Genomic DNA, 144,179 nt, shown 5'->3' with positions numbered 1-144,179 from the left:
TCTTGAAATCTCCTCAAAACCTCTTCATCCTCCTACCTCACTCTTTCAAAAGCCTTCTCAAACCTATCTTTTTTACTATACGCTGACTCTCTCTTCTGACTTATTCCTTGCTTCCTACTTAGGGCAGAATCACACTGCAGTGTGCGCTGTTGCGGCGGAGATGGCCCACCCTTGACTGGTAGTGGAATCTTCCAGTCCCACTGCTGCCAACGGGGTTTCTCTCTGTTAGCACCCTCCACCACCAGGGAACCCACAGCAAGGATGTCGCCACCAGCAGGGCTGGAAAATCCCACTGGCGGGAATGGTTGGAAAATCCTGCCCTTACTACTTATCTTGTGAAGCAGTTTAGCACTCAAAAGACACGTTTTTAAAAATGTAAGTTATTGTTTTTAACTAGGTCAGCATTTAGAACATCAGAAATTGTTCTGATGAAGGGTCATCCAGACTTGAAACATTGGCTCTATTCTCTCTCCACTGATGCTGTCAGACCTGCTGAGACTTTCCAGCATTTTCTGTTTTTTTGTTTCAGATTCCAGCATCTGCTGTAATTTGTGTTTACCTCAGAAATTGTGTCCCTGACCTTAATTTATCTTGCTAATAATGCCAGCGAACAATTTCATTTAAAAAGCTTAAAAATAGTTTCCTGTCAAATTCAAATTTTAGTTAGTTATTAATGACTTTTTGGCAGTAGCCCCATACTCAAGCCTTTATAGCAATCAATAGTATTGACCTCCCAATTCTGATGTTATTAATCATAACTGGCTTGTTAGCATTGCTTTGCAGTCACACAATTGATCCACTTTGAACAAGTTTCACCTGAAATCTGGCTTCAGTTCTCAGTGTATTTTACTGAAGGCCAGATAAGTGTGTCTATGAAGTACCGTGGTAATTATTAAGAAATGTCTGCTGACCTCACCGTTGAAGCAAACCCCATGTGGCAAGGGTAACTTTGATAAGACTTTGGTCACCATTGGTGACTGAGATAAACATGGGAGACATTGATCTCATCATACCAGTGTTAAATCTTGTCTCCTGACCTATGACTTTCACTACCACTTATAGTTAGCATTTAATAGCAGCAGTGAATGATAGAAAAGGTATTGACGACCATAATGGCTAAACAGGTTGTAGTGAAACCTACAAGAATTCATTACTAAGCCAGCCTAATTTGTCCCTGTGTTCAGCAGCACCTGCCATCACTTTCAAAATTCAACTCCAGTGGCCTCCATAATGATAGCCAATCCTCAGCAAAAGTATCATGTCTGGGTGATAAGTTTAAAATCAATGCCATCAAATATTTTTTCATGTTTTCATCATGTAGCAACCATTTTTGGGATCTTCGATATTTGAATTTGAGACAGAAATCGTGGGGCAAAAGACCTTAGTGGGGAAAAAATATACATTTCGAACAGTTTGACTTTTGCTATTTTTACTGGTAGGTTTTCATGACAGGTTGACTTTCTTCACTGCCCTGCCTGATTCAGTTTTTGGTTCTTCCTTTTGTAAATTTTCCTGAGGTGTCAAAGTTAGAGTTGGAAATTGTTCATCCTTTTTTAGTTAATGAAACAATTGTGATACAGAAAATGTGACATAACAGAAAATAAATATGCTCTATTTCTTATTCTCAGAAGGAGGCCATTTGGCCCATCAAGCCTGCACCAGCTCTCTGAAAGAGAATATTTTCCAGTTCCTTTCCCCCACCCAATTCCTTTAACCCCACACATTTCCCATGGCTAATCCCCCTAAACCGACACATCTTGGGACACTACGGGGCAATTTAGTATGGCCAATATACCTAACCTGCACATCGTTGGAGTGTGGAGGAAACCGTTACACCCGGAGGAAACCCACACAGACGTGGGGAGAATGTGCAAACTCCACACAGTCACCCAAGGCTGGAATTGAACCCAGGTCCCTGGTACCGTGAGGCAGTAGTGCTAACACTTTGCCACCATGCCGCCCCTGCATAATCAATAGTCCCTGCATTTCCTGCATTATCAGTACGCAGGTCTTTCGAATTCACAAGCAGTATTGCTCTCTTTTGAACTGCATACTGACTAACATTAGCTCATTACACTGAGAACTGGTAATACATATATACACAATAGGCAACATGAATAACAGGAATATCCTTGTACTTTAAAAAACATTGGGGACTAGACAAACACAGCCCAATTTTACTTGATATTATTGGGTAGGCTGAGTTCACATTAGGGTTAACATTTCTCATATATAAATGTAATTGGAATAATCAGCTCTGCCCAAAATTGACCTCTGTTCATTTCAGACTGGGTAAAATTTGATTTTCTTCAAGTCCCACGTCCTAGATTCAACATTTGGCTTGTGTTGAGTGAGAAGTCCAGAGCCGGATTGGTGATGTATGACAATTTACCTCAACATTCCCAACCCTCGGATCTACTCCCAGCTGTTCTTTAGTGAACCCTTCTGCAAAGTATATATGTGTCGATACATTGAAGAAAAACCACTTAGATGAGATTGCTACTGGTGTCCTGGAAATATAAGTCAATACAGAAACTTAAAAAAACAGAAAATAGGAGCAGGAGTTGGTCATTCGGCCCTTTGAGCCTGTTCTGCATTCAATATGATCATGTCTGATTTTATGTCATAGTATTTGCAGTAACTTGGCCTCTGAGGTAGAAAATTCCATAGGTTCACCACCCTCTGAGTGAAGAGGTTTCTCCTAATCTCAGTCCTAAATGGCCCATGCTGTAGCCTGAGACTATGACAACTTGTTCTAGACACCCCAGCCATATGAGTCACAACCTTCAGGAACTACCATGATTTATTTTTAGATTAAATGACTGATCAATATAGTCTTAGTCACTTTCAATTGTATGTATTGTACACAAGTTTTTGCATTTTATTTGAAAGATATGTCTTCTCTACTTTAATTGTGTGAAGTGTGGGCCTTGCTTTCTGATGGGGAGAGGATTAAAGCAGAAATTGCAGCATATAATCAAACACTTTCTCAATCACAAACATGTATGCAGGTTCTAGTAATTAGAATGTTTATTTTCTCTGTCAAAAATATAGCTGGATAAGTAGGAGATCTCTGGTTGCTTCATGTGTTTGTACAATTGAATTAGAATGAGGAAAGATACAAAGAGGGATCTTGGACAGGATCCTCAATCTCATCCCTGGCTGCCCCTCTGCAAGTCGGAGCGCAGAATTTGGTGTTCCAGACAAAACTCTTTCAGCAACACCGGAGAATCCCAGCCACGAACGAGGACGGAGATTTTCAGTGCTTCTCTCTCTTTGTGATCTGCTGCTTATGATTTTCTGCCCATTAAGATAAATGGACATAAAATCCCTAAAGGGGAGAAGAGCAGAAAACCTTGGCTACCCTCTCTATCCATCTCTCTCAGCTGAGTATCCTTTCTGAAATTCATGGAATACAAAAGTAGCCAAAGTTCTGTAATCAGTGCCGTTGGACACACATACCCTGTTTAAAATTAATTCCAAATAAACTTTATCGGAATAAGGGTTTTGAAATTGTCCTCTAGCTGGACTCCAAAGAGCGCAAACAGTTGGAAACTAAAACAAAATATTAAAACGTACTGATACCTTATTGAAAACTGAGGTAAACTGCACTTAGAATGGACAATCTGTATTCAATTTAAGGCAGTCACAGAATGAAGCAACATTATCAAGTCCAAGACTAACTTTTGGGAAAGGATATAAACTTCAGATTAAAACTTTAGTTGAGGCATTAAAAGACAAAAAAGGTAATTCAACAGACAAATTTGATCATTATTTTTCAAAAAAAGGAATCTCCATACAGAATGCTTATATGGCAATTTTCAACAGACGGACACTCTACTCAAGAATATTATTGTTATTTTATTAGTTAGTGTCACAAGTAGGTTTACATTAACACTACAATGAAGTTACTGTGAAAATCCCCTAGTCTTCACACTCCTGCGCCTGTTCGGGTACACTGAGGGAGAATTTAGCATGGCCAAAGCACCTAACCAGCACATCTTTCGGACTATGGGAGGAAATCCGAGCACCCGGAGGAAACCCATGCAGACACTGTGCAAACACCGCACAGACAGTGACCCAGGCCAGGGATCGAACTTGGGTCCCTGGTGCAGTGAGGCAGCAGTGCTAACCACTGTGCCAGTGTAGGTAGAAGAACATTAGTAGAATTAGGAGCAGGAGTAGTCCACTCGACCCCTCGAGCCTGCTCCGCCATTCAATAAGATCTGGGTGATCTGATTGTAACCTCAGGTCCACCCTCCCTATTCCTGATAACCCCACCCCGGTTAATCAAGAATCTATCTAGCTCTGTCTTTAAAATATTCAAAGGTTCTGCTTCCACTGTCTTTTCAGGAAGAGAGTCCAAAGACTCACAATCTTCTTAGAAAAAAAAGTCACCTCATCTCCATTTTGAATGGGCAACCCCTTATTTTTGAACAGTGACCCATAGTTCTAGATTCTCCCACAAGAGGAACCATCCACTCCACAGCTACTCTGTCAAGGCTGTTCAAGATCTTAAAGAAATAATAACCAATTTGTTTTGAAGCAAACACACAGATATATTAATGTCTGTAAGATATGAAATATTAAATAACAAGCATTTCCCTACTTCTGTTGCACTTGCGTTATCTCTGACTGTTTCTCCAATCCAATTGGTTCAGCCTGTTCCAACTCAAAATAAACCTACCTTTTTCATCATGACTATTCAAACCATCACTTCCGCTATTTTAAAAGCTTGCTACAATTTCTGCCAATCCTATAATAATCCCCTGTTAGGAATAGGTATCTTGCCCCAATCCATAACTCACATCTTGGAATAATTTTATCATGCAACCCTAATGATAAGTGAAAGCAGTATGAGAGAGAAATATTTGCATAAATTTGGACTTCAGGTTTCTGTAGCAGGGGTGCCTCTCCAGCAGCACAGCCACAACACAAGGGCAAGAGATTATTCTCAAGCAATAGATGGAGGGGTGCAGAGATAGACAAGAGTTATTCACAGATGTGTGTTATTAGCGCTCTATTGCTCTAACATTGCACCATGCCCACAGTCAGTTCCACGGTATCTTACACAGCCCTGTTTAAAGTGGCTGCTACCAAGAACAATTAAAGATTACAACATAGAACAAGAAATAACATGAGGCAGGAAATGCATAGGGCACCTTCTGAAACAACATTGCAAATTTATTGTGGAGATTTCCTCGGGTTTTTTTTAGAAAATGTGTTCATGATTCCCCTAGAATTACTGTTCATAGGAAGTTTCCACAAGCATGATGATGCTATATAAAATAATCAGAGGCAATTTCCCCTGTTTAATGTTCTATATCCTTCAAGACAGTCTTTAAAACCAACCACTTCAATTAAACTTTTGGTTGTTGTATTTTGGTGCCTTGGTGACAAATGTTCTTTTCTAATCAATCCTGTGAAGCATCTTAATATGTTTTAATATGTTAATGGGTGCTATGTCCCTAAAATTTGTTGTTGTAGCTTTTTTCTTTTCAGGCTTACCTGGGTCTGATCATCAGAAGTTACTTCAATGTTCTCCAACTTTCTGCAAGACAATTCCCTGCCCAAAGCACATGAAGAAAATGTCCTTTTCCATTGCTGCAGCTGCTTATGTATCCTTGAGGTGAATTGGGAGAGAAAACTGTGTCACTATGATGGTATAAGTGAAGGAGAAGAGAAAAATCCCCAAACTACCCTTCTCTGTACATTTTCCAGTGTATTCTGTGGCTTAACAATAAAACTCCTCAACTCCCCACAGAGCTGAAAGAATTAAGAGGGATTCAGAGAACTTCAACATTTATTGCATGTCTCAGAAACATGTTGTAATGATGCACTCTCAGAGACATCATTAATGAACACAAAAAGGATTTTTTAATAAGAAAACAGCAGCCTCAAGGCTGCACCTAGCTCCCAACATATCTCCAGCCTGAGGACTCCACTCCCTGAGGTGATTCCCTAGTCTGAGACCCTATTGATCCTCCAGGCTAGGTAACCCTTAATGTGCCATGTTGCCCTTAAACGGACAATCAACACAAATCACCACAAGTGTCAAAGTTTTGCTTTTGAGATGCAGTCACTTGGCATATAGGAAGGAATGAGAGCTGTTTTATATATAACAATATCCCATAAATGACCTAATGACCTATTCTTTTGTGGTGTAAATTGAGGGAATAATGTTGGGCGGAGCCTGAGGAGAACTCCCTGCTCTTTTTCAAACAGTGTCAAGCAATCTTTAATATCCACCTGAACCATTAGAACAGGTGGATAGGACATTGTTTTAAATGTTTCATGCGAAGGATGGCATCTCCCTGCAATGTATTAAATGGCAGCCTAGATTATATGTCAAGGTTAAACTCAGGACAAAGTTGACAAAATAACAGTTGAAGCATTTTTAATTGAAAGAATGTAAATTAGTGTGTAGACAGTTACTTGAAAACTTATTTTGAATAGGATATTTCCTTGCTAACCATTTGTATTTTCCGTTGTGAAATGAAGTCTCAATTTGCGAAGAAAACATAACTTTTACATTTAATGCTGCATTCTTTTCTGTATCAATCCTGTAACCTGGAACTACATTATTCCCATCAATGCAACCGTGCAAAATAAATTGCATGTGTGGAGTGTAATGTCTGTTTTTTTTCTCTATTCTATCAGGTTTTCAGAGGGAATATGTATTCCATTGCTGTTTGGATATTAAAAGTTCACACCAGTGATAACTTTTCCAAATTTTTCCAAGATTTTCTCTATTACCAGAAGTAATCATAGTTTAAAGTTTATTGTATTTTACAGAACATCAATTGACAACAAAATTGTTGTTGTTAGCGTATCTTCACACCCATACTGTTTTTATCCTTTGGGGAATAGTGGGAAAAGTGCTGGAAGGATTTCTGAGCTGCATTATCGGCCCATCGAACCATGTTGAATGCTCCTTTCATGGCCAACAAGTCCTGGCGTTAGACTCAAATCCAGAGCTTCTGGGCCAGTGGTAGGGGAACCGCCATTGCACCACAGAGCCTCCCTTTCACAAAGTAATGTCATCTGGCTTTGTACGTCTTGCATGCTGGTTACTGAAATAAGATGAACAATGTAGTTATGTGAAGTAGACATAAATCTTACAGCAAAAGATGCATTTAAATTAATCCAATCCTGCTGGCTATTTATTAACAATTGTGTTCCTAAAATTAGAAATTAAGTCTTCCAATCTATCCAAAAAGAATCATGTATTTATCCTTTAGCACAATCGTACTGTTGTCTATATTCACTTTTCAAATCTCCTACCATAACAAAGTCTTTAAGCAATCTTCCATATTGTCAAATATTAAAAATATAAACCAGGAGAATATTTAAACAATACTATTAGTTATCCATCCTAACATAGTTGACAAAATACCCTGATTTTGTGTAGTTATGACAGAAAAACTGTCAGCGTTTGCCATCGTTAATTCTCTGTAATTGACAGTAACATCTGGAGACTGTTCAGTCATAGTTAAATGTGGAAATCCAGAGGTCGCTGTCAGTGACTACATTTCTTTATAGGGTCAATTGTTGACGCACCATTATACTGCAACAAATTAGAAATCACTGAACTGCAGTGAACACGCTCTTTTGTCTCCTTGTAAAAGTGTTAAAGTTTTAAAGTTTATTTATTAGTGTCACAAGTAGGCTAACATTAACATGGCAATGAAGTTACTGTGAAAATCCCCTAGTCGCCACATTTCAGCACCTGTACCATACATTGAGGGAGGATTTAGCATGGCCAATGCACCTAACCAGCACATCTTTTGGACTGTGGGAGGAAACTGGAGCACTCACAGACACGGGGAGAACGTGCAGACTCCTCTCAGACAGTGACCCAAGCCGGGAGTCGAACCCGGGTCCCTGGTGCTGTGAGGCAGCAGTGCTAACACAAAAAACCCTTGAAATAGTTTACACCTTGTTGAATGAGGTGTAAGTAGGTTTTTAATGGGCACTGAGTTCATAATTACTTCTGACTAACCTCTGCCATCCTAACAAACTACTTCTTTATTTGCTCTATTATGATCAAAAGACATTTTTTTAAAATAACAACTTTTTAAAAAAGTTATGATCTTTCAGCTCCTACCTTAACCATGCGTATGTGCGTCATAATCATTATTTGACTCTCTGTAGAATGTAATTAAAAATGTGTTAATCAGTGCATTTTACTTCCTGGTTTTCTGTCTGTGAGAATACTTCAAAGCGATTTGGTACTTACCTGTTTGATCTGAAGTCTTGCTCGAATTGGCACCAGTTTAAACTAATATTGGGAAAGAGGAAATCAATGCCACAGAGATTGCTAAATCTTTGTGGGAAGCTTTCTCTGAGGTCAGTGGTGAGCGCCATCACTTCACCACTGAACAAGAAATCTGGACAATAAAGTTATCACTGAATATGTAATGGAGTCAGCTGATGCGTTTATTGGCTTTCATTGAGAATTGAACTTCTGGCCTCCATTTTTACACAATGGAATATTTTAGAATTCATTTGTTCAAAAGAAAAGACTCTCTGTTTTCAATTTTTTTCAACCTTTGTCGTTACTTAATTTGGTTAATTTTCTTCCAGTATTTCAGCTTTAATATTGTTGTGCTACATGGGATGTAACGGAGATCTTGTGGCGCAGTGGATAGCATCCCTGTCTCTCAGCCGAAAGCTCCAGGTTCGAGTCCTACCCCAGGACTTGATGGCCAAGGAAGGTGCCCTCATAACATGGCCAAACAAGTTGAGTATCGACCTGCAAAATCCTCCTAATGGCCAGCGTTAAGAGTAGGAGAAGCTCCTTGTCAGCCAGCCATGTTTGATGGGGAGTGACCCCCCCACCCCAAGCTATAAGCCTTTGGTGGTAGACTAATGACCTGTTGCAGGAAAAACTAGCTTTGGAATCAGATGAAAATCTGCCTTGTGCTCCACTAGGTGTGGGAAGAAGAACAACAACAACATGGGATATCGGGCATATATCACTGCCATATAGTCGCAGGACCATGATCTGTAGCAGCCAATCTCCAGGTGGAAAGCTCTCCAAATTATGGAAAACGGTCACTAAGGACCACCTTCATCAGTGTCACCACCGTACAGAATCTCCATTAATGGAGGCAAATCAAAGAGCTTCAAATTAGAACTAAGGTTTTTATTTGCATAAAAACTTTTGAACTTTTGGTAGAGTAATGGAGACCAAAAAGCTATGAAACAACATGAGAAACAACTGGGAATTGTGACTGGGGCTATAGCTTCTTTCTGGATGGATCAAAAGGCCATTTTAATCTGTCCTTTTATTGTAACATTGTGAAGGAGGGGGAGAGTGAAAGTAACTCCAAAATACTAACTCCTGCCCTTTCATTGACAGAAATGATCTTAAATGGTCAAAAGATATTTTAAAAGTGGTTAAACTGTTGCAAATGCTTTACATTTACCATTAAGATTGAGCTTAATAATAAAGTATATATTTTCAGGAAAACATGTAATTGCCCATATTTCAAGAGCCATTTTTCTTTTATTTATCCGGTTTGTCAAAGCAAGGGTAAGGTTGAATTGAATCTCAAACTGCTTTACCAGATTTCTAGGCTAAATGTCTTTGAGGCACTCTCAAAATGAAAAAAAATTGCTGAGTATCTTAAGTTAGGACACATTAAAAGTTTGCAATGATAGGTTAACTACAGAAGGAAAACAGGCCCAACAGGTAATACATTCTCACTGTACAGATCACTGGGAAGGAACAGTCTGAGAGTGATTAATTCAAATAGTCTTAATGACCATTTGTTAATGTGTTGTAATAATCGAACGACTGAGGAACGTAACTGCACTAGCTGTTGACCTTGAGTAACCAGGAACCATTATGCAGTGTTAGTTTGATAAATTAGTGAAAGGGAATGTTTACCTTGATACTGTATCTTTTACTGTTTTTCAAAGCCCTGTCAATGACTCTCATGTCACATGTGGCAAACAGAGGAAACGCTGATCGTACACAGTAGATCCTGGCTCTGTAAATTGTCCAACTATAACGTGGTAAATGCATCTTTATCAGTCCGTTATCTATAAGTGAGAACATCGTGACAAATGAGGCATTGAACAATTACTTTTGAAAAATAAGAGCAAATGTTGGCCAATTTGGTAGCATGAAATACAGGGAGTCAAATATTTAATTTTGCAGTAAATTTATATTCAACATTAGGAAGAGAATTTCCTGTCATTTACTGGAGTAAAGGCTGAGCTCTTTCTTTCTGCTCCAGTGCCCACTTTCAGCTTGTGCCCAGAGCTCTACGCCCCTCTCTGACATCACAAATGTATTAACAAACACTTAAGAAATAAATTGATCGAATCACACACTGTGCATTGCCAAGGTTACAGCAGAAAGCAGGGAGATCACAGGTGTGTGCCTGCTCTATTCACCTGTCAGTGCAGTTTTTACACTATTTTTCCTGTGTCTGTTTTCACTCTGCGACTGAGCCTCTGAAACGCATCAGCTACATCTGATAGAAACCTCCAACTCGGGACGATAAGAACTCAAAGACTTCATTGCCGCAAGCTACAACTATTCACTTCTTAAGAACCCCCTCCCCCCGAGTTAAAGTCCAACCTGGGGCTTGGCATTCAACATTATCCTTCGCTGATGGCTGTTATGGATAATCAGTAGCAGAAATTTCTGGCAGCCTCAGTCTACTCGCAAGTAGATATGAGTCAACAGGATGGAGTTAATGCCAACTGCTCCAGAGCTTAATAAATGAAAATATTTTTGTTAAAAGTAGTATAAATCATTGTCCTTGCTAACTGATCAGGACATTAATAGCTCGAGACGACCTTTTATCCAGCAGTGAGTTACACTGGCAATTGAACATTTGATCACTGAGATATTCACCTCCTGCCGCACTTCCATTAAAAGCTGAATTGTAATTCGAAACAGCTGATCAGTAGCATGATAATATAAAGTATGAAGGGGAAATAATTCATCAAAACTTTAATTTGCGAGTAATAACTTTTTGTGGTAAAATATACTGGCTACATTTTTGTTTTAAATGCCTTGGCTGCAGTGGCATTATCCTTTAGACAAAATCAAATTTGAGAAAAAGCTCTTTCTAGCCACAAAATACCAATACTCACCCCCTCCAATAGCTCACGTAGGTCACTGCTTATGTTAGAGAACATAGTTTCTTTGGCAACAGAAAGTTTGATAGTTGCAGGTTAATGCTGCCCCATCTGTTTTTCCCCTCTGGTTTTTATAAGTCAGCATAACAAATCCGTTAATGGAACATTGCAGTCTATTTTTGAAATGCTACAATTATTTAATCTAATTCTTTTTCGAAACGTATTTTGATCTGGGTACTCAATGATGGTACAGCACAGGGAATTCAACTAGAAAAGCCAAGTTTCAATTACGATGCTTCCCCAAGAGGCAAGTTTTATCCATGTCATTTAAAATTGGTGAAGAAGGAATGTCTCCCCATACTACTAAAGACTGCGATTGACTTATCAAACAGCATCAATAGTACAAATGGAATTTTAGTCTATTCATGGGTTGTCGGCATTGCTGGCTGTGCCTGCATTTATTGCCCATCCCCAATCGCCCTTCCACTGAAGTGGAGTTCAATTTAACTTATAAGGAGGAATTTTCCCGTCCCGCCATGGGAATCGCAGGGGGTGGGAGGTGGACCAGGAAAAGGTCCGTTGACGTCAGGCAGGATTTTCCAGGTTTCATAGAATCATAGAATCCCTACAGTGCAGAAGGAAGCCATTCAGCCCATCAAGCCTGCGCAGGCTATAATCCCACTCGTAATCCCATGTATTTACCCTGCTAATCCCCCGACACTAATGAGCAATTTAACATGGTTATTCCACCTAACCCGCACATCTATGGACTGTGGGAGGAAACCGGAGCAACCAGAGGAAACCCATGTGTCTGGGACGAGTGTGACCAGAAAATCCCACCCATAGAGTCAACCACGTGGCTGTGGATCAGGAATTACATGTAGGCCAGACCAGATAAAGATGGCATTAATGAACCAAATGGGTTTCATAGTGTAAAGCTTTGTAAAATTATGTCATCCCTTCAAGGAAAAGTCAGCAATGCATGAGAATCATGTGACACCAGGTTCACATTTGTTTAAAGGTGATGTGCACCAGTCGCTTTGTGCAGTTGTGTCTGAGGTCAGCACCTTTCCTTGTTGAACTCTGTGGTATAGGGGACGGGAGCAGGAGACTGGCAGCTTGCATGGAACAGCAACAGTGGTGAGGGGGAGGGGCGGATGGGAAGTGGGTTGGGACATGGATGATTAGAAGGGAGATGCAAGGAAGGACAGAGAGTGGGATTGAAGCATGAAGCATAAACAAATGAAACAGGAAGGGCCTGGCATCCTGGGTGTGGCGGAGACAGTCAAGTAAGAAAATTAGGGGCTTAAAAGGTGGTGTCATTACTGTCCATATGTGGATTCATCCCAGTGTCTTGGCAGAGTCCTTGCAGGCTTTAAGTTCATGTACAACATTTCAATTATGTCCCATTGAGAGTGATCTTGGGCAATGTTCTTTACAATGTATAGGTGGAAGAGCCTGCAAGTTCAGCCATATCTCATAGAGTGGCAAATACAACTCTGGGCACTAACATGAACATTGTGAGCATAAAAACACAACATTGCTTCTTCCATAATAAGGAAATATTCCTCATTCCCCTGTAACCATTAACATGTGCCAACCATGAGGTGTGCCAGTATATTGAACTCTCTGACTAGAGTCGCAATAGATAATGATGATGCACACATAAATAAAGTAAACACAATGTTTATTCTTTCATAGGCTCTGTGTGTCACTGGCAAGGTCAGCAATCTGTTACCTACCCCTGATTGCTTTGAACTGAGTAACTTGCGAGGCCATTTCAAAGTCAACGACATTGCTGTGGATCTGGAGTCACAGGTAGGCCAAACCAGGTAAGGATGGCAGATTTCCTTCCTTAAAGGACATCAGTGAACCAGATGGATTTTACAATAACAAATGATAGTTTCTTGGTCACCATTACTGAGACTAGCTTTATATTCCAGATTAATTAAATGCATTTAAATTCCACCAGCTGCCGTGGTGGGATTTGAACCCAAGTCTTCAGAGCATTATCCTACTTCCACTCCCATTCCCATTCCCATTCCCACTCCCACTCCCAGTCCCAGTCCCAGTCTCAGTCCCACTCTCACTCCCAGTCCAGTTCCATTCCCATTCCCACTCACAGTCCCAATCCCACTTCCAGTCCCAGTTCCAGACCCACTCCCACTCCCACTCCCAGACCCACTCCCACTCCCACACCCAGACCCACTCCCACACCCACTCCCAGTCCCACTCCCATTCTCACTCCCATTCCCACTCCCAGTCCCACTCCCAGTCCCACTCCCAATCCCAGTCCCAGTCCCACTCCCATTCTCACTCCCATTCCCACTCCCATTCCCACTCCCAGTCCCATTCCCAATCCCAGTCCCAGTCCCAGTCCCACTCCCATTCTCACTCCCAGTCCCACTCCCATTCTCACTCCCAATCCCAGTCCCAGTCCCACTCCCATTCTCACTCCCAGTCCCACTCCCATTCTCACTCCCATTCCCAGTCCCAGTCCCATTCCCATTCTCACTCCCAGTCCCACTCCCATTCTCACTCCCATTCCCACTCCCAGTCCCACTCCCAGTCCCAATCCCAGTCCCAGTCCCACTCCCATTCTCACTCCCATTCCCACTCCCATTTCCACTCCCAGTCCCACTCCCAATCCCAGTCCCACTCCCATTCTCACTCCCAGTCCCACTCCCATTCTCACTCCCATTCCCAGTCCCATTCCCACTCCCACTCCCACTCCCACTCCCATTCCCAATCCTCATCCCACTCCCAGTCCCACTCCTGCTCTTACTTCCATTCCCACTCCCAATCCCTCTCCCATCCCAATCCCTCTCCCTTCCAATCCCACACCCACTCCCAGTTCTGTCCACTACAGCTTCCAGCACTGTTGGGAATAGAGAGCTGCTGACCAATCAGAATGATTGACAGATCTCCAAGGTGGGATTTCCTCCCTGTTGAGAGGCGGAAATCCCGTCTCCAGCCAATTAACACTCATTGCAACATGGAAACAATCTCTCCAACCCCTTGAACGTGGGAAGGCAAATCCCACCATCCTAAAATCCTAGCTCAGGAATATAAATAAACAATTATATTTTCCTGCTATGGCAAAGTCATCTGGACTCGAAACACTGGGGGTGATTTTGTGCCCGCACTCTCCGTATGCAGGATTGTGGGCACGTGCTCAAAGTCCGGAGAGCGCGATGGAGTCATACCGGTGGAGTGACGTGAAACACGTGGAACCACAGAAAGCTCATTTGAATACATTAACATGTCATTAGTGAGCACTCTCTCTGGGACTCTCCCCTTCATTGGGCACGCTGATGCCATTTACAACATAAGCATGAACCTGGCAGCTTCACCTCCGAGGTGGGGGTTTGGGGGGGGGTGAATGCTCAGGCAGCCAGCACCCTCCATGGTGTGCACTTCTCAGAGAGCACCAGAGAGGACTCGGCAACACAGATACGTTCAACTCGGGGCGGGGGGTTGGAGTCCCAGAATCACGATTTTGAGGAAAGGGGTCAGGAGGGGTCGCTTGCAGCCTCAACCTCCCTTCATTTTGGGGTGCACCTTTTTAAAGGGGTTGTGATGGCTGGTATGCAGGCAGCGCTTCCCGTGTCCTCCTTCCTAGGTTCCCGTCTTGAGGGACACGCGGACCACAGAAAGCTCATTTGAATACATTAACATGTTATTAGTGAGCACTCTCTCTGGGACTCCCCCCTTCATTGGGCACTGAGGGAGTTCCCTTCCTTAGCAGGGGCTGGCAAAATTGCAGGAGGGACATAGCACTGCTATTCTCACACTCCACAGGGATGCGGTGCCAGGTGGGCGCAGTGGTTCCCCCAAGCCTGGTGGCATGAGCAGACAGGGTGGAGGCTCTGTGGGTGATCAAGTGAAATTTACTGACAAATATTCAAAACAAAATGGTGACAGGAGGTCTGTCACTCACTGGGAGGGAAGTGTCAGGTGGGCTGGAGGCACCCAGGGCTCCTTGACTGCAGGGCTCTGGGCTGTAATCCAGACGATCCTCTTCCCTTTGGGTTCCCGAGAATCCCAGTGCTCCTCAATGGGATGGAGGGGCAGCTGGGGTGAGATCCAGAAGCCTCGTCGTCCTCTGGTGCTGACACTCATGGATTCCCACCAGTGCCTGTGCCATGGTACGGACATCTTCTGCCATGGAGTGCCCATCTTGCACCAAGGTCTCCACTGCCAACCTCACAGTGTTGGTCTCAGTGCACTGCACTGACGGCACCATTTCCTCGGATAGAAGGCGATTAGACTCCTCCAATCAGCCTCGCACTCCAAGGTGGGTTGCTGTCATCCCTTCCTGATACTTGCGACTCTGGCTTTGCAGCTCCAGCAGTTGTGGGAACACCATTGGCTAGAGGCCCAGCACAGTCCTGGACTGCGGCACCCCTCCGAGTGCCGGTTCTCTGGGATATCCCTGCCTCTACCTGCTGTGGATCTTCAGCTGTGAGGAGCTCACCAGTGAGTGAGCCAGAAGCTTTTCTATTTCTTGGACCCACCGAGGTGTGAGTATCTGCGGTGGTGCCAGGCATGGGTGACAGCTGTGACGCCTTTTCCAACTTGGGGTTGGAGGAGCCCCACTCTGAGTTGCTGGAGTCTGGTGGGTCCAGGGGAGCGTGTGGATGGTCCGGCCGGTTCCATTGGCCTGCAAGAGTAGGGACATGACATCAGTGCATTACAGGGGATACAGAGGGAACATTGATTACTTACTTGGGACTGAAGGAATGGCAGCGTGTGTGTTGAGGATTCTTGCATTTCTCAGTTGTCCCACATCAGCAGCAGCACGGGCACATTCTCCCTCCTCCCTGGTCAGCTCAAGCACTCTCTCCTTAAAATGTGTGCAGGTTCTCAGCTCGGACATCACTCCAGCTGGCTGCACCTGCAGACGCCTGTTGTAGTTGAGTTTGTCCAGAAATGACGCAGAGAGGGAGAGTGTAGGTGGGAACATTGACATTTAAGATGACCTTGAGGTGTGACAGGCATGGGCCTTGGGTGAGAGCTGGAGTGTGAGGGAGCATGGCAGCTATTGGGGAAGATGGTGATTGTAGGAGGGAGGGGGGAACCGGGTGCCTGGTGTTGGCAAAGGCCAAGGTGACTGAATGAGAGAAAGGGTTGGGGGTGCGAAGGGTATACGAGGGGGTCTGTAGGAGACTGGGGTGGTTCACTTACCCTGGCTGAGCAAAGAAGACCATTCATCTTCTTCCGACACTGCCTACCTGTCCTCTCCTGGAGTGTGCTTGCACTGACCAGGCTGCCACTGCATCCCAGGCAGGGGTGGTGACCCTGCTGGAAGGCCGTCTCCTGGAGCGGGGGTAGAGTGTGTCCCACCTCTGCTCCACTCCACCCAGCATTCTTGTGGAGGGCTCCCTCTGAAAAGCATGGTGCTGCCTTCTTTATTTTATTTATTTATTTATTAGTGTCACAATTAGGCTTACATTAACACTGCAATGAAGTTACTGTGAAAATCCCTTGTGTCATCACACTCCGGTGCCTGGTCGAGTACACTGAGGGAGAATTTAGCACGGCCAATGCACGTAACCAGCGCGTCTTTTGGACTGTGGGAGGAAACCGGAGCACCCGGCGGAAACCCACACAGACACGGGGAGGACGTACAGACTCCACACAGACAGTGGCCCAAGCCGGGAATCGAACCCGGGTCCCTGGCGCTGTGAGGAGCAGTGCGAACCACTGCGCCACCGTGCCGCCATCGTCTTGCCTGCCATCTCCCCCAGTGGTTGTGGAACAAGTACTGGGGAGCAGTTTACATGGAGCTCCCCAGTGATTGCAGCAGCTAAGTCACTGTGGGGTGGGTGAATCAGAGGGAACGTGCTGCAGGAGTGTGGTGAAACTCGTGGGCATCGAAATTATTACTAATGAGGCATAAGATTCAGGCTGAAAACACACCAGCGCCACCGGAGGGAACCACTCCATTTTCCACACCGGAACCAGCACTGTGCCATCTTTTGGTAATGCCTTTTGAGGCAGGAAATCTGCCAATCTTATCTCGTATGGCTTACAAGTGCTCAAGTGTGGTTGACTCTCAATAGGCCTCTGAAATGGCTGAGCAGGCCAAAGAACAAAAAACAGTACAGCACAGGAAACAGGCCCTTCGGCCCTCCAAGCCTGTGCCGCTCCTTGGTCCAACTAGACCAATCGTTTGTATCCCTCCATTCCCAGGCTGCTCATGTGACTATCCAGGTAAGTCTTAAACGATGTCAGCGTGCCTGCCTCCACCACCCTACTTGGCAGCGCATTCCAGGCCCCCACCACCCTCTGTGTAAAAAACATCCCTCTAATATCTGAGTTATACTTCGCCCCTCTCACCTTGAGCCCGTGACCCCTCGTGAACGTCACTTCTGATCTGGGAAAAAGCTTCCCACTGTTCACCCTATCTATCCCCTTCATCATTTTATAAACCTCTATTAAGTCTCCCCTCAGCCTCCTCCGCTCCAGAGAGAACAGCCCTAGCTCCCTCAACCTTTCCTCATAAGACCTACCCTCCAAACCAGGCAGCATCCTGGTAAATCTCCTCTGCACTCTTTCCAGCGCTTCCACATCCTTCTTATAGTGAGGCGACCAGAACTGCACACAGTATGTGTGCTCTGCCCAACTCAAAATGTGTTGTAGGACCCCAATTTATATATGCATGAGAACCACACCCATTTCCTGGCGCCTAACTCAAGACCCACTTAAAAGTGGCAACAGACATCTCAGGCAGAATCTGGGCAGTGAGTTTTTATCGTTTTATCGTTCTATTGTTTTTCAAATTCCCATCTTCCTACTGCCCCTGTTAGTGCTGAAAAACAGGGCCGCTGTGGGGCAAAAAGCATCGCTCTTATCTTTTACTTTGATGGGCACAAGTTTTGATGGATTCAGTTCTCCATATATCTTTCTCCAATCAGAAGAAAGAGACTTTATTTCCTTTCAGGTTTCGCCTTTCTCTCACACCAGCTTAATTTTAGGAAGTGCAGTATGAGCTGGTTTTTAGCCTGGAATGACTCCCCACCTACCCCTCTTCCCAAATTAGCTGTTTCTTTAGAGAGAAGCACAGTGGCTGATGAGCATAAATCTGTGATATTTTGCAATTGTGGTGTTGCTCACACACTCCTGGTGCTGATATAAACCACGGAGTAAGCTATGTGATCCCTGATGATAGCTTCAAACGCATTTGTCACATTAGCAACCTTTCAAAAGTTGTATTTTCCTTTCATAGTCTGACACCTCATTTACACTAAAGCTCATTTGTTCAGGAAATTTGCAGTTCATTCGCAACAAAATTCACAATTTACTTAGTGTCAGAGTGTTTATTCCAACCTGCTTGAAATATGTAGCTCAGGATAAAAGGATCTTTCCTAACAAAAGTAAATTTCAATTTGAACTGAACTACGAGGAGGAGATTTCAATGGGTTGACACTGTAACCAATGCAATGTGATATTATCCAAACAGACCAAACACTATCACTCAACCTGACTTAAATTTGATTTGAATTGATTTATTATTGCCACATGTATTAGTATACGGTGAAGAGTATTGTTTCTTGCGCACCATACAGACAAAGCATACCGTTCATAGAGTACATAAGGGAGAAGGAAAGGAGAGGGTGCAGAATATAGCGTTACAGTTTATAGCTAGGGTGTAGAGAAAGATCAACTTAATGCGAGATAGGTCCATTCAAAAGTCTGATGGCAGCAGGAAAGAAGCTGTTCTTGAGTTGGTTGGTACGTGATCTCAGACTTTTGTATCTTTTTCCTGACAGAAGAAGGTGGAAGAGAGTATGCCCGGGGTGGAACTGGCATGCCAGCCATACTCTGAAGGAGACCATTAGAGAATATTAGCTCTCACAGTTTTCTGTTTGCCTGTGGACATTACTCTGCACTAAATGCTGAATTTCGGTCATTGGCCAACAGACGTTTTGTGATAAGGGCTGGACCCAGGTGTTCCAGGGGAGCATCCAGGGAAATTTCCTTTCACTCTGATGAAAGTTTGGGTTGCCAAGTTTGGTGATTTTTCCTTTGCCCAGGAGAATTCCCCAGAGTGTGGAGCTGCATGCAATCTCACTCACACAGAAAAGCACCAGCCCTTGTGTCTCTCCATCTCTTGCCTGTTCAAGGGAATATATGAAGTGAGAACTTGCACTGGTAGAAGATGCTGGCAGCAAAAGAGGATCAGATAATGGGAGCTGACATGCTCATCCACAGAATATCCTTGTTAGAACCTGGCTCGGACACTGCACATCCATGTTAAGTAGTGAATAGCATCAAGCATCCAAAACATACTAGGGTTTACAGGGAAAAATGTCAGCATGCATAAAAGTTACATATGAAGGAATAATTTTAACCTAACTTGCTGGACAGGAAACTTGTGGGACCGGGTAGAACATCGGTTTTACATCATGCCCAATATTAATACTCCCCATTGTCTTCAGTAGCGAGTAACATGGGACCGAGTATGAACCCAGTGTTGCACCTAATGCTAACCATTTCCCAAGTAGCAGGCTGAAGTAAAATTGTCCCTTTGTTTTCTCTACCCAGAAAACAGTTAAACCTGGGAGACTGTAATCTCCTTTAGACCTGGGATTTTCTTTAAATGAAGACTGGGCCAATAAGAGTGTCACACCTGACAGGAGTCAGCACCACAAGTGGCCTTTTAAACTGCATCACTAATATCATAGAATCCCTACAGTGCAGAAGGAGGCCATTTGGCCCATCGAGCCTACACCGACAACAATCCCACCCAGGCCCTATCCCTGTATCCCCTTGTATTGACACTGTAACCAATGCAATGTAATATTATCCAAACAGACCAAACACTATCACTCAACCTGACTTAAATTTGATTTGATTTGATTTATTATTGCCACATGTATTAGTATACAGTGAAGAGTATTGTTTCTTGCGCACCATACAGACAAAGCATACTGTTCATAGAGTACAGAAGGGAGAAGGAAAGGAGAGGGTGCAGAATATAGTGTTACAGTTATAGCTAGGGTGTAGAGAAAGATCAACTTAATGCGAGGTAGGTCCATTCTTACCCTAGTATGCCCAATATTAATTCTCCAAATTGTCTTCAGTAGCGAGTAACATGGGACTGAGTACGAACCCAGTGTTGCACCTAATGCTAACCATTTCCCAAGTAGCAGGCTGAAGTAAAATTGTCCCTTTGTTTTCTCTACCCAGAAAACAGTTAAACCTGGGAGACTGTAATCTCCTTTAGACCTGGGATTTTCTTTAAATGAAGACTGGGCCAATAAGAGTGCTTAATCCTCCTTATGCTAAGGGGCAATTTAGCTTGGCCAATCAACCTAACCCGCACATCTTTAGAGTTAGTATAATAATAATGAAACAAGCAAACCTATTAAACTAAAATACTTAAAATAAAACAAGAGAAACAAAGCCAGCCTCACCAGTCCAGAATGTTATTAGGAGTGTCTGGAATACCTTACAATGCTCATATATTAGGGCGGCACGGTAGCACAATGGTTAGCACTGCTGCTTCACAGCTCCAGGTACCTGGGTTCGATTCCCAGTTCGGGTCACTGTCTGTGTGGAGTTTGCACATTCTCGTCGTGTCTGCGTGGGTTTCCTCCGGGTGCTCCGGTTTCCTCCCACAGTCCAAAGATGTGCGGGTTAGGTTGATGGGCCGTGCTAAAATTGCCCCTTAGTGTCCTGAGATACGCAGGTTAGAGGAATTAGTGGGTGAATATGGGGGTAGAGCCTGGGTGGGATTGTGGTCGGTGCAGACTTGATGGGCCAAATGGCCTCTTTCTGCACTGTAGGGTTTCTATGAATTCATTTGTTACAGAAGGCTTCTAGTTTGAACTTATTTTGCTGGGCCAATGGAACCGACGTTGAATTGAACCAGCGCGAAGATTTGTACATAACTTGGCATTTTTACGACTTGATAAGTGTGTTAGAAAGTGTCCATTGTGATTTACTGATTTTCCACACTACCTGCCAGCCATTTCAGGTCCCTGACACTCTCCTGCAGTAAAACTGTGCGCACCCCGGTTTGGGATCTGCACCCATTACATTCTACAGTGCAAGGCAAACGTAGACCAGGTAATTGACCAGTGAAGCACTAAGTTTTACCTTCAATTAAAAAATCAACACAGTCAAGCATTAAATACGGCCATCCTTACACGCTTCTATTCCAGCTATCAAGTCAATATTTGATCAACTGTTGTCATGGCGACCACTTCCTCTACACTCCTGGACAGGCAGTCAGGGCCCACTCTCTATATCATTAATTCAATTAGTCTGGTGTAATTTGCAAATAATGGAACTCCTTCACTAGAGTAGATTCCACAAGCAGCTAAGGAAAAGTGAGGCTTCGATTCATTGTGCACTTAACATCATTATTTGTCCTGCAATTAGACATCTTCCACACGGTGTTGTGGCGAACCAGCTGCGTTCTACTGTCACTTAAAAAAATTATAGAATTTTCTGCTCGAATTCCCTATTTTGATAACTGCAAACAAGGCTGAATTAGAAAAGCATATAATAGAATTAACAAAACACTGCCTCTTGGGAGGATATTTCTGTGTCTGTGTACATTAGGTGAGTGATGTTTTTTCTTCAATTACTTAACATTACCATTATCTATTTACAGTTTGGCAGTTACTTGATAACCCCTTTAGCATCTCAAGAAGAGACTTTTTAGCTTTATATGAGTCACTAATCCAACGTAGCTATTAATTGGAAATCTTGACGCAAATAAAATGGCAACTTACAAGTTATATAGCACTTTTATAAATCAAAAAACCCAAGGCAATTCACGAAGGAAGTGACAGGCATTAGGAAGTCGGGATAAAGGGTACTAGAGGGAAGGTTTGTGAGTTCTAGAATCCAAAGGCATGGTGGTTGAAGATGAAGGTGAAAAGGTGGCGGTTGGGGTGGGTGGATACTCAGCAGAGCAGAATCAGAACAGTGGATGGCCTTTCAACTTAGGGCTAGATCAGTTGCAGAGGCAGAATGGAGCAAAACCATTAAAGAGGGGACATGGAAGCTTTGGAGCGAGTGCAAAGAAGGTTCACCGGGATGTTGTCTGATCTCGAGGGCATTGGCTATGACGAGAGGTTGAATAAACTAGGATTATTTTCACTGGAAAGACGGAGACTGAGGGGAGACCTGATAGAGGTCTACAAAATTATGAGAGGCGTAGACAGGGTGGATAGTGAGAGGCTTTTTCCCCAAAGAGGAAGTGTCAATTACAAGGGGACACCACTTCAAAGTGAAAGTGGGAAAGTTTAAGGGAGATGTGCAGTGGAAACTTTTCATGCAGAGAGTAGTGGATGCCTGGAACACACTGTGACAGGAGGTGGGGGAAGCAGGCACATTAGCAACATTTAAGAGGCATCTGGATGGGTTACTGAATAGGGAGAGAATGGAGGGATATGGACCGAGTAAGGGCAGAAGTTTTTCTTAGTTTAGTTAGGGCATCATGATCGGCACGGGCTTGGAGGGCCGAAGGACCTGTTCCTCTGCTGTATTTTTCTTTGTTATTTGTTCTTTCTTTGAGATTGAAAAACAAGTTCAAGGATTTAAAGTCAATGGTCACAAAATACAGCTTGGGTTTGGTACAGGAACCTGAAGAGGATTAAGATGGCACTGCGTCTTGTGGCACAACTTCCACCAATCAGCATGCTTGCTGGGGCGGTAGTGAAAGTGTGCAATCCCAACTTCAGAAGTTGGCAGATTGAGCAAATCATAACATCGGGCAACACTGTCTACCACTGGTTAGGCACCCAGTTTACCACTTTGGGTTTCAAAGGTCCTTATGAATCATAGAATCATAGAATCCCTACAGTGCAGGCGGAGGCCATTCGGCCCATTGAGTCTGCACCGATTGCAATTTCACCCAGGCCCTATCCCCATAACCCCACATATTTACCCCGCTAATCCCTCTAACCTATGCATCCTGGGACACTAAGGGGAAATTTAGCATGGCCAATCAACCTAACCTGCACATCTCCGGTCTGTGGGAGGAAACCGGAGCACCCGGAAGAATCCCACGCAGGCACGGGGAGAATGTGCAAACTCCACACAGACAATGACCCAAGCTGGGAATCGAACCCAGGTTCCTGAATCTGTGAGGCAGCAGTGCTAACCACTGTGCCACTGTGCCACCCAATCCTGTTGACGCATTCTCTGAAACACGCACTGCTGAACGTGCAAGAGGGAGCCACCACCAACACTTTTACAGGGACTGTCAGGTGAGATGCTTTTGACTTCCTTTTGCTATTGCAGTTTGCAGAGGTACTGTGTTGTTGGAGGAGCCCACACAAGCTCTTTGAGTCTAAAGGGAGAGGTGTTGGAACTTTACATGGGCTGCATAGAGTTTGAAGGTCTCCGAGCAGAAAGCCTGCCCTCAGTCATTGGGGTTATGGTTGCAGTCTCTCTTGGGCAGTAAACACCAGAGGGATATGGAGCACAGGCTGCAGTGAGGGGAAGTTGTGCACCGAGAGAGAAGGGCTCTCAACACATCTAGGATATTTCCCGACCTTCGCCGCAGCCGTGCTTCACCAAGGAGATGGTGAGCTGAACTGTGCCACGTCCTCCAACCTGACCCACAGAGCAGAGTGAGGCTGGCACTGGTCAGTAACTGCCAACTCTACCATCTCCCTCAATTTCTACATCTCAGGATTCTCCCAGATTGGAGCAGCAACATCATCGACATCACTGTACATTGCCACAACGGGGAGGCACAGAGACCCCGTGTGGACTTCATGGTTTTCTCTCTAACCAGGGAGAAGCAGGTTGAGCAGGGCTGTGTACCTGTCATGGTGGTGGGATTCCCAATGATGCCATTGACTGCACACGTAGCTCTGCGGGTATCACATCTCAATAGGGAGGTGTGCTGAAACTGCAAAGGGTTCCATTCCTTTAATAAACAGTCGGTGTGTGGCCAAGCACAGAACACAATGTTGGTGAATTCCCACCACCTTGGCAGCAGTTGCGATGCCTCTATCCTGCACAAATCAGCCATTGCCACCATCTTTGAACTGCCACCATGATCAGAGGGTGGTTGCTTAGCAACAAGGGTTATCTGCTCCATACCTGGTGATTGACTCACCTCCCACCCAATCATATTCCTGCAAAGAGAGCCAAGCTGCGGCCAGGAGCGCATGGAGCAAACCATCAACACTCGTAACACCAATTCTGCTGCCTCACCGTTTCGAGGGCAGTTCTACAATACTCAGCAAAATGCATCTCCAGAGTTGTGGTGGTCTGCTTTGTCCTATACAACCTGGCGCCAAGACAGCCTGTTACAATCAAGCATTCAACGAGCAGCTCGGGAGGAAGGAGGAAGCATATGTGACATCATTGTTCCTGAACAGTATGTGGAAAGCTGTGAGATAGGGGTGCAAGTCTTGTAGCAATGTTAAGTGTGAGAGAGTAAGATGGAGGGCCTGAATGGTCGACCTGACTGCTAAGTGGCTGATGGAGTGTAATGAATTGAGCAGTGTGTGAGGTTGGTCTAAATGTGAGCAGGATATGGCATTTACAGATGCATATATTGACCTTGAACCACTCATGTGAGGTCATTGAACTTTTTCTGTTAAACCCAGCCATGTGCGCAGGGTCAGACTGCTTGCACTGACCACTGTGGCTGTCTGCTCCCATTGCCTTCCCAGTGGATGCTGGGAGGACCTCACAGTCCCCTACAGAAACAGGACATTTCCTCTTTTCGATCTCCTCAACTAAGACCCTCCAGTGCTACATTGGAGAATCTGGGAGCCCTCTCTCTGGCCTGCCATGTGTTTAGTATTGGGCTGCACACCACAATTACGGAGATGATCAAAAAGTGCAGTTTGCATTCTCCCTGTATTACCTCAACTGGGCATAATGTGACTGTGCATCGCAATCCCCATGTCCATAAACAGGCCATATCCAATTTTGAGCCCAATGTGCTGGGCAATTGGTTAGAGTAGAGGTAACGGATACGGCAGAACTTGTACCAGACAGGATGGAGATGACAGGACTTTACATGAGTTGGTGTTTGTAGAGTGGAATTGAGGATGTTGGTGAGGCAAGCAAGCATTCAGAAAATTGAACCTTGAGGTGGCATTGGTATATGTAAGAACGTTAGTATTGGAGGGACTGCGCTTTAAGTGAATGATGTTCTGAAGGTTGGAATGATGTGTCTTGGTGATAGACTCAGTGAGAGGATTGAAGCCCAGCTCAGCCCAGCTTAAATGGAATGTAATTGCAACCTGCAATTTGTGCTAAATTTTCACCTCATAGATAAACAGTGCTGGCTATGAAGAAGTGGTGCTGGCCATATACAAGGCAATAACCTGGCCATATACAAGGCAATAACCTGGCCATATACAAGGCTCCAGAGCATCATGAACAGGCAGTTCTTGCTGCAGACAAGTCCAAAAGTGGCCAGAGAAAAGTGATCGCTTCGGACAAGACACCAGAGCATCATGGGCAGGTGGTGCTGGCCGATAAGATCCTTTTCATAGTGCAGTGCAAAATGGTCTTGTTGACATGGTAATTTTTCACTATTCCATCATGGTATATTGATGTATTCAGGGTTATTCTCCCTCGACGTTAGCTACACACTTGCTGTGGCACACACACCTGGCACTTTCTGACGGTATTGGTCTTAGTAGTTGATATTCCTGATGAACGACAAACATGAGCAAAATGGGTGGGTTTTCCACAGACTGTATACCGCTTGCCAATAGCAGGATATTCTGTCTAGAGTGGGTAAGCACCACCACAGTCATTCCTTGGACAAGTCACAACTCTGTTTATGAGGTTGCTGTGGCTTCGCAGGTGGTTTCCTGACATTTGAATGATGCACAGTGTTCATAGGGCTTCACCGTGGAGTGTGCGAGTTACTGTTGACAGCCTCAACTTCAGTAATTCTAGATGCTGAAAGCTCTGAAAGCTTTCTTCTCTTTCTCCAGTTCTTTTCAGTGTAGTTGGTGACCAGAGGGACAAGCTTTGATTGTGTTTTGATTTCTTCGACATGTTCATCATCACCAAGGTCACATTTGTTGCTTGCTGCCACGATTGTGCACAATGTTGATCAATTCTCTCAACTGTTTCTTGATGAGCATGTTGGAAGACAATTTTTCTTTTCATATGTTGTATTTTTTTTGGGCATGAAACTGCTCATTAACACATTTTCTTCCTGACTCATAGTTGTTTTTGTCTTGTGCAGGAACATGTAGGAACATGGGATTTAGGTCATTCAGCTCTTCGAACCTGCTCCGCCATTCATTAAGATTAAGAACATAAGAACATAAGAAATAGGAGCAGGAGTAGGCCATCTAGCCCCTCGAGCCTGCCCCGCCATTCAATAAGACCATGGCTGATCTGAAGTGGATCAGTTCCACTTACCCGCCTGATCCCTATAACCCCTAATTCCCTTACCGATCAGGAATCCATCTATCCGTGATTTAAACATATTCAACGAGGTAGCCTCCACCACTTCAGTGGGCAGAGAATTCCAGAGATTCACCACCCTCTGAGAGAAGAAGTTCCTCCTCAACTTTGTCCTAAACCGACCCCCCTTTATTTTGAGGCTGTGCCCTCTAGTTCTAGTTTCCTTTCTAAGTGGAAAGAATCTCTCCACCTCTACCCTATCCAGCCCCTTCATTATCTTATAGGTCTCTATAAGATCCCCCCTCAGCCTTCTAAATTCCAACGAATACAAACCCAATCTGCTCAGTCTCTCCTCATAATCAACACCCCTCATCTCTGGTCTCAACCTGGTGAACCTTCTCTGCACTCCCTCCAAGGCCAAGATTGTGGCTGATCTGGTTGTGGTCTCAACTCCACTTTGTTGTCTGCGTTCCCCACCCCCCTCACCCCACCACCCCACCCCCCCCCCACCCCACCCCCCACCCCATCCCACCCCTTATAACCCTTGAATCCCTTTGTCTATCAAAAATCTGTTTAATTCTTCCTTGAACAAATTCAATGACCCAGCCTCCACTCCTTTACGGGGAAGAAATTTCACAGACTAACAACATTTGAGAGAAGATAATTCTCCTCATCTCCGTATTAAACAGTAGTCTGCTTATTCTTAAACTATGTCCCCTGGTTCTAGTCTCTCCCACAAGTGGAAACATCCATCGGGTATCGACCCTATCAAGCCCCCTCAGAATCTTATGTATGTTTCAATAAGATCACCTCATTCTTCTAAACTCCAATGGATATAAGCCCAACTTGTTCAATCTTTCTTCATAAATTAATCCCGTCATTGCCGGAATGAGTTGAGTGAATTTTCTCTGAACTCCTTCCAACGCAATTATATATATTTTTCAAATAAGCAGATTAAAATTTGGATCTAGATTTGGTCTGGCCAATGTCCTGTACAACTGGAATAAAATTTCTCTACTTTCATATTCCATTCCTCTTGCAATAAACATTCAATTTGCCTTCCAAATCACTTGTTGGAGGTGCATGCTAACCTTTTGTGATTCATGTGCCAGGTCACCCAGATCTCTCTGTTCCACTGAATTTTGCAATCTCTCTCCATGTGAATAATTTGAATAATATTCTGCTTTTCTATTCTTCCTGTCCAAGTGAACAAGTTCACATTTCCCACATTATATTCCATCTGCCAAATTTTTGTCCACTCACTTAACATGTCTGTATCCCTTTGCAGACTCTACCTCCTCTTAGAAACTTACTTTCCTACCTATCTTGGTGACATTGGCAAATTTAGCTACCGTACATTTGGTCCCTTCATCCAAATCATTTGTGTAGACTGTAAATGGTTGAGGCCCCAGCACTGATCCCTGTGGTATTCCACTTGTTACAGCTTGCCAACCCAAAACAGACTCATTTATCCCAAAAATGTGTCTCAAACATATCTTCCAAATCTTTACCTTTAAAGTGGAGAAGTAAAATATCTTTCTTTCTACAGATGATGGCTCCAGATGCATATTAAAACTTGAGCATAGACAATGCCATTTGATCAGCAATGTAGCAATTAGTGTGTGATCAAGGACCCGAGATTGTGTTCCTTTCAAGGAAAAGCCTCTCTGTATTAATCATAGATTTTCTTTTCTTTTGGATAATCATTTTGGTGAGATCGATGTGTGTGTGTGCACACAGCACAGGTGTCCTACTCCTGAGCCTGAGCTGGAGTGCCTCTTGTGTGTCTAACAGCAGGCTATAGCCTCAATTTGTTCCCTAAATCCCTTAAACGTAAAATTCTGTCTGCTGAAAATAAACAAAGACCTTCCGAAAGTTTCCTGCTTGAAAGCAATGTTCCCATTCCTTACTATCTTTGTTGCTATTGACAAGTTATTGGAAAGAAAAAGAAAGATTCAGTAAAGAACATTCAAAATCAGAGCTGCACAGGATGTTAATCATGGATTCCTTTGTTTTCCTTCTAGACTCCCTCTGCTGGTACATGCATGTATGGTAGCCTTAAGGGGTCACAATGCACAATGCAATTTCCAATACACTACACCCCTCATTAATCTTCTTACTACCTCTAGCCTCGACAATTCAAGTGCATTCCTAGCCAGGCTCTGTAAACTTCAGCACATTTCAAATTCTGCGGCCTTTATCCAATTTCATAACAAATCCTACTCCATCTTAGCAATAAAGTCCTGGTCCCTCAACACCTCAAACTTTCAAAATCTCATCATGCTGCTCAAACCCCTTTATGATCTCACCCACCCTATCACTATAACAATCTCCAGTCCTACTACTTCCTCAGAATTCTGTTTCTCTGAAAAGAGGCTATTGTTTGCCCACCACCCATCTTGTTGGCTGCTGAATATCTTCAGTTATCAAGACTCCGATCTCTGAAATTCCCTCCTCCAACTTTTTGCTTCTCCATCTCACTCTCATATCTTTCAAGAGCTTCTTTAAAACCAGTCTTGCTTTATCAAGCTTTGGCTACAGACCCTATTAACTCGATCTTGATGGCAGCTTTGTCATTGACTATGGCCGGAATTTTACCAGCATGTCCGCCCGAGGCTCATAAGATGGCACCCGAGGCCAACAGAGAATACCGTTCTGTGAGCCTCACCCACCCCGATTTCGGGGCAGGCGAGCTGGTAAAATCAGGACCTATATCTTTGTCAAGGATCTTGAGACCAGACCCGAATTCTTAAGGCCCTGTGACCTAGATCATTCAAAGGTCTTTGATTCCAACCACACAACATCCTCTCCCATATCTATTAAAACACAAACCTGTAATAAATGCATGAAAAAATAAGTTAAAATCTCACTGTGTTCACCCCAGTCCAACGCCGGCATCTCCACATCATGAAAAAATGAGCCCATAGAATGTATATACTGCATTAACAAAACAAATCATTCTACACTTAAATGAAACTGTTGTATGACAGGGGCTCAATATTTGCTTGAAAACTCTAGACCCCATAAACCTAAATCCACCAGAAGCTTTGGACAATTTTCTATGTTTAAGGTTTACATAATCATAAGTTGCTGTATAACAGTGACAATTATTTTGAGCAATTGTTGGCTAAATAAACTAAACTGGCCACTTATTACCTGAGATATAATGCATTGGACAGGTGCCATTATTTGCTATAATATCATTTTTATTTCAGCCTTTATTTAATATGAATAAGTCCAGAAAGATGACAAATTCAATGCAAGTAAATATGCACATTTTTTATTGCAATTTGTTTTGTATCCGAGTATTTAAATTCTTCAATTACGCTAAATACTGAAAACAAAATTAAACAATTGCTTACAGTAAACCAAAGATATCACAAATTTATTATAAAACCGGCAGAAAATTGGTTAGAAACGTGACCAATCTGACACAACAGGAATGTAAATCCACACACCCTCCATCTTTGAAAATGCCAAGGAGTGACGCTGAAAGTGCAGCAAGAGGCGGTCAAAGAAAGTTTGCCGGCAGCCTGATCAGTTTAGTCTTTCATGGGACGTGGACATTGCTGGCTAGGCCAACATTTGTTGCCCATCCTTAATTGCCCTTGAAGGGCCATTTAAGAGTCAACCGCATTGCTATGGGTCTGGAATCACATGTAGGTCAGGCCAGGTAAGGAGAGCAGATTTATTTCCCTAAAGGACATTAGTGAACCAGATGGGTTTTAACAATGAGTAGGAGATGGTGTGAACCACGATCTTGAACCACAGCAGTCCATGTGCTGTTTGGAAGGGAGTTCCAGGATTTTGAACCAGTGACGGTGAAGGAACGGTAATATGGTAACTTGAGACCACAAATAAGGTAGTCAAATGCGTTGTTTAAAGAATAATCTTCTTTGTATAAATAAATGATAAAGTTTAACAATAACAGTAACTCAGCAGGACAATAATAACAGTAATAACTATGAAAACAGAATAATAAAAAATAGGTCATGCTTGTGAAACACTCTCTTGCAGATGAAATACCCATCAAAACCCACACATGCTCAGAATCCTCAACAGATGCCAGTAATACAATTACAAAGGAGAAGGGATGAGAACACCAAGGGCTGGATTTTCCAGCCCCACTCACCCCAAGACCGGAAAATCCCACCCGAGGTCAACAGACCTTCACATGGTCCACCCCCTGCCCACTACAATTCTCATGGTGGGTGGGCTGGGAAGATTCTGCCCTCTGCATTTAAAATGACACTGTAACAAATAATATAGTTCCAAGTCAGGATGCTGAATGGCTTGCAGGGGAACCTGCAAGTGGTAATGTTCCCATGTATCTTCTGCCTTTGTCCTTCTAGGTGGCAGAGTGGCGGCTTGAGATTAATATTTCCCAGGCTGTACGCAGCAACAATCTTCATCAGCACTGCTCAGGCATACAAACAAAACAATGGTTGAAACAAAAGAAAAATTCATTTTAAAGTATTTTGTGACCAGTTGCGTGAGCTCAAGCTGCTGCTGCTTGACTGTGGGGAGTTATTTTAAAATCTGCTGTAGACTATATATACATTTCTGTGTCCAGCTCTCCAGCTACTTCCCCAGTTGTAGAGGAAGCTCTCACACGCTGAGTGATGCTGAAACCACTTTGCTCGATGTATAGGGGAAGTGGGAGGGCTTTGAGTGCCATGCAGAAGCAAGGCATCCCAGGACTTCTATTCCATTCTGCGTGACCAGCATGTGAGGCACAAGTGGGTGCCTGGAAATTGTGTGGTGATCGGTGTCACCAAATTGGCACTCACCTGAGCAACACAGGTCATTTCTGAGCTGGTGTTCTTGGCAAAGATAGGCAATGGTCTGACCTTAGTAATACCAGCAATGTGAATTACAATGGAACCAGTGCAGGCATGATACCTCTCTGTATTCATAACGAATGCACTGTGTTCTCAATTCAAGCACCTTAAACAGTCAGGCACATTTAGGGCAGAAGTCTCTGCAAACGAACGGTGCCTTATTTGGATTATATGTAAAAGCATAACTGAACCTTTAGTGACAGCAGAATGCACTTATATTTTTTGACTTGTTGATTAATTTAGGAAATTTTGCCCATTATTTTTGCAGCACATTTCGACACTGGAGGGGGTGAGACATTAATGGAAATCCTTTTGTTTTTGCAGAGGGAAGAAGAGGATAAGAGGAAGAAATTGAACCAGATTTAATTGCTAAACTGTCTACACACACGAATACTCCACACCCAAATCGACAGGCCCAGGCACATCGAGAGTCCAGAGACTGATGATCAGCTAGAAGTTTCCTTTATTAAAACATCATTACAGATAACTAGAGTCAATAGCAAACTCTTATGGAGAAGGACTTTAGCTAAATATCACATCCATCCAATGTACAAACAGGCACCACCGGAGCAGTGGCCGAACATATCTTCAGTTATTTTGGCCTCTGTGCTATTTTAATTGTCATGGACGCCAAGTATTCATCCAACCTGACACCCTCAGAAGACAATCCTTAGTACAGTTGAAATGAAGTTCACCAAAATTCCCTACAAATGATGACCAGCACACTTTGGCCTTTGGTGAAAGTATCATAGAATCATAAGATCACTACAGTGCAGAAGGCAGCCATTCAGCCCATCGAACCTGCACTGACAACAATCCCACCCAGGCCCTACCCTGTAACCCCACATATTTACCCCGCTAATCTTTGCATTCCGGGACACTAAGGGTCAATTTAGCATGGTCAATCAACCTAACCCACACATCTTCAGACTATGGGAGGAAACTGGAGCACCGAGAAGAAACCCGCACAGACACGGGGAGAACGTGCAAACTCCACACCGACAGTGACCCAAGCCGGGAACCGAACCCAGGTCCCTGGAGCTGTGAGGCAGTGCTAACCACTGTGCCACCATGCATTGTGTGTTCTGCATTCTAATCTCCTCAATACTTCACTAGTGACTGGAGTAAGTGAGGTGATCAGTTCCTGGATGTCAGTGAAGTGCTCTTGGAATTGTACTTCCTTGTGCTGGGTCTTGAGGCGATATTGTGGCTGGTGCTAATGAGATGTACATTTGAGGGTGGCTGGAACATTTACCATTTGGTGAGGAACTGGAACTGGATGAACCAATACCCTTGAGGTCGCAAACACTGCAGCTTTCCACTTTGAGAAGCAGCAATTATTTGTGATTATTCCAGTCATTTCGCATGCTGTGGACAAGGATAGTGAAGTCCTTGAAGCTGGACATGATTGTGTGTTGCAGAATGGAGCCCAACCTCAATAACAGCAATCTCAGCATTCACAACAGATACTCTGACTGGGATTAGGACCTCTACTACTCGGGGTCCAATAAAGATATTCCTGTGGCTGCAATGTGCCCATGTCAGATTGCAATTCCATAAATAGTCATGTATGATTACAGAATAGTTAGTAGTGGACTGTTCCACATTCTTAGAATCATAGAATCTCTACAGTGCAGAAAGAGGCCATCTGGCCCATTGAGTCTGAGCTGTCTCTCCAAAAATTATGAGGGTGTTTAGATGCTAATGCATGCAAGAAATATTGACACTCAGACAGCATTCTTCTCTTAAATGCGGGCTCCACAGGGTCCAAGTCCCAGTGTTGCATAGTTATGGGAAGAAACAAATGTATTCTTCAACAGTCAGACTCATTAACTTCCACATCTGTGTATTCATTCTCTGCATCTCACCCACTGCCGCTTCTCAAATTGACTATCCAAGTCCTCCAGAGTAAATCTTGCTACAGAGGAAGGTAATCTTGTGAGTTGTTGGTTTCTTGGGGACTACAAGTGGTTGGTTCTTTCAGTTCACCTACAGAAAACAAAAATATATTTGAGAATATTGCCTGCAAGGCAATCCTTCAAACAAAAAGGGGAAGAGGTGGCGTAGTGGTATTTTCACTGGAATAATAATCCAGAAACCCAGGGTAATGTTCTGGGTACCCAAGTTCAAATCCCGCCATGGCAGATGATGAAATTTGAATTCAATAAAAATCTGGAATTAAAAGTCTAATGATGACCATGAAACCATTGTTGATTGTCATAAAAACTCACCTGGTTCACTCATGTCCTTTAGGGAAGGAAATCTGCCATCCTTATCTGGTCTAGTCTCCATGTGACTCCAGATGCACAGCAATGACTCTTAAAATGCCCTCAGGGATGGGTAATAAATGCTGATCCAGCCAGCGATGCCCATATCCTATGAATGAATTTTTAAAATCATAGTTAATTATGTGATGTGAGCTCAAAACCACATAAATGAGTGAGTGAAGTACAACTGGCAGAATATGGATCTCATTCTAGCTTTGGCATGCTCTCTAGATTCATCCTAATTCAGTCCCGTTATGTTCTCAGGCAACAGGGTAATGGCCTATATAAGCTGACTCAAAGGTGTAAAATTACCATGCCCATCACTAATCCAGGTTTGCTGCCTTGTTCTGCAAGAAGAGAAGAGTAGTTGAGATGTTGAAAGTTTGAAGAGCATGTAAAGAGTGAATCCCCAAGTGCTTACCTGTTTCCCAGCTTACATTGGAGTAAATGAACATGCGTCAGCCAGGAAGGTTGTTCTGTGATATTGTTTTGTGGATTTACTTATCACAATGGTCATGTAACAGTTGTTGTTTGAAGTTGACGTTGTAGAGTATGGAAACACCTCTACTTTCTCAGAAGACTAAGGAAATTTGGCATGTCAGCTATGACTTTCACCAACTTTTACAGATGCACCATAGAAAGTATTCTCTCTAGTTGTATCACAACTTGGTATGGCTCCTGTTCTGCCCAAGACCACAAGAAACTACAGAGGGTCATGAACGAAGCCCAGTCTATCACGCAAACCAGCTCCCATCCATTGACTCTGTCTACACTTCCCGCTGCCTTGGAAAAGCAGCCAGCATTAAGGACCCTACACATCACGGACATACTCTCTTCCACCTTCTTCCATCAGGAAAAAGATACAAAGGTCTGAGGTCACGTACCAACCGACTCAAAACAGTTTCTTCCCTGCTACCATCAGACTTTTGAATGGACCTACCTCGCACTAAGCTGATCTTTCTCTACACCCTAGCTATGACTGTAACACTACATTCTGCACTCACTTCCTTCCTTCTCTATGAATGGTATGCTTTGTCTGTTTTGCATGCAAGAAACAATACTTTTCACTGCATACTAATACATGTGACAAAAATAAATCAAATCAGATCAATGTATGTGAAGCCGGGAAACAGCTGTATTGTAATGCTTTAGTGTGCAGCCTCAGTTATGGTTTAATAGAGCGAGTGGAAGATTTGTGTGTCATGCATAATCAGCCTATCGAATTGGGCTGGTGCAATATTTGCTGGCCTTACTCTGGCAGACTTCCTGTTGCTGTTAAACATTTTTTTTCATCTGTTTCCATGTCCCTTGGCAATTAGATATGGAATTGATTCGTGTCCATCACATCATGCCAAATAGGCTGAGATCAAGTTCCTGTAGAAGGATACTCTTGAGGTCACAAACACTGCGGCTTTCCATTGCTGCATTTCATCCACAAAGATCCGTGGAGCAATATCATAAAACAGAGGTACTCTGTCTCCTGACCAGTCACTTGAAGATTTATAACCAGCAAGAATTGAGCAGCCCTCTTTTAATAGCAGCTGCATCCTGAAAGAAATACAACTGCACATTAATTCCCATTCCCTTCGTCAGTGAAGTCCTACTGGCTGTCCCAACATAGCCTAGTTGCTCACAAGGCTCAGCTCGTCAGGGCAATCTCATGGAGTCTAGTGAGATCTGATATGACTAAATCTGCATGATATACTTGCACAGTTTTGCTGGTGCAGCCTTGGTGATGCATCCTAAGGCCCAATCTACCCTGTGCTCTGACTGAAGGAGGATATACAACAAATAATTATTTTAAAAATTAATTAAAGATTGACATGGATCAAAGTTGGCGTCCCAAGACTTCTAAAGTAAGTTAACACTGCAATGAAGTTACTGTGAAAATCCCCTAGTTGCCACACTCCGGCGCCTGCTCGGGTACACTGAGGGAGAATTTAGCATGGCCAATGCACCTAACCAGCACATCTTTCGGACGGTTGGAGGAAATTGGAACATCTGGAGGTAACCTACGCAGACACAGGGAGAACATGCAAACACTGCACAGACAGTGACCCAAGCCAGGAATCGAACCCGGATCTCTGACGCTGTGGGCAGCAGTTCTAACCACTGTGCCACCGTGCCACCCCAGTGGGATGCTTATATTGGAACCTTTCACTCTATCTTTGTTCTAACATTTCAATACTTAAATAGTAGGTGAAAGGCAGCTTGAGGACACATATCTTGTGCAGAATTTCTCTCATAGTGATGCTTTGATCTAATCCTTTGAGATTTGAACTCACCTGTAAGCAACACTCACAATGCTAGCACAAGCTGTCCAATCAGTTTTTAAACTGATTATTTATATTTAACCATATGATAATCTGGTACGAACATCAAATCCCTTTTTGCGTTATAGTAGAGGATTTTTGGTCATTCTTTCTAATCAGTTAAATTTGCAGATGGGGGATTTTTATTTTGCATTCTGCATGCTTGTGATAATGTTGTAAAGTGCAATATTTTAGGCTTCAGGGTTGCAGCAATTGTAACTCAATGCAACAATTCAGAAAAGGACACCTTCCATTCGACTCAGAACATGATCAGTTATTTCTGAACCTTATTCGTTTTGAATCATTCTAGGAGCTCCAAATCAATGTAACATATTGTCATAAATAAAGGTTAACCACTACAAAATGCCAGTCACTTCATCTGAAAATTAAATCACCCAACCATAACTCAGAAAATGTCCCAATTATCAAAGGTCACCAACCGAAAGGATCAAAATAGTTGTACATAAACAATGGATTACTCACACATTTTCGAACTGGATTCAGTGTAGGTCTTCCAATCATTAACATTCTGCTTACCAAAAAGCTCTTCTGTGTTTATCCTTCTGCTAAATGATAACCTTTTTCAAGTCAAATTTCTGATAAAAAAACTCAAAGACAAGAGCAAAGTTGTGTTGTAAAGGTCATAGATTTGCTGATTCAACAGTAAATAGCCAACAAGCAAACAAAGAAAAAGAACTGGTTTACAGAGAAATTTTAAAGTGTTTCACTTGAAGTCCCAATACAAACTAATTTGTTCTGCCAATCCTTACACAAACAAAACAAGAAGTTCCAGGAAGAGGAAATGAGCAACCATTATTTCTAAAATCGAGTTTATTTGGAATCATTCTCTGTTTCTTAATTCATGCTGAAATGGATGCAATGTTCCAGTGTATGGACATTACAATAATATACTGTGATCCAGAAAAATCAACTGACAGGTTTTGGAGCTAATGGTTTCCCGAGCCTCCCGTATAACAGGCAGGATGTTTGCACATATTTCCAATGGGAAATGTTCCACCCGTCCTATTAGATAAAATAGGTATGCTCATGATATGGACTGTACGGCAGGAACATTTTAACTGTAGATTGGTTCATTTTAAACTTTGCTCCTGCATATCTTTCAGGACCTAGTTCAGATTCCTGAATGCCCTCACACTTCATTCACCATGTGCTAACTCGCAAAGCATGGTGCAATGCTAGCCAGTAGGAAAGCCCCAATACTCAGCTGAATGTCAAGCCAAGAGGAGCAGGAGTTCCTCTCAATCCCACATTTCAAAAACACAGGCCATTGACGGCTGCTGATAGGCACAATCCCACCCTTCCTTCAACTGTCAATGATCTGACCATCCCCCAACCACTAATTACCAATTTTCTAATCTCTCCCCCTAAAAGGCCCAATATCGCCAAGACCCTATCTCTTGCATCTGGACACAGATCCCTCTCCAGGTTTTGTTTCTTTCCACCCTACCTCTGGCCTTCATGTACTTGGGGAACACTGCAGTGTTTAAGTTTAAGTTTATTTATTAGTGTCACAAGGAGGCTTACATTAACACTGCAATGCAGTTACAGTTAAAATCCCCTCATCACCACACTCCGGCACCAGTACACTGAGGGAGAATTTAGCATGGTCAATGCACCTAACCAGCATGACTTTCAGACTCTGGGAGGAAACTGGGGCACCCGGAGGAAACCCACGCACATACAAGGAGAAAGTGCAAACCCCACACAGACAGTGACTCGAGCCGGAAATCGAACCCGGGTCCATGGCACTGTGAGGCAGCAGTGCTAACCACTGTGTCACTGTGCCATAATAGCAGTACTAACAATGGCAGTTATCTCACGTCGCTCTTCACCCTACTGATGATGCTAATGAGACCCCACACCCAATATCTGATGTTACTCAGACCTCGCGATTCTGGTATATGGATCATATCCTGTTCTTCCTGCACATCCAAAATTGGCAATCACAATTCCAGATCTTGCTGGAGCCGAACATCTCGTGTGCACCATTAGATACAATGTGTGAATTGGTAACAGCATGGCACAAACAAGAGGGCAGTCAGAACCTGAATGAATGGCAGAGACAACAGTGTATTTCCTGAACAATGAGATTTAAGGATTGAGAAGGAAACCAAGGAATGCCAAAGGAAGAAATAGTGAATTAGAATCAAATCAACTACAGAAAGAGAAATAAACAGAGGGAAAGAAAAATTTGGATTAACAGAGAGAGAAATGAGACAGAAAATAAAACTAAGAAAAAAGATTAAAAGTTAGAACTTTACACAGTAAAAATCTCTTGACTGACATTGGATTAAAAATGATCATGTTGGTAAAATACACTTACACTGGCAATTACCAGACTTAACAATCTGTGGCGCTTTGATAGAAAATTAGTCTGCAAATCCAGCAGGTTGTGAAAAATGAAGGTGTGATTGAAGGCAAGATGACGTTTACATGAAACAAATGGTGGTGTAATTCAAGCAGCAAGTTCTGGAGATTCTGAACTCATAGCGTGTAATATGAAAATGTGAACTCGGAGCAGGAGAGAAGCCCCTTCAGCCATTTGATAGGATCATGGTTGATATGTGTGTGTTTCAAGTTTACATTCCCATCTACCACTGACAGCTTTTGATTTCCTTGTACAACAAGAAGCTATCTAGTTCTGTCTTAAAAATATTCAGTGACTCTACCTCCCCCACTTTTTGAGGCAGAAGATTCCAAAGTTGCACAATCCTCTAGGGAAAAAAATTCTGCTCATCTCTGTCCTAAAGGGCATCCTTATTTTTAAAGCAGTACCCCCTAGTTCTGGACTCACCCACAAGAGGAAACATCCTTTCCAGTTTGTCAAAACCGTTCAGGATCTTATATACTTCAATCAGCAATTAGACCCCTTACTCTTCTAAGCTCCAGTGAGAACAAGGCCAGTCTGTCTATCCTTTCCTCATAAGACAACCTGCTCATTCCAGGTATCAATTTAGTAAACCTCCTCTGACCCACCTCCAATGCATTTATATTTCATGCCCACATAGTTGCCCTTTAGTTAAAAATTCTAGTCTTAGACCCATTCTTTTCCCTTTCAAACTGGATTTAAATTCAATCATATTGTGGTCACTGCTCCCTAGGGATGCCTTCACCCTGAGGTCATTAATTAATCCTATCATATTGCACAATACCAAGTCGAATATAACCTGCTGTCTGGTTAGTTCCAGAACATGCTGCACTAAGAAACTATCTCGAAAGCATTCTATTAACTCCTCATCCAGACTACTACTGCCACTCTGATTTTTCCAGTTTATGTGTAGATTAAAATCACCCATTATTATTGCCGTCCCTTTATCACAAAGACTCAATATTTCTTCTTATATACTTTGTCCTACATTGTGGTTACTGTTAGAGGGCCTGTAGTCCATTCCCACTAGACATATACTTCCCCTACTATTCCTCATCTTCACCCAAACTGATCCTACATCCTGATCTGCTAAACCAAGATCATCTGTAACTATTGCACCAATGCCTTCCTTGATTAACAGTGCTACCCCTCCACCTTTACCTAGCTTCCTATTCTTCTTGAATGTCATATACCCCTCAATCTTTAAGACCCAATCCTTGTCATTTTGCAGCCACATCTCCATGGCTATCAGATCATATTTACTTCAATGTAAGGTATCAATTCATTTACTTTGTTATGAAACAGAGCCTTTAGTTTTGTCTTTTGTTATATTTGTGTCATCTAGTCCTGACTATTGGTGTATTCTTAGATTTTATCTTTCCTGCTATTTTATAAGCCTCATTTTCCATATTACAGTTATGGTCTCCTGCCTTGAATCTATCCCTTGATTTGCTACATCTATCCAAGTTTGATCCCTCCCCCCCCTCCCCCCACCCCTTGTTTAGTTTAAAACCCTATCTGCTTCCCTGTGATTTGTAAGAACGCATCCCAGCATAGTTCAGATGTAGACTGTCCCAATGGTCCAGTCACTTTCCCCAGTGCCTCAGGAACCAGAACCCCCTTCTCCCACGCCAGCGTTTGAGTCACACATTCATTTTTCTAATCTGATTTGTCCCATGCCAATTTGCACGCAGGTAACAGTAATAGGTAATAATCATGAGATTATTAACTTTGAGGTTCTGATTTTTAATTTGGTACCTAGCTTCTCATACTGACTATGCAGAACCTCTTTCTTTGTTCTGCCTATGTTATTAATATCTACATGGACCATAACAACTGGATCCTCCCCCTCTCACTGTAAGTTCAACTCCAGCCCTGAGCAGAAGTCCCAAATGTCAGCACCAGGCAGACAACTCAGCCATCTGGACTCACGTTCTTTGTTGCAGAGAACTGCATGCTGTCACTATACTGTCCCCTACTACCACTACATTCCTGTTTGCTCACTCTGCTTGAATGACTTCCTGTACTGTGGTGCCATGGCCAGTTTGCTCATCTACCTTGCAGACCTCACTTTCACCCACACAGTTGTGAGCACCTCAAATCTGTTTGACAATTGCAAAGTCTGAGGCTCCTCCACTACCCTCTGCTCTGTCCCTTGACTTACTTCACCAATGGTCACATCGTCTTGTCCCTCACTGCTGACCAAAAGAGATAACGCTATTCTAAGAGATGTGACCATCTTCTGGAACTAAGTGGCCAGATATTTCTCCCTCTTCCTTATGTTGTGCAGTATCTGCAGTTTGGCTTCTAGATTAACAATCCTGATCCGCTAAAATAATCCCCTAAATATGTGATCCAATTTGCCTGATAATAATAATTTGTGTTTTTAACATGCCATTATTTTGCCAGAAGATCCAGTCAATACATTTCCATATGTAGCCAATGATATCAAAATATGATCAGTTGAGTAAATGTTTTTCACTCCATCAAAACATTCATTTCTACACCCTATATTTAAATTAGGGACCAGGCGTCTTAACTTGTTGGTTTTCTTATCACTAATATCGATGTGTGAAACTCTTTACTAGACAGGGATCATAACTTGATGTCTGCTAGAGAAATGAGAGACCACATGCTGAATAATGCAAGGTAGCCTTGGAAGTACCGGCATCACATTAGATAGTAATATGAATAATTTGAGACATACCATATGGTGAGTGTGGTGTACCTGGGAGGAAGAGGTGACTTTGGACCAATGATTCCTAAAGCTTTCACCCCCGTGGTTCTCCTCGCCACATCTGCACACCTGTTGTGAGCTAATTGATTGAGATTGGTAGCAAGGATTAGTCAACAACCCCATTATTATTGTATCATGCAACTTCTGGGATGGTAGATGGTGCACTACGTGGACCTTGGTCTTTTTGCATCTAGCAATTCCTATGTTCCTATGTTTTTTATGTTAGTTTTTCTTGTAAAAAATCTGACATTTTGCGGTGACAGATTTTGAGGTATTGACACATTATACAAAATAACGGAAAATGCTGGAAAGACAGAATTTGTCCCCATCCCCCCACACATGGATTGAAACAAATGCAGGATTAAGTTCCCACTGACCCCCAGATATTCCACAGCATTCCCCTCTTACCATCCAATTAGAAGTAGTGCTGACAAGGTCCACCAGAATGTAAGTGGTGACTGATGAGAGCAGACCAATGATACAATTTCACCTGCGGAGTTTCCCATTATCACATGTTTACTTGCAAGACCCAAAACAGAAGAGGCAGGCTCAAGTGTCAGGATGTGATAGTGCAGAGCTGGCTTCTGGAAGTTAATTTGAATTACAGAGCATGTACAATGGTGGGTGGGGAAGGAAGCTAAGTGACGGATGTGAGGAGCTTACAAAGAAACATAGAACAACTTAGTGATGGGGCAAGAAAGTGGCAGATGGATTATAATTCCATGTGAAATTATCCTCTTTTGTAGGAAGGCTACAGTAAGAAGTCTCACAACACCAGGTTAAAGTTCAACAGGTTTATTTGGTAGTACGAGCTTTCGGACTAACTCACCTGATGAAGGAGCAGTGCTCCTTAAGCTCGCGATTTCAAATAAACCTGTTGGACTTTAACCTGGTGTTGTGAGACTTCTTACTGTGCCCACCCCAATCCAACGCCGGCATCTCTACATCGTAGGAAGACTAGAAAGCAGAATATTTTTTAAAAGGCAAGGGACTAGTAAATGTTGGGATTCAGAGCGATTTGAATGTACTTGTATGCAACTAACAGGATTTTAACATGCAGGTATAGCAATCAACTAGGAAGGTAAATAGTACATTACTTTATTGCAACTGTTTGAAATATAAAGGTAATAAAGTGTTGCTGCAACCATGTAGGGTTTTGGTGAGACCACACCAGGATTACTGTTGTTCACCATACTTGAGAAAGAGTATTGTTGTTTTAGAGGGGTTGCAACAAAGTTTCATTAAATTGGTTGACTAAAGGTTCCAACACAAACTGGAGGAACAACACCTCATCATCCAATTGGGCAGGTTACATCCTTCTGGACTACCTGACTGATTGGAACTATCACTACTGACCAGCGGCCACTGCTATCTGATAATTCATACTCTACAACAACTTTAGACTGTGAACATTCTCCTCCATCTTGACCCTTTTTAAATCATTTTTTCCCCAATGCACCTCCCCCTCCCCAAACATGGCAATCTGACACTTGTGATAATATTAATTGTATAATGATGGAGGAATGATACAGCAGCTTGGTATTTTACCTTCAGCAAGTTTATTGTGTTTCCAACTCAGCAGAGATAGAAAATCCCCACCGCAATTGTTTCAGTGATATCCATTTATACTCTTTTGGAAGTTGAGCCAATAACCATTAAATATCTTTAATAAGGCAATTCGCTTTACAATGTAATTGTCACAGTATGCACTTGCTGATACATTGACAGCTTGTTCTTAAGTTTTGCTTTCACTGAGCACTGACCTTTGTTCTCCTGTCAACACATTCTTATCTTTATGCCACTATCAGCACCCTTCTATAGTCCTGAACACTGCCATTAACACTTCATTTGTTTTGTGCCCGAAACATCTTTATGCAACCTCTCCTAGCTCCCACCTATCACCAACCTTCTACTCTGCTCCTCTTAAACAGTATAAAATCCATCACATTTCTTCATCTCTTTAGCTCTGAGGAAAAGTCATATGGACTTGAAATGCTAATTCTGTTTCTCCCTTCACAGATGCCAGACCTGCTGAGTTTTTCCAACATTTTCTTTTATACTTCAGATTTCCAGCATCCACAGTATTTTGCTTTTATTTCACTACATTGATTTCTGGGTTGATAGGGTGAGGACAGATTGATGAAACGTTGGGGTGGTACGGTGGCACAGTGGTTAGCACTGCTGCCTCACAGTGCCAGGGACCTGCGTTCAATTCCCGGCTTGGGTCACTGTGTGGAATCTACACGTTCTCCCCGTGACAGGGTGGGTTTCCTCCAGGTGCTCCAGTTTCCTCCCACAGTCCGAAAGACGTGCTGGTTAGGTGCATTGGCCATGCTAAATTCTCCCTCAGTGTGCCCAAACAGGCACCGGAGTGTTGCGACTCAGAGGTTTTCACAGTAACTTCATTGCAGTGTTAATGTAAGCCTACTTGTGACACTAATAAATAAACTTAAAACTTTTCAGAATGGCCCTATATTCTCCGACCACTGCTAAAGCCCTATTCGAATCCATGCAGAAGACAGGACTCAGTACCTGCTCTTGGTAATCCCTATAAGAGAGAAATGAAAAGCTGCATGGGGAAAAGGATTTTTTAAAGCATTGTGAAAAGTAGTCAAAATTAGACGTTGAAATTTTGCTTTCGTCTTTTGCATTTATTTGGGAGGCTAAGATTGTTCTCCACACTCATGGGCTAAGGAGATTAAAAATGTTTGCCCTACTCTTCCAAGACAACAACAGGAGAAAGTGCGTGATAGACATGCAGAGTGAGAAAGAGAGAGGGCCCCAAAAAAACAGAAGCAGCAAGACAGATTTAAGCGCAGAAAGAATTTGAAAGTAAGTGGCAAAAGGAAAATCACAGGTAGAGAGAAACATTGTTCAACCTTTGCACAACACGAGTGTGAATCTTAAAAATTTAATAAGAGATTTTAGTTACTGACTGATTTAGTTAGTTCATAGAATCATAGAACCCCCTACAGTGCAGAAGGAGGCCATTCAGCCCATCGAGTTAAGGATATACTCTCATCAGTTTCACTCATGCATGATCCATTTACAAATGTTTTGCTCCCAGAGACTAAGGCCTGAATTTTACATTTGGCCAGCGCGCAAAGTTGTAAAAATGGCTCCTGGCCAAGATCGCATTCTCCACACGATATCATGCTGGGTGACCAAGGAAGGTCCGCCCAGTGTGAAACCCATCTCGTGGTTGGGCTAACAGTGTGAGTGGGGGTGGAAACGAGTTGGGCACCGGGTCCAATGGGGACCCCACTGAGGCTTTAAAAACTGCAGCGTCCAGTGGGCAGAAAGGGGTTGTGAGGGACGCAGAGGGAGTTTTCTGGATCCATGGAACATAGAATTTAGAACAGTCACGTCGTCAGCACCCGGTGGGCATGGAAGGCAGGAGTGGAAGCCTGGTGGGCACTCTGCCCTCCATTTTCCAGATGAATGCTTGAGAGTCTTGGTAGACATGGTCAGTGCCAGGCAGGAAGTACTGATGCCAAGGGCTGGTAAGAGAAGTCCTGGGCAGAGGTAAAAGCCCAGGTCAGTGGGCACAAATAGTATGCTGCATGTGGCTTCAGTACCACAAGTATTCAAAGATCTTCTGCAGTTGGCAAAGGTAAGTGCAGAGATGGCATGGAACACTATCGAGAAGTGTAGTCAGGTACCCATTCTCAGGACACTCAGGGGTATAAGAGTGCCAATTGGTATTGAAGCCTGCACTACCAAAGCTGGGATGTCAGCAGGGTAAGGTGTACCAGTGTGACCTGTCCTGCTAACGGGAGGGCGGGAGCTGGGATGGCCAAGCTGGAATGAAGCTTCAGGCAGAGGGAGCATTAATGATGAAATCTATCCAGTGACAGAGTGGTGAATCTCCTGGAGGGAGCTCCAGGAACAGAATCAGGTGTTCCAGGGTCACCCTCGGATTGCAATCCAACACACCGACTGTGACCTCAAGAGATTACTGCCAGGGTGATAGATGGGTGAGGCATCTAATCTCTCTGCTAGGTGCCCATCCATCAGTTATGCACAGGGAGGTCCAAACGTATCTTATGCTGGTGAGAGAGCTGCCAGTTATCTCTGTGGGTTCCTGCCAGGATATCCCAGATGAAGGCACTAGCTCCTCTGCCCCTCTTCCAATGACCACTGCAACTTACAATACAGCTTCCAGCTTAGTACACTACCCGCACTAGAGGAGATGTACAAGGACCTATGCCTTCTAAACTGTGCTGCAATCCTCAAGCAAATCTTCCAGGCAGATGAAGTCCTCAAATATAGCTAGGCAGATTTGAAAAGCGACAGAAATCAAAATATGTGGAGTTTGCACGTTCTCCCCGTGTCTGTGTGGGTTTCCTCTGGGTACTCCAATTTCCACCCACACTCCAAAGATGTGCAGGTTAGGTGGATTGGCCATGCTAAATTGCCCCTTAGTGTCCTGGGATGAGTAGGTTAGAGGGATTAGCAGGGTAAATGTGGGGGGTTTTAGGGATAGGGCCTGAGGTAGGATTGTTGTTGATGCAGATTCAATGGGCCAAATGGCCTCCTTCTGCACTGTAGAGTTTCTATGATTTCTATGGTTTATAGAGTCATAGAGTCATAGAGGTTTACAGCACGGAAACAGGCCCTTTGGCCCAACTTGTCCATGCCGCCCTTTTTTAAAAATCCCTAAACTAAACCCAATTGCCCGCATTTGGCCCATATCCCTCTATACCCATCTTACCCATGTAACTATCTAAATGTTTTTTAAAGACAAAATTGTACCCGCCTCCATCACCACCTCTGGCAGCTTGTTCCAGACACTCACCACCCTCTGTGTGAAAAAATTGCCCCTCTGGACACTTTTGTACCTCTCCCCTCTCACCTTAAACCTATGCCCTCTAGTTTTAGACTCCCCTACTTTTGGGAAACGATATTAACTATCACCTTATCTATGCCCCTCATTATTTTATAGACCTCTATAAGGTCCACCCTTACGCTCCAGAGAAAAAAGTCCCAGTCTACCCAGCCTCTCCTTATAACTCAAACCATCAAGTCCCGGTTTCTATGAAAAGGAAATCTGGAACGGCTCTGTACTGGGACAGGAACAAACTCACAAAGAAACTGAATGTGCTTGTGCTCTGAGGGCCAAGACGGTGAAAATGTGCTGGCTGCCCATCCATTTTGCCTATGCAATGAGCAAAAGATGGTTTAGGCAATGTACAATCACATTCAATAGCCTCGATAATGGCCTTAATTGGCCTTTAATTGGCATTTGGCCCGGATCCAGCTTGTGTGACCTCAATATTGCACACATGTGCGATGACGTCAACTCGCAAGCTTGACATCATTTTGCGCAATTTAATGTCCGTTTAGTTCGGGCACACGCCCAACCTCAGAATGTAAAATTCAGGCCTAAGTACAACTCCCAAGCTAAGAGCAGAGCAGCAACATCAACCAGACACAGGTCTACAGCTCCCTGGAAACGTCTTCCCATTCTTGACTTTCCTTCCATCGTATGGAAAGCAAACTGAGCAGCCGCCTGTTCTCTCCATGCGAGGAACCAGCAAACAACATCACGTTCTGACATGTGCATTTTCATAGAATCATAGCATCATAGAATCCCTACAGTGCAGAAGGAGGCCATGAAACCCATCGAGCCTGCACCGACAACAATCCCCCCCAGGCCCTATCCCTATAACCCCATACATTTACCCCACTAATCCCTCACATCCCGGGACACTAAGGGTCAATTTAGCATGGCCAATCAACCTAACCCGCGCATCTTTGGACTGTGGGAGGAAACCGGAGCACCTGGAGGAAACCCACGCAGACACGCAGAGAATGTGCAAACTCCACACAGACAGTGACCCAAGCCAGGAATCGAACCCAGGTCCCTGGAGCTCTGAGGAGCAGTGCTGACCACTGTGCCACCGTGCCGCCCTAAGATTAGTTTGTTCCAATTGCAAAGTTCCAGAGTCAAAATGTTGACAATGTTTTTTACATCTAAGAAAGGAACTGGCTTCACAAAGAACCAGCAGTTAATGGGTTAAGCTTTTTGGTATGGTAAAATACACAATGAAGCCTGTAACAAGTAGTTAGTGCTATTAAGTTGTTACCATGTATTTAAAATACTGTTTATTTTTCATATGTGTTAAATAACTGGTAAACATCAACATATGGCTTAAAATTTAAAATCTATGACCTGCTAATCACACTGATGCATTAGTAATTACTGTTTTGGAAGTAAGCCAGTTTGTTGTAGTGAAGCATCCGATAAGGTTAATGCTACAGTTCAATACCGGCATCAGCATCATCTCTTAATATTACTGAACCCACTGAATGCTTTATACTAAATTGTAACCATATCTGATGAATGTTCCCTGATAACAGCATCACATTACATTATGGAGGCAGTTCACTTAATCCCTCAACCAGCTAAGAAATCTTCCTGCTCTGTTTCTTTCTGTTAGAAACAAAAAAGTTAACCGGGGAATCAGGATTGAATTTCCGTTTGGGTTTAAAACTTTACTTTTTTCTTTGGATTTGAGGTTACATTTATAGATGAGCCCTGGAAATGCTCATTTGTGAGGCCGGTGTCTCCTACATCAGGGAGTTGTCCTGTTTTCCGTAGGAAAGGTTCAGTAAAGCAGGAAACACTTGAATCATTATTGAATGTGCTAAGGCCCTCCTAATCCTCGTACATGACTGTTTTACTTCACGTACTGCTAATTTGTTTTGTTATACCACATGATAAGTTAAAACAAACACAGCATTTTAATAGATTTTAAATTATTGCCATCTCTAGGGTTGTGGACTCTCCAACACTCTCCTGGAGTCTCCAGGCATTGAAGATTAATCTCCAGGATGCTGCTGTGAGCAACCTGGAAGCTTTAAGAAAACTGATTTTTTAAGTTTTCTTTGACCACTGTCATTTATTGGTTATTAAAAACGTTGTGATTGGGAAAAGACATCTGTGTGGCTAAACACCAAGAATCATCCAATCAGTAGATAGAGTGAGTTCACTTTCTAATTGGTATAGCAAAATAGGCGGTCATGTGATGAAACCACTAGGAATATTGTCCGAACAGAGTTTAAAGTTTATTTATTATTGTCACAAGTTGGCTTACATGAACACTGCAAGTAAGTTACTCTGAAAATCCCCTAGTTGCCACATTCCGGCACCTGTTCGGGTACACAGGGAGAATTTAGCATGGCCAATGCACCTAACCAACACATCTTTCAGACTGTGGAAGGAAACCGGAGCACCCGGAGAAAATCCCAAACAGCGAAAATAAGATAGAGTAAAAGGTTTAGTTCCTCTTAAGAATCAGACAAGTGTGCAGAAAATCAGATATAAAACCAGCAAGTGCTAGGAAAGCTCAACAGATCTGGCAGCATCTGTGGAGAGTTTCTTGCAGTGAAGTGTACAATAAGGTTAATTATATAGTTCCATACCGGCATCAGCATCATCTCTTCTTCGGAATTTTTCCATCGGGAAAAAGATACAAAAGTCTGAGATCATGTACCGAACAACTCAATAACAGCTTCTTCCCTGCTGCCATCAGACTTTTGAATGGACCTCACTCATATTAAGTTGATCTTTCTCTACACCCTAGTTATTACTGTAACACTACATTCTGCACCCTCTCCTTTCCTTCTTCTCTATGTACTCTATGAATGGTATGCTTTGTCAGTATAGCGCGCAAGAAACAATACTTTTCACTATATACCAATACATGTGACAAAAATAAATCAAATCAAATAAAATTTCAAAATTCCGAAGAGTCACATTGAACTTGAAACATTAGCTCTGTGTCTCTCTCCACAGCTGCTGCTAGACCTGCCGGGTTTTTCCAGCATTTTTTGTTTTTATTTCAAATCTACAGCATCCATGGCATTTTTTTTTGAAAAATCAGATAATGTTGTAACAGAAATTGTATGGTAAACCTATCAATAAGTTCCAGGCAATAATGAAGAATAAGAGGAAGGAGGAACATCAATTACTGCATGAATAACAGCAACAACTTTCAATGATAGGGTTTATAGGGTTCATTTAACACAAATAGATTACTTTCCAATTAAGTCAACTTAAGAAGTCCCAAGTTGTTTCAGTTGAGCTTGGAAATGGCTTCCAAGTCAACTTGTAATACAAGTTGTATAACTTGTAGTACATTTTATAAATTGGGTAAGTTCAGTACAGACCTGCACACAACAAAAGTGTATGCAAATAATTTAGCTGTGAGGACTGAAGTACTGACACAACCAATTTAACATTAAAATAAATGGATGGTAAGTCATTTAGGAAGTGCTAACCTCCACGCAAATTCTCAACCATCACATGAACTGCTGGGCAGGATTGGAAATTCATAAAGCTTGTCTACCCATGTAGGACATTCAAAAATACATTTGAAAATCACACCGAAAATTTAGTCACTATGCAATGTCCTTTTCTTTCATTTATTTTTCCTTTAATTTTCTGTCCTTTGTTCCATACATCTGACATTTTACCAGACGTGTTTTTATTAAGAAACCCACTCGAGGAGTTAATGTAAGACACTATTGTGGGTGAAAAGAGCAAAAGGGTTCAGGTAAATTTGGAAACAGAGATCTGGTTAAAACAAAGTCTTGTTGTAGAAGTTTGAAGGAGGAAGGGAAGTCTGAAGGAGACAAAAAGTTCCAGTTTTAAGAGAAGGAAGATTTAAGAGGGAGAGACTGCTTATGTGTCACGGTTTCAATATAATGACAATGTTAAAAAGAGGAAGAGCTTGTAGGAAGTTCTAATTTAGTTTAAAGTTTAGTGGAGCACAGACCATATAAATCAGAACTAGTGCAACCAGTAGGTAAACACAGTCAGGCTCTGTGGCCCGGAAAGGAAAGAGAGGGATTACGAGAGCAATAGTGGTGGGGGACGCGTCGGTTAGAGGCACGGACAGGCGATTCTGTGGGTGCGAACAGGACTCCAGGATGGTAGTCTGCCTACCTGGTGCTGGGGTACTGGATGTCTCCGAGCGGATAGGAGGCATATTAAAAGGGGAGGATAAAGAAACAGATGTCATTGTACACATTGGTGCAAATGACATAGATAGGAAGAGTAGGGGGATCCTACGAAAGCAATTCAGGGAGTTGGGAAATAGGCTAAAAAGTAGGGCCTCCAGGGTGGCAATCTCTGGGCTGCTCCTAATGCCTAGGGCCAGTGAGGCTAGGAATAAGGAGATAGTACAATTGAACGCTTGGCTAAAGGACTGGTCCAGGAGGGAGGGCTTCATATTCCTGGATCACTGGGAAGTTTTCAAGAGAGGAGGGCACCTGTACAAGAAGGACGGGTCACAACTAAATTGGAAGGGCACGAATATCCTGGCTGGGAGTTTTGCTAGTGCACTTCGGGTGGGTTTAAATTAATATGGCAGGGAGGTGGGGATCAAAAAATTATGTCTACAAGTGTAGTGGCTGGGGACGAGCTTGGGGCCAGGACAAGGCTGGCAAAGAAGAAGAGCACTCTGGGGGAGGATGACCTCACTGGGCCTGGAGGTCTGGAGTGCATCTACTTCAATGCAAGGAGCGTAGCAGGTAAGACAGACGAACTTATGGCCTTAATGCTTACGAGGAATTTGGATGTGGTTGCGGTGACAGAGACTTGGTTGAAAGAGGGACAGGACTGGCAACTGAATATTCCGGGGTACAAGTGTTTTAGGCGAGACAGAGGAGGGGCCAAAAGAGGTGGGGAGTAGCAGTATTAGTTAGAGAGCATATTACAGCGGTGCAGAGGGAGGACAATTCAGAGGGGTCATGTAACGAGTCACTGTGGGTGGAGCTCAGAAACAGGAAGGGCGCAGTCACTATGTTGGGGGTATACTACAGGCCCCCCAACAGTCCAAGGGAAGTGGAAGAACGGATATGTCAGGAGATAATGGATAGGTGCAGGAAAAATAGGGTTGTTGTAGTGGGAGACTTCAATTCCCCTGGTATAGACTGGAAATCGCGTAGGGCTGGGAGTCTGAATGGGGAGGCATTTGTAAAATGCGTACAGGAAGGTTCTTTGGAACAATATGTAGATAGCCCGACTAGAGAGGGGGCTATACTGGACCTAGTACTGGGGAATGAGCCCGGTCAGGTCTTGAAAGTTTTGGTAGGGGAACATGTGGCAAATAGTGACCACAATTCTGTTAGCTTTAGGATAGTGATGGAAAAGGATGAGTGGTATCCTAACTTTAGTGGGATTAGGCAGAAATTGGCAGCTGTTGATTGGGAGAGGCTGTTTGAGGGTAAATCCACATCTGGCATGTGGGAGTCTTTTAAGGAACAGTTGTTAGGGCTGCAGGATAGGCATGTGCCTGTAAAAAAGGATAGGAAGGGTAGGATTCGAGAACCGTGGATAACCAGGGAAATTGAGGGTTTGGTCAAAAAGAAAAGAGTAGCGCACATTAGGTCCAGGCAGCTAAAAACGGAGGGAGCTCTGGAGGAATACAAATAAAGTAGGAAAGAACTCAAATGAGGAATTAGAAAGGCAAAAAGGGGTCACAAAATGTCCTTGGCAGACAGGATTAAGGAGAATCCCAAGGCATTTTATTCATACGTTAGGAACAAAAGGGTTGTCAGGGTAAAAATCGGACCTCTCAGGGACAAAAGTGGGGAATTATGCTTAGAGCCCAAAGAAGTAGGGGAGATCCTAAATGAATACTTTGCGTCGGTATTCACAAAGGAGAGGGATGAGTTGACTGGGAGTGTCTCGGAGGGGAGTGTTGACCCGTTAGAGAAAATCTACATTTCAAGGGAGGAAGTGTTAGGTTTTTTAGGGAATATAAAGACTGACAAATCCCCAGGACCTGATGGAATCTATCCAAGGCTGCTCAGGGAGACGAGAGATGAAATCGCTGGGCCTCTGACGCAAATCTTTGTCTCGTCACTGGACGCAGGTGAGGTCCCAGAGGATTGGAGGATAGTTAATGTGGTCCCGTTATTTAAGAAGGGTAGGAAGGATAACCCGGGAAATTATAGGCCGGTGAGCTTGACGTCCGTGGTGGGGAAGTTGTTGGAGAGGATTCTTAGAGATAGGATGTATGCGCATTTAGAAAGGAATAAAGTCATTAACGATAGTCAGCATGGTTTTGTGAGAGGGAGGTCATGCCTCACTAACCTGGTGGAGTTTTTTGAAAAAGTGACCAGAATGGTTGACGAGGGAAGGGCTGTGGATGTCGTCTATACGGACTTTAGTAAAGCGTTTGACAAAGTCCCTCATGGTAGGTTGGTGCAAAAGGTTGGATCTCATGGGATAAAGGGGGAGGTGGCTAGATGGGTGGAGAACTGGCTTGGTCACAGAAGACAGAGGGTGGTAGTGGAAGGGTCTTTTTCCGGCTGGATGCCTGTGACTAGTGGTGTTCCGTAGGGCTCTGTATTGGGACCTCTGCTGTTTGTGATTTATATAAACAATCTGGAAGGTGGTGTAACTGGGGTGATCAGTAAGTTTGCGGACGACACGAAAATGGCTGGACTTGCAGATAGTGAGGAACATTGTCAGAGGCTACAGAAGGATATAGATAGGCTGGAAATTTGGACAAAGAAATGGCAGATGGAGTTCAATCCAGATAAATGCGAAGTGATGCATTTTGGTAGGGGGGAGCTATACGATAAATGGCAGAACCATAAAGGGTGTAGATACGCAGAGGGACCTGGGTGTGCAAGTCCACAGATCCTTGAAGGTGACGTCACAGGTGGAGAAGGTAGTGAATAAGGCATATGGCATGCTTGTCTTTATAGCACGGGGCATAGAGTATAAAAGTTGGGGTCTGATGTTGCAGTTGTATAGAACGTTGGTTCGGCCGCATTTGGAATACTGTGCCCAGTTCTGGTCACCACACTACCAGAAGGACGCGGAGGCTTTAGAGAGAGTGCAGAGGAAGTTTACCAGGATGCTGTCCGGTATGGAAGGGCTTAGTTATGAGGGGAGATTGGGTAAACTGGGGTTGTTCTCACTGGAAAGATGGAGGATGAGGGGTGACCTAATAGAGGTGTATAAAATTATGAAAGGCATAGATAGGGTGAACGGTGGTAAGCTTTTTCACAGATCGGTGGTGACGTTCACGAGGGGTCATAGGTTCAAGGTGAGGGGGGGGGGGGAGGTTTAACACGGATATCAGAAGGACGTATTTTACACAGAGGGTGGTGGGGGCCTGGAATGCGCTGCCGGGCAAGCTGGTGGAGACGGATACACTGGGAACGTTTAAGACTTATCTAGATAGCCACATGAACAGAGTGGGAATGGAGGGATACAAAAGAATGGTCTAGTTTGGACCAGGGAGCGGCGCGAGCTTGGAGGGCCGAAGGGCCTGCTCCTGTGCTGTATTGTTCTTTGTTCACCTAGGATGGCAAAATTTTGGGGGCAACTAAAATCTGAATGAGAGCTACATAGAGCTTTAAAATGATATGAGCAACTTTCCAAAAATGCCCAGAGTTTCCACACATGAATCCAAAACCCTAGAATATTCTGAAGCTTTCCCAGCCCCACCCAACCCCATGCGCATGCGAGTTAAACCTCCAATGACAGCAACCCCATCGCCTCTGCGCTCACTGATCTACCAATCAAAACCTCCTCTCGGTCTTCATGCTCACTGATCCACCAATCAAAACTTTCCTTTGTCCTTTGTGCTCATTGATCCACCAATCAAAACCTTCCTTTGTGATTGTGTTTGCTGATCCACCAATGACAGCTTCCGCCTTTTCCTGCTCCCCCAGCTGCTCACTGATTCTCCAATCACAGTCCCCCATTTCCATCCTTGTGCTTGCTGACCATCCAATCATAGTTTTCCTTTCTTTGCCCCTTCCTGCACTTGCTTGCTGATGCTCCAATCACAATTCCCCCCTTTCCTGCTCGCTGTCACCACTCATAGTTGGTTACCCAAGAGTCCAGTTTCAAGCAATCAGAAAGCTCCATGGTGATCTGGTGATGATGCAGGTGTTGTGGGGTGTGCAGGAGGGTGTAAATCCGGTCCCAAGGGAACATGGCGCTGTAGGCCATTGGGAGGCTGAGACTGAATCAAGGCTGATAGCAGCCAGTGAGCCGTTTTACTAGTTGTACGAGAGTGGGAGCGTCGGGAATAAGTGTTAGCACCATGTTACTGTATTAATTTTCAGAAGTTAATTTTGGGGGCAAGAGGTACAAGGCTAAAGATTCGCCTAGGATATCCAATACTCTTTCACTGGCCTTGATATTAGTATCTATAAAACAAAGATCAAGAAGGGTTACAACAAAGAGAAAGGTAAAGCAGTAATGGCTGATTAAGTAGCAGACTTAAAGAGAGCGGTTCAATGTGCTTTCCCCAGATTTTATTTTCTTGTATTTGTTTATGTGAGTGGTGCTGGCGAGGCCAGTATTTATTACCCATCCTTAATTATCCTTTAGAAGGTGGGGATGAGCCGTCTTCTTGAACTGCTGCAGTCCATGTGGTGTAGATATACCTGCAGTGTTGTTAGGGAAGGAGTTCCAGGATATGAAAGGGAAGGAACGGTGATATCATTCTAAGTCAGGATGGTTTGAGACTTAGAGGGGAATTTGCAGGTGGTGGTGGTGTTCCCATGCATTTACTGCTCTTGTCCTCTGAGCAGTAGGACAGGACTGAGGTTGTGAATTTGGAAGGTGCTGACACAGAAGCCTTGGCAAGTTGCTGCAGTGCATCAGTGCCACTTGGTGCTGGTTTTAGGTGTGAATGTGTGCAGTCATGAATAGATATTCTACAAGTGGGTTCCTTTGCCGTGAATGGCACAAGATTCTTGAGTGTTTCTGAAGCAACAGACTTGTGCCTTCTAGATGATGGACTGGCTTTGGGGGTTTAGGAAATGAATAATGTGCTGCAGGAATCCCAGCCTCCGACCTGCTCTTGTAGCCACAGTATTCTAATGCCTGATCCAATTAAGTTTCTGGTCAATGGTAACCCCCAGGATGTTGCTACTGGAGGATTCAGTGATGCTAATGTTGTTGAATGTCAGGGAGAGATGGTTAGATTCTCTTTTGCTGGAGATGGCCATTGCCTAGCATTGCATGGTGCCCAAGCCTAAATGTTGAATGTTGCTGCGTTTGTGAACCCACCTCTCCACTCACCTGATGAAGGAGCAGCACTCTGAAAGCTTGTGATTCCAAATAAACCTGTTGGACTTTAACCTGGTGTTGTGAGACTTCTTACTGTGCCCATCCCCGTCCAATGCCGGCATCTCCACATCATGAATGTTGTCTAGACATTGTTGAATTCAGCACGAACTGCTTCAGCATCTGAGGAGTCGTCAATAGTGCTGAACATTGTGCAATCATCAGGAATCAGAGGATGAGCTATAAGTTGCTGTGCTGAATACAATGATTCAAGAAGACGTGAGATGGTCATCAACACAGATATAGTGGAAGGTCACATTGATGTGATTTGTTTATAATTCCACAGTGCTAAACTCTGTCAAATCAAAAGACAACATTGAGGAAGAGGAATATTGTAAACCATATTGGTAATCGTGAATTCTGTCAAACTGCTGATATGTTTACCATGAACATCGGCTTCCAAAATATCAGAAGGTAATGAAAGACAGAATGAATCAGTTCCCTTAGGGATAAGGTGAATATGAGTAAATCTCCAAAAAGGTAAGCCGGACTGGAAGTAAGAGGGATGGGAAGAGACAGCGCAGCCTTATACATCCCGGGGAAGGTGGCGAGAACACGACCAGAACCAAAGGTTGTATTGGAATACAGGAGATCAGACAGAGCAGGCGGTTTTAACATTTCTGTAAATAGACAAAGAGAAGGGACTAGTTGAGGAAGATGCCTTGCGAGAGCCACAGAGATTTGTGTTGGAGAGGAAGTTGAGGAACACAGAGCCGTTTTCTTTTTGACAGAATTAACAACTCCATGCAGAGGAATGGAAAAGTAATTGGAAGAGATTATTTTGAAAAGTGGGGAGAGTGAGCAGGAGTACAGCTGCTGCTGATTCTTTTCAATAAAGCTATGTTTAGTAACTATAACAAGGATTCTTGTTTTGTTTGACCGAAGTTGGCTGCAGAGTTAAAGGTGACAAGTATATTGTTGGTGCAAAGCAATTGCATCCTCAACACACAACAATGCAGTTAAGCAATTGTCCCCCCTCGCTAAGATCTTAAATCCAGTAATACTGAATCAGAAATGTGAACCATTCACTGATCATTGGGAAGGGGTGAAAAGTGAGTGGAGGATGTAACAATAAGGCTGTGGGTGAACCAGATGAGGTTGTCTATCTCCTGGTTCCCACACACGATGCCAAGTAAACGGTGGAGATCTGAGGGAAATGTTAACGGGTGCTTCCCAGGATAGAACAGATGTTTGCTTCGCTGCACGTTAGAAAAGTTCCCTTTTTGGGGGGATTTCCTTCTCCGTATTTGAAAGTGAACGACAAATTCGATGGATTGCAAATTAACGTACGGATTGTCCCAACGCCATTCTAATTTCTTACCATTTCAGTAGCCCAAAGTGACAAGGGTGAAGTAACAATTTCAATTCTTTATGGACCCCTGATAAACCGGAGTACTTATCCTCCCTTAGTGAGGTTAGTAGACCAAAGACTGGATGGATCTGGAAGAGGTGAAACTGATTGGATCCGGCTTGTTTCGGTTAAATAATAAAACTCGTATAGCACGTGGCACGATGAGTGTATTTTTAAAAATGTGATGAAGTATCCAGTTAGTCACAGACAATGGAATGTACTCTCACGGACGATCTTATTTTGCCAGCAGCAAAAGTGCAACAGTTGGTAATCTAAAACATAAAGAGGAGTGCACTGCAGCACCTGGAAATTGAAAAGACTTGCGTTTTTTACCCCCTGAGAAATGCCTAGATTCCATAATGTTCTAAAACTTACTTCCTAGACACCATCATTCTGCCGAAAGTTGTGCATTAAGAAAGCAGGCTCTATCCCGACCCGATCATAAATCAGTGGAATTGTAACGAATAATTTATTGAGATATTTCGAATATTTGGTTGTAGCGTCTTCTGAGCACGGCGTCTTTTTACAGCAGCATGTTTTAAGGATCGTATTTAAACAAACAATGCGTTTCCAGTTTCTGTACACATTACTGTCGGGCGCAACATTAGTAATGGGCATTATGAAGTCCAACAACTCACTGCTAATCGGTAATCTAACATTTTGTATTAGATAACATTTGTAATGCTATTAATTTTTAACCGGCAGAGGTGTACTTGCTAGTATTTGTTCTAATCTTCTTCAAACACCGCAGTCCAACAGTAATCACAAATCTTAATACATGGAACAATCTGTTTTGTAAAGGACAAACTAACATATCCCTGCAGTTAGATCATTCTTTTATTCTCGGAATGCAATCAGACTGACCGAATAGTTAATAGAACTGCAATTGTTCAAGGTCGATGACAGTAAGGGAGTGACATTGGTTGATAACAGCACTCAGCCACTTCAATACATCTTTTGAACAGAGTGTATGATCCTTGTAGTGAATAATAGAACCAATTATCAACTCATTTGCTGTTAAGACATTGCAGGACAAAATTGTCACCGACATTTTATATTGCCTTTCATTTCGTATTCCTGTATTTCCTCTCTGTGTGTCAATGAGATCTGGGTTTTGCATGCATCTTCCACATGTGATATTCGTCCTCCTTGAAAGGTAGATTATTTCCATTTATTTATCTAACTCTGCCAAAAGTGAGACCTCACTGAATTTACTGTATGCAGATTTGTGTCGATCGCACTGGACATGACAATCAACTGGGAGGTTCATTTGACATTCGAGAAAAACCGGCATGTCCGTTTAAACTGAGACAAAGCACATTGATCACATTTCTGAGCTGAACGTTGATATAGTTGCAACGTTAACTATATACTTGTGTCCCGCAAAAACTGTTTTCGCCTGCTGAATATTTTCATCTTTTTTCTCTTTCCGATATCCAGTATTATTTGGGTTTTTTTGTTACAAGTGTCACCAATTACACAGGAACTAATCACCAATTGTCGCTGATATTGGAATTGAATTACACCTTTGGGATAGCGTGGAGAGTTGCAAACCACATCCTTAGCATCGTTTAATTAAATTTCATTTGGAAACCAAGCTAAGATAGAATGACAATGGTCGGTTTCTGTATAGGGAAACAGAATTACATACTGAACCAATAGTAATCGCTGCCAGATATATAAACCTATTACATTTCATTGCGCAAGCAAAGCAGGCTAATAACGCAGATTTATTTTACATCTATCACATTGTTTCCAATTAATCCTATTCAATAATGGTAGGTGTTATAGCAAAGGAAGCGAAACGCCTGAAGGTTGACATTACCCAGATGCTAACAGGCAAATTTTGTATTCATTCATTTATTAAAGAAAATGTAAATGTCTTCGTATCAAAATTAGCATTCAGCTTCGCCAATGCAACAAAATGCAACACGGATCCGCAGGTTAGGTGGATTGGCCGTGCTGAATTGCCTCTTCGTGTTCAAAAATGTATAGTTTAGGGGGATTAGCCATGGTAAATGAGCAGGGTTACGGGGATAGGGCGGGGATTGGAGAAGGGCCTAGGTAAATTGCTCTTTCGAAGAGTCGGTGCAGCTTCGATGGGCCAAATGACCTCTTTTCTGTGCTTGGGGGGTGGGGGGTGTTCAATGGTTAAACTGGGTGTGAAAGTGACATCCTTAATCAACTGTGGTGCTGGTAAGAGTTTCGTACTTCTGGTGAATTTTGATGTTGTTGCATACTGTTACCTTTTTGCTGTACATAATAATGTGCGCCGTGCGCTGAAAGTTATCTATTAGTATCAGTTAAATAAAGCACTTGAGGCGAAAAGGGGATCAAGGAATATGGGAGGAAGGTGGGATCAGGCCACTGACCAGCCACGATCATAATGAATGGTGGAGCAGGCTCGGAGGGCCAAATGGCCTCCTCCTGCTCTATTTTCTATGTTTCTAACTATAGCCTATTCTGTATAACATATCCGTCAGTTTCCTTAACATATGTCTTATAATATATCAAACAGTATCTGCCACTTACACTGCATAATATATCCATTAGTACCTGTAATTTATACTATATAATGTATCCGTCAGTATCTATAACTTATACTGCATAATATATCCATTAGCACCTGTAACTTATTTGTATAGTACATCCATCATCAGCATCTGTAATTTATACTGTATAATATATCCGTTAGTATCGATAACTTATACTGTATAACAGTTCCCAAACTTTTTTCACTGGGCCGCACTTTCGGAATAAAAATTTGCTCGCGCCACACCAATTTTTTTATTGATTAAGAAATACATTCAAAAACAAAAGAAAACAACTCCTAGCAGTGCTTGATTCATAACATAGAACACAACTACTTTATAATATGATCATGGGACATCCAGAAAGTATAAAACAATGCATCACTTGATGCTCTTGCTCTCACGTTGAAAAAATATCTATCCATGTTTAAATGTTTCTTTGAATGTCCTTGAATCTTCCCGCCACACTTGCCATCCTCTCTCGCCAGTGTGGCGCGCCGCACCCTTTGGGAACCACTACTGTATAATATATCCGTCAGCATCTGTAACTTATACTGTACAATATATCCATTATTATCTGTAACTTATACTGTATAATGTATCCGTCAATATCTATAACTTATACTGTGTAATACATCCATTATTACCTGTAACTTATTTGTATAGTATATCCATCAGCATCTGTAATTTATACTGTATAATATATCCGTTAGTATCGATAACATACTGTATAACCGTAACTTGCACTTTATAACATCTCCAATAGTATTTGTAACCTGTACTGTATAATATATTCAGTAGCATCTGCAATTCGCACTGTACAACATATCACTTATCTATTAGTCGCTCGAACTGTGTAGAACAGTAGTTGTAACTTGCACTGTATAGAATATCCACTGTGTTTATAACTCACACAAGCAAATCTAACTCCCACAAGTCGCAGCATTATTTATGACATTACTGCAGATTGGGTGCGAAAGACAGAACACGCGCGCGGGTGTAAAAGAAACCATGGAACAAAATAGCTTAACTTTTAATTAACTTTAACGAATGTTTAACAAAATTGCACTCTCCCACATTTTAAGTGAATTGATCGAATTGCTAAAGAAGGCGTTATTCTAAATAAATGCTGACGTTGACAGCCATGACAACCTGTGCACAGCACTGTGCGTTTCTGTTTTGTAATTGTAATTTATTCTGTTTGCATGTATATATTAGGAAGCTTCAATATTTACCAAAACCACTGGCTGTGGAACAAAATGTACCCTTCACAAATATCACCGCTGATATCTGTATCTGATTATGTGATATATAAAATTAAACCAAGTTTTTATCAAAGTGTTTCTGTACCCAATAGCCAACCACCTTTCCGAATTTGATACCGCGATTACATTTTAAATGGCGAATCTCGCTATCTATATCGACTTTTCAAAGACAGTTTTATCAAAAGGACCGCAGATTGATTTTAATGTGCATTCTTGTCAATTTGAAAATCTGTGTTTAAAGAAGCGAGTGTTGATAACAATGTTGTAACTGAGACACAGCTATTTAATTTGAGAGTGTACAGGAGCAGAATGAGCTTTAATCGATATTCATTAGTCTGAGGTACTTCAGTTGAGTACAGAAATATCTGAAATCTAATATAGGAGAGGATGTCGATTTGGAAACTCATTTTAAAGGAGTTAGAAGCTGTTCGTATTGATTTAATGTAATTATAATTATAATAGAAACAAATGTCTTTATGAGTATAAGTGCAGAAGGAGGCCATTCGGCCCTACACCGACAACAATCCTACCCAGGCCTTATTCCCGTAACCCCATGCATTTACCCTGCTAATCCCCTAACACTAAGGGGCAATTTAGCATGGCCAATCCACCTAACCCGCACATCTTTGGACTATGGGAAGAAACTGGAGCACCCGGAGGAAACCCACGCAGACACGTGGAAAATGTGCAAACTCCACACAGTGACCCGAGGCCGGAATTGAACCCGGAATTGAACTGGTGCTGTGAGACAGCAGTGCTAACCGAGAACTGTGCCACCGAGAGATGGTTAGTTGGCACTCACCCTTTTTGTATGGTACTTTGTGTACTGACTATAATGTCCTCTAGAACGGACCACGAAAACAGAATAGATATCCATGTAGTCTTTTAAAAAGGCTGCTTGATGTGAGAAGGATATGCCCTGTTAAAACAGCGCATTGTTAATCAGCTTGAATGGTAAAGAGTTATCTGGAGCTTGGTCTTAAGGAGTGTCTTTCCCAAGAGATTATGTAGTTAGAGGTGAGTAAATACGACATGTGACTGTAGCCTAGTTAAATGGTCTTAAAGCCCTGAAAGCAGTTTCGAGGCACATTTCAGTTTTCGTGTATAGAGAGAAGGGGACAAGCCGTTTCTAGCTTCACCAAGATGTCAATGGTTGGACATAAGGAGATCATGTTAGATCCAGTTCAGATGAAGAGGGATATCCTGTTCTCTCCCGCAGCCCCCCCCCCCCCCACCCCCTTTGGTTGGCGCTGAGTCCCGAAGAGTTGGAAAAGAGATTTAACATATCTACCATGCAATTCTGCAGAAACATACCAGACCTGGCCGTAGTGCAGGGCAAATCCACTGAACTCAGCAAAACATCCTCATTGTTTCAGCAGAGGATTACTCATACCACTGCCTTCATTCGAACAGTCAGGCTAGTGCCGAATAAGGAAGACAGAAGTCACTGAATCCCCTTTATGTTTTTCTTTGCATTCTGATACCCTGACAACTTCTTTATCTATCGCAATAGCATGATGCCTGTTACACAATATTGTCAGCAGACTAACACATGCTTTAGACAGAAAGTCTTTTATTTGCCCATTTTAAACATTCTGCAAAGACTGCGTGTAATGGAGTGCTGTATAGAGACAGAAGCTCCACCCCCAACCTCCTGGATCCCTTTTGCAGGGGCTGCGAAATAAATTCTAGCCGGGGATCTGCAGGGGGAGGAGGTGAGAAGAATACATCGGATGTCTCTGCCTTCTGTTTTCATGTTCTGTTCCTTGATTCACCACCTCATTTGCTTTATCTAAATCACCCGATCAATATCAAAGCCTTGTTTTGCATTGGATTGAAAATTGCCTTCTCATGCATTTGCCATCCATGCCACATCCTGACCCTTGTCCCTCTTTTAACTTCCTGGTAGATCAGGTGAATCATACTTTGGGATACATGAAAAGAGGCTTTAGCCTCTGGGTGCCCAGCACCCAGGAGCTTTCACCAGTTGATGGAAAGCGTGGTGGAGTTCTAATATATGACACTGAAACTTTTTAGCTTGCCAAAGTGTCCATAATCACTGCAGGGCCACCTGCAGCGAAGCCCATGCTAGTAGTACTGGGTGACAGGAATACTCACATAGTAGCCATTCAAATCCTGAGCTCTACTATCTCCATCACCTTGGCTAGTCGGACGATCATGTGTTCAAGGATACAATGTTGCCTTTGGATCAACAGATTGGTGGATATGCTGAGGCAGAGCCCAATAGCAAGGGCAGGTTCATAACTGGCCTGAGTGATATTGCTGTGTCTCTGGATGACAACAATTCTGGTACTCCACTAATGTCTGCACAAATGCCAGTAAGTTTACACACTCAGATTATCCAGCAGTCTAAAGTTGTGCAACCAGCTGCCAAAACAGCGCCGACTTGTGCTCATAGAGTTCAACATTCACAACCTCACATCACTATCTCAAAAGTTTTGATTGAAATCCAGCAACCAGTGCCCTCTCCTACTCCACCTATTGAATAAGCACTGGATTAAGCACTACAACAGAAGCAGTGAGAGATGCGAATCAATAGAGAGCAATAAAATTGGGTGCCCCAGTTTCCTCCCACTGTCCAAAAATGTGCAGGTTAGGTGGGTGAGCCATGGTAATGTGTGGGGTTACTGAGATAGAGCAGGAGGTGGGGCGGGTGGGCTTGGGTAAGGTGCTCTTTCAGAGAGTCAGTGCTGACTCAATGGGCTGAATGGTCTCCTTCTGCACTATAGGAATTCTATGGCTCCATGATATGTGGAGTCAACATTTCAGAGACATGCACACAATTCCTGTAGTGTGTTTGATGAGGTTCTCATAGAAATAAAAGTATTTGTGTCACCATTATTTCAGCAGGTGTATGTGAATGTCCTAAATGTGTCTTGACTAAGACCATAACCTTGGTCTCTAATTATTCAACCTTGCACTTGTCATCCCGGGTAAAATAATGGAAGAATGGAGAACTAACAAGAGAAAGGCCTGATGACAACTGCCACAAAAGTAGGCAGTGACTGGCATGGTCTTGTGCAGATGCTAACAGGAGGAGGTGAATTTTGATGCAATTAACTACTTTGTGATTCATGAAGAATGCAGAGCTGTGGCGAGGAGCAAATGAGGCAGCATGTGCTGTATATGATCCTTGAGGATTCTGTGAAAGACTTGCTCCCGTTCCTTCTACATGTAAATGAAGAAAGTTATGAAGGTGTTTGCTGTTGCAGACAAGTTATTTATCACCTGTATGAAATCTTTAGGACCCTTGAAGCTGTTGGAGGCATAAAGAGCTGAGATCTTGACTGTAATCATCAATGTGATTTTTGCACTGTAGATTGGCTGCAGAACAAATTGGAGCCAGCAATAATAGATGTTTCTCACTGACTGCATGAAGAAGCATAGTCTCCTCGTGAATCGATCTTGTTAATCACCTGTACACTCAATGAGGAAGCGAGGATCAGTGTGACCAGTCCTCTCATATCCTTTACCTCAAGCAGCATCTCTGTTTCCTCCTCTTCCTCATCCTCCAATTAGGCCAATTGTAATAATACTCCCTGATTGACACCTCTCAGTGCAAAGTAGTCTTGCAGAACATTATAACCGCAAACGTCCTTCACTCACAATTTTGCCTGCAAATATCTACAATTTTCAATAAACATAGTGAAAAAATTGCTCGCAGCAACAATTTTAACATGCATCGTTGGGCAAAATGAGTTCAAACAGGGTATGACAGATGAGAGGAGAGAACGGCAAGGGCAACCTTCGATGAAGTTTGGTCAAGTGAGGTAGGGAAAGGGAGAAAAGTACTTGGTAGAAACAGATGTCCATGAGCTCCTCGCACTTGCTATTGGGGGAGAGGGTTTTAAGAAGGTGGTTTGTAGTAGAAAAAACAGGCCAGGTATTATCGATGCTTCCCAGGGTGGTCCTGGAATAAAGAACTGCGCCTCTAGCAGCTACTGAGAAATTTAGAAAATACGCTTTTGAATCTACCACTTAAATTGAAGTAGTGTCCATTGTTTGTGGGCAAGATCAGAACTGGGGTTATGAGGGCACAAACAATGTGAAATTGTGTCCACATACTAATGATGTGATTTTGCTCTAATTATAATTCTGGTATAAAGCAAATAAATTATATTAAACCTGTCTGTAGAGCCCTGGCTGGGCCACATGGCCTCCATATTATAAAAAGGATCTAGAGGCACTGGAGAAAGTGCAAAAAAGATTTACAATGATGATACCGGAATAGTGCGGTCATACTAATAAGAGAAGAACTGGGGTTATGAGGGCACAAACAATGTGAAATTGTGTCCACATACTAATGATGTGATTTTGCTCTAATTATCATATATTAGTGGGTTTCTTTCTCGTTCTAATAAGAGTTACCAATATGTACCCGAGATCCAATTCAGAAATCCAGCTGAACACAAATAAGGCAGAACTGATTTCCAATAAATTTCCTGGTCCATGATACTTTATGTTGCTTTTGGGGCACAATGAACCATTATCTTAATCTTTACTTACAATCCATTGTGCCAGATCCTGGTCTAAAGCAAATAAATTATATTAAACCTGTCTGTAGAGCCCTGGCTGAGCCACATGGCCTCCATATTATAAAAAGGATCTAGAGGCACTGGAGAAAGTGCAAAAAAGATTTACAATGATGATACCAGAATAGTGCGGTCGTACTAATAAGTGAAGAATGCATAGAGTGAGTCTCTTTTCTCTTCAGAAACTCTTGCATTTTGTAGCACCTTTCATGACCACAGGATATCCCAAAGTGCTTTACAGCCAATGAAGTATTAATGATGTGTAGCCACTGTTGTAAAGTAGGAAAGCTGACACTCAATTTGCACCCACCAAGCAGCAATGGAAGAATGTCCAGATGATCAGTTTCTGTGATATTAACTGAAGATAAAATTGGTCAGGAGAGCTGGGATAACTCCACTGGTGTTCCTGCAGTGAGACTTTCTATATCTGTCTGGGTGGAAAAACGGAGACACAGTTTAATGTTTAATCTGAATAACAGATGAAAGAATACTGAGGGCTGACCTAATGGAGGTCTTTAAATGATTGAAGGTTTTGATGGCGTAGATACAGAAAAAGTGTTTCCATTTGTTGGAAACCAAGAAGAAAATAAAGATAGTGATCAAGAAATCAAATAGGGAATTCAGAAGAAACGCCTATACCCAAAGAGTGGTGAGACAGCATTCTCATGCATCTGCCGCCCTTGCCCTTTTAGCTGCCATAAGTTGTAGGTTTGGAAGGTACTGTCGAAGCAGGCTCGGTGAGTTGCTGCACTGCATCTTGTAGATGGTACACACAGTAATCACAGTATGCCAATCATGGAGGGAGTGAATTTTTAATGTGGTGGATAGGTTGTCAATCAAGTGAGCTGCTTTGTTCTGGATAGTGTTGAGTTTCTTGAGTGCTGTTGGAGCTGCACCCATTTAGACAAATAGACAGCATTACATCACAATCCTGACTTGTGCCTTGTAGCTGGTGGAAAAGCTTTAGGGTGTCAGGAGGTGAGTCACTTGTTGCAAAAATTCAATTTCTGACCTGCTCTTAACCTATGATTATCCACAATATTAATGTGATTGGTCCAGTTAAGTTTCTGAGCAATGATGACCACCAGCAATGGTAAATGCCATTGATTGTCGTGGGGGGCGGGGGGGGGGGGGGGGGGGGGGCGGGTGTGGGTGGTTAGACTTTCTCAGTAGAGATAGTAATTTTCTGGAACCTTTGTAGTGTGAACATTATTAGCCACTTATCAGTCCTAGTCTGAAAGTTGTCCAGGCCTTGCTGCATATAGGTGAGGACTATTTCATCACCTGAGGCATTGCAAATGGACCTGAATGCTGTTCAGTCATAAAGTACAACTCCACCTCTGATGCCAAGAAGGAGAGTGATGAATCAACTGAAAATGGTTAGGTCTCAGATGCTGCCCTGTGCAACTCCTGCAGCGATGACCCAGGGATGATGGGAGCTGGAACTGTAAATAGCTCATTGCCTGTTCAGGCATCGGTCCTTCAACATAAATAAAAATGCAGCAAAATGTTACTGTTTAATTTTTTTTAAATGTTAACAATATGATGCCTGAGACAGACTGAGTAGACTGGGGCTATACTCATTGGAATTCAGAAGAATGAGGGAAGATCTTATAGAAACATGTAGGATTACAAAGGAAATAGATAAGATAAAAGTAGGGAAGTTGTTTCCACTGGCAGGTGAAACTAGAACTAAGGGGCATGGCCTCAAAATCAGGGGAAGCAGATTTAGGACTGAGTTGAGGAGGAACGTCTTCACCCAAAGGGTTGTGAATCTGTGGAATTCACTGCCCATTGAAGCAGTTGAGACTACCTCATTGAATGTTTTTAAGGCAAGAATAGATAAATTTTTGAACAGTAAAAGAATTAAGGGTTATGGTGAGCGGGTGGGTAAGTGGAGCTGAATCCATGAAAAGATCAGCCATGATCTTATTGAATGGCAGAGCAAGCTCGAGGGGCCAGATGGCTCACTCCTGCTCCTAGCTCTTATGTCCAGAATAATGGTCAGGCAAAATTTGAATCAATACTGGATTATAAAAGAACAATCGTTCAAGATTTAAGTAAGTGAAATAAATTCCAATCATTGTCTGAGATGTAATTATTTAATTTTGGTGGCTGGTACTTGTTCTATTATGCAAGTTAAAGGCTAATACAACTTTAGATCTGTTCTCAGCAGTATAATCATAAATGGGTTTCCTCACCATCTGAGATCTGACGATAAAGTCTGATTTTGTCTCTAAATTGAATGAGATTTTAACACGACCCCTTATTTTACTATGAGATAAGTCGCTTGGAGGGAAAGAGCAGATATGAATTACAGCTGACATCAATGAAACAGCCTCAGATCCTCATACTCAACACAAAGAAAATACTTCTCCAGCTTTACCATGCAAACCTTATGAGAACAACATTGGGACTACACTGAAAATGGAATGATCCAAAACTCCAGTGCATACTCTCTAATACCCATTTAACATTCATCTTAATGGAAAGGACGCAATTGTTTCACTTTGCTGCAAATAAAGTAAAAAGTATACACATCTGCCTACACATCTGTGACAGCACATGTATAGCAGATGTTCACGGAATTGACAATCCCTATTGCTGTGCCTTCAAATCGAACAAAACCTCTGTCCTATTTAGAGTGACATAAGCCTCATCTTGAAAGTACCTGTGCTACACATGTGGTTTATGTGCTACAGCTGTGGTTTATACATACTGTAAATCGGATGCACCTTCCTGTTAATACTTTATGCATAACTGCTAAGTGCTATTAAATTGGAACAAGACTAGAGACCCTCGTTCATTTTTTTCATTCGTTAACAAGATATGGGCGTCGCTGGTTAGGCCAGCATTAATTATCCATCCCTAGGAAATAAGAATGTGTGTGTTGATTGGTTAGACTGTCATTCAATCTCCCCTTCATTCTTACACCAAATAATTGACTGTTGGGTCGATATGTATACATATGTATGTGTATAAACTCGTGCAAATGCTGTATATTATTCCAGTGTCCTGTTTTATTGTAAGGTGTGAAATAATAAACAATTCGACCAAGCATTGTACAGCATGACACCAGCAGTAAATGGGGGTAGCTGCTATAACAAAGCACACGTTTGAACTGATAAGTTATTTCATGTTTTTTTCTGCATTTATTAACCACGAGAGCGTCTCAACAAAACACATATTTACACAATATACAAAATACTTTCGGAGTATGAGGTATATAACCACTGACGAACTCTTACTGAAAGCTAACAGTCAAATACACAGATGTCATAGCGTTGTGGTTGTATAAATTACTCGACTGGTTTTCTGCAGTCTAACAATTTTGTTACAAAATTGAATATTACAACGAAAACACGTTCTGTACACGAGTATTAAAATATTCGAATTACAAAAATCATATACTGTACATAAATATAAGACAGTGTGTTACTTAGAGTTAAACACAATCCTTCATTCAATCGCATTTAGTAACCGATAGTACGGGCCTGTTCACTAAACCACACACGACCCATACACAAACGTTTAGAGCCTCACACCTTTTACGTTCTTGCCAAAATTTAGGGTTTTTAGGAAACAGCTCCTACCTACCAGTCCGGTCCCCAGTAAAGTGCAAGGATAAACCACTATCCTTCCATTCTCCAACCGAATTGTATCCCAGTGGGTTCGATTATACATTGGCCGGGTAAGTACTCCTGTCGTCGTCGATATCCACCTCTTCTTCGCTATCCTCCGACACTTCCGATTCATTTTGCTGCGAGGCCGGGGAGGTCGAACAATGCGACCCGTTCAATAGCACTGCTTTATTCTGATCCGGACTCAGGCACCTCTCTCGACCCTTCTCACACTGGCTTTCGATGGATTGGTCCGAATTGTCCGATTCTTCCCTTTTGGTCCCTTGAGGGTTTTCCTGTTATTAAAAAAAGAAACATTTTCCATACTTACTTTAAGTGTAAGCAGGGATAACATAAAGTAACTATTGGGACTGATGTCATAGGGTTTTACATAACCCAGACCATTCACCATTGTCCTGTAAATAAATAAATTCCGACGCTCCATATTGTTGGAGAACAATGGCCAGGTTAAGGATTCACTAGACTTTACTAATTGTTTAGTGTCAAAACGCGTGCCACGAATCCACAATATTGCAGCGGATAAATGCAGCTATGCTGAGGTACAAGGACAAAGTTTCAGATTGATGTTGTTGGTGCATTCACGCACGGATATTTTAAGATGGACATTGCAAGCTGCTTGAAAAATGTCCCCTAACACGCCCGTTAAGATACTCTCAGGTAGGGTATTTAACCAGGTTACGTTGCTACATTTCACAGTAACTTCATTGCAGTATAAGCCTATTTGTGACACTAATAAATAAACTTCAAACTTAAACTACAGGGGGAACGAGCAAAGAAAAACTCGCAATAATCTCAATGAAAAGCCATCGACCTGAAATGTTAACTCGGTTTCTCTCTCCATTTGACACTGCCGGCATGCCGGGTATTTCTAACATTTTCTGCTTTTAGTCTCCATAGAAAAGCTTCTCTGCATTGAAACTTGCAAGAGACGGGCAGTGTCGCCCAAGCCAGTGTGTTCCTCTCAGCCTCAGACATCCACACACTCCTGCCAGCTGGTGGGCCAAGGTAAGAATAACTGAACCGCTTCCTCTCCCTGAGGCATGAACGTGCACTTTGTGTAATACTGCTGTGGCCTTTGGTGGCGTTAAGATTGAATAGTTGCTGTGGAACAGTACGAAAAGCTATCCTTGTACAAGTAACTGTTGTTTATACAGTTTGCAACATACAGTGAAGGTATCTTGGCAAAGAGATAGAGCAATTTCAAGCCCGATCATCTTGCCACCACGCTCCTACAACTGCTGTTAATGCACTAGGTCAACCCAAACAGTGGATCTTGTGGGACTATTTTTTGAATTTGTTCCTCTTTGGGGTTGGAGGGAATGTCACAGAAAGTTGAAAGGTTAACAGCGCTGACGTTGTTGTCACCTTATCTACAGTCGCTCGCTTAGAAATCAAATAGTAAGTTAATATAATTATATTTAAAGTGCACTCTAATACTTCGAGAACAATTTTGGAGCATTAGTATTTACCCCAGAATGTTATTACATTTAAACAGTTTAGGCCTCACAACCGATTCTTTCAGAACAGGAACCTCGATAGAACACTGATAAGGATTAAATCAAAAATGGACTGGGTACAGCGTATCTTCTATACGATATCCGGAATGCCATTGTCTGGTATACATTATCCATTGTGGGCTGTAGATGTTCTGTCAGCAGTGTAGGGCCCCCTTGGTTTTGATGTTTCAAATTAACTTCGACCAAATTGAGAATTTGTTGAGAATTAAGATGAACTGGCCAGACAATGGGATTATTTCATTTAAATTAATTATTAATTTTTGGCTTTGCGATCTTGAGTTCCCAGAACTAAATTAAAAAGCTTTAATTCTAATAATATTAAAAATCCGTTGTTCAAAATGCAGTTACTAATAGAATAAGTGGCAAAATATCAAATTGTCAGACAAGACTGTGTGAAGGTTCCTCCTGGCTTGCAAGACTTAAAAGCCACAATGCCTCGAACTTCCCTCTAAACTGACACAACAAACTATTTAAAGCAACAATGGTCGTGAATAGATTTGCAAAGAAAACGTTACAGGTTTCTAAACGATACATGTTCGCAGGTGGTATCTAAGTTTCCAAGTTGCTCTGTACTTTTATAGCCCGCTGCTATCTGGCTACGGTCTAAATTGCTAGGTGCAGCATTGTGTCCGAAGCTGAAAATGCAAGGACCCAGGTGTATTATGTAATGCGAGTCAATAATTTAATAAATGCGCTTACTCATGCGCCACTCCAATCCTGGAACAATAAATATTCTTTGAATTGCGTGGATACTTTGCCGACATACAGGTCGGTTCGCAAGAATGAATTGGACAAACAACATATGGGACGGCTGAAGAATTAATAGATTCTTAATGCGGGGGACGCGAAACGGGCGAAATAATTGATATAGGAACCGCATTAGAAGCTTTTAACATTTGTGCAGCTCCACTGGTTCATCCTGAATTCCAGCATGACTATTTGTCTTTTCAATCAAGGCAAAGAGGTTAAATAACCTTTCAAATTACTTCGGCACACAAGATATAATAGCCCGCGACATTAAAGATAAGTTCATTCGAACACTCATTTCTATGACAACGTAAACCTCAGTCTCCGCAGAGAGTGGAAGGGAAGCTGGATCTCCCTACCTGTTTGAGCCGCCGCCATTTAGCCCTGCGGTTCTGAAACCAAGTCTTTACCTGCAGAGAGACAGAGAGACATCCTGAGCTTTAGTACAACTGATAGCTTTTTTTCTACGGGTTCCTGCTAAAAATCAGTGTCATTGCTGTTTTGAGGATTGTAACAATCTTTTAAAAAAACTGGTGCCTTGTTCTCCAGAGTTAACCAAAGATCAAGAATGAGAAAGCCAAAGTACTCGTTAAATATGACGAATAAAATCATCAAAAAAGTGAACATGCAATGGGAACACGCTTAACAAAATTAGAAATAGTGTTCTAAATCATATGATGAGAAAATAGGTTAATTTTAGTTTGGCGCACAAATAAAATAAGAATCATTGAACATTTTCATAATCGAATTCTGATATTAGTAGAATTACCCTACTTGCACCGTGAGTGTAAATGTCTACAAATAGGGCATGTAAATGGACACGCTTTTACGTCAAGTTACTCTAGCACACTCTCCATGTACCTGTCTCTCGCTTAGCTGCAACATCTTGGCCAGTCGTTTTCGCTCAGGGGGTGAGAGATATTTCTGGGTTTCAAATTTCTTTTCCAATTCAATGGTCTGGTCGTTTGAGAATCGAACCTGTCCCCCTTTTCTCTTGTGCGGCGGCCTTTGAATAAAATGGCTCCATATCAACGGTTTCCCTGCGGGGAAATCAACCAAAACAATAAGAATGACCATGGGTTTGATCATATCACAAAGCGCTAATTGGATCAAGGGATTGAAATGACATTTTAAATGCTATTTTACCAGCTCCTTCTGTGTAACCAGACCACTGTATAGACTTACATTCGTGTTATCTTAGTGAGATAGAAATCCGGAATTAACCGAATATTAATAAAGAATTTTATATATGTTCATAGAAGGTTAAATCTGACAACAAATCGGTTGTGGCTTGTTAACTTGTTCTTATTTATTAGCTGCTCTTGATAGACAGTGATTTTTTAAAAAAATCCCTCCAAAAGCAAATTTGGAGAAGGACATTGGGGTAAAAAAAAAGGCCCAGGGTCTCTTTCTCACAATACAACATTGATTTCACACAGGCCTTGAAGGTTTGTGTGAAACCTACCAATTCAGGGCTATGGCAACATTTCCGTCAATGTGTTTCCTGTTGGTCTATCTTGCAAAAGGGCTGTTATTTCCTTCTGCTGGTCGACAAAAATGAGTCAAGGAAGCCGAGATATGCGGCTGCATGACTTCTATGCAACAGTTCATTAGGGTACACTGCAAGTAATCTTGAAAATGTGTGAGAAAGCTTTTAAATACTGTGCAAAGATCAGTGGGACTATTTAATATGCACTCCCAGTGTCATGCCTAGTCGAATATAAACTAGAAAGCTGTATATTCTTATTTACTTTCTAGTTAACTCGAAATAAATTCATCATGTGATGTGTTATGTTCATGGAGTTACTTTGCATTGATTCCGCTTCTGGTCGCTTTCATCACCCAAGCTGCCCATGAGTTGATGAAATTGCGGAGACAGTTGCGCCAACTCGAATGCTAAATTTGTGCATGCAAAGAAACTGACTTTGGCGAGAATCAAAACGCAATTAAATCCTTCCAATTTCCGCGTAGCAAGTTATTTTCCGAGAGTTTCGCTTGCGTCACTCCCCGCTTCGATTGCTACAAACAAGCCGCAAAAAATAGGAAGCAACTGGTTATTTTAGCTGCCCATAAAGTCACATCCCACAGAGAGGAAATGAACAATATCAGAAAAACGTATCCCGGCTATCAGAACTCGAGTGTTTCCTGTATATGTCTGTATTGAGGATGTCGATAAAATAATCAGCAGTGTGCACGACTCCCGGGGAAGAGTCTGCCCTGACTGAGAGGAAAACATTTAACAGCTCTGTAACCAGATTTACTCCTATCGAGAGCTCAAGATTTCCTGTATGAACGAAAAAAGGTCAGCCCTTCAGTGCGCAAGCTGTTGAATGAGCCCAAATGTGCAACTTGCGCGGAAAGTGACCTGTCAGTGCAGGGATTTACAAAAGCCAATCTCGTTCATATCTGTGGCCTTTACTTTTCGACTGGCCGTTTCAAAACATGATTTGGCAACGATTTTTTAAAATTTTAAATATAAAATGACAGTATCCTCTGGACCATGTTAGGTTTGATGTTTCTACCAAATCTTTGCCAGAAAATAGTAAAGATTTCTGACAATCCCCCTTCTCCCAGGGGAGTATGTGGGACTCCGAGTACAGTGTAAAGAGCAATTATTTCTTTCATTTTCATTTTCAGCTCTTAAAGAAATCTTCAGATCTGGTCGGTTTATTATTTAAAGAAAAGTGGTGGTGGGGGAGGGGTGGTCATAGTGAAAAGATTTAGCTCTGTAATCTCATCACTGGAGGTTGTGTGTTCGAGGAGATACGAGTTCGTTTGGGGAACTGTACATTCCATCAGCCTCTGGGGGGAAATGACATTATCCCTGGATCTGAATCACCAACCGCTCTCAAATCACGCTAAACGATTTTTAAATTTTATATTTAAATCGCCGAACGAAAACGGGCGCCCGAATTGTCCCCAAGTGTCTGGTTTTTTAAAAATTAATCCTTCAACGCAACTAAAGGAATAAAACATCTTTAGTGGGGAGTTTGTATCATCTTAACCAGCCACTCTCCCCTCCTCTCTGGAGCAAAACAAAACAGAACCGACGTTAAGAGAAGTTAAAATTGCAGCACATCGTTGGCAATGGGAGAAGAAATCGGAAAGGGGTTCTTACCCAGCGTGTCCTGCCTGAGGAATGCGTGCGTGTAGTCGTTCACAGTCCTGGCAAACGGGTAGAGGGGTCCAGTGAAGGCGCTGCCGCTGTACGGTGTCAGCGCCGGGTGGTGGAAGGCCGGGTGAATTGGAGTCGGCTCGTAGATTGGAGTCCGGTACGGGGACGCTATGCTGGTAAAGGAGGAATTGGGGGACGGCAGGGCCGGCCCGGGGGCCACGGTGGTGGCGTGAGGAGCCCCATTGCGTCCCAGAATGTCGTCGATGTAGAACGGGGTGGGGTGCACCGCTTGCATCGGGGTGGGCGCGTACAGCGGCAGGTTGACACTCATGGCCGAGGAGCTGGCGTGTTGCTGATACTGCATGATGCCTGCTGTCCTGGCCGCTCTGGTGTGTGTATGTGTGTGGAGGGAGGAGGGGCTGGGGGAGGGAGTAGGGGAGGGTGGGGAAGAATGTGGGGGGGTGGGGGATACTCCTTCAGCACCCGCGGGATGGATGTAAGAGCAGCTCAGGAGGGTTGTGCTGGAGGAGCAGAAGGGATATTCCTGCTGTGAACTCTCAGATCTACTTTCCACTTGGCTCCACTGCGGCTGCACTCAGAGAGAGATTGCCCTGAGCCTGGGCGGGGCCACCGGGGCTGTGTCAATTTCCCCGCCTGCCCTCCCTGATTGGCTGCAGCTCATGTTGCCCCGCCCCCCTTCGTCCCAGTGCGCAGCCGCGCTGAGGGAGCCACCTTCAGGTGAGGGGGTGGGGAGAGGAGGGAAATACTCTCCCCCCTCCCCAGGTAAGCACAGAGGAAAGAGCAAAGCGTTCAGTCAGTGCATACACGGGGCCACAGTAAACTGTTATGCCAAAAGGGCCCACAGATGCTGCAACTGTTTATTTACGAACAATGCTGTCTGTATTATATACATGTGAACAATCTGGAACATGCAGTATTTCCACCCAGTAACTGTTTACTCTCAAAAAAAGGGTCACATTTCGAGAACAAATCAAGGGCCAACAATGGCTTGACAGAACCCTGACATCCCAATCTAATTGCAGCTGTTATGTCCCGCCAGCAGTTCTAGAAAAGAAATACCCGCCTCCCGACTGAACACTGGTGTGTCTGCTGGGAATTCGGAGCAATATTCGCTCCCATTCTGGATACCCGGTTAAGACATTCTTGAAACTGTAGTTTTAAAAAAATGAAGCCTTCAGCAACCGAGGTCAAAATTAAAAGATTCTGAAGCTTATCTGTTCCTTTGTTTTTATGGCATTAAAGTATCCAATTCCCAAACCTTTGTGTTAACATAAATGGTATTTGTTCTTCATTAACAGCCAGTCATTTAACCCTTTAAAGAACATCCTGTATCAGACGCAAGCGTCCACACATCAGGAGTGCGTGTTGCCCGATGAGAAGGCCACTCAGGTTCACGTTGGGCTGCCTGCTGATGAACGAACGGGAACTTGCAGCTCACGGTGACAACTCATTTTAGGGATTGAGATACCCACAAACCAATCACCAATTTCAAGCTATTGTTCCCACTTCTTGCACTGTTGTTCCGTGGAGAATGTGTATTGCCAGGGATGATTGTGAAATATTGGTGTAGTGTTAAAATGCATAACAAGTGGCTTCCAATGAATTCCAATACACATCTATCCTTTTATATCAAAAGAAAACACGTTTGCGCCAGTAGAATACGCATTTTTAACTTAACGGCAATATGCTAAATTATTCATTTGGAAACACGTTAAGAAAGGTGAGTTGGAGGCTAAATGCTTTTGAAAAGTTAGAGAAATTGTGCAATTTCAGACGTCAGGCAAAAGAAAAGATAGAATGGTCACCATAATCAATGCATTCTTATTGAGATTTAGTCATTGTAGCAAAGAAAGCGTGTTTAATTCCAGGGGTTAAGAAGGGGCAGCGATTCATTACTGTCTATGTTTATCCCCGGATGAAATGCTTTCGTTTCATGAGTTCGTCATTTATTGTAAAATGTTGAAGCAAATTACGACAATAAATAAGTTAAAAGGCACAAGTTTAATTTAGTGGAGTCTATTCCATAAAGTACCGCTCTTGCCTAAGTGGGATCCGATTCTTCATTATCGGGAAGCACCCGAGTAACTTGAGTGTGGAAATATTTTCAGTTTTCCCGGCGTGTTGGCTTTATTCCATCTGTGAACGCAGTCTGTAATACGCTTCAGTGCACATTCTATGGGAACACTGATTTAATTGAGTCGACTGCATTTTGCTTCCCCAAAGATCTCGTTGGCTGACTTTACAAAGTTTATTCACACAGTAAACAGGCGTAGAGACAGAATGGAAGCAAATACCATCGGAAGATGATGCTGTACTCTTTGCTGGATGAAATTTGGCTATGTTTTAATTTAAAAAAAACAATTACTTACATCATCATGGAAAAAAAACAATGTAATTATCAAGATAAACTGTCCGATATTGTAACCGTTTGAATTGTCCAATACTTTGGGGTGTAGATTATAATTAAAGTATTAAACTAATCTAGTTTAATGTTAGACCATCTATTCTGCCGAATTTTTAAAACTCCTTTAGTTCGGCCATTGTCTTTCGGGTTGATGTGGTTAATATTAATTGCCTAATCAGGTGATTATCACAGATTGCTGTTGGTCTCAGTTAGTGCTTTCTATGGTGATTATATTATATCAGACAATGCATTGATAAATGCAATCAAATCACTTAATTCGTCAAATGACCCGAATAATGCATCAGATTATATTTGCCTTTAAAGCTCATTGTTCATTTTATGATGACAAGGTTGTTTTTGTTCGAGGCGAAATGTAATGATTGCAAATATCAGTAGATTGAAAACAGAACCGGGTTAGCAGAACAGTAAGAAGTTTAACAACACCAGGTTAAAGTCCAACAGGTTTATTTGGTAGCAAAAGCCACACAAGCTTTCGAGGCTCTGAGCCCCTTCTTCAGGTGAGAACAGTCCAGCGGTCAGGTATGTCAAAAAGCAGCAAGGTATTCAAAAATTACACACACAGTTGGCGCATTTTCTGATAGATTTATTTGAATTACATATTCAATCGGATAGAAAAACAAAATATTTCATCTTTGGCGGTCATAAAAAGAAACAAGACGCTAGTGTCGGGAAAATGATAAAGAAGTTAGTTTTCATACAAGCGAAAGGATAAACTGAGGCACTGCCATTGCTGTAGAAAGATTCACTTGCTTATCGATTATTCCATGATTGTGACTATATGCTCAATCGACTTCAGCTCAGTAGGGAGAGCGGGAGGGGGGAGCAGGACATTTAATTATGAAACGTTTTGAAGACGTTGAGGTTAACTTTAGAGCAGTTGTTGTTCTGACAGTTTGGCTGTTAATGAGCCCTCTTAACTTTTTCAATGAATACACTTCATCCTCCAATAATCCCTGCATCGAAATATATTGCACACATTTCAATCGTTTATATAGTATATCTGTGAACATTGTAAATATTCCTGGATAAACCGAGACATCGGGATCCATCTGTACATATGCAAACGATTCTTGAGTTAGGGGAACGGTGGCGTACAGCAGTTAATCTCAGTACCCCAAGACTAATGGCCGAATTTCTGCATTAATGACCCCCGAATATGTCAAGACCCTCGGGCAGAGGGGGAAACCAGTGGCTAATATTAATCATGCACTGGCGAATAGTTGTTCGTGAGCAGCAGTGTTCGAGAGCGGATGCTGAATTCTGCCAATACAGGAAATAAGTGATGCCGCGATGAGATTGACACCAATTTATTCAAATTGAACTGGGGGCGTTCACTTTAACCACGCACTTTAAGTTTGTACATTGTTGGCCTATGGCCGGCCTTTTACAAATCTTTTCAACATTGGCAATGTTCCGTCAGTTAATGCTCATAAAACATGTTGCTTCCAATGACAAAATCTGGTTATGACGAACTACTTTGAAGAGGATCTCCTTAAACTGTTCAATGATCCGCCTGTTGGCGCCGTAATGGGCACCTGCCGCTAGAATGGCTCTTGACAGATAAAATAAATTATACTCAAGTCTTTCCAAATCAAAGAGCTGGCCATATTCGCGCTGAAGATTCCAAGTGGGTCAAACGATGGAGGGTCAGGACGGCGCCACTGGTAAAACACGCCGGTGTTTAAACGAGGTTGCATCAGCCTCTTAAAGATAACTGTAATCTATTCTGAATGGAAGAGTGCTGGGGGCCATATAACATGTGAAGCGTTGTAAAATGTAGAGAGGCCACTGCTATACATTGTCAACACTTAATCAGGTTTCAGTACCGCCAAATTGGGGGGGGGGGGGGGGTTGGAGTAGTAACTTCATGGAGTGTTTCCATTGAAATAGGCGTCTGCATATCATTCTAGCGGTGTATGGAAACTTATATTTTGTTTGAGTTAATAAGTTAATATACACAAGAGCGTCCAAGCGGTTGTTACCCAGGTCCGCATGAGTGCGAGAGGAGAGGGATATGAGTTAGTGAACTTGCACATATTCCAAGGTGTTGATCATACCAGATACAGGTGTTCCGATTGCAAATCTTCGGCCCACCAAATTCCAATCAAACCAGCACGGTGGCACAGTGGTTAGCACTGCTGCCTCACAGCTCCAGGGACCCGGGTTCGATTCCCGACTTGGGTCACTGTGTGGAGATTTGCACGTTCTCCCCGTGTCTGCGTGGGTTTCCTCCGGGTGCTCCGGTTTCCTCCCACAGTCCAAAGATGTGCAGGTTAGGTGAATTGGCCATGGTAAATTCTCCCTCAGTGTACCCGAACAGGCGCCGGAGTGTGGCCATTAGGCGATTTTCACAGTAACCTCCTTACAGTGTGAATGTAAGCCGACTAGTGACTAATAAATAAAAGAAGACATCTGAGCATAATTAGGATTGACCTGCCTGGGTCTGCAGAGCTGCCGTTTCTGGGGCTCCTGTAGCATCCGCCTGGACGAGGATAACTTCAATGTACCTCAGAGGGCAAAGCCCACAGCATCTTTCATCAAAAGCACCCTTATGGTAGAGAATCAGTAACTCTCTGTCACAACATCATTGTATACTTAAATCGTTCCAAATGGATTGCTACTGTCGCTCGGACCCTAAAGTGAATACACAGTGTCACAGCGTGTCCTGTTTAACACCTCGCTTGAGGGCTAATTGTAATTTAATGGACCATGGTGGGAAAAGTACTGGACATCAGGAGCGTGGCAGGCTTTTATTAAACTCTCATTTTTGTCGAAGGTTAGTTTGCCATGAGGTAAATAAGGAAAAGTTGTCAAAATATTATTTAGTAAATGCGTTTATGAACAACAAACTTTACTAATTAAAATTCGGAACCGCGGATGAAAATTTATTTACTTAACTTTTATTTATTCAGAAGTTTTAAATTGATAAATTGACCCAAGTGTCAGGGGATTAACTGGGTAAATATGAGGGATTACGGGAATTTGGGCCTGGGTGGGATTGTGGTCGGTGTAGACTTGATGGGCTGAACGGCCTCCTTCTGCACTGTAGGGATTCTATGATTCTACGATATTCAAATCTCGAGGTGACATTTTCACGAATTAATTCTATAGATTATTATAGCATAATTTGGTAGCTTTAAGTTTGATGGTGATGTTTTAGTAACTAATTGATCATCCCATATTCCATCCGTAAACAATCTTCCGCAGTTTAAATATTCTGGGCATGGATTTATGTCGGCCCAGATGTCCTCGGTGCCTGAGATCGGCTAACGGTTCATCACCTGTATCCCGGGGTAGTATTGTGCATTTAATAACAAAGCTTCAACGATTTCGGATTGTGGATAGAACACCACAAAATGTAACATTTAAATAATGGATGTAACTATGTCATATATAAACTCACCGAGACCACCTATGGTCCGAACACTGTTTCCTAATAAGAGAATCCGATTTTGTTATATTCCTACCTTAATATCACATCGATCACAACACACAGGGAGGGACTTTGCTGTGCATAAGTTATCAATGAAATCCTTGCTGATTGCCGTGAATGGGCAAAGCATGTCTATTCAAAACAACCCATTCAAATAAAATCCAAATTAGTGAAATATTTCTGGAGGCACAGTGGTTGTAAATCTTCAATCCACTCTGGAAACTGTTTTATCTCTAATTACGCAAATATGCAATTTATTATTGAAATTTTCAGTCACAATGTCGCATCCAGTCATTTTAAGAAATCGGATGTTAGTTCAATGATATATACCTGTAATCAAACCTTTAAATCGGTTCACAGAAACGTGGGCACATGGCGCTTTCTTTCACACCAGTTCCTCTTTAATAGATTGATAATCAGTGTCTCTGAGGAAACAAGTCCGTTTGACGGGTAGCACAAGGCTGTCGGCTGGAGGGAAGAGCTAGCATGCGATTAGTTTGGAAAGATAATTGTCAACTAATCAATATTTACAAGTAGCCGATCGATGGGTTCAGCACGGGTTCGAGTTAGGCAAGTGGCGTCCGTCTCGCTGGCGGCAATTTCCAAGCAAATGTGATTATTCTAGCACCATGTTACTTACCTATCAGCTCCTGATATCCGATGGTACCGGGAGGGGGGTCATTACGGAATGAAAGATATTTCGGTTAAGAGCCAATTTAATTAGAGTTGCATTGACATCGCAACTGAGGTTTTAAGAACAAAGGCAAAATACTGCAGTTGCTGGAAATCTGAAATAAAAACAGGAAATGTTAGTTATACTCAGGTTAGGTGGCACCTGTAGGGAGAGAGTTCGGTGGATGGTGTTTCATCAGGAAAGTTAGAGGTGCAACAGGCTTTAAATAAATGCTGAACGGGGAGGGAGGCAGGAAGAGCAAAGGGAAGGTATTTTCCTTAATCTTTCCTGCTTTCCACCCTATCGCAGACAATATTCCTTCTAATTTGCTATGTAAGACCGGTCTGTCACTTGCTCTTGTGGGCCCTGTAGGTGGATATACCTGATGTGGAGATGCCGGTGTTGGACTGGGGTAAACACAGTAAGAAGTTTAACAACACCAGGTTAAAATCCAACAGGTTTATTTGGTAGCAAAAGCCACACAAGCTTTCGGAGCTCTAAGTCCCTTCTTCAGGTGAGTGGGAATTCTGTTCACAAACAGAGCTTATAAAGACACAAACTCAATTTACATGAATAATGGTTGGAATGCGAATACTTACAACTAATCAAGTCTTTAAGAAACAAAACAATGTGAGTGGAGAGAGCATCAAGACAGGCTAAAAAGATGTGTATTGTCTCCAGACAAGACAGCCAGTGAAACTCTGCAGGTCTAGGCAACTGTGGGGGTTACAAATAGTGTGACATGAACCCAATATCCCGGTTGAGGCCGTCCTCGTGTGTGCGGAACTTGGCTATCAGTTTCTGCTCAGCGACTCTGCGCTGTCGTGTGTCGCGAAGGCCGCCTTGGAGAACGCTTACCCGAATATCAGAGGCCGAATGCCCGTGACCGCTGAAGTGCTCCCCAACAGGAAGAGAACAGTCTTGCCTGGTGATTGTCGAGCGGTGTTCATTCATCCGTTGTCGCAGCGTCTGCATAGTTTCCCCAATGTACCATGCCTCGGGACATCCTTTCTTGCAGTGTATCAGGTGGACAACGTTGGCCGAATTGCAAGAGTATGTACCGTGTACCTGGTGGATGGTGTTCTCACGTGAGATGATGGCATCTGTGTCGATGATCCGGCACGTCTTGCAGAGGTTGCTGTGGCAGGGTTGTGTGGTGTCATGGTCACTGTTCTCCTGAAGGCTGGGTAGTTTGCTGCGGACAATGGTCTATTTGAGGTTGTGCGGTTGTTTGAAGGCAAGAAGTGGGGGTGTGGGGATGGCCTTGGCAAGATGTTCGTCTTCATCAATGACATGTTGAAGGCTCCGGAGGAGATGCCGTAGCTTCTCTGCTCCGGGGAAGTACTGGACAACGAAGGGTACTCTGTCCACTGTGTCCCGTGTTTGTCTTCTGAGGAGGTCGGTGCGGTTTTTCGCTGTGGCGCGTTGGAACTGTTGATCAATGAGTCTAGCGCCATATCCTGTTCTTATGAGGGCATCTTTCAGCGTCTGGAGGTGTCTGTTGCGATCCTCCTCATCCGAGCAGATCCTGTGTATACGGAGGGCTTGTCCGTAGGGGATGGCTTCTTTAACGTGTTTAGGGTGGAAGCTGGAGAAGTGGAGCATCATGAGGTTATCTGTGGGCTTGCGGTACAGTGAGGTGCTGAGGTGACCGTCCTTAATGGAGATGTGTGTGTCCAAGAATGCAACCGATTCCGGAGAGTAGTCTATGGTGAGTCTGATGGTGGGATGGAACTTGTTGATGTCATCATAGAGTTGTTTCAGTGATTGTTCACCATGAGTCCAAAGGAAGAAAATGTCATCGATGTATCTAGTGTATAGCATCGGTTGAAGGTCCCGTGCGGTGAAGAAGTCTTGTTCGAACCTGTGCATGAAGGTGTTGGCATATTGAGGTGTGAATTTGGTCCCCATGGCTGTTCCGTGTGTCTGGATGAAGAACTGGTTGTTGAAGGTGAAGATATTGTGGTCCAGGATGAAGCGGATGAGATGTAAAATTGCATCTGGAAACTGGCAGTTGTTGGCGCTGAGCACTGAGGCCGTTGCATTATTCATGTAAATTGAGTTTGTGTCTTTAAATGCTCTGTTTGTGAACAGAATTCCCACTCACCTGAAGAAGGGGCTTAGAGCTCCGAAAGCTTGTGTGGCTTTTGCTACCAAATAAACCTGGTGGACTTTAACCTGGTGTTGTTAAACTTCTCACGGTGGATATACCAACATACAAACCAGAAATAGGAGCAGGAGTAAGTCATTCATAACCATGAGTTTGCTCTGCCATTCACAAAGATGATGTGAACCGAACTTTGAACCAATCTAGCAACTCAAGACTGGGCATCCATGAGGCGCTGTGGGCCGACAACAGCAGCGGAATTATACTCCAGCACAATCTGCGAATACTTCAGCCTGAAGTGCCGAGTGGATGATCCATCTTGGACTCCTCTAGTGGTTCCCCAGCATCTCAGATGGCAGTCTCCAGCTAATTTGATTCACTCCACATGATATCAAGAAACGGTTAGAGGCACTGGATACTGCAAAGGCAATGGACCCTGATAACATTCTGGCAATAGTACTGAAGACTTGTGCTCCAGAACTTGTCGCTCCCCTGGCCAAGCTCTTCCAGTACAGTTACAACACTGGCATCGACCCAACAATGTGAAAATTGCCCAGGTATGTCCTGTACACAAAAAGCAGGACAAATCCAACCCAGCCAATTACCGCCCAATCAGTCTATTTTTGATCATCAGTAAAGTGATGGAAGGAGTCATCAACAGTGCTATCAAGCAGCACCTGCTCAGCAATAACTTACTCAGTGACGCCCAGTTTGGGTTTCGCCAGGGTCACTCAGCTCCTGACCTCATTACAGCCTTGGTTCAAACATGGACAAAAGAGCTGAATTCCAGAGGTGAGGTGAGAGTGACTTGGCCTTGACATCAAGGCCGCATTCGACCGGGTGTGGCATTAAGGAGCCCTAGCGAAACTGGAATCAATGGGTATCAGGGGGAAAACTCTCCGCTGGTTGGAGTCATATCCGGCACACAAGAAGATGGTTGTGGTTGTGGAGGGTCAGTCATCTCAACTCCAGGACATCTCTGCAGGGATGTTCGCCATTGATTGCACAATGTTCAGCACCATTTGTGACTCCTCAGATACTGAAGCAGTCACGTTCAAATGCAACAAAATCTGAACAATATCCAGGCTTGGGCTGACAAGTAGCATAGAGTCATAGAGGTTTACAGAATGGAAACAGGCCCTTTGGCCCAACTTGTTCATGCCGCCTTTTATTTTCTTAAAATCCCTAAGCTAATCCCAATTGCCTGCATTTGGCTCATATCCCTCTATACCCATCGTACCCATGTAACTATCTAAATGCTTTTTAAAAGATAAAATTGTATTGTAAAAGTAGCAAGTAACATTCACGCCACACAAATGCCAGGCAATGACTGTCACCAATAAGAGACACTCTAACCACCGCCCCTTGACATTCAATGGTGAATCCCCCACTGTCAACATCCTTGGGGTTACCATTGACCAGAAACTCAACTGGATTCACCACATAAACACAGTGGCTACAAGAGCAGGTCAGAGGCTAGGAATACTGCGGTAAGTAACTCTCCTTCTGATTCCCCAAAGCCTGTCCACTACCTACAAGGCACAAGTCAGGAGTGTGATGGAATACTCCCCACTTGCCTGGATGGGTGCAGCTCCAACAACATTCAAGAAGCTTGACACCATCCAGGACAAAGCAGCCCGCTTGATTGGCACCACATCTACAAACATTCAATCCCTCCACCACCGATGTTCAATAGCAGCAGTGTGCACTATCTACAAGATGCACTGAAGTAATTCACCAATGGTCCTTGGACAGCACCTTCCAAACCCACGACCACTTCCATCTGGAAGGACAAGGGCAGCAGATAAATGGGAACACCATCACCAGCAAGTTCCCCTCCAAGCACTCACCATCCTGACTTGAAAATATATCACTGTTCCTTCACAGTCACTGGGTCAAAATCCTGGAATTCCCTCCCTAACGGCATTGTGGGTCAACCCACAGAACATGGACTGCAGCGATTCAAGAAGGCAGCTCACCAGCACCTTCTCAAGGGCAACTAAGGATGGGCAATAAATGCTGGCCAGCCAGCGACGCCCATATCCCACAAATGAATTTTTAAAAATGTGGAGATGCCGGCATTGGACAGGGAGGGCACATTGGAATCACCATGATCTGATTGTGACCTTAATTCCATATTCTCCCTCCACCCACCATAATCTTAGACTTCCTTGTTAATCAATAATCTATGCTTATAAATATTAATTCATTTACAAGTATTTCTGGGATTTTGCTTGGATCCTCCACAGTGAAGACAGATGAAAAATATCTGTCCAATTCAGCCACCATTTCCTTTTTTTCCATTATTAATTCCACACTCACTCACTAGGACCCACATTGACTTTACTTCCTCTTTTACTTTGTAAATACCTTTGAAACCCTTGCTATCTGTTTTTATAATTCTAGCTAGCTTTGTCTAGTACTCTCATTTATCCCACCTTATTAATCTTTTAGTCATTATTTGCAATTCTTTATATTCTGTCCAATCTTCTGACCTGTCATTCACCTTTGCAGTTTTATACACTCTTTCAATTTGAAACTATCTTTAATTACTTTAGTTGACCACATGCATTCTCACTGGAATTTATCTTCTCTGATTATTCTGAAATACGTCCTTAAATGTCTGCATCTCTACGGACCTAATTTCCCAGTTCACGTCCGCCAGCTTCATCTTCATTACTTCATGATTGCCCTTATTTAAGTTTAGAATCCTAGTCTTAGTTTGAGGGACAGAGGAGTGGATCTTTAGTGTGAAATTCAATATTATGATCATTGCTACATGGTGCACCTAAAATGAGGTTATTAATTGATCCTTTCTCATTGCACATTACCAAATCAGGTATAGCCTACTCTCTGGTTGGCTTTGCTCAAAGAAACTATCCCAAAAACACAATGAACTCATCATCCAGGCCTCTTTTGTCAATCTGATTTGTCCAATCTATATGTAGATTAAACTCTCCCATGATTATCACCTTACCCTTCTTACAAACCCCCATTACTCCTTCCTGCATATTCTGTGCAGTTCTATAAACTGGGGCAGCACGGTGGCACAGTGGTTAAGCACTGCTGCCTCACAGTGCCAGGGACCCGGGTTCGATTCCTGGCTTGGGTTACTGTCTGTATGGGTTTCCTCCGGGTGCTCCGGTTTCCTCCCACAATCTGGAAGACGTGCCGGTTCGATGCACTGACCCAAACAGGCGCCGGAGTGTGGCGACTAGGGGAATTTCACAGTAACTTCATTGCAGTGTCAATGTAAGCCTTACTTGTGACTAATAAATAAACTTTACTTTACTTTAAACTGCTCCCATAAGTGACTTCTTACGTTTACTATTTCGCATCTCCACCCAAACTGATCTCCAGAATGAAGATCATTTTCTCTATTGTATCAATCTCATCCTTAATTAACAGTGATGCCCCTCCATCTTTTCCTAGTTTCTTGTCCTTCCTAAATTTCATAGACACTCGAATATTCAGGTCCCAAATTTTGTCATCCTGCAGCTATATCTCTGTAATGATTATCAGATCATACATACTTATTTCGTTTTGTGCCGTCAATTTATCTGCTTTGTTATGAAAACTACATGCATTCAGATACAGAGCTTTTAGTTCTGTATTTTTACTTTTTTGCAAACCTCCAGCCTTATCTGCCAGTGCACTCTTAGGTTTATACAATCTACCCCTTCCTCCCATGCTCTGATTATCATTTCCCTGTATTCCTACTTTGTTCTTTTGTCTTTTCTTCTCTATTTATCACATCATCCAAAACTTGACTCTTTGAGAGAACACTCGTCCCAGCAGTTGAGGTGATACTGCCTCTCATACTGCCTCAGCAGAACTTCTTTGTTGTATGGATCATGATCACTGCATTCTCCCCCTCCCACTGTATGTTCCTCTCCAGCCCATCCTGAGCCCTGGCACTGAGCAAGCAGCATAGTTGTCTTTTCACCTGCTCTTTGCTGCAGAGAGCCCTCTGACTATACAGTCCCCAACTACCACTACATAGCAACTCCTCCAGCTGGAATGGCTTCCTAAATCATGGGCAGTTTGCTCATCCACCCTCAAGCCACCATTTTAATCATACGAGTTGCTAAAACTTCAAAACTGTTAGATAATTGCAAAGGCTGACGCTTCTCTGCTTCTATCTTCTGGGTCCCCATACCTACCCCACTTGTAGTCACACCCTCCTATCCCTCACCAAATCAGAAGATCCTATCTAGAGGAGTGTGACTGTCTCCTGATACAAAGTGTCCAGATAACTTTCCTCCCCGATGTAGTATCTACAGCTTGGCCTCCACCTTAATAAACCAGCCAAATATCAATGAGCAATATCTCAATATAAATCTTGGTTGTGCGCATCAGGTTTACTCCATACTCTTTACACAGATTACTATGACTGTGCACTTGCATAGCTTAGAGAGGAAACATAGTGACAATCACCCCTTGTGTTTTCCCTATTACCTCTTCCTTGCTTAAAACCGGTCGCTCTGATAAAAAGTAATTGACCGGACACATTTAACTATTACTCTCTCCACCAACCCTGCCTGGCCCACTCAGTATTGTCAATATTTTTACTTCCAGGATTAAGATTACTTTAGCAATCATCATACAATTATGCTTTTCTTGATTTTTTCCTCTATTTCATATCATGCTCAATATGACAGCAACCTCGAGGAATTCACTCTCAATCTTTGGGATCAGAATTCATTTGTAATATTTTTAACCACAAGCCTGTTCTCCCCCATTGTTCCCTCTTCACACCCTTTTTTTCAATCCAATATACACAAGAAAATAATGTAGCTGAAGTCCAGTGCATGATTGACATAAATATACCCACTATGAGGCTACACAAAACAACCGTTGTTGGCTCAGAAAACTCTTCCAACTCAGTCCAGACCAGAAAATACATCTAGCACCTCTTGTCTCAATTCATTACATGGCACTTAAATCTGAAATTGTCTCATGCAAGGATATCAGACAATAAGCATTGCAGATATAGGCCACAAATCCTTTGGAAATGCACAGAATTCTGGGGCCACATGAACCATATTGCCAAAAGAAGCAAATAGCAAATCAAGTATTTCCCATTCGTGTTTAGATCATGCAAAAGAGCACCTAATCAAGCATCTGACAGGAAGTCAATGGCAGGACAAAATAGCCAACCCCATTCCACATAAATGCCCCCACCCCCCACATAGAAAACAAAATAGACAATTACATCCAATGTCTGAGATCATCCTAGGTCTCTCTGCATTTTGAAGCTTGACCATCATGCCTACAACAATTGTGCCAAAGACATGTTGAATAACTGTAACCACCTGTACATGTTTTTAAGCAGCACATGTCATCTGATTGTTGCAGACTCAAATTCCACTTGAGACTTAAGCAGAGAAGATAAAAAATCTATGCTGATACTCTGGCAGTAGTGAGGAAGTGCTGCACTGCCAGATGTGCTGTCTTTTAGGTGTTTATATTAAACTGATATGTTGACTGGTCTCTCAGGCAGAGCACAAAAGTTATCCAGACTGTCCCAAATATTCTTTAATCAATAAAGAGAAAAGTTGGCCGGTCATTAATCTTAGTGTGGGAACTCTCTGTGCATATTGACCACCCATTTCCAAAGCAGTGACTATATTTAATTTGCCACATGTCACTTTAAAACATTGCATGGTTATGAAAAGGGCTATATATGCAGGTCTTTTGTTATTGAACAATTTAAACAACCCCTACACTATAATTTTAGTTTTCCTCCTTTATTTTACATAGCTTCTTTGTCGTATACATAGGAGGCCACTCAACTCATTTTGACGGCTTTGGTTCTTTGAAAAAGCTATTTATTTTGTCTTATGCTCCTGCTCCACTACCCTCTTCAATTATTTATACAATTCCCTTTTGAAAGGAACAATTGAATACACTTCTAGCACTTAGGCAGTTTATTCCACATCATAGCATGCTTAAGCAATTTATTTTCCTCTACATCTCCTCCACCCCCAATCCAATCCTTTGCCAATTACCTTAAATTAGTGTCCTCTCTGGTTACAGACCTTTCTACCAATGAACAAAGTAAAGAAATTTACAACACAGGAACAGGCCTCCAAGCCTGCACCAACCATGCTGCCCATTTGAACGAAAACCCCCGACCCTTCCAGGGATAATATCCCTCTATTCCCATCCTAGTCATGTATTTGTCCAGACGCCCTTAAAAGTCACTACTGTATCTGCTTCCACTACCTCCCCTGGCAGGCAGCGAGCTCCAGGCACCCACCACCCTCTGTGGAAAAAAACTTGCCTCGTACATCTCCTTTAAGCCTTGCTCTTTGCACCTTAAACCTATGCCCCCTAGTAATTGACTTTTCCACCCTGGGAAAAAGCTTCTGACCATCCACTATCCATGTCCCTCAATCTTGTGGAGTCACCCCTCAACCTCTGTCATTGCAGAGAGAACAAACCAAGTTTCACCAACCTCTCCTCATAGTTATTGCCCTCCATGCCAGGCAACATCCTGGTAAATCTTTTTTGTACCCTTGTCAAAGCCTTCACATCTTTCCGGTAGTAGCAACCAGAATTGAACACTATGGGCCTGATTTTACCATTTTCATTCTAAGTGCCGAATCTGGGCGTAGTACAGATCTGACTTAGAAATCCGCTTTCAGGTGCCCCCATACGCTCTCAGCCATCTCCAGTCCGATTTGCGGTGGGCGGGGCTTAGCACTGCCGGAACAATCGGAGATCTGAACTGCACATGCACAGTTAGAAAAAAGTTGGAAAAAGCACACCCGTGTCGGATTGCTCCCGACCCGCAGAAAGCAGAGAAAGCGGCCCGGCAGTGACAAGCGGGAGCGAGGGTGTATCTCGGGGTGGGGGGCCAGATGGATCTCTGGTGGGGGGGGGGGGCAGATGATCTCTGGTGGGGGGGGGGACAGATGGATCTCTGTGAGCAATCGGTGGGGGGGGGGGGGGAAGACAGGGGTGGCAATCAGTCTGGGTAGCGGTAGGTGGTGGATAAGGGGGACAGTGATGTGTGCGCGTCCCTTATTCACACCCCCCACTACCCAGACCGACCACCACCCCTGCCCCCCCACCAATCGCCCGCAGAGTGGCAGCGGACCCACCACACCCCCACCAGAGATCCATCTGCCCCCCCCTCCCTGAGATACATCTTACCCGCCTCCCAAGACAATGATCTGGCCTCACTCCCTCCCCCCCCCCCCACAGAGAATAGTCTGGCCTCACTCCCTCCCCCAAGACAATGATCTGGCCCCCCTCCCCCCCCACAGAGAATAGTCTGGCCTCACTCCCTCCCCCAAGACAACGATCTGGCCTCACTCCCCCCACCCCGTACAACGATCTAGCTCACTACCCCCCCCCCCCCCCCCCGACGATGATCTGGCCTCACTCCTCCTTCCCCTCCCCCCCGGACGACAATGAACTTGCCCCGCCCCCCCCCCCCAAGAGAATGGTCTGGCCTCACATCCCCCTCCCCTCCAGAGGAACATCTGATCCGCCTCCCCCCCACCAGACAACGATCAGCTCTCTTCCCCCCCCCCCCACCAACCAGAGATACATCTGACTCGCCGCCTCCTCCTCTCTTATTCCCCCCCCAAACCAGACAACAATCTGACCTCACTCCCCTCCAACGAGAGAATGATCTGACCCACCTCCCTCCTCTCCCCCCACCCATCACACCACTGAGCTGAGTGAGAGAGCCGTTGGAAGCTCTGAACGTGCTCTTCAGAGGCTGGAACTACCAGACTCAGACTTTTATTTAGCAGGTCCCTAAAAGCATGGTTCCGGATCAACAAACGCGGTGGTAAAGGAGGAAATGCTGATAGAGTTGGGCAGGCAGTTCATTAATACAATTTAAATGCATGCAACTGCATTTAAATGGTCGTTGCGCCCGATTTGGGCACGGAACGGATCCCCACCATTTGCAGGTCTCGGTAAAGTGGCAATCTGCACATTCGCGGGTGCAGAAAACGGATGCAAATTGTTGGTAAAATCAGGCCCTGTATTCCAAGTGTGGCCTAACTAAAGTTCTATAAAGCTGCAACATGGCTTGCCAATTTCTCCACCTGTGTTGCCACACACAGATCCCTCTGCCTATCAATACTCTTAAGGGTTCTGCCATTTACTGTATATTTCCCATTATAAATATATTACAAAGGTCCCAGCATGGATCCCCGAGGAATGCCACTAGTCACAGCCCTCCATTCAGAAATGCACCTTTTCATTGCTACCTTCTGTCTATGACCGATAGTTTCTCCTCTATCTATTCCCCCCTTAACCACCTCTGTTCCAAGAACAATCCAATTTCCCTAGGTCTCCATCTAAATGAAGTTCCACATCCTTGGTACTGTCCAGGTAAATTTCCGCTACACCTTTTGCTCAAGATCCTCCCTAAAGTGTGGGATCATTGCCCAGAATGACTCAGCTTCTTCTGGAGAGGAAATGAGAAAGTTGGGAAGACTGCTTGCTCTGACAAGTTGCCTTTTGTGACTGTCTCCTTCTATGGAAGGTGGGGTTGGGTGCAGTGCGGCAAGAAAAAAAATGCAACGATAATGAAGCTGCGGTCCTATAAAATTTTTATTTGTTGTACGTTCAACAAAAAAACACTTCAAGGAATGCAATTTACACCACTTGCATAAATTGTTTGAATCAGTATGAAATTTTATTTTAAAGTATATACAACCACATACGGTGAGATTAAGCCTACAATAAGCTTTAGATTATGCAGCATTAGATATACATATTTCGTAAAAAGAGGGTTTAGAAAAAGTTTTTAAACAATAATTAAGTTAGAAATAGTACAGAACATTTAAAAGAATCTTTTTGAAATGATTCAATGTCGAAAAAAGACAAAGCTTCGAGTAACAATATTTAGATCAATGGAGTTTTGAGGCAGTGAAACACAAATATCGACAGCATTATAGATCGAAGCAGAATAAACCCTGATGTAGAAGATGTAATCAAAATAGCAAACCACAAATATATTAATTTTGTATTCGGAGTGGCAGCTTGGATTTCGATAGTCCTGGATTGTCTTCCACAGGCTTCAATTTGTCAAAACTGACTGCAGTTTTATTTTCTTTGTCTTTTTTGTGTCTTTTATGTTGCTAAAAAGGTGAAACAAAGCCAAGATTACCAACATGGAAACCAACAGATTCAATACACTACATGAACAGGTAAATACATTAATTCCTGTAACTACTATGCAGCAAATTATTGAAAATGATCTATCTCTATAAATTGAAACAGTGAACAGAGCATGAACTACTACAAGGAGATCTACTGGGAAAGCAAAATAAAGTTGTCCAACAGTCCTTGGATAGATTTTAAGCCTGGTGATCCTGGACTTTTGTCCCATTAACTCCACCAGGACCTTGCTGTTGCGTGCTATTTCTAATTCAAAACCAGTGTCTTCAGAAAGATATGCAAATCCAGTGACAAGGTGGTGCAACAGCAAGGTCTTCCCTCAAGCCAAAACGCCCAACATAGAGGTTCCACAGTCACTCAAAGCCATTTTCACTGAAATGCTTTAGGGATGCCCTCAAGCATTTCTAAAGATGTCAAACGTCACCAACTCATGGTGACCAACTACAATGGAAGAAGGTTCATTTGGGAAGGCACCAACAAAAGGAAACGCTCACCTTTCAAACAACACTTGCCCACACATGGCAGAATCTGCAGATTACTCATTGCACTCACTATCAGCCATCTCCCACTCATCAGTACCCATCAGCTACAGCAGAAGCAAGTTATCCCCAAGCCAGAGGGACTGTTTAAGAGAGATCGATGAGTGTTTTCTAATCTAAATTTATACACTGTCATATTCAGTGATTTATTTTATTTTGCAAGTTATTTCAGCCAGGAATGTGCTGCATATCTAGACTCACACAGAGGGTCGTGGGAGCCTGGAATGTGTTGCCGGGCAAGGTGGTGGAGGCGGACACACTGGGAACGTTTAAGACTTATCTAGACAGCTATATGAACGGAGTGGGAATGGAGGGATACAAAAGAGTGGTCTAGTCTGGACCAGGGAGCGGCGCGGGCTAATTGTTCCTTGTTTCTCGTTTCAAGGCTTCATTCTATGATCATCTTGCTGGTGCCAGTACAGAGCGAGACTGCGGATAGTTGGGAACCTGTCTCGGGGGCAGGGAATTCATATGGTGTTCGTGGAAGTGGAAATGACTAGGGTTGGGAAGCATTTCCCGATCAGGGCCATTGTGATCTCCTGGACTCGTTTCGATCGCCTCAGGGGGTCGGAGAGGAATTTCCCAGATTTTTTTCCCCATATTGGCCCTGGGATTTTTCACTCTGGGTTTTCGCCTCTCCCTGGAGATCACATGGTCTGGAATGGGGGGGTGGGGGTGAGTTAATAGGTTGTAATGAACAAAGCATCGTAGCTGTGAGGGACAGCTCGGTGGATAGGATATTGGTATGTAGATAGGCTGGAAAATTGGGCGGGGATCCTGGATTCAGGATTCAATCCTGGACCGGGGAGCGGCGCGGGCTTGGAGGGCCGAAGGGCCTGTTCCTGTGCTGTATTGTTCTTTGTTTCAATTTTTACTTCGATTTTTCCAGGCAACATTTGTCCTCAGGAACCCAACTCTGCATTTAACAATTTAAACCATGCTGTACTTAAAAGGGTTTCACTTAAAGTGGCCATTTTCAGGAGCATACCCTCCACTGAGTGAGAAATTCCTGCATCAGGTTCAGAGTTAACATGCATTAGAGGCTTCTGTAGCTACATCCCATACATCGCCTCATTCACATGAAGTTTCATCAGTACTCAAACTTCTTCAAACTCATTCATCTGACAATTTTTATACTTAGCACACATTTTGTACCAAGTTCTAGCACCAGGCAGTTTCAAGAAGCAGTTAAAAATATCCAGCTATGACATATTGACCAGAGAGTTTCAACACCGATTACAATATACTTACCTTAATTTTAAGGATATAACATAGCTTCCCCTGAACATATCTTCAGTCCACACTACTGATTTCATTATTTGCAAAATAAATCCCAATCTAAAATACTGTCCGAGTGCACTGGCTCATGTAAAATCTTATATTCCACAACTAGGTTCCAGTGAAAACTAGCCTAACTTGGAGCATAATTTGCATTCAGCTTGCCAATTGCACCCAATACACAGGTTTATAGTATTACACGTGATTAGCTTTGCCGAGATCATTACCAAGATTAAGTTATCGCGATAAAATAGTTGCCCACCACTATGTTATTTTCACTTACTATCCACCATTCACTGATTTCACACTAATGAAAATTAACCCAGCAATTAAGTTTAATGACACAACTTGATTTACCTTGAAGAAGGGGGCACCACCACTACTAAGGCAGACATTTTCTTCAGTGCCAAATTTCTCACTGGTAATGCTGTCATTTTGAATGCTTGCTTGATCATCTTCCAAAGATTCCTGAAATCAACCACAATTTGTTTTCATGAACAGCAGATTTTGAAAAACAAATGAGTTTTCATTTATACAGAGATTTTCACAATCTTAATAGCATCCCAAATCATTACAGAACAAATGAGGTACTTTTGAAGATAGTCACTCCTTGTAGGCAAATGCAGCAGCCATGTTGCACACAGCAAAGTCCACACAGGTCAGTGAGGCAAATGACCAGTTAGTCTGTTGTGATGGCCAAAAGAGTAACAGGCATTGGTTAGGACACAAGAACTCTTCTTCAGATAGTGTTATGGGCCCTTTAACACAATGGCCTCAGTTTAAAATCCCCAAAAATGTACGTCATACTAAAATTTATTGATTTTCAACTACCCATACACGATGAATGCTAGGGTATATTAAAACAGATAATAAGACACATCTCCTTAGGATATAAAGACAATTTTCATTAACTAATTTTTCTCATTTGGTATCAGGAGTTTGGAGGAATTAATGTTCATCGTTGAATTAGATGATCAGCACTTTTGGTATGGAATTTTGGCTGCTACCAGATTCCATTTCTAGGAATGCAAAGTAATCCTGACCCAACAGTGCTCCTCTATGTGGGCCTGAGGAAAGGTTTTCACACCACAATGTTTCTGCTTAAGACACAAATCATAGAATCCCTACAGTGCAGAAGGAGGCCATTCGCCCCATCGACTCTGACAGAGCATCTTTCCTAGACCCACCCACTGCCCTATCCCTATAATCCCAGATTTATCCCTAATTTACACATCTTTGGATATTAAGGGGCAATTTAGCATGGCCAGTCCACCTAGCCTGCGAATCTTTGGACTGTGGGAGGAAACCTACACAGACACAGGAAGAACATGCAAACTCCACAAGGCTGGAATGGAACCTAAGTCCTTGGTACTGTGAGGCAGCAGTGCTAACCACTGTGCCATGTTTGGGCCAATACTGAAAATATCAGCCCAGAGAAACATACTTCTTCAGATTCAGTCAGACTAAGAGGCATTTAAGATGAAAGTTGGCACAGATATCAATTTTCCCAGTTTCCTACCTCTATCACATTACATACAAACATAGCAGCAGAAGGACATTCAGCCTCTCAAACGTGCTCTGCTATCCATTCAATAAGATGATGGCTGACTTTGATGATCTAAATATTTACTTCTCACTCTCTCCTGTTTGCTCTCGCTTCCTCACTTTCTCTTGAAAGCCATGACAGGTTGGATACAATTCCCAAAATCTTGGTAGCAAATACTACTCATTCAAGTGGCCGTTGTTCAATAGACCATTGGGCTATCACCCAAAGAGCTATTGTATTCTCACCAGATATCAACATATGTGCTTCTTCTAGCCATGGTGAGGGGACAGCTATCAGAGGAGTAAAAGGCCTTCTTATTCTAGATGTGGAGATGCCGGCGTTGGACTGGGGTAAACACAGTAAGAAGTTTAACAACACCAGGTTAAAGTCCAACAGGTTTATTTGGTAGCAAAAGCCGCACAAGCTTTCGGAGCTCTTAGCCCCTTCTTCAGGTGAGTGGGAATTCTGTTAACAAACAGAGCTTATAAAGACACAGACTCAATTTACATGAATAATGGTTGGAATGCAAATACTTACAACTAATCAAGTCTTTAAGAGACGAAACAATGTGAGTGGAGAGAGCATCAAGACAGGCTAAAAAGATGTGTATTGTCTCCAGACAAGACAGCCAGTGAAACTCTGCAGGTCCACGCAACTGTGGGAGTTACAAATAGTGTGACATGAACCCAATATCCCAGTTGAGGCCGTCCTCGTGTGTGCGGAACTTGGCTATCAGTTTCTGCTCAGCGACTCTGCGCTGTCATGTGTCGCAAAGGCCGCCTTGGAGAACGCTTACCCGAATATCAGAGGCCGAATGCCCGTGACCGCTGAAGTGCTCCCCAACAGGAAGAGAACAGTCTTGTCTGGTGATTGTCGAGTGGTGTTCATTCATCCGTTGTCGCAGCGTCTGCATAGTTTCCCCAATGTACCATGCCTCGGGACATCCTTTCTTGCAGCGTATCAGGTAGACAACGTTGGCCGAATTGCAAGAGTATGTACCGTGTACCTGGTGGATGGTACATACGGTACATACCGTACACGTACACATACAGGTACACGGTACATACTCTTGCAATTCGGCCAATGTTGTCTACCTGACACGCTGCAAGAAAGGATGTCCCGAGGCATGGTACATTGGGGAAACTATGCAGACGCTGCGACAACGGATGAATGAACACCGCTCGACAATCACCAGGCAAGACTGTTCTCTTCCTGTTGGGGAGCACTTCAGCGGTCACGGGCATTCGGCCTCTGATATTCGGGTAAGCGTTCTCCAAGGCGGCCTTCGCGACACACGACAGCGCAGAGTCGCTGAGCAGAAACTGATAGCCAAGTTCCGCACACACGAGGATGGCCTCAACCGGGATATTGGGTTCATGTCACACTATTTGTAACTCCCACAGTTGCGTGGACCTGCAGAGTTTCACTGGCTGTCTTGTCTGGAGACAATACACATCTTTTTAGCCTGTCTTGATGCTCTCTCCACTCACATTGTTTCGTCTCTTAAAGACTTGATTAGTTGTAAGTATTTGCATTCCAACCATTATTCATGTAAATTGAGTCTGTGTCTTTATAAGCTCTGTTTGTGAACAGAATTCCCACTCACCTGAAGAAGGGGCTAAGAGCTCCGAAAGCTTGTGTGGCTTTTGCTACCAAATAAACCTGTTGGACTTTAACCTGGTGTTGTTAAACTTCTTACTCTTCTTATTCTAGCCATATCCCAAGCTTGGTGAGACCAACTGCTGCATCCAACTACTTTCTCAGTTAATACCAGCAAGCACAGTACACACCAGGGTTTAAAATGGGGCCTTCATGGCTCAACACCACAGGATGTGAATTATCTACCAAGTGATTTCAGAAGATTTGATAGAGTACAGGTATCATTACCCACAATCACTGAGACTAAAGGAGAAAGGTTGTTGTAATTTTTGAAAGTTGAAATTTGAGAGTTTGAATTATTTTATGGCCTTGGCCTCAAATGGACTGCACACAACATGGATGGGTGAAATCTGAGATAGTTAGGATTAACAATTCACAAGGCAATGATGAATAGGTGGCAAGTCTCAAGCATGGTTTCGAAGAGACAAGCACCCGAAAATCTCTAGGGGGTTACACAGCTGCTTCATAATTCCCTGTGGTATGCTCAAAATAAATTAAGAGTTGCAAATAACACTTCAGCAACCCCCACCCAAAGCTGTTTAAGTTGAGAAAGTATTTGGCTATCATAACCCAGAAAGGTCCCCTTAATTGGAGACATGGTGGTAATATTGCTGGACTAGCAAACCAGAGGTCCAGGCTAATGCTCTGCAGTAATGGGTTCAAATCCAACCATGGCAGTTGGTAGAATTTAAATTCAATTAATAAAATCTGGAATTGAAAGCTGGCGACTATGAAATTATCAAAACCCATCTAGTTCACCAATGTCCTTTAGGGAGGGAAATCTGCCAATCTTACTGGTCTGGCCTACATGTAATTCAACTTCAATAATAATATGGCTAATTCTTAACTGGCTTCAGATATATTTGAACAAGGCACTCAGTTCATGGGCAATTAGAGATGGGTAACAAATGCTTTTTGGAAAGAGAGTTTGTAATAATGACAGTTGACACTGACTGCTGGAGCAGTACAATAGGCCTGAGTTCTTAGTTTATGGGAGTAAATTCAGCCAATACTCCCAAGCTGATTTCTATTCTATATGTATGGAGATGGCAGTGACTGAAGGGTTGGGGCGGGGGTGGTGAGGAAGGTGGTGGTGGTGGCAGGAAATAGATAATAGAAAAGAGCGAAAAAAGCTCTTGATGAGGACCAGCTTCCAAGCCAAGATTTCCATTCTGTAATCAAGCATATGCTTCAAGTGCACACCTGGTCAAGATCCTGCCAACACTCAGTCAAGACATACGTTTGGCAAGACACACCACACCGTACAGCATTGACTGTCCCTTTTAGGGCAGCACAGAGTAAGGGTCACTTTGCCTAGGAGCCTCTCTCACCATGGGGTGATTCCATACTGTCGCAGAGGCCATGTGATGATCATCCCTTTAAGGACAACACAAGTACCCAAGGAATTGTACTACAGCAAATGAATTAGCACCTTGAGGGGAAAAAGGGAAAGGACACGATTAGCAAGAAAACCTAAAATAAATGGCAAATTGGTCATTAATTTTGCTCAGTTGATTAGTTTACTAGATGAACAACATAAGAAATTTAGTCAAATTCAGTTCTCAGCAAAAGAAATACAGAAAGTTTGTTAGATGTAGAAAAGCCAGTTGTAGCATTGAATTCAGTTGCTTTTGAACCTAGAATCATTAGCCTTTGCAGCACTACCACATGATGGGCAAGCACAAAAGCAGTATTTTACACTAATACCTAATACATTTCTGACATGCAACCCGTGGGAAGTGTAGAGAAAGATTTAAGGGAACTACGCCAACAATATTAACATTTTTTAGATAATATTCACCTGCTCAGTGATCATTTCCTCTTGAATGGACATGGCAGCATCCTGAGAAGTCTGGATCTCCTGCTGTTGGGCTTTGTGCTGACCAACCAAGATAGCACGTGGCTCTGTTCTCAAGATGGCTCGTGAATAGGAATATTCTTTGCGCTGTGGAGTAGTACCTGAAAATCAAAATACAACCATCTTCAAGACCAGAACAAATCCATCTGAGTCAAGATAAAAAATTTTCCACCCTGTAAAATTCCCTCACCGAGATATGGGGCCAAAATCATAAGTTTTTCCCTCATCTCTAAGTCAGAAAATGTGGGTTCATGACTCATTCCAGGGCTGGAGTACATATATTTTGGTGCCGTGCTGCATTATCAGCAATGCTGTCTTTGGAATGACTAACTAAACCATTTATTCCAATGATCTGAATGAATGTAAAGATACCAGAGAAATATCGCACAACAGGGAATCCTCCTAATGTCCTAGCCTCTACCAAAGCCATCAAACCCAGCTGACTGATCATTAATTTCTAATATTTGTGCAGTCTTGCTGTGACTGAAACAGGTCATTGCAATCAAAGCGATTCAGAGATTGTTGTGATATGACACTATTTTAGCTTTTGATGATTTTAAACATCTGCATGTCAAAGACTAATTAATTATTTGCTAAGGACTTGATTATGAAAGCTGTTCCAATTAGTGACAGTTCCACACTAGCTTCAGTGCATTAGGAAGATGTATTTTATTGACATGGATGAGCAATTTAGCCATCCGGCAAATGGAAAGTCACCCCCTACTTGAAACAGCAATTTAGTTACAACTTATTTCTACAATAAATCACAAGTTTCATTGAAGGTTAATAAGCTATTGAGCTGTTAATTCATTCACTGGTTAACTTGAACATTTCCTATTCGCACTGCACTTCTTAAAAACTTCAAATATTTGCATCTAATCATATTGTTCACTTATTTTTACTGAAGGAGTTGATCATACCAGTTGGGATGTCCTGTTGGAGTTCTTCATTCAAGAAGTTCAAGACATTATTTAGCCCTGTCTGGGCTTGGTCAGTTAGCTCTTTTGTGTGCTGCATCAGCTCTCCTGTATCATTATTAACCTGATCACGGACAGTGCAGAGTGCACATTCCTCAGTATCACGCTGTTCCTTCAGCTGCTCTGATACCTTGCTGACTAGAGCGTCACAACTGTTACTGGCAGTCTACACAAAGATGGGGGGGATGGGGGTAAAAAAAAGACATGTAATGTAACTTGCATAGTCAATATCAAGAGCAGTTCAATATATACATAAATTTAGAAAAATGTCAACACTAAATCTAAAACATGTATTATTTATTAAGATATTCACAAAAGTAAAAGATTAGCGATTAAATTTGGCTTTTTAAAATAAAAAGATTTCATTTCCAGGAGTTTTCTGCACTGCATAATTTTACATTTCAATTTCCTCCCTGTCTGATTGTTCCACCATGTGGAGATGCCGGCGTTGGACTGGGGTAAGCACAGGAAGAAGTCTCACAACACCAGGTTAAAGGCCAACTACCAAATAAACCTGTTGTGAGACTTCTGACTGTTCCACAGACAAAGGATTGTCACAATAATTCAGAGATTAGAATTTCTGATCTTTCAAAATTGAGAATTTCCACCTACATTGACCTTTTACTCTGAAAAAGAGGTAGAAGTCGGGGGGGAGAGAGAGAGAGAGAGAAAGAGAGAATCAGAGAGCTCTTGGTATAAACAAAGTGAAGCAAGAGAAGGTGGTCAGAGCTGGAGTAGGAGAAGGGCATTATGAACCGAGGGGAAGACAAGGCAGCTGCCATTTGGAATGGGTAGGAAAAGAAAAGGCACATATCAAAAAGTATGCTTCTGCATCAAAGACAACTGTCATAACATTCAAGGAGATATCGCGATGTCACCAGGGGCTGGGATTGCAATAGGTGGGGTGAAGCTCTCTCAGTTGTCCATATATAATATAAAAGGGGAATGTTTATTCACAGGTCTTCACACTCAACAAAATGGAGAAAAAAGGAAATAAATACCTAAACTCTTCCTTGAGCCTAACTTTACGCAGTTCTACACACAGTAAATTCTTCCCTCTTCAAGGCAACCTCCTCTCATTTGCAAGTGGGCTTTCTCCCTCGTCAGGACTCAGTATTCTGCTTATATAGTCTGATAAGGCTACATTGCTGATCCTTGTTGCACCAATTCCTGATACCTGCCATTTGACTTCCTGTGGCTTTCTTGGTAGGGAAAGCTCTTATCCAGAAATTGGAGGATATTAGGAGGGAAACACCACCCTTCTAGCACACAGCCCCTGGCGACACCACACTATGTAACTGAAAATACTAATCCATATTCACAATTTCTAAGAAGTGAGGGGAAAGTGAAAATCTTTCACCATTACAAGCAAAGGAATGTTAGATAAACCAATACTTTAATTTTTAAAAATTCTTTCATGGGATGTGGATGGTGCTGGCAAGCGTCAGTACTTGCTGTCCATCCCCAAGTGCCCTTGAACTGAATAGTTTGCGAAGCCATTTCAGAAGCCAGTTCAGACTTAATCACATTGTTTAGGAGACAGTAGCACAGTGGTAATGTCAATGGATTAGCAATCCAGAAGCCCAGGCTAATTCTCTAGGGCCCACCATAGCAACCGATAGATTAAATTGAATTAATAAATCTGAAATATAAAGCTAGTCTCAGTCATGGTGACCACGACAACTATTGATCGTTGTGAATAACAAACTTGTTTCCACTAGAAGTCAGATTTTGACATTCAAGGTTAATCAAATAGCCAAGTTTTTGAGAGGTAGTATTAGTTTTAATGGACAGGCTTTACATTAGCTTTTAAATTATTAGATATGCTGCTACCTTATTAATGCACTTCATTCTGTACTAGAAGAGAGAATTCCTATCTTACGATCACATAGCAATTCCTGCTTGCAGCACAGCATCAGTCCAGATTGTGGCAGGACCACCAGCTTAGAGCTATAATCAGAATCAGTAGAGGGACCACAAGAAAGAGTCCAAGTGTCACTTTGATTTGGAGAAGGGAGGAGATTTTATGAGCTTATAGACCAAAACAGTTCACCTTTGAAGGGAGAGGGAGTGAATGGCCATTGAGTTGGTCTTTTGAGGAAAGGGTGGTTGCAAACTTTTCCTCAGGATTCAATTACTATTAAAATCTGTCCAAATGTACCATTTTAAATATGAAGTTCAAAATCTCACTATGGCCTGGTGTGAGTAATTGACCACCTGTAACTACTCATCTCTCAAAAGTTTTGAACATAGCTTTATGGCTAGGATTTCTGGAAAAATAACCCAGAACTGCAGTGGATCATTGGAAGCAATGGGGAAAGGGCGAGTGCCATTCTTATTTTAAAATCCTAATGCATGCTTACAAGTGCCTCCAGTCAATCTCTTCCAGCTTTACAACTCAGATATTAATGCTCTTCCAATTTTCCAAAAATCCTCCCCCCCCCACCTTTTGTCACTCCACCGCAGACCACTGTGCCATCGGTTGGCTGGGTTTCAAATGCTAGAATTCCCTCCCTGTTCTCCACCTCGTGTGGTGCAAGAGGGCCCTTAAAATATACCTCTTTGATAAAGCTTTTGGTTCTTTACCATGGGTGGGGGCTCAAAATATCTTTGGGGTATTCCCTTGTTACATGTGCTGGAGGTTATGGTTCCTGCAAAGTACCTTAGGATATTTTATTGCCTACAAGCTGCTATTGGTGCTGGTATTTTGGTAGTTTAGAAAATGAATTCCATTCCAACATGCTTGTCTTAGTAATTGCCAGTTTCTTTAATTTAATTGAAATACATTAGTACTTGTCCCCTGAGGCAAGATGCAGGGACGAAACCCAAGAAAGAGTTCTGGTAAATTACAAACACCTACCTGATTGTGGTTCTCTAACCTCCTCTTCTTACCATGGAGGAAACTCAGTTGACCCTGACAGAACAAGTTGACAGTGTCTGCTGTTGATTCATACCATTGGCCACTTTCCTGGCAAAGTATCAGCATACCAGAACTGAGCTGTTGGCATTCAATGTTTAACTTATCTGCAGTCTTTAACCCCTCACTGGATGTTTTTCTGATTTCACCTGCCAAACTATCTAAAGTAGTGATAAGTTTCTCTTGGTGAGCAGCAGTATCCTCCAAAGCATTTGTAGATTGTCTAAAAGGAGAAGAAAAATTGTCTTATAAAGCAACAATATTGAATCCTGTATAAAGTCAAAAGGCAAGGCTTAGAATTTTTTTTTTTTAAATCTCCAACTTTTTGCATGATATGCAATTTGTGGGCACCAAAACACGATTGAAACAGCCAGAAAAAGGACAAATTTGCACATTTCAGCATATTAAAATGAACAGAATATAGAAAAGCAAACACAGTTACTTACAGCTGCACATCATCCTGAAGCATAGATAATGAGTGGTGCACATTTCCATTTTGTTTTAGAACACTATCAAAGTTCTGCTGAGTTCGCTGGACTAACACACCAAGTTGACTCTGTAGATTTGAGATGACTTCTGAAATACCCTATTTGCAAAAAGTCAGAGTTGAACCATCAATAAAAAAAACAAAAATGAAAAGCAAAATACTTTGAGCCAATTAATTTTTACAGAACCTCCATCTGCTCCTGCTGAGATTTCTGTAGCTCTTGCTTGAGTTTTTCATTCTCATCCTGAATGATGGCCAGAGCGTTGCAGGTGGTATCTTGCATTTTACTAAGCATCTTGCTGTGTTGTCCAAAGAAGGTGTTAGTATCCATTTTCATGACTTCCATCTGAAACAAAGAACAAAGAAAATTACAGCACAGGAACAGGCCCTTCAGCCCTTCAAGTTCGCACTGACCATGCTGCCCGACTGAACTAAATCCCCTACCCTTCCGGGGACCATATCCCTCTATTCCCATCCTAGTCATGTACTTGTCCTGATGCCCCTTAAAAGTCACTATCGTATCTGCTTCCACTACCTCCCCCAGCAGCGAGTTCCAGGCACCCAACATCCTCTAAAAAACTTGCCTCATACATCTCCTTTAAACCTTGCCCCTCGCACCTTAAACTTATGCCCCCTAGCAATTGACTCTTCTACCCTGGGAAGCAGCTTCAGACTATCCACTCTGTCCATGCCCCCAATTCAAAACATTTCTATAATAAACTCACTCTGGCTGTTTATGGAAAGTTACAAGCCTCATCACTGCAAACTCTTTCAATAAGTTGCAAGACTTGCTCTCAGTTTTGTCACAAGTTGGTTGATCTGCAACTCTGTTACATTAAGGTGCAAACCAAAATGGTCATCTACTGTTTTGCTAGGTTACTTAAAATAACATTGCTTTCAATCTTATTCTATCCCTCAAATGGTGTCGTGCTGCACAATAACCTGCTAGCCACAGCTCACTAATATCTACAGAAAGTGAGTTTGTAACCAAATTAATTCCAAAACGATAGATGTTTAATTCAACAGTTGCAATATATTTTAGAAATGGGAGGCGGGGGGGGTTGGAGAGGAGGAAAGAGTTCAATCCAATAGAGAATGTACCTTCTTTGCTATGCCAGAATAAGTTTCAATGTTCAGTTTATGACAATTGTTCAGTTCCACTATCGAGGTAACAATGGGCTGTAAATTCTTCTTGAGCACTTCTTCCATTTGCACTTTATGCTCCTCCTAAAAATAAAGACAAAGACTTGAAAAACTTCAATGTAGAATTCTTCCCAAATTATAAAAACCAACTCTCATTGCTCCCCATCAACTGCCTGTCCCAAATACAGCAGCAGTACGCTCTGCATTGACAATGAACTGCTTAACAGAATCTAAAATTTTCCTCTTTAGACAACTGGCCTGCCTGGTGGAGTCAAATAAAATTGTTCAGGCAAACCTGTGTGACAACAAAATTACAAAAAAACATGACTCTCCACTGGTTCCTTTGCACTAGATTTGTTTTTCATTAACACAAATAAGCCTGGAAACAGAAATTTCACATCACAGAAGTCCTTTTAGTCAAGCATGTCTGTGGTGTGAGATAAAGGCCGATCCAGGCAAACTCCACTTTCCAGTTCTTGCTCTTTAGCCCTGTAGGTTATGGCACCTAAAATGCCGATCCAAGTACTTTACAAAAGAGATGAGGTTTCTGCTGTAGCAACGAGAATTCATTTTCTCCCAAATTCAAGGCTACTTAAAAACGTTTAATTAATGTATTTGATATTCATGAGCAGAGTGCCCATGTTTTGGTCCTGCGGATTTGGGGGGGTGGGGGTGGGTGGGAGGAGGAGGAGGAGGAGGGGGCAGATAAAATAAACAGTGACAAGCCTTCCCACCTACCTCCTAGTTGTCCATGCAATAACATGCTAGGTGGAGAGAGGCACCCAGAGTTCGTTGATCCCACCCAAAATCTCTCTGCAGGATCCAAGCGATCTTCATCTATGGGCCTTGTAGCAGACCTAAAAGAACCCACTATTGAGTTCTGGCACTGCTGGTCCATCAGATTGGCTGACAGCTTGAGGGCAGGACTTCCTTATGGTTGCAGGGAAGGTTTCAACCAAATGCATTGGCTGCTGGCTGACTCTTACAACAGTTAGCATGAGTGGGGGTGGGAGGAGGGTAGGCATGGAAGGAAGGAATGCACGCGCCCATGAAATCCAGCCCACTGTTCCACTGGCCACTGAATTAAGAACCTAATGTCTGCTCCATATTATGCAACCATGCCATCCAAGTGTGCCTGGATGGCCCCGATTTAGAGCCTAAGAGGACGCAACCATATCATGGGTCAGGCATTGCAGACAATTTGATTGCAATTTTTAGCAGGTTATGTCAATGAAAGGAATTGCTGTTTTTTTGTTAAATATAATAGAAATCTGCAGAAAATAAGCTGAAAATTGTTGGAACTTTTGCAGAAAAGCTAACGCTCACAGATTGCCTTTGACTGATACAGTTCCAGTCCTGGAGGAGTGGGAAATTGGCCAGAGTAGCAGCCCGATGACAATCTAAATATCAATGCTGGAACCACATGTGGGCGGCAGGTCGTGCCAGGACTGCACTTGGATGTGATATTGTGCTCCAACAGCCTGCCAGAGCACATATGCAAATATACACTGGAGTGAGGCAGCGGAAAGTGTTGGCAGTTGTAGAACTGGGCTTCGTTACAATCCTTGTAGAGGCTGATAATTGTTAAAAAGAAACTTGAACTTCCAGAGAAAGACTGAAAGGAATGCATGATGGGATTTCAAGACTTGAACTGTAACAAAAGCAATAGTGAAATAAATGTTATTTTGGTAGGTGACTTATACACGGCACAGCTGCTTGGGCCATTGTTTACACACGTACATTCAACTTGTAACCTGACATAAAACAATCCGGGTCCCACCTTAAAATCCAAGCCATCTTGGCTCATTATTAGGTGGAACACAGACAGGTCATGTGGATCCTCTTTAATTCATCCACCTTACCCTAAATTAGAAGGCTGTCCCAAAACAATCTTACAAACTTCAAATTTGTTACAACTTCTATAAGAAGTCTTTTCAGGAGAAATTATGAAGAAATGTAAAGAAAAGTGATGAGAGGAACAAAAATTGCAGACAGTATGGTGGAACATACAAAAAAAACCTGATGGTCAGAAAAGGACATTGATATGCAATGGCTTAGCCATAATGAGACACTTCCCGTTTCTCTCCCTCCAACCTCCCCTTGCATCTCTGAATGAACTTACTAGAGCCTTCTGCACATGGTTCACTGACTGTTGAGTCAGACTTTCCTGCTTAAGTAGTTCCTGGAGACTTTGCGACACTTCGGAAGAAACCATTTCCTTGACTGATGCAAAAGAAGTGGCCACTGCAGATATGGCAGAACTAAATGCAGAGGCATTTACACTCAGGATGTCACCTGAAATTTAAAAAAAAAATCAAAGAAACAGAAGAGACCAGAGCAAAAAAATATATACTTTTGTTGGCAAAGATTCCTGTCTTGGAACAATTAACTTGAGTATTTTTAGGACAACCCCACAGTATAATGAAACAGTGGCAAATCTTTCCACTAGAGGGCCTCAGTCATCTACAGAGGAGTTAATTTCCCTGCCATTCCTATAACAGGAGGCCAAGGAAATATTAGCAATCCAAAGCCAACCCTGTAGCCACACCGCTAAGCCCTCTGACTTGGTCACTCTCATTTGGCTCATGAATATCAGAATGTTGGTCATCGCTAGATCCAGTTTGGCTACAAAATTACAGCACTCCAAATGGATTCACATGCCTTTAGTTTCTTAAATGATTCCATTGTTTTATCCAGAAGTCCCTTTCATGCACAGTTCTTAATGAATAACTTCTGACGTTAGTCTAAACTTGCTTATTAGTTTAAATGCATGTTCTCTTGCCTTAGTCTCATACTTTATAAAAGGAAGTTTCCAAGTTTACCAATTCCATTTCAGTCCAATGCAACTCTGCAGAACCGCCTCTCATACGTCTCCTACCTAGACTGAGTTCAGGATTTTTTTTCTTTATTGTTAATTCAGACCTCTGACACCAGGGTCAAGGAGCTTCACTGGCAGATTTGATATAGGTCTGCTTTGTGCTATGGTGACCCAAACTCAACACTTCACAAAATAGGGATCCAAGCAGAGCACTATACTGTCTGATTCGGATTTCTTCTGCATTGAATTCTTCTTTTTTATCTATCTTTGAACAGAAGATCTGGCAAAGAACTATCTTCTAACTCACCAGGAAACTGTAGCAATTGCAGCATGTGGTCTTACTAGCGTGACACACCATGTTACAGCTGCAAAATATGCTGCACGTTTCATGGTACTGCTCTCTGTTCTTGCAGAATTGCATATCCTGTGAGAGCCCCTTGGAGGAGCCACTCGTACAAAACAAATGCTACTGAGATTAACTATTGGGCGGCACGGTGGCACAGTGGTTAGCACTGCTGTCTCAGCTCCAGGGACCTGGGTTCAATTCCTGGCTTGGGTCACTGTGTGTGGAGTTTGCACGTTCTCCCCATGTCTGTGTGGGTTTCCTCCGGGTGCTCTGGTTTCCTCCCACAATCCAAAGATGTGCAGGTTAGGTGCATTGGCTGTGCTAAATTGCCCCTTAGTGTCCCGGAATGCGTAGGTTAGAGGGATTAGCTGGGTAAATATGCGGGGTTACGGGAATAGAGCCTGGGTGGGGTGGTTGTCGGCGCAGACTCGATGGGCTGAATGGCATCTTTCTGCACTGTAGGGTTTATGATTTCTATAATATTTTCCCCCTGCACCCAAAAGATCCAACTGCAATTCACCTCCACCCTAAAGTTAGCATATGAAGTTGCCTAATCACTCTTAAATAACAATCCAAAGATCAGCAGTGCAATTTTGTTTCACATCCACAGCTTTGCAGGTATTAGTTTTTAAAATATTGGAGGGGGAGGACAGGACAAGATACCTGGGATCACTGATAGGTCAGTCATTTTAAACTGAAGTTATTGGAACGCAGGACAAACAATTTCAAGCTTTATTTTTAAATAAAATAATCAGCTTACAGCACAAAGAAACGTTGTTCAAATATTTATGAACAAAAGTTGCAGTTAGATTACAGAAGCAAAACAGAATTACTTACCAACCGACTTTGTATAGAAATCAAGCATTTCCTGCTGTTTTACACGGGTTTCATCAGTTTTCCTCTGCATTTCAGTAAACAGATCATTCATCTGTTTTACAAAGCTGTCCTGTGCTTTGCAGTTGTGAAATTCAACCATTTTTTTGCGGTCAAGTTTAGCATGGAGACCAGACACATCTTTTGTACTGTCTTCAACTGTTTGAAGCAACTGAAACAAATTAACATGTTTGTCCAGATTAGAATACAACAGCAAAACATCCAACTGAAAGGAGCAGTAAAGGAAGAAATCGTCTTGTGTAACTGTGAATCGGGCAATAATACCACTTGCATTTATGCAGCACCTTGAACATTAATATGCTCCACAGAGTTTCAAAACACAAATCAGGCAAATAATTTGATGCCAAGTTGAAGAAGCAGATAAGACAAAAGAATAGATTTGTTTAGGGAGTAAAATCTAGAGCTTTGGGCAGATGTGACTGAAACAGTCTACAAACCAAAAACGGTCTTAAGTATCAATCAGTAAATCTCAGAATATCACAATAGAATCAGCGTGTATTTGATACCTGTCAGACAGGCAACAGCTGACAATATAATGTGATATAAAACAGACGTCATCTCAGTATTCAGACTTGTACAATCAGCTACTGCAATATATCATGTGCTGAAACACACTATTCCTATCTTTGAAATGCAGACTGAGTGTACAATTGACAGATCAAAGTTCAGACAGGAAATGAGCAATGTTTATTTACATGCAACAGGCAAGAGAACATTACATAGTGCAATACGATGAATCATGCACTTCAGGATTCTCTGATGGACAAAACAAAGTAACTGGCATTGACTCTACAGATTTTAAAAACAGAAGCACACCATTGATGCCATGGTATTGGCGGAGCTTCACTGCCAGGCTGCATAAAGCCAAAGATGCAACTTTTTGCTGGATGACAAGTGGAAAACTGGGCTATTAACTGGCAGAAGGTTACAGCAGACACAACATCTGTGAATATCTACTGAAATAAAAGGCTTTGATACCAACACCATCAAGAGACGCTCAGCATATAATGCTAAATCAGGGGCCATGTAACAAAGTGATGAATGGGGTTCAGATGAAAAAGCCATGAACCTGAAACATCAACGGTTAATATTTTAATGATGCTTGACTTGCAGTGTTCTTAACATTCACTGTTCTGGTTAAAAAAAAAATTAGCAGCTTGGTACTTTTAATGTTTTGAAGCTTACTGCAGCCAGAAAGCCCACCTGGTCCCTAAATTCATGGTATTTCTCAAAAAGAAAAGCTACGCCCAAAATGGTTTTTAATGTTTCACAAGCTGCTCCCGACAATAAAGACAAGCAACATCCCAACATGTGGAATTCAATTTGTCGCACAAGGTTCAAAAATTAATTTTACTTAAAATTTTAGTTACAGCTACAGGAAAGTTAATTAAAATGCAGTAAATTAACAGATTCAGAACGAAAAAGTTGGCCGTCAAGAGAAATAGAAAATGGGTGGAGTTGAAAGACCAACGGATACAAGTACCAATGGAGGAAGTTAGATTAGTTCACTTTAGAAAACTCGATTGAGGGGGGGAAAAAAAAGGTCACACTTCAATGCATTATCATCCCCAGTAAGCTGCACTGCCAAACAAGTTTAAACTTCAGAGCAGGAAGTATTATTTGCAAATAGCAGAACTACAAGAGATTCCACAGCCATCAACCATCACGAAGTCTTGAAGAGTTCTGTCACAATGCAAACTCTACCGGAAAGCTACGGGGTTAAAAAGCACAAGATGTTTTGTCATATCATAATGTTATGCTAGGAAATCAAAACAGCCCTTTACCTCACTGGCTGTATTGTAAAGCTTTTTTTCAGTGTGAGCATGGGCATCACAAACAAATTCTTCTTCAGACAGTTTTACTTTGGTCAGCTCCAAATCTTGCTGAGTGTCCTGAAGCACTTGCTCGCACTGCTGCAGCTCAGTGGTGCAATGTTCAAGCTCCTTCTTGGTTTCTACAAATAGATCACTGACCTAGAAATTAAATACAAGGGAACATTTACATTCTTCAAATTGCACAGCAGGAAAACGATCACATGAATGCCAAATACACAGAAGTATTTAAATATATTATGCACTACATGCAACATGACAAAGCAGCATTATAAAAATCCCAGCAGTTTTTATTGCATTTCTTTGAAACAACTAAGATATGAAATGTATTCCTCTGAAACATCACATAACTCTATATATTTAGGAAAAAAATGTGGATCCTGAAAGAATTCTCCCTCAAACATTCACTATGCAATGATTAACAAATCACTTTTGCCAAAGCGATTAGGAATGGTTGTGTAGTTCCTTTTTAGAACCACTGCGGGTCACAATAGCACTTTGACAAATACCCTGTGTCTTCCCACCAGCCTTCATTCAGTTGCTTTGGGAAACCACCACTACTGCCCCCCACAGGATAAGTTTATGAGCAAGGATGTAGTGTGGACAATAATAAAACTGAATTGATTGTCCAAACAGAATACACGAGCAACTGTTTGATTTATTGTCACATGTATACAGTGAAAGTATTGTTTCTTGTGCGCTATACAGACAAAACATACTGTTCATAGAGAAGGAAACGAGAGAGAGTGCAGAATGTAGTGTTACAGTCATAGCTAAGGTGTAGAGAAAGATCAACTTAATGCAAGGAAGGTCAATTCAAAAGATTGCTGGAAGCAGGGAAGAAGCTGTTCTTGAGTTGGTTGGTATGCGACCTCAGACCTTTGTACCTTTTTCCCAACGGAAGAGAGACTGTCCGGGGCGCGTGGGGTCCTTAATTATGCTGGCTGCTTTGCTGAGGCAGCAGAAGTGCAGAGAGTCAATGGATGGGAGGCTTGCTTCGTACAACTTGTTTGTACTATAGCGCCAATAACTTAGCAAAACATCCCAAAGTGCTGCACAGAAGTATTATCAAAGGTTGACACCACCAAGCCATGGAAGGAGGTATTAGGGTGTGTCTAATAGCTTGGTCAGAGGCGTTAAAGGGCACAAGTAATGCATTTTAGCGGGGGAATTGAAGTTTATATCCTAGACAGTGGAGGAGGAGAGTGTGATCGTAGGATTTCATTATACTGTCTGGCTCAAGACTCTAAACCACCACCCAATTTAAACAAGGTGTTACTCTAACCTTTAAACTATGTAAAGGACAACGATATTTGAAAATGTCATAATTGAGCTTTATCTTACGTTAGTATCCCCGAAACGATCTAACCTCAACTCCATTTTATTTCTCAATATCTGCAGCCCGCTGGCAACATCATCCAAAAAGGTTAGTTTCTACATGCACGCTAATGAATCCACCATCACCACCTCTACTGGTCCCTCCACTGTCAAGTGATTTGGCACACTACTTTTTCAACATCCAGTAGAGGATGAGCAGAAACTTAGTACAACTAAATATTGGGATGCTCCAAGCTATTGCTTTTGGACTCGACCACAAATGCTGCACTGACCCCCTTTCCTTGGTAACTAAAGCTGAGCCAACTAGTTTGCAACATTATGTTTGAAACCATCTACTCCATCACCAAGTGTACTCACGTCACTCATCTGACCCTGCCTCAGTACAGGAGGCAGCTATTTGGCCCATCTTGTCCATGCCAGCCCAAGGACACCCAGGTGCCCTTTCTACTTCCACCTTCCTGCACCCAGCACTTAAGTTGTAGATTCAGGTATTTTTTTAAAAAGAGTTTAGGGCCTCTACCTTCCCCACCAACTCAGGCAGCAAATTTAAGACACCCATTACCTTCTGCTTAAAAAAGTTCTTCCTCATGTCCCCTCTACACCTACTGCTACTTATTTTGAATCCATGGTCCCATGGTTCTAGGATTCTGTCCACTCGCTCTTCCCCTCAATTTAGTACACCTCTATCAAGTCACCCCTCAGCCTTCTTTGTTCCAAGGAAAACAACCCTAACCTATCCAATCTCTCTTCCTAAATACACTTTTCTAGCCCTGGCAGCATACAGGGGGCGGCACGGTAGCACAGTGGTTAGCACTGCTGCTTCACAGCTCCAGGGACCTGGGTTCGATTCCCGGCTTGGGTCACTCTCTGTGTGGAGTTTGCACATTCTCCTCGTGTCTGCGTGGGTTTCCTCCGGGTGTTCCGGTTTCCCCCCACAGTCCAAAGATGTGGGGGTTAGGTTGATTGGCCGTGCTAAAATTGCCCCTTAGTGTCTTGAGATGGGTAGGTTAGAGGGATTAGCGGGTAAATATGGGGGTAGGGCCTGGGTGGGATTGTGGTCGGTGTAGACTCGATGGGCCGAATGGCCTCTTTCTACACTGTAGGGTTTCTATGATTCTTGTAAACCTCCTCTGCACTCTCTGCAGAACAATTATGTCCTTCCTGTAATATGGTGACCAGAACTGCACACAATACTCCAGTTGTGGCCTCACCAGTGTTTTATACAATTTTTACTTCATCCGTACTTTGATATTCTATACCTCTACCATTGAAGGAGAGCATTCCATACACCTTCTTTACAATCTTGTCTACTTGAACTGCTGCCTTTAGGGACCTGTGTACTTGTACAGCAAGATCTCTCATTTCATCGGCCCTTCTTAGTATATTCCTATTTACTGTGTATTGCCAATAACTATTTGACCAACCTAATTACCTCACACTTCTATGTTAAAATCCATCTGCCACTTGACCACCCACGCCACCAATCCATCAATATTGTTTCGTAGATTATAGCTTTCCTCTACACTATCCACTACTCAGCCAATCTTTGTATCTGCAAATTTTCCAATCATGCCCCCCATTTTCACGTCCAAATTGTTAATGTACAACACAAATAGCAAGGGTCCCAACACCAAACCCTGTTGAACATCACTTGAAACAAGTTTGCATTCGCAAGGGTATCCATCGACCAATACCCTTTGTTTCCTGTTACTAAGCCAACCTTTGATTCAGTTTGCCATGTTACCCTGCATCCCAAGAGCTTTTTGACCAATTTGCCACCTTGTTAAACACCTTGCTAAAATCTATGTACGCAACATCCACTGCACTACCAACCCTTCTTGTCACTTCCTCAAAGAATTTGATCAAGTTTGTTTAACAAATCCAGACTTGCCATCCCTGATAAATCTATGCCTTTACATGTGACAGTTAATCCTCTCTCAGGATTGATTCTACTAATTTGCCCATCACCGATGCAAGACTAACTGGGTTATAATTATTTGGCATTTCCTTCAATCCCTTTTTAAACAATGGAACTAAGTTTGCATTTCTCCAGTCCTCCAGCTTCTAGTGAGGATTGGAAAATCAGCTCCAGAGCGTCTTCTATCTCTTCCCTGACTTCCTTCAGCAGCCTTGGAAACAGTCATCTGGCCCTGCCGACTTATCAACTTCCAAGGATTCCAACTCTTCAAGTGCTTCCTCTGTCTTTATGATTATCCCGTCCAATATCTGTGTTCCTCCTAGACTACCAAGTCTGCATCATCCCTTTCCTTTATAAACACGGAGACAAAATATTCATTTAAAACCCTTCCTACAGCCTCAGCATCTACACACAAGTTCCCTTCTTTATCTCTGATAGGCTCCATTTTTTCCTTAACTAAACCTTTTACCATTAATATATTGGTAAAACATCTTGGGGTTTTTTTAACGTTAATTGCTAATCTTTTTTCATGCCCTTTCTTTAATTTCCTTATTTCACTTCATCTCTGCACTTCCTATACTCATCTAGACTATCTGCAGCGTTTAGTTCTGTGCCTATCGTGCACATCCTTTTTCTGTTTGATCCCCCTGTATTCTTCTAGACAACCTGTGGGGGGGGGGGGGGAATTGTGTAGATTTGGCATTGTCACTCTTATTTGATGTCCAATTTTGATTGATAATGCTCTTGACGCGTCTTGGAATATTTTGCTACTTTTGCAAGCTGTTATGATCAGAGTATTCCATTATGCTTCATTACCTGTTTCAGTTCCTCTTCCATAGCAGCAATCTTTTCTACATAGTCACTAATCAGATCTTCCTGTCCAGCCACCCTACATTGCAGAAATCTAAGAAGGAGAACAAAATACGTAGTTAGGTCACTACTCCAGAACGAAGAGCAGCTGTTCCATATCAAATATTTAAACCAAGTATCAATGTAGCAATTCTCTGTAGAGTACTCTTATTACTTTCTATATTTTGAAGCAGTCTGGCAGATCAGTTTGAACAATTCAACTTCGTCCAGGAGAGGATGAGATAAGCTCAACATTTTAATTCTTGTACAAAACTGAAAAATTGATGGCTACACCATTGTACTCAAAATATAACTTGCATTGGCCAATTATTTACAGTACAACATTTCAATGACTCTACACAGTATTTTCTATGGCTGAGGTTACACACTATTAAAAATTCAGTCAGTTCAGCCATAATGCATTATTCAATATGACAACATGTAGTGTCATTAACCATCTCAAACCAGTACCTACTACTTGCAAAAAAGACATTACACGAGACATTGGATAAAAGGGGATCAAATCACTAAATTGAAGTGAAAGCCTCCACAGCCAATTTTAAAAATTCATCATGGCACTGCACATAAGGCTCTGCACACAAGTCTTATCATGCAGAAATTAGCCCAGTGTGTATAAAACAGACAATTCCAAAAATGTAAAGCTCAAAGAGCTGAGTCCCAACACCTGGGTGGTAGGGGTAGACACACACTGGCAATGTCATCCAGAAGCCGATATTCAGGGGGACAAGCGTTCAGACCCCACCAGGGCATCAGGTGGTGTTGAAATTCAAGAAAGAAACTGGAGTTGAAAAGCAAGTCTCAGTAATGGTGACACGAAACCATGGTCCGTTGTGTAAATGTTCCTTCTTTTGGGGAAAAAAATCTGCTATCCTTATCTGATGTGGCCTATACATGACTCCATAACCACAGCAGTGTGGCTGATTCTTGACTGCCCTCTGAAATGGCACAGCAAGTCACTCAGTTTAAGGACAATTGAGAATGGGTAAAAAATGTTCACCTTGCCAGTGATGCTCACATCTCATGGAAGAGAAAATACACTCACTCATAGTTCTCTGAAGACATGTACACTCCATTTTTCTCACGTGCTGCAGCAAGATCACGCTTTAGTCTTTCAATCTCCTCAGTGTACTCCTGAAAAATCAATGCAGTTATCCAATTACACCAGATATACAATAATTTAGGACTTTGAACAAGGGCAGTTGAAGGTACAGCAAAGAGAACAACGACAGTTGTTGTAAAAAAAAGACAGCCATTAAATCAAAATCAAATCACAGGAAAAAGATCAATGAATACATCAAATTGTGCTTTGCAAAAACTAATTACTATACATATTAACCTCAGCTACATCATCATTTGAAACGCAGGGTAAGTGAGTTTATGTGGAGGACTAGACACCCAACGCATATTCATATTCAATTTCTTGTAAGATATGCATATGGCTGTATTATGCATTCACACTGCATCTGACATGGAACTGTGGAGAGTCATTTGAACTTCAGAAATAGTGGGAAGTCAGTGGTTGCATCAGAGCAAAACAAGGAAGGGAAACAGTAAATCATTACAGCTCATGGAGCACACCAGTATGATAGGGAGTGGGATAGCTTGATCTTGGTTTCAGATAAAGCTCGACACAACATCGTGGGCCGAAGGGCCTGTTCTGTGCTGTTCTGTTTACTGTTCTATGTTCTCTATTGCAGACAGAACGGCTGGTACAACTCTACTGGACTGCTTCAAGAGTCTTATGTTTTTTTCGGTTCAGGTCAGCATGACGACAATTTGCCCTAAATTGGCATTTCAGTATCAAGGAACAGAGGATTTGACATCACCTTTCAACCAGTGTTAAAAAAACACTTCTGAATAGAGAATAGAGAAATACTATGCATCTACTTAGTACAGTTAGCTTCTTGAACAAATGCAGTAAGACGGCACATAACTTGATACTTTGGTTGAACCATCATGTTGAATACCTTAATCAAGGCCCGCTTGGTGAGCTTCTGGTTGACTTCAGGTTTATTCATAATGTTCTTTGCTCGATAGGCATAATCCAGCGTGCTGATGGTTTCCTATCAATGAGGGACATTGAAATGGATTGATGAATTATAAGCAAACATGTCAATTCCAAATAAGCATGCATTGTGAGATCAACTTCTGAGAACTATTTTAGAAGTAAACAGCGCACAAGAACACTAGAAATTAAAATTTGCCCTATACGGATTAATTGTCACGCTTTACTAGGGCATACTAACTTCAAAATTCACAGAAGCAGGGGAGATGGTGGCAATGATGGAGGTTTTAGTCCGTCCTCCCAGAGAGTCCTGGAGGATCCTAGTTAGCTTTGATTCTCTGAAAAATGTACAGAAAAAAAGACAAAAGATTCAATGATTTGAGAAAGCTCCCTATATTGTTTGGAGAACATGCAAATAGCCAAGCTTAAAGAGATATGAATAGTTTAAAGCCTGTATGTCCAACAAGCAATAATCTTCCTGATTCTATACAGTTTCTGTTGTCTTATTCAGAATTATCTATCTTCACTTCAGATTGAGATATTCATTCAAAAACTGTCACAAAGGAAGCCATGTTTTAAGTGTACGCTCTTATTGATTAAAGTTCAGTCACAAAACTGAACATTTAGATTAGATGTGGGCATCAGTCACTAAAATAGAATTTGGATTGCACTACCTTCCCAATAAAGAAAGTCATTATTACCAAGTATTAGGAGAAAATGTACATTACATACTCATCACAAACAAAGGCCAATCAGCAAGAGTTGACTTCAATGATATCCCCATCAGTCTTTATATATACACCTTGGTGTAAAATTTGATGGTGCAGGTTCCTAGGTATTAAATACTATTGAGCATTGAGTAGATGGATAAAAGTTATTGAATGATTACCTGTATGGCACATGAGGGGCTCTCTCCACCAGCGCTGTGATTACTCTGCCCAGAGTAAGCAATGATTGGTTGATGTTGCCAGCTTCACGAGCTCTTTTGTCAACAGCTCCAGATCGGCCAATATTCTCACTTCCAGCAAGATCCACCTTTGCAGAATCAAGAAGGAATTGGACCCAATTATGACTTTGCCCATTTTCACTGACTGCAGAGTAACAGTTTGGGACATGGTTTCCACATTTAAACTGGGCTTAGATCAATTTGTGGAATATTACAGCATAATGTTTTCAACTGCTAAATGGAAACTTCTTCCGCCAAACAAATGGTTCAAGATTATAGAATTGAACGACATACAAAATATTGCCCTGCGTTTTATGATTTTGCTTGGTTGGTGCACTGTGAAGTGTACAAAGTGATGTTTGATGGTGTTGAAAAAGTCAATTATTGGTTAATTTTCAAAATGTGATTTTAAATAAATGTTTGAAATGCAGCTTCAAAAGCTGTCAGAATGTTGCATTAAGAACATTTTTAAAAATACTTTGTTACCACCTATGTTATTTGTTTCCTATGGTTCTTTAGGTAGCCTAGAGCACTCCACCCGAGCTGCCATCAATGAGCGTCATAGGTTATTTGACCCAAGAAGCCCTCAAGGGATGCAGAGGTCACCAGATCTTGATTTTAAAAAAGCTCAGATTCTGCCCATTACATACTTCCCAACTTAGGACTTGGAGCCAATTTGTGACGTGCCACTGAACACCAGCGATTAACAGAGTTGGCAGAACCCAGTGATGGAACCTGGGACCATACATTAATACACCTGGTGAACCACCAAGGAAGCAAGTTTAAAAAGTTAAAAAAGTAGTTTGCTATTCTAGTAGGAATAAAGAAGCTCGCACAAAGAAGCCAGTACTATCAGTTGTTGGAATCAAATTCAGAAAAAAGTGGCAGATTAACAGCATTGATAAATTAGGAAAAACAATTAAATATAGAACATAACAATGGGAAGCCAAATAGAAGCAGGACATGGGAAAGGAGGATGTAGACTACCCAATTTATTCTCTCTGCAGAATATCAGCTCACTAAATTGTGCGGTCTAAGTTTCCAGTTTCTGACCTGATGCTGCCTGTTATCGTCTGATAGAGTGTTTGTGTAATTATGCAAATCATGACCAGTGCAAACAATGAAATGAAGCATGCTTAAAAAATAGCCAATGCAAGGAAACAAGAAAGTAACATGCAAGGATTAAATATTCCCCAGAGGTTAAAAAAGTAATAAAAATCCCCAGCATCACTGTGACCTACCTATTCCACAAACAGAATTCAACACAAAAAAAACAACCAACATCTGACAGCTCAATCCATGGGATAATGGTTTCATGATGTGGAGATGGTTTCACCCAAGGTCTGCTCAGAGTGCAGCTTTCACAAATCAGCTTATTATGCAAGTCTTCACATGAAACCAGCATATTCAGATTATGGTTCACACCTCCAACATTAGCTTTCGGCATGGAATAAAATAATAGAAGCACATACCTTATTTAAGGCAAATTTGCTTAAAATACTCACCAAATTCAGTTTGCCAATCTTTACGAGTTCCTCCCCGTCAAGTGTAGTCTCCTTCATATGAATTGTAATGGAAAAGACGGAATGGGAACGACTGGAAAAAAAAAGTATGTCACTCTTGAGAAAGTTCGTAATTCCAGAACATTGTTGTTTTAGCAGCACTCCCTGGGGTCTTTGCTCATTCAAGCTGGCTGTTGCGATTGTATGACACTCGTATGTTGTGAAAGACAAATTTAAGGTATTCACAGTACAGAAAATTTAGCTTTCAGCGTTGGTGTCGCAAGATTGTTCAGAATGCCTTCGGCAACACTAATTAAAAGCCATGATGTGGAGATGCCGGCAATGGGCTGGGGTGGGCACAGAAAGAAGTCTCTCAACACCAGGTTAAAGTCCAACAGGTTTATTTGGAATCACGAGTTTTCGGAGCGCTGCTCCTTCATCGGACGAGTCCAATTAAAAGCCAAATATGAAACTAATAAAATTGCTAAAAGATGTCAGGTTGTATTGGGATTTTTAAAAATCTGCAAGTCATGTCCATTGCAAAGCGTCACTTGAAACAATTAATTTGGCCCTTTGTATTCATAATTTAGTTTTATGAACTTCAGACAGAACTCAACCAGCCATACCTTGAGTAAGCATTCATTAGTGTCGCAGCAGTTGTCCTCTTTGCTGCTCCTCTCTCCAGAATCTGATAAACTTCATCTTTGTTATGGACAGAAATTTCTTCAAGTCCTTTGATTATAACTCCCCTCTACCATACCATATGGAAAAAAAACAACAAAACAGTATTTACCAAGTCCTACTTTCTGGGGAGAACAGCAATCTGCTTGTAGAGCATCAGATTACTGCAACTTTGCCAATGATTGCAGTCCAATGACTAAAATCACTACCTTATTGCGAGGATCATCAAACATCTGCAGCCTCTCACTAACATCCGAAGTGGGGCTCAAAAGATCAAAGAGCTCTTCGTTATAAATTTCCAACAGAGAGACTTTCACTGAGAACTCAGCACCTTGTGATGCTAACCTCTCAAAAATCTGATGCAGCGTACGTGGAATAACTCCAGCCAGAGGATCCTACAGAGAACATAAATATCAGGGAAACTCATTAATGGAGGAGAGATTAATAAAATATACACAAGAAAAAAAATCTTTCACAGTAACAGCGCCTCAGGGCCTCCCAGAATGCTCTAAAGCAAGTGGAGTACTTCAAAAGAATGTTAAGAAATGTAGAAACAGTGATTTGAGACCCAAACATGTGAATAATACTGCACTACTCATTCATCAGTAGCTCTTGATTTTTAGTTTTTCTACAAAGCCTCGATCAAAATGTTTTATCTGTGGAGCAATGAATCAGCACGTATTTGGCATAGGAAACAAGAAACCCTACAAATGGATCATACAGTCTGACAGTCAACAGTGCACACAAGTGCATGAAGGCCACAGGTTGAAAATTAAAATTTATTTTACTGCTAATGGCAAAACTCCAGCAACATAAATTTTACCCTCAAATAAATTAGTACCTCTCCTCAGCTGCGAAATGTGCTAAAAATAACTTAATAGTATCTGTGAAGCCTTTGTAACAAAACAAGCAGTCAAAGATCATTACCGGAGTCTCACCCCTCCGCATGAAATTAGGGGTCTAAGTGCACAGACCCAACCACAAGAGATCCTTCTGTCCCATGCCAAAAAGTAGTTTATACGTTGTAAATCTTTAACTGTGCTGTATTTTCACAGAACATGAATTGCTTCCATCTTTCGTGCCTGCTTCAGTCTTTTGAAATTGACTGCCATGTTTCCTACATTAGTGACTGCACTTAACAAGCACTTAATTTGCTGCAAGTTGCTGCTGAATTTATATTTTAAAACTGATTTGTTAATTCAAACTAAGTCAGTTATAACATCAATTATGCTCACAGCATTAGTTACCTCAATAAAGTCAACTGCAGGGATGTTTAAAAAAAATACATGATGAAACCATTAACTGGTTTACTGGAATTTTACATACCCAGTTTTTCACAACTAAAAATGAAGGAATTAGCTAAACAAAAGAAGAAAATCCACACATCATTTTACAAAATGTAACAAGCAAATATTCTGCCACTTACTTCTTCCCAGGTGTATTGCTCCTTTTGAGATCTTTCACCTTCCATAGTAAAGGTTTTCCCAGTACCCGTTTGCCCATACCTAAGCCAAATTTAAAAAGAGATTAATTTAGGAGGTTTCATGACAACGGCTTAGAAACAAACATTCACAGCCTTCGCGGTGATTGATCCCAGATCACATCCCAGAGAAGTCTCAGCTTTCGGCCAAGTTAGCTGACTTCAGTTGGGGCAGTGGTAGAAGTGTTGTACTGGATACCTGGTTTATGATAAAAATAAGTTACTGCAGGTGATGGAATCTGAAACAAAAACAGAGAATGCCAGAAAATCTTTGCAGGTCTGACAGCATCTGTGGAAATAGAACAGAGGTAACATCGAGTCTGGATGACTCTTCTTTTGATCCAGATTATGACAGGGAGAGAAAAGTTGGCAAGGATTCCTGCTCCTGAACAAGCCATTCTTCAAAAAATGTGTTTTAATACTCCAGGTAAAGATAAATTTATGCTTGCTAAAGTGTTTCCAACTGCATACTTAACCGAACAACAAAGGGCGTGGCAGACAAAAAACTGAAACATTTGAGCAGATTTATGTTTCTGACGCTTAGCAAGCAGCATCTTTGGAAATGAAATCAAAAGCACTTTCATTGGTCACCTTTCTAGTGTTTTCTCATTTCTGCTAGTCATTGATCTACAGACTGGTGGATTCTTGAGGTGCGACACCCGAAAGGTGCAAGAAAGCAGAGTATGCTGGACTTAAAGGTTTGAATACGAATTTGGAATAGAACAGAAAAGTATGATATTGAAAACATTACATGTCTTATAATTATGGCGATCAACTGAAAATTAAGGATTTGATTTAATGGGAAAATTAAAAGTAGCCAGTAGCAAAATCCTGGAGCAGAAAAATTTCATTGATGTTGAAAAATTATTCAACTTACGCAAAAATGGTACAGTTGTATCCCATGATTACTTCATCCAGGATGGGGTACACCACACTCTTGTACACATCGATTTGCTTTGCAGAAGGTCCAAATACCTGGAATTAAAAATATGTTAGGTACTTGCTTCTTGATATTTTCTTGATGATTTCTGTAGGAGACAAACTACATTTCTTACCATGTCAAATGTATACTTTTTGGGTGCCTTGTCAGCTCCTGGTCCAGAAGTACGTATAGTGACTTCTTTCTTTACAGGGTCACATTCAACCACATTGGAGCAGCTTGCTTTGCGTTCTGCTAAACTGAAAGGTCTGTGGAAAGCAACAAGTTGTGTTTTAAAAATACAGTGGCAAAGTTTCTTAAAAGGGAAAATATGCATCTTAAAAATTAGTCTTCTTCACAGACAACATAGTCTAGAATCAGACCTTAGACAGGAGGCCTGCCAATTCTACAAGACAGCACTTTAAAACAGCTAGCAAACAGAAGATGCAATCAAAACCTAGTGGGACACTTGCTGAATTCCTTCTCCAGCTACTCAGTGAAATGTCTACTGATTTCAGCTTCAAGAACTTACAGCAAGACATATTTGAGAATTTTAAACTCATCAGTATTATATTTAAAAACTTACAATCAATATGAATGTGTTTGGCTTTATTTCCTGGGACAGAAGTTTTTTCACTCTTGATTACGTTTGAAATCCTATTTTTCTCTATCTGCTTTTCCACTTCTGAGTTTAACATGATAAATTAAAGGCTTGCAAAGATGAGGCCAGATTGAGACAGGCAGAGAACAAGAATTAAGAAAGCTTTACAGATAACACAAGATGGTGATTTATGAGAGAACTCCTTGAAAAAGTCGTAAAAATAAATTAGAGTTAAATCAAAGACTGTATAGGTCAAGTTACATACAATATTAAATGGTAGCAAGTTGTTTAGTCAGGTGAAATTATGAATTTTACATATTTTAGCCCAAATCCAAGTGCAAAAAATATAGATATAGTCCAAAAATGAAAAGGTATAGACAAAACTAGATTTATTAAAGCCCATCAGAGTCTAAACTGTGGTCTACAAGTTCTGAAAAATCTGACCCTCAATGCAGGCAACTTTACCCCATCTGAACACATTACAAATTTCTTATTGATGGTTTGAATTTGAGAACTAAGGAAATTTAAAGAGTCAAAGACTTCTTGTTTTATTTGTGCTAAATCTTAAAATCACATTAACAAGATCTGTATCAGCAATCAGAGATTTACACAAATGGAACTGTGTAAACTGTGTAAATATCACTATACAACCCAGAATAAACAAAAAAATTCTCATTGTACACATAGACTGTAATCTACACGACGTCACAAGCAAAAAAAAAATTTTTTTGATGTTACAGGTGGAAAGCAGGAAACCGTTTACTCATGGCCTTTATAAACAAACACTGACATGAGGTGTCATGTCCCATGGCCAAATACATATTTCACAATTTGTTCCCTTTGCGAGCTTGACCTAAGCAAAAAGTTGGTAACAAAAGATGATTATTTCCATTACCTGCATCGTATAACCACTTGTATGTTCTTGCCCTTTTCTTCTTTTTTACTCGAAGAGGTTTGGGATGACATTTTTAGTTTACAAGAGGACCTGCATGAGAGAAATTCATATTAGCAAGTTCTCATATTTCACATGGCTAGTCGATGGTGCAAATCTGGGCTATCCCCAAGCACAGGCAAGTTTTCTTTGTGCACCAGTTACTACAGCAAATTACAGTATTATTTTTCACACTTCTAGATCAATTAAAAAGCCTTTTCTATCATAATTTTTTGTCTTTCCACCACAAGAAAGTTTAAAATGTTTAAAGGATTCAATGGCAAAGATAAATCATTTCACCTGGTGAAGAAATCAAGACAGACGACATATCCTTAAAATAGAGCTAGGTCATTTAGGAGTAAAATGAGGGACCGCCTCCGAGACTCAAAATGTCCACAAGACTCTGAATTATCTGGACCGAAAGACCATAGATTTTAGGACAATTGAAGCTTTCAGGGCAGAGCTTTCAGATGCAATTTTTTTGCTAAGTAAGGGTTTCATGGCATGGGTTTCAAAGTAAGAAGTCTCACACCAGGTTAAAGTCCAACTTGGACTTTAACCTGGTGTTGTGAGACTTCTTACTGTGCTTACCCCAGTCCAACGCCGGCATCTCCACATCATGGGTTTCAAAGACAGGGGAATGAAGTTAAAGTACAGACCAGCCAAGATTGATGTTGAAACACGTTCAAAGAAGTGAATGGTTATAGGAACGGGAGGAGACAATAAGGTAAGCAGTGATAAAGCACAAACATCAGATAGACACTAGTAAAGAGGTTGGGGAAATCTGAAAATGGAGCAATGTTTGGAAATTTAGGCTTATTTTAGCAATGAAAGAGTAGCTGCTAATAGTAATAGATCTGCATAGTGTCCAGTCACTAGTGGAACCTCAAAGGGAACCATGTTAGAACTGTGATTTAGAAATATAGAAAATAGGGCAAGAGGAGGCTCTGTCATTCATTATGATCATGGCTAATCATCTAGCTCAATAGTCTGATCCTCTCTCCCACCCCCACCATATCCTTTGATCCCCTTCGCTCCCATGTTGTCCATTACTTTGCTCATTGATCAGAGCAAAGGCTTTAGGTAATTAATACTCAAATTTGATGATAACAGTTTGCAGCAAGTATGACTATAGGCAAAATAAGTTGACTAACACTGGTTTTGATGCAACAGAGGAATGTGCCCATGTATGGAAGATGCCCTTCACTGCAGCTGGATGAAGAGTCATGCTCTTCAACTGGTCCAACACCAGGTACATGCATATCATGCAAGTTCAGAAAGAGTTTATTGCTGCAGCAGAGAGGTAGCCATAATTCATGAAACATTAAAAGCCCATGAACTGTTAATAAGTTAATAGAGCAAAAGGGCCAGTTTAAAATGCAGTTCTTTCATAAAACCAGATACACAAGGAATTGGGGCATTTTTTTCATCGAAGAAATATGAAGTTAAGCGATACAACTGAGATTTGTGAAATGGGAAGATTCATTTTTGGGTTAATATGTTAAAATACAAAAAGTGGGCATTGCATCAATAAGAGAATAGAGGTAACAAATTGTATTTCTTTCCACATATATAGAATCATAGAATCCCTACAGTGCAGATGGAAGCCATTCAGCCCATTGAGCCTGCACTGACAACAATCCCACGCAGGCCCTATCCCCATGACCTCACATATTTACTCTGCTAATCCCCCTGACACTCGGGCAATTTGGTATGGCCAATCAACCTATCCTGCACATATCTGACATATGTGAAGACAACGTCAAGAATAAAATATTGGATATGGCTGAAAATCACTATCTGTACTGGTGATTAATTTATACGTCAGCCTTCCAGGGTCCTGCAGAGTCAAGTCCAATTGTAGTCGTTCTGATGAAATGAGGAACATTGGGAATGGGGCATGCAGATTAAATCTGGTCCCCATTTTAAAGGCCCACATCCTTACCTAAAGTCTATAAAAACAAAATCAAATGGTCTAACTAGCAGGACAGGCAAGCATCTACAGCACAATGTCAGAAAGGCAAGGTCACAGTGATCATGGGGGATTTCAATATGCAGGTGGACTGGGTAAATAATGTTGCCAGTGGACCCAAAGAAAGGGAATTCATTGAATGTTTACAGGATGGCTTTTTGGAACAGCTTGTGATGGAGCCCACGAGGGAACAGGCTATTCTGGACTTAGTGTTATGTAATGAGCCAGACGTGATAAAAGATCTTAAAGTAAGGGAACACTTAGGAAGCAGTGATCATAATATGGTAGAATTCAGTCTGCAATTTGAAAGAAGGAAGGCAGAATCAGATGTGAAGGTTCTACAGTTAAATAAAGGTAATTACAGGCGCATGAGGGAGGAACTGACAAAAATCGACTGGAAGCAGAGCCTAGTGGGAAAGACAGTAGAACAGCAATGGCAGGAGTTTCTGGGAGTAATTGAGGACACAGTGCAGAGGTTCATCCCAAACAAAAGAAAGGTTATCAGAGGGGGGATTAGGCAGCCATGGCTGACAAAGGAAGTCAGGGAATGCATCAAGACAAAAGAGAGAGCCTATAATGTGGCAAAGAGTAGTGGGAAGTCAGAAAATTGGGAAGGCTATAAAAACAAACAGAGGATAACAAAGAGAGAAATAAGGAAGGAGAGGATCAAATATGAAGGTAGGCTAGCCAGTAACATTAGAAATGATAGTAAAAGTTTCTTTAAATACATTAAAAACAAACGGGAGGCAAAAGTAGACATTGGGCCGCTCCAAAATGACGCTGGTAACCTAGTGATGGGAGACAAGGAAATAGCTGAGGAACTTAATAAGTACTTTGCGTCAGTCTTCACAGTAGAAGACATGAGTAATATCCCAACAATTCAGGAAAGTCAGGGGGCAGAGTTGAATATGGTTGCCATCACAAAGGAGAAAGTGCCAGAGAAACTAAAAGGTCTGAAAATTGATAAATCTCCGGGCCCAGATGGGCTACATCCTAGAGTTCTAAAGGAGATAGCTGAAGAAATAGTGGAGGCGTTAGTTATGATCTTTCAAAAGTCACTGGAGTCAGGGAAAGTCCCAGAGGATTGGAAAATCGCTGTTGTAACCCCACTGTTCAAGAAGGGAACAAGAAAAAAGATGGAAAATTATAGGCCAATTAGCCTAACCTCAGTTGTTGGCAAAATTCTAGAATCCATCGTTAAGGATGAGATTTCTAAATTCTTGGAAGTGCAGGGTCGGATTAAGACAAGTCAGCATGGATTTAGTAAGGGGAGGTCGTGCCTGACAAACCTGTTAGAGTTCTTTGAAGAGATAACAAATAGGTTAGACCAAGGAGAGCCAATGGGTGTTATCTATCTTGACTTCCAAAAGGCCTTTGACAAGGTGCCTCACGGGAGACTGCTGAGTAAAATAAGGGCCCATGGTATTCGAGGCAAGGTACTAACATGGATTGACGATTGGCTGTCAGACAGAAGGCAGAGAGTTGGGATAAAAGGTTCTTTCTCAGAATGGCAACCGGTGACAAGTGGTGTCCCGCAGGGTTCAGTGTTGGGGCCACAGCTGTTCTCTTTATATATTAACGATCTAGATGACGGGACTGGGGGCATTCTGGCCAAGTTTGCCGATGATACAAAGATAGGTGGAGGGGCAGGTAGTATTGAGGAGGTGGGGAGGCTGCAGAAAGATTTAGACAGTTTAGGAGAGTGGTCCAAGAAGTGGCTGATGAAATTCAACGTGGGCAAGTGCGAGGTCGTACACTTTGGAAAAAAGAATAGAGGCATAGACTATTTTCTAAACGGTGACAAAATTCATAATGCTAAAGTGCAAAGGGACTTGGGAGTCCTAGTCCAGGATTCTCTAAAGGTAAACTTGCAGGTTGAGTCCGTAATTAAGAAAGCAAATGTAATGTTGTCATTTATCTCAAGAGGCTTGGAATACAAAAGCAGGGATGTACTTCTGAGGCTTTATAAAGCACTGGTTAGGCCCCATTTGGAGTACTGTGAGCAATCTTTGGCCCCACACCTCAGGAAGGACATACTGGCACTGGAGCGGGTCCAGCGGAGATTCACACGGATGATCCCAGGAATGGTAGGCCTGACATACAATGAACGTCTGAGGATCGTGGGATTATATTCATTGGAGTTTAGGAGGTTGAGGGGAGATCTGATAGAAACTTACAAGATAATGAACGGCTTAGATAGGATGGACGTAGGGAAGTTGTTTCCATTAACAGGGGAGACTAGGACGCGGGGGCACAGCCTTAGAATAAAAGGGAGTCACTTTAGAACAGAGATGAGGAGAAATTTCTTCAGCCAGAGAGTGGTGGGTCTGTGGAATTCATTGCCACAGAGGGCTGTGGAGGCCGAGACGTTGAGCGTCTTCAAGACAGAAATTGATAAATGCTTGATTTCTCGAGGAATTAAGGGCTATGGGGAGAGAGCGGGTAAATGGAGTTGAAATCAACCATGATTGAATGGTGGAGTGGACTCGATGGGCCGAATGGCCTTACTTCCGCTCCTATGTCTTATGGTCTTATAGGCTAATTGGCCCAAATGGTCTATGGTGCTGTTTATACAAGTCTTCTACCCTAATGCATTTCATCCCATCAGTATATCCTTGTATTCCTTTCTTCCAGATACACTTCCATCCAGCATCCCTTAAATCCACCCATGCTATTTAGTTCAAATAGTCCATGTGGTAGCACGAGATCCCAGGCTTTACAGATGGAGGCAAAAAGTACAAAAGCAAGGAGGCTATAGTGAACCTGTATAAAACACTGGTTCAGTCTCAACTGGAGCATTGGGTCCAATTCTGGGCACCGCACTTTAGGGAGGATGTGAACACCCTAGAGAAAGTGCAAAAAAGATTTACAAGAGTCGTTTCAGGGATGAGGGACTTTGGTTATAAGGATAGATTGGAGAAGTTAGCTGGGCTCCCTCCTCAGAAGAGAAGGTTGAGAGGAGGCACAGGTGTTTTCTAGAGGAAGTGTTAGGATCTGGAACACACTACCCGAGAGTGTGATGAAGGCATATTCAATGGTAGCTTTCAAAGGGCTATTGGATAATTATCTTTTAAGAAATTTTGCAGGGCCAGAGGGAAATGGCAGGAGACTGGAAATTATTGGATAGTTGACATGGGCAAGACAGGGTGAATGGCCTCTTTCTGTGCTGCAACCATTCTGTGCAGCTGTCTTTGTAAAGAAATTTTGCCTGAATAGATTACTGACAGTCCTCTGGATGTGGACTTTCTTAGAAATGGAAACATTTACTCTACGTTTACCCCCATCAAATCTTTTCATAATCTTAAAAACATGCATTGGGTCACTCCCTCTCTTTTACAGAAAAGAGCCTTGGTCTGTTCAGTCTTTCCGGATGAGTTATAACCTCCTTGTATAATCCTTTTTGCATATTCTATCATATAGTTAAATGGCAAAGTTGAGCTGGCTTAAGTAAGGTTCTTTGAAATAAAACCTCAGGAATTTGGAGGTGTTAAACTTAGGTGCTAGAATGCCAGCACGGATAAAGGTCGCAATTACAAGGCGACATGTTAACAGAGTTTACTTGGTATGGGAGCAGAGGAATTCATCAATGGAAACTGCTTACAAGATTTGCAAATGGAAAGTCAAAATATATACAAAATGTTTTATCATAGATTTAGAACATAGATATCAAGTAATTAAAACACTCCATTGAAAAATGCACAATTTCTTCAATCATCATTGTGCACTCCAAAACCTCAGCTCCCACTCTCCTGCTCCTTCCTACCCACTGCCATTCCCATTGCTTCTCCCTTCCACTCCCCACCATCTTTTCCAGAAGGATTGGGTCGGGATGTATAGGTTAGAGGGATTAGTGGGGTAAATGTGTGGGGTTGTGGGGATAGGGCCGGGGATGGGATTATTGTCGGTGCAGACTTGATGGGCCGAATGGCCTCCTTCTGCACCGTAGGGTTTTCTATGAAATCGTGGCAAAGGGCAACTGGTGCGAGAACAGTGTTGGGTTATCTTCACTGTGTTTATTTTGATGTAGGTAGCTACCTAGAAAGTTGCTGCCAGTGACATCACTGGCACTGTCACTGCATCTGGGCATATGCAGTAAGTGCTCCCTCTGGTGTTACAGTACAAATAAACACAACCTATTCTGAGCTGCAGCATGGCGAGTGCACATCAGTTTTAAACCCTGAAACAACAATCTCCAATTAACTGGATCCTAGATTTTCTCACTTAAACCTAGTTTTTAAAAAAAATACTACTGCAGTGATTCACCTTAAAGCGATAATTTATATTAAGAAACAGGTGGTGTCATTCTGTAACTTCAGCTGAGGGGATCACCCAGCATACAAGTGTTTAAACATGGAATGCCTGCAAGCCCCCCCACCCCGGAGAAGGCAGAGGACCTGAGGTACTAAATGGTTCATTGAGCTGGTCTTCATTAAAGATGCTGCTAATATTACACTAATGAAGGATATCAAAGAAATTGCATAGGATAAAATTAGATAGAGGAAGTATTAAAAATGTTGGGCACTCAAGTAGAAAAATCACCCAGTCCTGATGGGATGCATCTGAGGCTGCTGGGGAAAGTAGTCGGTAAAGACTTTCAAGCCTCCTTCGATTTGGGATTGTTGCCACAAAACTGAAGAGCACAGACATTTTTCTCTCTCTCTCTCTGAACAGAGAGAAGAGAGAGACGGAGAATAAACACAACAACTACAGATTGGTCTGCTCAACATCAGACTAATAGCTGTTCTGTCTGGAGACAATACACATCTCTTTAACCTGTGTTTAATGCTCCCTCCACCCACATTGTCTGTACCTTTAAGACCTGGCTGGCTGTAGGGATTCGCATTCTAATTAGTATTCTGTAACTTGATTTTGTGTCTGTGCCCTGTTTGAGAGCACATTTCCACTCCATCTGACGAAGGAGCAGTGCTCCGAAAGCTTATGGTATTTGCTACCAAATAAACCTGTTGGACTTTAACCCGGTGTTGAGACTTCTTACTGTGTTCACCCCAGTCCAATGCCAGCATCTCCACATCATCAACATCAGCAATACAGAACATTAGGTCAATGAAAAAGAAACATCATTTGTATGAAAAACTAACAAACCTCCTTATTCTCACCTCACAGAATTACCTTTGCTTGAGAAATCAGCCCCATCTATTCATTATTTTAAGACTGTTATTTTTTTCATGTACAAGAGAGCTGCTGGGACATGGAGTGTGAACAAAAATGGTGTCAGAGGCAAAATGCATGACTGCTTTTAAAAAAGGAAGTGGGAAAAATGAATAATTATGGGGAAAGGACAGGAAAAGAAATTAGGACAGCTCTTTGAATGCCGGAGAGTTCAAATTGCACCCCCCCCCCCCAATCTGTGCTGCAAAATATAAATCCTAAAACATAATTCATTCATTCAGATTCTATGCTTTGTTAACAGTACAGAGCTTCCACAGATCAACTCCTGCAACCTTTTGCACAATGTTTGATCTGTGATGATTTTAGGTTAAATATTTCCTGTGGTTAGTATCACCAGTCACCACCAGAAGATGGCTTAATTCCTTATTGCTCATGTAAACAGTAGCAAGATTAGAGGATGGTAATGGAACTCTTGTTCTGTATATATGACATATTATGCATTGCAATTGCCAATGATGAAAAAAACAAAAGCTGGAAATATTCAACATTTCTTGCAGCATCTGTGGCAAGGGAAACAGAGTTAATCTTTCAGGTCTGTGACCCTTCACTAATTCTGACGACAACCTAAAATGTGAACTGTTCCCTCTTCCACAAATGCTGCCCCACCTGTTGAGTATTTCCAGCATTTTCTGTTTATATTTCCGATTTCCAGCATCCACAGTATTTTACACTTGCACATGCCAAAGGATTGCTGTCCCTAACCAAGTTCTGAATCAACAAATGGTCTTATTGAATTGGAAGTGAATCATACAGTCCACTTTCCACTTCCAAAAGTAAAGATGCCATTTGCTTTCTCTCCAAACAGATCAAACAAATGACTCAGTCGTCGTCAGACAAACTCAAACCTCTGTTCACAGATGCTGCTAGACCTGTTGAGTTTTTCCAGTGTTTTCTACTTTTGTATCAAACAGTTAATTGCTATAACCCCAATCCACTCCAACTTCCTCAAAAGACAATTCCTCGGCTATCAAGTACAAGATGATGTGGAGTTTCCAGCATTGGACTGGGGTGGGCACAGCAAGAAGTCTCACAACACCTGTGACACCTGCTGAAGGAGGAGCGCTCCGAAAACTCGTGATTCCAAGTAAACCTGTTGGACTTTACACACTTATCTATCCATTTGAGGTTACACTGAAGTAAAGCATAACTGAACTTCTCAGGTCACCACTCAGCTACAAATCCTGCATTGCTCTCATCAGTACTGAATGTATAGCTATTGGCAGAGGTGAAAATGTCAAATTTCATTCCAGACTTGACATTCCAATGCAGCACATAGGGAGTGCTGTATTGTTGGAGGTGCTGCCTTTCATGAGACATTAAACCCAGGCCCTCTTCGGCCTCGAGTGGATGTAAACGATCACGGTGCTATTTAAAAGAGGAGCAGGGTGATTATCCCCAGTATCCTGGTCACCATCAAGTTCTCGATCTACATCACGGAAATAGATTACATGGTCATCATCATATTGCAGTTTGTAGGAGCTTGATGTGCACATATTTCCTACATTACACCAGGGACTATTCTGCAAAAGTGCTCATTAGTTGCAAAGCACACTGGGACATTGTGGTTGTGAAAGTCTCTATACAAACGCAAATCTTTCCTCTTCAAAAACCTCTCAAAGTGCTGCCCCCCACCTCGATATTTAGTTGTGTATTGTTTCGATTTGATTTATCATTGTCATATGTATTTGTATACAATGAAAAGTATTGTTTCTTGTGTGCAATACAAAACATACCATACAGAGAGGATTATGTAGTGTTACAGTTATAGCAAGGGTGTAGAGAAAAATCAGCTTAATATGAGGTAGCTCCATTCAAACGTCTGATGGTAGCAGGGAACATCAACACCTCTTTCTCATTAATACACAATTATTTTCATCCAAAAATAACTTTAAAATTTATTAAAGTTTTTAAAAGTTTATTTATTAGTGTCACAAATAGACTTACATTAATACTGCAATGAAGTTCCTGTGAAAATCCCCTAGCTGCCACACTCAGGCACCTGTTCGGATACACGAGGGAGAACTTAGCATGGCCAATGCACCTAACCAGCACATCATAGAAACCCTACAGTGCAGAAGGAGGCCATTCGGCCCATCGAGTCTGCACCAACCACAATCCCACCCAGGCTCTACCCCCACATATTTACCCGCTAATCCCTCTAACCTACGCATCCCAGGACTCTAAGGGGCAATTTTTAACCTGGCCAATCAACCAAACCCGCACATCTTTGGACTGTGGGAGGAAACCGGAGCGCCCGGAGGAAACCCACGCAGACACGAGGAGAATGTGCAAACTCTACACAGACAGTGACCCGAGCCGGGAATCGAACCCGGGACCCTGGAGCTGTGAAGCAGCAGTGCTAACCACTGTGCTACCGTGCCGCCCATTCGGACTGTGGGAGGAAACCGGAGCACCCGGAAGAAACTCATGCAGACATGGGGAAAATGTGCAGACTCCGCACAAAGTGACTGATGCCAGGAATCGAACCAAGGTCCCTGGCACTGTGAGGCAGCTGTGCTAACCACTGTGCCACCCCAGCACAACAACAACATAATTCAAATAAATTGCATCAACATGGATAGGAGTTTTCAGAATTTTGACACACCCATCCCAGACTTCATAACCAGACAATTCAACCCCACATTTCTAATTTACTGAAAATGCTGGATGACCCTGCGCCAGGATACTCCGTTCTGCCATTCTCACATTCTAATCACTTAATGGACACTTTTAGAACCTTCTCAGCCTTCTGTATCCTCATTTACATTCCCTTTGTCCAATTCCACCCCTCCCCCCAAATCTCTGATGATTCTCATTGCTCTTAGCCCTGACGAATGGTCATCTGGACCCTAAACATTGGCTCTATAAAATACCATCTCCACATCTATTCTCTCCCCGCAGACGCTGTCAGACCTGCGAAGATTTTCCAGCATTTTCTGTTTTTGTTTAAGATTCCAGCATCCGCAGTATTTTGCTTTTTTCTTATTTACTGGCTCATTCTGCTTGAACTATGGAAAGCCCGATGGTTCGTAAAGGTCTGTTTATAAACAGGAACTCAGGTGCTGGAATCATCACAAAATCAGAACTTCAAGATTTGATAATGATGGGTTCCATCTCAGCATCTTTTTATTCACCGGACACTCAAATTTTGCTCAGATGGGTCACTTATGCTAATATTTTGAACACATTACATAGCTGCAATTTTAGAATCTGGGTACTCCATTAAATGACATGTACAGTCAAAAGTTTCATTTAAGTCACGGACAATTTTTAAACGAGATTCCCAGGACCAACGACATTAAGAACGATCAATATAGAGAATAATCTGAGCAACAATTGCATATTGCATTCTAGAAAAAATATATTTCCAGGTAAAAGTGTTTTTCAGTTACATCCATGTAACTGAAATTAAAAGTATATCCATGATTGAAACATCTTAGGTCTCTCTCAAAATAAAACTCACTGGGGTGTCCAAAGGGATTTTAAAAGCCTCCAGAAGTAGATTGCGCAATCTGAATTGAAACATTTTAGAATCTGGGTGCTACATTAAATGACATGTACAGTCAAAAGTTTCACTTAAGTCACTGACTTAATTTTTAAACGATTCCCAGGACCAACGACACGGGTGATCTACATATGTTCAAGCAGCAAACGGCACAAAGTTTTTTTAAAAAAACAAAAACAGCTCCGCCTGAGCTGTCAAAAATAAGGCATAAGCATATCGCAATCAGAGAGCCTTATCTTAAAATGGACGCAAATTGCCATCGGTGATAAGTGGGGAAAAAATACGTTGCTGCCCAATGTTAAAACCCACTGATTCCAGTGGAAACAATTTATCCACGGTGTGAACCTGCTTACACAAGCTCAAAGGGCTTTTTGAAAGAACAAGCACACGGGTCGTGAATACATTGTATTTGGGGGCGAAGGTAAAGGGCAAGTAATAAAGAGAGGAAGTGGGGGAAATTGAACATTTCCCCATAAAATGTGACTTCAGCCTTTTACTAATATACAAACTTCAATCAGAGGCCTGGCTGCAATTCTATCGCACTCACCGAATGAGAGCGGAACGTACTTTGGGCAAACGTTCACATTATAAGTCTTACGAATGATTCACTGTTTACCCTTCAGATATTTGAGCAACAGGCCAATGGCGGCCTGGGTCAGCCCAGCTCAGCTTCAGTTGATCATTTCAGACTGAGGGGGGAAGGCTTCACCTCAAATGTCCTTTCGTTTAAAAGAAAAAAGGCGCACCAGAATTAATCTCACCAAAACGGAAGAAATATTCGCGAATCTTTCCTTTCGAAACTTTCCAAAAAATATTATCTATCCTTTACTTTTCCCCTCCGCCGCTCAGAACGCCGCCCGCGAGCCACTCGCAGCACCGCTGCACATTTAAAAATTGCGCTTGCGTCAGCCTCGTCCAATCCAAGCACACCAAACCTCGCTCGCGTTTCCGATTGGTCCGGGTCGGTTTAACCCGCGGGGTGTGCCGGGAGAAGCTGCCACTGCGACTGCGTAGAGAAGAAGGGACCTCACCTCTGCGGCGGCCATGTTGATGAGGGAATATTTACCCGGATGTGCCTGAGAGGACATAGCTTCGACCATAGAACATTACAGCGCAGTCGGCCATCGATGTTGCGCCGACCTGTGAAACCAATCTAAAGCCCATCTAACCTACACTATTCCAATATCATCCATATGTTTATTCAATGACCCTTTAAATGCCCTTAATGTTGATGAGTCCACTACTGCTGCAGACAGGGCATTCCACGCCCTTACCACTCTCTGAGTAAAGAACCTACCTCTAACATCTGTCCTATCACCCCTCAATTTAAAGCTATGTCCCCTCGTGCTAGCCATCACCATCCGAGGAAAAAGGCTTACACTGTCCACCCTATCTAATCCTCTGCTCATCTTGTATGCCACTATTAAGTCACCTCTTAACCTTCTCTCTAATGACCATGACCACTCCTTCAAAAAGCCAATTTTAGAGGAAAAAGAACGGGTTTAAATTTAAACATTTTCTAGAAGGAGCCTCGCCCCGAAGATCAATTTAGTTGTTAATTTTTTTAATTTAATCCTATTTCTCTGATAAGCAGCAGTTTTGAATTATTATTGTCAGATGTATTGGAATATAGCGAAAAGTATTGTTTCTTGTGCTATACAGACAAAACATAACGTACATCGGGGAAAAAAGAAAGGACAGGGTGCGGAAGATAGTGTTGCAGTTACCAATAAGGTGGAGAGAAAGATCAGCTTAATATGTGATAGGACCGTTCAAAAGTCTGATGGTAGCAGGGAAAAAGCTGTTCTTGAGTCAGTTGGTATGTGTTTTCAGACTTTTCTATCTTTTTCCTGACAGAAGAAGGTGGAAGAGAGTATGTCCAAGGTGCGTGAGGTCCTTCATTATGCTTTCCTGAGGCAGCGGGATGTGTCGATGGAGTCAGTGGTTGGGCAGCGAGTTGATGTGATGGATTGAAGGAGGATTTGTTTGTATCTGTTTAAGTTGAGGCCTATCAGTGATAAGTTATTGTACACATTTTGACTTTTATATCTAACGTCAAATATGAACATAATCAGAAGGAAACAGCAGGTATTTGTGCAATAATTTTAGAAAACCACCCCCACAACTAATGAGGCATAATCAAACAAAAATGAACTCAAAAGAGATAGAGGGAGATATCATAAATGGAAAGCCAAAATCTTCTTCAAAGGTGGGGTTTGAAGCAAAAGACATAGAGGTTTTTGAAGATAATTCTACAAGACCGAGAGAGCTTAAGGTGTAGCCTGAAGTAACAGAGCGAAAGCAGTATAGGAAGTGCCAGATGTGGAGCAATGTGGAGTTGTCAGGATTGATGGAGTTAATTGAAAGTTTATTTATTCACAAGTAGGCTTACATTAAAATTGCAATGAAGTTAATTTGAAAATCCCCTAGTCGCCACATTCTGGTGCCTGTTCGGGTACACTGAGGGAGAATTTAGCAGGGCCAATGCACCTAACCAGCACATCTTTTGGACTGTGGGAGGAAACTGGAGCACCCAGAGGAAACCCGTGTAGACTCAGGGAGAACATGCGGACTCTGCACATACAGTGATCCAAGCTAAGAATCGAACCCAGGTTGCTGGCACGGTGAGGAAGCAGTGCTAACCACTGTGTAACGAATAAGGTCAAAGCACAGAGGAAATAGAGCAAGAGGGCAAGTTTTTTTATTTTATGGGATGTGAACACCACTAGCAAGGACAGAATTTGTTGCTCATCCCTAATTACCCTTTAGAAGGCTGTTATGAGCCAACTTCTCAAACTGCCACTATTCATCTGGACAGTATCACAATTGTGCTGTTTGGAAGGAAATTCCAGGATTTTGTTTCAGCAAAGTGAAGAAATGGTAATATTGTTCCAAGTCAGGATGGTGTGTGGTTTGAATAAGAATGAGTGTTCCCAGGCACCTCCAGTCCTTGTATGTGCTGGAAGTCGTGGGTTTGGAAAGTGATGTTGAAGCATTGATGCATTGCTAGAGTGTACCTTGTATTTAGTACATACTGCTGCCACTATGTATTGGTGGTGGAGGAATTGAATGTTTAATGCCGATCAAACAGACTGCTTTGTCTTGGATGGTGCCAAGCGTCTTGAGTGTTGTTGGAGCTGCCCTCACCCAGGCAAGTGGAGAGTATCCCATCACACTCCTGACTTGTGTCTTGTAGATGTTGGACAGGCTTTGGTGAGTCAGGAGGTGAGTTACTTGTCACAGAATTTCCAGCCTCTGACCTGCTATCTGTACTCACAATATTTTTATGGCTGGTCCAGTTTAGACTCTGGCCTATGTAACCCCAGGATGTTGATAGTGGGAGATTCAGCAGTGATAATGCCATTGACTGTCATCGGGAGATGGTTAGATTCTCTCTGTTGTTGGAGATGGCCATTGCCCTTCACTTGCATGGTGCAAAATTTATTTTTAGGCACTCTCTCGGGATGGAGGGTGACTTGCTTCTACCTCCAGTTCAATTGGTTCCAAAATGGCTGATAAGCCCAATTGGTGGTCTGCAGGCTCTGCCACATGCTTGATGAGTTGGGTGGTTGAGGTTTTTTGGTGGTTTGTGCATCCTGTCCGATGCCTCAACTTCACCTCTGCATGCTCCTCATAATGTCAATGTTTCAATGCCTTCCCGATTGAATCTTTTGCATTTTGGTTGGTTACATAAGTAACCATAAGTAAGTTACATAGGTTACATAAGTAAGACTCCCATAAGTTGGTGGGGACGTTTGAACTCTTCAGGGACGCTTTGAGGGCATCCCTAAAGCATTTCTGTATCCTCCTGGGAATCTCTACTGCAACTGAGTTCAAGATAGTGCAGTTGCTTTGGGTGTCAGGCACATGAATAACCTGAAACAAATAAAAAATGCTGGAAAAACTCAGCAGGTCTGACAGCAGCTATGGAGAGAGAATAGAGCCAACGTTTTGAGTCACGATGACCCTTCGTCAGAGCTCTGAGTCATCCTGACTCGAAACATTGGCTCTGTTCTGTCTCCATGGATGCTGTCAGACCTGCTGAGCTTTTCCAATGTTTTCTATTTTTGTTTCCGATTCCAGCATCTGCAGTATTTTGCCTTTATATGAACAACCTGTCTTGCTCAGTGACTAGCACCTGGATACTGAGCATGCTGACTTGGGTGTGGTGCATCTTTTGGACCGAATTTCTTGTCATCAGATTTGGAAGATATACTATGCAAGTGTTGTATGCTACTTATCAGCCGGAACTTGAATGTTGTCTCAGTCTTGCTGCACAGACATGGACTGTTTCATTATTACATTTATTTTTAAACTGGAATCATTGAGAGACCAGTATAAAACGTATGCCTCTGAGCCCAAAGGTAGTGAATAGGCAGTACATGATGTCACTGTGTTTTGGGTAATCTGAAGATTATGGAGGAATGAAGATGGGAGGCCAGCCATGGGAGTGTTGGAATAGTTGAGTATGGAAGTTTTATTCTGATTGCAATCCAGTGGCATTTGCTATAAAGGTATGCATGGATATCAGGTGAGATGAGCAGGATAAATTCTGATGCCTCTCATATCTAAAGTTAGTTTCACAGATGAATTATGATCACTTTGATGAAGGTCTAATAACCATGGCATTGTAAACCCACAGAAGTTAACATTTTCGGAAGAAGAGGAGCCAGAAAATTGGGGGGAAAGAGTACAAAACAATAGGCAAAATTGACTTAACCTGGGGCAGCAAACAAGAGCAGAAAAATACAAGTGAAATTGACAAAATTATTTTACAAAAAGTAATTACCTACCTCTGATCGGTTTCAATAATCCTATTCCACAAATGGATGGAAGGTGCTCACTGGCTCTGGGAAAATGATGTGGAAATGCTGGCGTTGGACTGGGGTAAGCACAGTAAGAAGTCTCACAACACCAGGTTAAAGTCAAACAGGTTTATTTGGTCGCACAAGCTTTCGGAGTCTCGCTCCTTCTTCAGGTGAGTGAGGAGTTGTGTTCACAAACAGCGCATATTATAGACACAAACTCAATTTACAAGATAATGGTTGGAATGCGAGTCTTTACAGGTAATCAAGTCTTAAAGGTACATACAATGTGAGTGGAGAGAGGATTAAGCACAGGTTAAAGAGGTGTGTATTGTCTCCAGCCAGGACAGCTAGTGAGATTTTGCAAGCCCAGGGAAGTCGTGGGGGTTACAGATAGTGTGACATGAACCCAAGATCCCGGTTGAGGCTGTTCTCATGTGTGCGGAACCTGGCTATCAGTTGCTGCTCAGTGATCTGCGCTGTCGTGTGTCATGAAGGCCGCCTTGGAGAACACTAACCCGAAGATCAGAGGCTGAATGCCCGTGACTGTCGAAGTGTTCCCCGACAGGAAGAGAACACTCCTGCCTGGTGATTATCTGATCTTCGAGCCTTACATCAGTGGTAGGGAAATTATTGGAGAGGATTCTTCGAGACAGGATTTATTCCCACTTGGAAATAAGTGGACGTATTAGTGAGAGGCAACATGGTTTTGTGAAGGGGAGGTCGTGTCTCACGAACTTGATCGAGTTTTTTGAGGAAGTGACGAAGATGATTGATGAGGGTAGGGCAGTGGATGTTGTCTACATGGACTTCAGTAAGGCCTTGAGCTGGCAAAGTGGATACAAAACTGACTCGGTCAAAGAAGACAGGGTAGCAGTGGAAGGGTGCATTTCTGAATGGAGGGCTGTGACAAGTGGCGTTCCGCAGGACCTTTGCTGTTTGTAATATATATAAATGATTTGGAGGAAAATATAACTGGTTTGATTAGTAAGTTTGCGGATGACACAAAGTTTGGTGGATTTGCGGATAGCGATGAGGACCATCAGGACACAGCAGGATATAGATCGGTTGGAGACTTGGGCGGAGAGATGGCAGATGGAGTTTAATCGGGACAAATGTGAGGTAATGCATTTTGGAAGGTCTAATACAGATAGGAAATATACAGTAAATGGCAGAACCCTTGAGAGTATTGATAGGCAAAGGGATCTGGGTATACAGGTACACAGGTCCCTGAAAGTGGCAATGCAGGTGGAGAAGGTAGTCAAGAAAGCATACGGCATGCATGCCTTCATCGGCCGGGGTATTGAGTTTGAAAATTGACAAGTCATGTTGCAGCTTTATAGAACCTTAGTTAGGCCACACTTGGAATATAGTGTTCAATTCTGGTCGTCACACTACCAGAAGGATGTGGAGGCTTTGGAGAGGGTACAGAAAAGATTTACCAGGATGTAGCCTGGTATGGAGGGCATTAGCTATGAGGAGAGGTTGGAGAAACTTGGTTTGTTCTCACTGGAACGACGGAGGTTGAGGGGCGACCTGATAGAAGTCCACGAGATTGAGGGGCATGGAGAGAGTGGATAGTAGAAGCTTTTTCCCAGGGTGGAAGAGTCAATTACTAGGGGGCACAGGTTTAAGGTGCAAGGGGCAAGGTTTAAAGGAGATGTATGAGGCAGATTTTTTACACAGAGAGTAGAGAGTGTCTGGAACTCATTGCCGGGGGAGATAGTGGAAGCGGATACGGTAGTGACTTTTAAGGGGCATCTTGACAAATATATGAACAAGATGGGAATAGAGGGATTTGGTCCCTGGAAGGGTAGGGGGTTTTAGGTTGAGTCGGGGAGCATGCTCGGTTCAGTCTTGGAGGGCCAAAGAGCCTGTTCCTGTGCTGTAATTTTCTTTGTTCTTTGTTCTCTTTAACCTGTGCTTAACCCTCTCTCTACTCACACTGTCTGTACCTTTAAGACTTGATTACCTGTAAATACGCACATTCCAACCATTATCTTGTAAATTGAGTTTGTGTCTATATATTATGCCATGTTTGTGAACAAAACTCACTCACCTGAAGAAGGAGCGAGACTTCGAAAGCTTGTGCTATCAAATAGACTTGTTGGACTTTAATCTGGTGTTGTGAGACTTCTTACTGGGAAAATGGTCACTGGTCTGGCTATTGGGAACAAACAAAAGGCTGCATCCACATTTGCTGAAGCAGAGAGCAGAGCTAACTGACTATCGTGCTGGTGAATGATGGATTCATAGTCATTCCTCATCACGCAAAGTTTTTTTTATGGATGATAATTATTTGCATTATCCAGTAATTCAAATTTATTTCAAATAAAGAAAAACAGAATGCATCAAGAAGGAACTGAAGATGGAGTGGGGAAGTTTAGAGTCAGAGGTTTCCAGCATGGAAACAGGCCCTTCGGCCCAACTTGTCCATGCCACCCTTTGTTTTAAACCCCTAAGCTAATCCCAATTGCCCGCATTTGGCCCATGTTCCTCTGTACCCATCTTATCCATGTAACTATCTAAATGCTTTTTAAAAGACAAAATTGTACCCGCCTCTACTACAACCTCTGGCAGCTTGTTCCAGACACTCACCACCGTCTGTGTGAAAAAATTGCCCCTCTGGACACTTTGTATCTCTCCCCTCTCACCTTAAACCTTTGCCCTCTAGTTTTAGACTCCCCTACCTTTGGGAAAAGATATTGACTATCTACCTTGTCTATACCCCTTATTATTTTATAGACCTCTATAAGGTCACCCCTCAGCCTCCTACGCTCCAGAGAAAAAAGTCCCAGTCTATCCATCCTCTCCTTATAACTCAAAACCATCAAGTCCCGGTAGCATCCAAGTAAATCGTTTCTGCACTCTTTCTAGTTTAATAATATACTTTCTATAATAGGGTGACCAGAACTGCACACAGTATTCCAAGTGTGGCCTTACCAATGTCTTGTACAACTTCAACAAGACGTCCCAACTCCTGTATTCAATGTTCTGACTGATGAAACCAAGCATGCCGAACGCCTTCTTCACCACTCTGTCCACCTATGACTCCACTTTCAAGGAGCTATGAACATATACCCCTCAATCTCTTTGTTCTGTAACTCTCCCCAACGCCCTACCATTAACTGAGTAAGTCCTGCCCTGGTTCAATCTACCAAAATGCATCACCTCGCATTTGTCTAAATTAAACTTCATCTGCCATTCGTCAGCCCACTGGCCCAATTGATCAAGATCCTGTTGCAATCGGAGATAACTTTCTTCACTGTCCACTATGCCACCAATCTTGGTGTCATCTGCAAACTTACTAACCATGCCTCCTATATTATCAAAGAACAAAGAACAATACAGCACAGGAACAGGCCCTTCGGCCCTCCAAGCCCGCGCCGCTCCCCGGTCCAGGATTGAATCCTGAATCCAGGATCCCCGCCCACTTTTCCAGCCTATCTACATACCAATATCCTATCCACCGAGCTGTCCCTCACAGCTACGATGCTTTGTTCATCACAACCTATTAACTCACCCCCACCCCCCCATTCCAGACCATGTGATCTCCAGGGAGAGGCGAAAACCCAAAGTGAAAACCCCAGGGCCAATATGGGGAAAAAAAAATCTGGGAAATTCCTCTCCGACCCCCTGAGGCGATCGAAACGAGTCCAGGAGATCACACTGGCCCTGATCGGAAAATGCTTCCCAACCCTAGTCATTTCCACTTCCACGAACACCATATGAATTCCCTGCCCCCGAGACAGGTTCCCAACTATCCGCAGTCTTGCTCTGTACTGGCACCAGCAAGATGATCATAGAATGAAGCCTTGAAACGAGAAACAAGGAACAATTAGCCCGCGCCGCTCCCTGGTCCAAACTAGACCACTCTTTTGTATCCCTTCATTCCCACTCCGTTCATATAGCTGTCTAGATAAGTCTTAAATGTTCCCAGTGTGTCCGCCTCCACCACCTTGCCCGGCAACACATTCCAGGCCCCCACGACCCTCTGTGTAAAATATGTCCTTCTGATATCTGTGTTAAACCTCCCCCCCTTCACCTTGAACCTATGACCCCTCGTGAACGTCACCACCGACCCGGGGAAAAGCTTCCCACCGTTCACCCTATCTATGCCTTTCATAATTTTATACACCTCTATTAAGTCTCCCCTCATCCTCCGTCTTTCCAAGGAGAACAACCCCAGTTTCCCCAATCTCTCCTCATAACCAAGCCCCTCCATACCAGGCAACATCCTGGTAAACCTCCTCTGTACTCTCTCCAAAGCCTCCACGTCCTTCTGGTAGTGTGGCGACCAGAACTGGACGCAGTATTCCAAATGCGATCATCCAAATCATTAATATAAATGACAAATAACAGTGGACCCAGCACTGATCCCTGAGGCACACTGCTGGTCACAGGCCTCCAGTTTGAACAACCACCCTCTGGCTTCTGTCAAGAAGCCAATTTTGTATCCATTTAGATACCTCATCCTGGATCCCGTGAGATTTAACCTTATGCAACAACCTACCATGCGGTACCTTGTCAAAGGCCTTGCTAAAGTCCATGTAAACAACATCAACTGCACTGCCCTCATCTACCTTCTTAGTTACCCCTTCAAAAAACTCAATCATATTTGTGAGACATGATTTTCCATTCACAAAGCCATGCTGACTGTCCCTAATCAGTCCTTGCATCTCTAAATGCCTGTAGATCTTGTCTCTTAAAATACCTTCCAATAACTTACGCACCACAGATGTGAGGCTCACTGGCCTGTAGTTCCCAGGCTTTTCCCTGCAGCCCTTTTTAAACAAAGGCACAACACTTGCCACTCTCCAATCTTCAGGTACCTCACCCGTGACTATCAATGATTGAAATATCTCGGCTAGGGGACCCGCAATTTCCTTCCTAGTCTCCCACAATGTCCTGGGATACACTTCATCAGGTCCTGGGGATTTATCTACATTGATGCACTTTAAGACTTCCAGCACCTCCTTATCTGTAATATGTACACTCCTCAAGACATCACTATTTATTTCCCCAAGTTCCCTAACATCCATGCTTTTCTCAATAATAAATACTGATGAGAAATATTCATTTAGGATCTCACCCATCTCTTGTGGATCTGCACACAGATGACCTTGTTGATCCTTAAGAGACCCTACTCTCTCCCTCATTACTCTTTTGCCCTTTATGTATTTATAGAAACTCTTTGTTTGAGAGGGTGCCCATAGGATTCCTTTCTAAATCAAAAAGGTGATGGCAGTGGAGGTAGATGTATTTTATTATAGGCAGCCTCTATTCAATATCTTGATTTAATAAGGTGTGTTTGTATCCATAAGCGCAGGGGGAATGTCAAATAGTAGCTGATCCATCTCTCCTGGCCTGAGTTGTATCTTCCCAAGCCTCCATTTGCTTGAGATGAACAGCAGTGAACATGCTGAAGGCTTGAACATCAATGAAAAGAATTTGAGCTGAAACCTTTTCACACTCCCACAGTTCTGGGAGCTTAGAGGGGAACCACAGAAGAATTTATAAGAGCATCTCCTCTCATTCCTTCCTTTGATGTTTTTAACATGCCAAAAGATCATGGTATTT

The 144,179-nt window shown here is 42.5% G+C and overlaps 2 protein-coding genes across 4 annotated transcripts; both read right to left on the bottom strand.

Annotated features, from left to right (window-relative positions):
- Nucleotides 1-67,820: 67,820 nt before the first annotated feature.
- Nucleotides 67,821-74,452, bottom strand: hhex (hematopoietically expressed homeobox). The gene is made up of 4 exons (XM_078223524.1): nucleotides 73,837-74,452; nucleotides 71,580-71,758; nucleotides 71,078-71,128; nucleotides 67,821-68,729 (listed from the first exon to the last, which is right to left on the bottom strand). The coding sequence occupies exons 1-4, from the start codon at nucleotides 74,195-74,197 to the stop codon at nucleotides 68,490-68,492; spliced, it is 831 nt and encodes a 276-aa protein (XP_078079650.1). The 5' UTR covers nucleotides 74,198-74,452; the 3' UTR covers nucleotides 67,821-68,489.
- A 16,603-nt stretch (nucleotides 74,453-91,055) lies between these two features.
- On the bottom strand, nucleotides 91,056-134,701 carry kif11 (kinesin family member 11). 3 transcript variants are annotated; one of them, XM_078223522.1, is made up of 25 exons: nucleotides 134,556-134,701; nucleotides 132,234-132,288; nucleotides 123,092-123,181; nucleotides 121,732-121,864; nucleotides 121,554-121,651; nucleotides 120,623-120,701; nucleotides 119,406-119,591; nucleotides 119,142-119,266; nucleotides 118,519-118,609; nucleotides 116,957-117,102; nucleotides 116,309-116,405; nucleotides 116,030-116,125; nucleotides 115,105-115,193; nucleotides 114,009-114,096; nucleotides 109,889-110,077; nucleotides 108,048-108,255; nucleotides 106,169-106,341; nucleotides 104,005-104,130; nucleotides 103,091-103,249; nucleotides 102,863-103,002; nucleotides 102,360-102,639; nucleotides 99,443-99,665; nucleotides 98,466-98,623; nucleotides 93,817-93,927; nucleotides 91,056-91,602 (listed from the first exon to the last, which is right to left on the bottom strand). In XM_078223522.1, coding segments are annotated over exons 2-25 (3,210 nt in total). In that variant the 5' UTR covers nucleotides 132,236-132,288; nucleotides 134,556-134,701; the 3' UTR covers nucleotides 91,056-91,479. The 3 variants fall into 3 exon arrangements, with proteins under 3 accessions (XP_078079648.1, XP_078079647.1, XP_078079649.1); XM_078223521.1 differs by lacking the exon at nucleotides 132,234-132,288 and having other exon boundaries at nucleotides 134,556-134,680; XM_078223523.1 differs by lacking the exon at nucleotides 132,234-132,288 and having other exon boundaries at nucleotides 134,541-134,619.
- Nucleotides 134,702-144,179: the final 9,478 nt, after the last annotated feature.

This window comes from Mustelus asterias, chromosome 11, assembly GCF_964213995.1.
Source record: "Mustelus asterias chromosome 11, sMusAst1.hap1.1, whole genome shotgun sequence".
Classification (NCBI taxonomy): domain Eukaryota; kingdom Metazoa; phylum Chordata; class Chondrichthyes; order Carcharhiniformes; family Triakidae; genus Mustelus; species Mustelus asterias.
The sequence above is the reverse complement of the archived record's forward strand: the minus strand, read 5'-3'. Positions and strand labels throughout refer to the sequence as shown.

Excerpts from the sequence above, each read along its gene's own strand:
- kif11 (XM_078223522.1), bottom strand. Across the intron at positions 119,267-119,405 it reads TTGATGATCCTCGCAATAAG|AGGGGAGTTATAATCAAAGG; the intron begins GTAGTGATTTTA and ends ATGGTATGGTAG. Across the intron at positions 117,103-118,518 it reads AGATTGGCAAACTGAATTTG|GTGGATCTTGCTGGAAGTGA; the intron begins GTGAGTATTTTA and ends GATTCTGCAAAG.
- hhex (XM_078223524.1), bottom strand. The coding sequence starts at position 74,197 with ATGCAGTATCAGCAACACGCCAGCTCCTCGGCCATGAGTGTCAACCTG. Across the intron at positions 71,759-73,836 it reads CCTCAGGCAGGACACGCTGG|GGAAACCGTTGATATGGAGC; the intron begins GTAAGAACCCCT and ends ATTTCCCCGCAG. Across the intron at positions 71,129-71,579 it reads TGCAGCTAAGCGAGAGACAG|GTAAAGACTTGGTTTCAGAA; the intron begins GTACATGGAGAG and ends GTCTCTCTGCAG.